The sequence below is a fragment of the Poromitra crassiceps genome (assembly GCF_964638095.1).
Source record: "Poromitra crassiceps genome assembly, chromosome: 13".
Taxonomy (NCBI): Eukaryota; Metazoa; Chordata; class Actinopteri; order Beryciformes; family Melamphaidae; genus Poromitra; species Poromitra crassiceps.
Window position 1 is genome coordinate 30,718,425 of NC_139644.1, and position 142,911 is coordinate 30,861,335.

The window sequence follows — 142,911 nt, forward strand, 5'->3', positions numbered from 1 at the left end:
TAAAAAAATAAATAAACGTATCGTCACAGAGTTAACGCTAGTTAGTTAGACCACGTTATAATGGACATGGCAAGAGCCATGTCCATTATAACGTGGTGCAGTTAGCATTGCTAAGTAACGCTAACTGCTGTTGTTGGCTAACGTTGGGGAAGCTATGACAAGTTACAGACACTGCTTGTCAGATAATGGTTATTTTACGAAGAGCCTCAATAACTTGTGAGTGCAAGATTTGTAATAAAGTTTCCAAATACCTTAAATGGAGGCTGGTACGTGGTATTCCCGAATCGAAACACAAGCTAACATGACTAGCTCTTCACGACTTCAGCTAGCAGCGGTTCTGCAGTGGCTGACAGTTCCTGCAAAGCGGTTCCCCACGCGCTTGAGCACGCCCACTACTACTCGAAAACAAATGCCGTGATTGGTCAGAAACACACGAGGACCTGACGCGGACGGTAATAAATAAGATTGACAGGGGACCCTTCCAATGGGTAGGGAGAGAGGGAATTGCAAACGACCGATTGTTTTTCCTTCTGTTATGCATTTAAAGCTGTTATTTACGATATTATTAGTATGCATTTCAGCGTTTAAAATCAATCCAACGCTTGAATAAAAGTTTTAGTACATTTGCTGTACTGCAGCTTGATTACAATGAGTTTTGCGTCACAATCAGTCCTGCCGGTGAAGTGATTGACATTTAGAGAGTCAAATCAAAACTGATATAGCCCAGTGAAATTACAGTATGCGTGCACTCGTTTTAGGGCTCCCGGTCGGCCGGTTGGCCACGTACCGTCGGGGCGGAGCATGGAGTTTGCAGCCGTTTTCCAGAGGCATCCGCCCGTCACGTGGACAGGAGGGTACAGGATGCTCTTAAACGAGCGCGCCTTATCATTCGACCGCAGCTTGGATTGATGTTTTTTTTGACCAGTGCTATTCCTCTGTCACAGTTAGGGCGGAGATACAAGGCTGCTGGTAGGAGATACATCTAACTGCAGACCCGCAGAGCCAGCTGGCTACGCCTCTTGACACGGTCTGGCTACGCCTCTTGGCACGGTCTGGCTACGCCTCTTGACACGGTCCAACAACGCATTAAGAGTTCGTGTGTGTCAGTTCTGCCCAGGCTAAGAGCCCCTATCTCGGGTACCATAGACCCAGGCAGGTCCCCTTACCTCCACACTGCCTCTGCCCAGGCTAAGAGCCCCTATCTCGGGTACCACAGACCCAGGCAGGTCCCCTTACCTCCACACTGCCTCTGCCCAGGCTAAGAGCCCCTATCTCGGGTACCACAGACCCAGGCAGGTCCCCTTACCTCCACACTGCCTCTGCCCAGGCTAAGAGCCCCTATCTCGGGTACCAGACACCCAGGCCAGCCCCCTACCTCCACACTGCCTCTGCCCAGGCTAAGAGCCCCTCTCCCGGGTACCACAGACCCAGGCAGGTCCCCTATCACCACCCATCCCCTACCCAGGCCTGGGGCCCCCCTGGCAGCCACCAGACACCCAGGCAAGTCCCCTATCACCACCCATCCACTACCCAGGCCTGGAGCCCCTCTCCTGGGCACCAGAGACCCAGGCAGGTCCCCCTCCACTACCCGCCCTGCCCCTCACCTTGCCCGGGTACCACACCTCCGGCAGAGACCCCCCACCTCCAGGACCTTGCGCACCAGGGGGTCCTGTGCCCCCCACTCTTATAACGCAATATCCACTCCAACAAGGGGATTATTCCTGAGAATAATTTTAATATTGATTGTAATTCTTGCCATTTTTGTAATACAGAGATAGAGACAACAGATAATTTATGTTTTTCACTGGATTAGCTACTAGCTTTTGGTCTAATTTGAATTTATGGATTAAATATAGCATTGATGCACTACCACCATTTATACTTGAAACTGTCAAATTTTGAATATTCATTGAAGGTAAAAAAAAATATTTTTTAATGAACAATGTAATTATTTTGACCAAATATTTTATACAGAAATGTAAATACTGTATAGCAAAACTCTACTCTGTCTACAACCTTTAAAAAGGATTTAGAAACATTTTCCAAATCCATAAAATATACATATGAAAAACAAAATGTGTTGGGTGAGTTGAAAACGAGCCTAACTACGCTCAGTGTGGAAGATAGAAAGCATAATTGTTCTTGTAATTCTTTAAATCAAGAGAAAAATAACGAGTATTTTATTTTGTGTGGAAGATAGAAAGCAACGAGTATTTTATTTTGAAGGGTGATGTGTATACCAGACCGTGTCAAGAGGCGTAGCCAGACCGTGTCAAGAGTGTCAAGAGGCGTAGCCAGCTGGCTCTGCGGGCTCTGCGGCGCTGCAATTATATGATGTTGGCTGGTAGGGCACACGCAAGCAACGCTACTGCTGGTCCGGTTGCTAACTGAAGAAGTTGTTTGTCTTCGGAGTTTTGACGGCTCAAAATAAAATCACAATGACTTCGACGAACATGTATCAGGGGTTGGGCAATGGTGCAAAACCAAGTTCACGGTAAAGAACATTCATTCGGGTACCTTGATTAGCTTTTAAGGAAACGGCACACCTTATTTCAAGTTTAGGTAACGTTAGCTCGGTCAGCTAATCTTGTTCTTGGCTAATTTCGTTAACGTTATCTAGCTAGCTTTACGATAACTTCGTACGTACAGGGCTTTGTGTAACGTTAGCCATGCGGCAACACCGCCCTCACACTTCGGCTTTTAGGTTAGTTAGCTTCTAAAATATGTCGTAGTTAGCTTATCTTCGTGTGGTCGTTCAACTTGAGGTGTCATGGTTTGAGGTGGCGAATTTAGGCAAGATTACAGTTAGCTTACAAGCTAACTGACCAGGCGTTGTCTGTCTGGTGCGCCTGCGGAAGTGAGAAAGCCACTTCAAACTCTAATCTGTGTTTGTTAACAGAGGCGTTGCGGCTCAAAGCGCCAGGTCTTGGTCATCTTGGTTTAGCTGCCTAGCTAGTCCAAACATGTTTTGGGCTTGTAACTTTACTGGAGGACACGTTTTGTCTGAGAGATAACGTCATGTCAACCCGCAGAACGAAATTAGGTTACGTTGCCAATGTCTTGCTCATCAACAAACCATGCATATCTCCTGGGACATTACACAAGACATCTACCAATCGTTAGTGCCCACGTTAAATTTGACATAGAAATGCATCTGTACATCAAGTAATTTTAATAAAATATCTATCAACCTCTAAAATTACAGTGCACTGCACACACTCTATTTTGATAGAGGACGACAGAATAACAAGCACACATTGAAAAATTGCCATGAGACTTTTTTTCTCTCCTTTTTGACTAGTCACTGTGCTTTGTGTCTGAGTGTAACCAGTCTGTCATGTCACCACTGTATCAGGTCATTGGAGAGTAGCTTGGATAAATAACGGTTGGATAAGTTACTATAAAGATTTTTCTTTTTGTCTCCTGCAGAGTCTTGCGGCCTCCTGGAGGTGCCTCAAGTAACCTGTTTGGTGGCTATGAGGAAGATGCTGCACCATCAAGAAGGGCCAATAAAATGGCCTCTACGATTTTTGCTCCACCGGGCGAGCCCCAGGGAGGCCCAAAGCGCTCCAACCCCCCAGGTTAGATCAGCCTGTCTGGGCAAATGGCTGAGTAGAGACAGGCCAACCAAAGCATCTGTCAGTGCCCAGAGTGTGAAAACCGTCGCTATAATGTGATCATTCCAGTGTGTACAGAATGGTTGAGTTGTTCACTTGCATCTTTCTCTGTACCTCCCCATCCACCCCCAGGTTTTGTTTAATATATGATATGTATGTGCTGTTCACAGTTCCCTGTTGAAAATTGTCTCTCACTCCAGACAGAGACCATTCAGTCACCCTGGCTGGCTTATCTACCCCCTTCACTGTGGCATGAGCCTTTCCTGAAATAGTCAGTGAATTTCTGCCACTCTAGAAAGGATGCAGGATATATTGGTGTATATTTACCAATATACACAGGGTTTACTGTTGGAATCCTTTGTGCCATAATCCAAGGCAAGCATATACAAAAGCCCAATAAGGATGATCAAAGGATGATGTACATCCTTTGAGTCACAAATGGTGACTATAATGTGACTACGCTGGCATAAATCTATAGGACCATCAGGCAGGCAGAACCATTCAGCCGCTACTGTACATGGGTTGACACTGAGTGTGGGCTTGTCACCGAGGTTATCAAGTGGACACCCCACCTCCCACACACACTCAACACCCTGTACTTAGGCACATGCTTAGCCCTAGTTTCTACCATTACTCTGTAATTTTAGAACCCACTATTGATCTTGGAAACCGGTTGAGACTGCTGATCAAGCTGCTTAAAATGCTCAGCTCAGCAGTTCAGGAACCAAATTGTATCAACACTGAGGTCTTGTTACCATGTGGCTTTACAGGTAGATTGTGGACATTGTTTATACTGTAGTAGGCTACAGCTAGGGATGCATGGATGCCACTTTTTTCCCCCAGACCAAGTAAAAGTAGTGACTTTTTGGTACTTGCCGATACAGAGAACCGATATGAGTGCTTAATTAGGGTCGATGTGTATGTATGTGTATGTATATATATATATATATATATATATATATATATATATATATATATATATATATATATATATATATATGTAAGGGATAATGTATACTGAGCCGGTGATTACTGTGGAAATAATGACCGACAGGTGAATGATTTAGCCCGACGCGCAGCGGAGGGCTTAATATTCACCTGAAGGTCATTATTTCCAGTAATCACCGGCTCAGTATACATTATCCCGCTTAGAACACGGCCTACAACTAAATCATTCAATAATCTGACAAAAATAATTATTCAAATAGATTTTTTTTATAGCGTTTTCAACACAAAGCGGTTTCATTCGTAATTGGCACACAAGACACCACAGCTGCAACTGGTTGGCCTAATTAGTAGCGTCTGCGGACAAAATGCTCTTACCAACTGATTAATCCAGGTGTGGCAGAGCAGCGGTCGGTTGTCGAGAAATAATGACCGGTGAATATTGTTGATTGACCAATCAGAATCGAGTATTCGAGAGAGCTGTGTTCTAAATATATATATAGCACTTCACCTTTATTACCAAATATAAAAACATATACAAGAAACATAAATCACATAGCAAATGTGAGCATCATATCGAGCTATCCTTTTCTGATTCTGTTCATACAGGCATCGCAGACACAGGCACCCCAATAACCCAATTCTGACCAGTATGTAATCACCCCAGAGAAGTAATGACCTCATTCAGTCTGTGTGGATGCAGCTGATGACTGACCTCTGATAGCTTTTTTATTTCTCCTCACAGAATTCTATGCAGGCAGCAGCTTTTCCCACGCAAAATGCACTGTGTGAACAGCCAAGCTTCTCTGTAATGCATTGTTGTCTGTGAGCCTTTTTCTGCTTTCAGGTTAAAGAAGAATTTAGCTACTTTTCAACTTGGACATAATTTTTTTATTTTTTATTTTTAACGAATCAGTGCAGATTTTTTAAATTGGTGCAGTATTGAGCCTGGAACAGAGGCAGCGGGGGCATCGGGGCACCGTGCATGTACGTCCTATAAAGAGCTTATTTTTTGCCATGCACTACCGGCTCATATAATTATATCATACAGAGAGAACTGGAAGTGCTTCTATTTACCTCCATCTGCCTGCTTCAATGGCTCTGGGACTGTAAGCCTGAGAGTCTCGCGAGAGTTGCATTGTTGCAGGATGAATCAGCTGCAGTTGGGCAGCTATGTTTCGTTTGGATGAATGTAACCAAAAGCGTAGCTAAACGGTTTTGGAAGTTATCGCTGAATATTTCGCTAATTTCAAGAATATGGATGAGGCATTTGAATTTGATGTCCACCCGTATTTATTTGAGACAGAATAATGCTATTATGGATACAAACTGAGCAGCTGGCAGAGAGAGGGGGGAACAAGCTACTGCCAGGTAAATACAAGCGTTCATTTTCTCTCTTAAAATAACAGTCTGAGCCTGTGTCCGTTGCAAAAAATAAGCTTGTTTAGTGGCGGTACGGGCAGGCTACTGAGGCAGGAGGGGCATCTGGGCAAAGCGCCTGCGAGCTTGGTCAATACTGCACCAATTTCAAAAAATTCTGCTACAGTAGTTACTAATGCATACAAATTGACATAAAAAATTACGAAAATAGGGTCCAGGTTGAAAAATACAAAGATTCTCCTTTTATGTCATCTTGCCGTAAAGTGGTATCTGGTGCGGTCATATCAGTACTGGTAGAAGTACAGTACCAGACCGTAAAGTGGTATCTGGTGCGATCCTATCAGTACTGGTAGAAGTACAGTACCAGACCGTAAAGTGGTATCTGGTGCGGTCGTATCAGTACTGGTAGAAGTACAGTACCAGACCGTAAAATGGTATCTGGTGCGGTCGTATCAGTACTGGTAGAAGTACAGTACCAGACCGTAAAGTGGTATCTGGTGCGGTCGTATCAGTACTGGTAGAAGTACAGTACCAGACCGTAAAGTGGTATCTGGTGCGGTCGTATCAGTACTGGTAGAAGTACAGTACCAGACCGAGACGATACCAGTTTGCATTCACTGAAATGCAATGAAAAGAGAAGCACATGCAGCTAAAATGGTTCCTATTGAAATGCTTGAAAGTTAACGTTTCAATGAATCTCACACACATAACTGTGCTGTGAATGCTGCAAGAAAATGGCAGTTATAGTTCAGAGCTCTGCAGTGCTTGGTTAGGTCTATCAAAACAGTTTTCTTTTGAAATGAAAACATACTTTGACTTATCTGATTGTCTTTGTTCTTCTACTTGTTTGAAGATTTTAATTTGAAGTGGACCTATTTATCTTTTTGTTTAATGTATCGTTGGTGTAGGTGGGAGGAGTAGTGGAATATTTGGGTCAACTGAAGCTCCGGCTCAACAGAGACCCCAGCCTGCAGGTGGACCAAGCAGCAACATTTTCGGGGCTGCAGAGACGAGTGCCCCAATCCAAAGCTCCACCCGGGGCCACGCGCCAAAGGTAGGCCAAGCCCCTAAATGTACAGTCATGTTTCACTTTAGTGGGGTCTCTATTTTTCCTGTCTCTACCCACCCACCCAGGCGATTCAGAATCAGAATCAGAATCAGAAAGACTTTAATGATCCCCGGGGGGAAATTGCGACAAGTTGCAGTTGCTCGCACTCAGGCATGAAATATCCATATAACACAACATAGCATAACACAGCATCTCCCTAAACGTAAAAAACAGTCAATACAATAAAATAAAATAAAATAAAATAGAATAGGGTCAATGGGATAGTAAAAGTAAGTAGAATTGTAGAATAGCATTCAATAAGTAGTTACAGTTACAATCTATGTACAGTACGTGTCAAATTGCAGTTATTGCACACTGGAATTACCGTAAATTCCGGACTATAAGGCGCACCGGTATATAAGCCGCAGCAGCAAAATTGACTGTTTTTTACATATATAAGCCGCACCGGACTATAAGCCGCGGGTGTTTTTATGTTTAATTACCATATGTAAGGGTTCGTGCACAGAGAGGAATGTCGGGAAAGAGATGGCTGTTTGGGGAAGCTCCCATTTATTAACATTTCAACAAAAGGTGCTGTCAACAATCAAACCAGGTACCGTAATCCTTGTCTTCATCTTTTAGGTGAAGGTGCAGCGTCAAAAACAGAGTCAGAGTCAAAGTCAAGTCACTAATCCTCGTCTTCCTCTTCTTCCTCCGTACTGAAACCAGCAAAGTCCTCAACTTCAGTGTCGGAAACGAACAGGTTCAGGGTGGCTTCGTCAACCACTCTCCTCTCTCCTTCGTTGTCACTCTCAAAACCAAGGAACTCCTCTTCGTCACTGTCGGTGTCGGAATCGAACAGCCTCTGAAGGCGCCCAGCTGTGCCGGCGTCATCATCACGCAGCAGTCCAGCCTTTCGGAACCCGAATGGAGTTTGTGGTCTTGATGGCTGCTTTCACGGAATCTGTTATATGAGCCCTCATGCTGTCGAGAACGAGCAAAGCTTTTTTTTGGTGAAAGAATCCTCCAGGGCGCTTGACGTAGCACTCAGCCAGCCACTCCTTCATGACACTTTCCATCATCCACCCTTTCTTGTTGACTCTGAGGCATATCCCACTGGGAATTTTCTCTTTCGGCATCGTAATCCGCTTAAAAATCACCATTGGCGGCAGCTTTACTCCAGATGCAGAGCAGGCCAGAACACAAGTGAAATTCGTTCTCTCGTGCCCAGTGGTTCTCAATGTGATCGACGATTCACCTTTCTTGTTAACAGTCCGAGTGAGTGGCAGGTCGAACGTCAAAGGCACTTCATCCATATTTATGATCTGCTCCGGTTCGATGGAATATTCCTTGATCTTCCTTTGTGTGAATTCGCCGAAGTTTGTGATTTTCTCCTGGTAGTCGGGGGAGGGAGTTGTTGGCCGAGTGGCCGTTTGCTTACCGTAATTACCATATGTAAGGGGTCACGCACAGAGGGGATTGTCGGGAAAGAGATGGCTGTTTGAGGAAGCTCCCATTTACCGTATTACCGTAACATTTCAACAAAACAACATAACACAACACCACCTTTGTTTATTTTTACAGTGCACACAGTGTCCGCGGTGTGGTGAAAAGAGGGCAAGAGAGGAAATTAAAACAGAAGTGGATTTATAGTTAGAAAGAGTGCTAAAAAAGAGAGATTTTATTTATATATTTTTTTTTTTTTCTGAAAAAATCCATAGATAAGCCGCACCGTTATATAAGCCGCAGGGCCAAAAAACGGGGAAAAAGCCGCGGCTTATAGTCCGGAATTTACGGTAAATCAAATTGCACATTACGTGTGACGTAACTAAGGCACAGCTATCCAATCGGCTGACTCAGCTGACTCTGCTCAAGCCAAGGGCAAACCAACGAGACACGGTAGCGATGAGCGCTGCCATTTCAGTGGCGGGCGAGGCAACGAAGGACGCTACGCTAGTCAATCTCTAGTTGAAGTTAAATGGGCCATCTGTATACAGCTCCAGAAAGTGTAAAAAAACAAACATCACATTCCTCCAACAGCTTGTGAAGAATAATGCAAGTGTTTTAACAACTGCACTGTGGGTCCAAAAGTCCAGAATTGACTTGTCCTTTTATTTTCCTCATTGACACCCTACAGTAGGAAGCAGCGACTTCTGCCTAGGGAGTGTGTGCGAACAGAGCAGTGTCATGTACAGTATACTCAACACATTCATCCAAATGTACCGATATATAAATTGCCAGCGTCCACGACTTTTTTATTTATTCATACAGTCACTGGTTTCCTTGGGAAAACTCAGAAAAGCCATGTCATTTTACTGAGGTGTTTATCATGCCTAGGGAAAATTGAAAGTGTAAGACGTTTTGGAAAAGCCATAAAAATGTACACTTGCCATACTATCATGTTTTGGTCATGTGTAAAGAGCTTGGTTGCTGGTAGATACCGGAACCTTTTCTGATATACCGGTAATACAATATTTATGCCTGGAAATAAATTTAGTTCCTTACTGCAGAAATACAAAATGATGTCTATAGCTAGCTAAAATATTTAGAGGGTTGTGCATTCACTGACAAATTGCACTAAATTGGATTTGTTCAAGAATTTGAAGCTTTAGTGTTAGTTTTGAGAAGAAGCCAGAAGAAAAGGAAACCTGTGTTACATCCTGACATTGATTCAAAGTGTTAAATCTGTTTTGTCTTGAATTTTGTTTACAGGACAATTTGAATGTGGGGCCTGAACCTGAGCCACCAGGTGAGTTTGACAAAGTTCACGTCAACATTTTCCATTATGTAACAGATTTCTCTCATCACGTTTGCTTTGGAATGTACTTTACAAACGGTATGAGGCTAGACCAACTTGATGTCTCTTACTGATACTCCACTCACTGCCTGTTCTGCTTGGATGCACATGATCCTATTAGACGTGGGTAATAAAATGTGTACCTTTTTTATTATTGGTTTTACTGGTATAAATTACACTTTAAAGGCACATGAGGCTAGGATACCAGCCAATGAGTAGAGATTAAAAATACAGTGCTTTCTTTAGACGGGGATGCAGTTGGTACAGGGTGCAGCAGGGTTCATACCGGGAATTTATTTTGAGACTATTTTGCAGTTTTTTTTATGCTGGCTTTTCCCCCTCTTGAAGCGCCCCAGGCCAATGTGAGCCCACCCGAGGTGAAGGAAGAGCCCGCTCCCCCAACTGTCAGCCCAACCACAGAGGAGCCTGTTGCTGTCGCAGCCTGTCCAGAACCACAGCCCTCCCCATCCCCATCCCCATCCCCATCCCCCTCCCCGTCCCCCTCCTCCTCTTCCCCTGAGCAGGGGTCAGAAAAGAACCACGAGCCCCACCTGGGACCCATTCCTCGTGCTCACAACAGGGTCATCAACCCCCCAGGAGGAAAGTCTAGTGTTGTATTCTACTGAACACGCTCACCTACCACTCCTCCTAGTTTTTCCATGCACTCCTTCCTGTCTCTCATTCCAACTTGTTTTCCCCCTCCATTACCTTCAACTGTCTGACTAACTCCAAGTCAGGAATTTGTCTTTCTGTTCAAACTAAATTCCTGGTACAATCTGTTGTCCTCAAATTCTTGCACTTTTAGCCCTGTTCCTGGCACCCCTCTGTCTGATGCTTTCGTATATTTTGAAACCCTCCTCATGCAATCAACCAAGCATTGAAGCAACCAGTCAATCAACCAACAGGCTAGCTATTGTGTAATCACTTGACTGTGACATTCAGTCAACAACGTTGCGGTTATCATTTCTGTGTTTTAGATATTCTATGTTGGTAAAAGGTGTTTTTTCCTCAATTTGAAGGAAATGTTGTGGCTTTTACGAATTGAGGACATTGCAAGAAGGTGTTCTGAGATGGTCCTGTTTTCAGGTGATGTGATCTGACTTGAGTGTAAATCCATTGCAGATATTTGCTCAAATTTTAGCTACCTAATGTAAGATGCATCAGGGAGTTACACCAGTGCCAAGTTGTGAGCGCTACCAGTTCTTCATTACCTGACTATATAGTAAATGTTTTGGTGGGATTATTCCAAATTAGATTGTTAGACCACACATTTAATGACTGTATATTCAGACAATACTAATTAACTACGGTAATTAATACTGTATAATCAGAAGCCTGATACCATCCGTTCATTCTTTCTGACTTCCCATGTTGTTCATTTTCTCTTTTCGCATTGCAAGTTTAATCACATGTCAGAGCACAAACTCTGTTCAGGAAGAAATGCCAAAAATTGACTAAAGAAACAAAGATGGATGCTATTGCCTGCTCCCAAACTTTTCTATTTCCTCAAAGAAATTCCATTTAGATTTTATGTCACGGAGGCTAATGGCGAATGTATTGTGCGGGTGCTATTCTGCTCTGTCATCATTGCTTGCTTTATTTGAGAACATGCTCTTCGCTTGGGGTAGGCCTCGGTTTATGTTTTAAATTAAAACGGCTGAACACAAGTGAACTCTGGAAAAGTGCATGGCCGGCCTGAGTCAAGGTGGGCTGAAGACCCTTAACAATAATCACCTTCTCACCACTTCACGGCTGCACGTTTGTGGTATTTTGGTGCCAGCCTGTCCCCTGAATGTTGATGTGCCTGGCAGGCAATGAGCATAGCAGAAGACGACAACCTGTGTATTGCAATAAAAAAAATGTTTTGCATTTGGAGTTTTGTTTTGTTTTACTGTTGTAATCCGCATTAATTGTCACTAGATTTGAAATTAAGTAACGGAAATGATGACTAAGGAATAACAAAATCCAAATAGAAAATGTACAATTGTTATGACATCTGAAATCAAATAAGTACCTTGTCAGGAACAGTGTTAATGTGACATACCCAAGCCCAAGTCTTGGCTACTCCAGATTTAATGTAATTGCTTGATTTGCAGACACTGATGCCTTTGTCTGGCTTGGTCCTCTGGCAGCAAGCTGTGTTCCATGTTAAATAGCCACACATCACCTAGGCTGGGGAGTTTCTGTAAGTTATTTTCGTTTAAATTTTGCTACTGCACATTGGAAACTGGCACTCTTATTTGGTAAAATCTTAAATCAGGAGATGGTTTGAATAAATAAGAGGTAGGCTATCCAGTAGTAGGCTATGTACACACAATGTGGCCTCGAGAATAAAAGCAGTTGACATCCCACTATAATAGAGTTGTGCGTAAAAGGCCGGGCAAACACAATTTTTCAGTCCCAATCTGTCATACTCTATGATCCAGACAACTGACTGAAAACAAGATCGCTGTAAAGCTAACTGAAAGCCCTGCAAATATGAGTCGTTCTGCAGGCACAACAGCCACCAGCATTGCAACCGATGTACAGTAGGCTAGAGGCTGATGAGGCAAACAGGCCCCAACCAGACTAATGGTAGATGATGCTTGTATTGCCTCAGAAGTGCACGTGGATGCTGCTGCCTCTGAGGTTTTGCTCCACCTTTTTGTCCAGCATCCTGTGAAAACAGGCAGGAGGAAAACTACAGTATGAGTCAGTTTTACATGTGTGAGCCAAACCTATCTTCGTTATGGCAATAGTGAATTTTAACATGTTCAACATGAAGGGGCCTGATACTAAAAGCAAACTTATTTCTATATCCATATCTTTCTGCCATTGTCTAGCTAATTTGATCCAACATTGTTCAGAGTTAGCTGGTTGAGTTATCACATGACAGACTTGTATGTGTTCACGTGCTTGTGTTGTTAAACAAATGAGGGCCACTGAGAGCCAACATGCATTCAGTCATATTATGGCCTTTTTTGCATGGAGGCTATGTGGTGGGCTGAGTGGTGTGAAGTGTCAAATCACACTCTCAGTGTTTCACTGCCACCTACTGGATGGGACGAGAAGGACAAGCTCAGTGCTGATTAAACAAACGATATTCATATTTTTCAGCAGTTTAGAGTTTACAATTTATTCATCCCTGACCAGTGTTGGGCAAGTTACTTGGAAAATGTTATCGTATTACTCCTTTAAAAAGTAATCAAATCACTTATTATTTGGTATCAAAAGTAATTATGTTATAGTAGGCTATAGTCACATTACTATATTACTTTTGCTACCCCCTTCTGAAAAACTGACATACAACCTGTTTAGCCAACTCCAGTTTTGTCAGCCTCTCATTTGCCTTTAACAAAAAAGTTACGTGAATTCGGTGATACCATGCAACCTGGGGATTATCCTCAATCTTATATTTCTCCACCTTGTATAGGCTACATTCCAGTCAGGAATGTATCCATTGCAATAGGTTTTAAACTTTGTCCAGCTCTTTATGCAGAGTGAAAGGCTAAATTTCTCACTGACTTGAACAAATGTCTTCAAGGTCCTTGCCATACAACTGGTTAAAGGATTTCAAAATGATAAATGTAGTCAGTTCCACGCTTTCATATCATATGGTTGCACTGCAGGGTGGTGCCAACCCTGCAACGACCTCATCTGCCTTTGAACCACTCGACCACAAGCCCACCCTTACCTGGGACGGCTCTGATGCTGAGGGAACACGTGGCTGAGAGAACTTAGGACCTATTTTGGATGGGGGGGGGGGGGGGGGGGGGGGATTTATGAGGGAACATAGGGCTGAGGAAACATAGGGATGACCCCCTTTTGGGAGCACTCATGGCAAAATTAACACCTGTTAAAACCTATTTATACAGACGTGCTGCTTTTCTGTAAGGATGCTTCTCATCAAGGGTGTCACTTTGTTGGCCAAATGACATTGTGGGACATTGAGTTGACATCAGCTCAGGTCACATAGAATGAGTCAACACCATGGCGTTGACATGGTGTCATGGTGACATGGTGTTGGCTTGATGGTTGTCAACACCATCAAAAATGTATCTCACCTCACTGGTGAAGTTAGAGCATGCATGCTCTAACTTCACCAGTGAGGTGAGATACATTTTTGATAGATTACAGCTTGCACTGTTTAACACTCACTGTGCACAGTGTGATATGAAATTCACACCTCTGCCTGTGCAGCGGAAGCAGAAGACAATTAACAGGCTTCATTTATATCGAATGGGAGACTATTATGCAGAGAGAGAATAATTGCATAATGGGGCATCAAGGCCATATAGCCTACTACAGAGTTGACATTGACAATATGAAATTACTCTGCATCAAAAGCACATCAAGTACAGTCATCTATGCATCACATCCACAGCTGCAACACCATGTCAATCAAACAATGCCAATATCACATCTATTGTAGAAAGCACCAGTGCATGTCAGTCAGCCCAGCAATAACAATATCCAATATCACTGCCCTAAATATGACAAAGTAGAAACAACTAAAGGAATAACATTACTTTTTTGGACAATGCACATTTGTTTCTTCTATATCTACATTGTATGTTTTCTTATTGTGCGGATAATTCTCAAAGCAATCTTATTTGTTGAGCTCAATGATCAAAAGACAGTGAAGATGGTTGTGGACTACGGTAGGAATGCAGCCCCACCCTCCCCCATCACCCTGAGTGACTCCGCAGTCATTCCACTTCCTGGGGTCCATCATCAGTTGGGAGCTGAACATCAGAGCTCTCACCAAGCAGGCACAACAGAGGATGCACTTTCATTCATTCACTTGCTGCGGCAGATGAAGAAATTCAAAGTGCAACAATGGTACACACTTCTACACCTCCATCGTTGAGTCCATCCTCACATCCTCCATCACTGTCTGGTATGCTGCTGGTGCTACCCTCAAGGACATCTGCAGACTGCAGCGTATCATCTGCTGTGCTTAAAAGGTGATTGGATGCAACCCGCCATCCCTTCAGGACACTGAAGCGGTCTCATAAAAGCATGGCCGACCCCGCCCACCCTGGACACAGACTCTTTGGCCTAACATCTGTCAAGTTAGCGAGATGGAAAAATAACTTCCTGTCATACATTTTAAAATAAAACTGTGACAGTCGCGACAGACGTCACCCCCCCCCCCCCCCACCCCAATTTTAATTCAATTCCACCTCATTAGCCTTTTTCACTTCCCACCCTGTTTGTCTAAATTAAGGCAGGAAGTAACACAGGTGCAAGCAAAACATTAACGAGGGGGCCCCAGCACTGGATCACAAATGGTGTCAGAGAAAAAAGATTGGAAGTTGGAAACCCCCATTAATGTGCTCCTTGCACCTGTGTTACTTCCTGCCTTTGTGGGAAGTGAAAAAGGCGAATTCCGGTGTGACCCGGCGCGCGGTGTTGTCTCGGCTGACTTGACGCAGCGAGTCGGCTCAATGCAGACGGTGTGACGTCACCACAGTCGGTCAGCTGGCCCTGGTCTCTCCATCTGAAAGCAGGGAGAGTCTCTCCGCTACGGAAACATCACCGCCACCGTGCCTGGCCACTCAGCATCGGCCGCTCGCAGGGGGGGAAACATGGCAGAAACGATGCTATAGTGGCGGATTGGGCGTCGGCGGGCGTACGGAGCGCCTACGTTTGTTTATTTATTTACCTATTTATAAATTTATTTATTTCGCTGCTGCCAGTAATGGCTGGGATCCATGGTTGCGGCTGCTGCTGAGAGGGAGGCAGGTGCATTGTCGAGGACGTTTGGCTTTCGGTATGGATTCAACGAGGGCCGATCCACAGGCTGGCCCGGCCCCGCACCACATCTGCTGCTCCCGGGATCGGATGATCACATCGTGGAGGAGACGGTAGCTGCCTGGGCGCACCCAGAGGCTGGTGGTCGAGGAGGGGGGCCTCTTTACATCAAAATACAAGAACCAATTTATCAATACCGAGCTCAAGGTTATGCGCTCTAAACACGCTAACTACATACCTCGCAACAACCAGTCTTGGTTAATTAATCTGCGATTTTGATATGACATAATAGTGTTTTCTTTATAAGGGAAGGGTGTGATTTCATGTGCCCCTTTCTGCGTTGACTGGATCCAAACCCTGTGATAGTCTCGCCTAACGTTATTAGGCCCAAACTGCTGGAGATTCACAGCCTCCTCATCTGGAAACCCTGAAGCCGCTGGCTCCAGCAGCAGCTGCCAAGATGATGGAGCTTCAGATAGACGAGGTGGTCTACCAGGACGACTACGGCTCGGTGTCCGTGATGTCGGAGCGCGTGTCGGGCCTGGCCAACAGCATCTACCGGGAGTTCGAGCGGCTGATCCGCAGCTACGATGAGGAGGTGGTGAAGGAGCTGATGCCGCTGGTGGTGAACGTGCTGGAGAACCTGGACGCCGTGCTGACGGAGAACCAGGAGCACGAGGTGGAGCTGGAGCTGCTGAAGGAGGACAACGAGCAGCTCATCACCCAGTACGAGAGGGAGAAGGCGCTGAGGAAGCAGGCCGAGGAGGTGAGTCCATCAGCCCGCAGCATCACCCACGCACCCACCCAGCCTGCCCTGCCCTGGCTCACTGCCGCCTGGAACTCCACTGGTGGTGACAGTGCACGGAGAGGCTTCATCTGATTCATGCCCGTGTCATGAGAAGGTTACACAAGTCTCCCTGTAATGCGTACCATTGGTGGAATGTATAGCCTAAGTGCATTTACTAAAGTAGGCTACTGTAGCCTACTAGAATTGAATAAGCTTAAAGGTCTACTTTGAATAGACTACATTTGATGCTGGCCTAATAGGATACTGGATACTTTAACTCCACTACATTTCAGAGGGAAATATTAGGCTACCTTTTACTCCACTTGATTTATTTGAGAGCTTTAGTTATTAATACGTTGCAGATTTAAATTATTAATAGCCCACAAATTATAAATCAATGAAGAAATTATGATATACATGTATTTGATAATAAAGCTACCCAGCAGTCTGTATAGGAATATTAAAGTGATAATTCTGGATCCATCCTTCATTGGAGAATGTCTTAGAGAAAGCATAAAACATATATTATTTATTTACTTTGTCAACACATGCAAGCAAAACATATTCAAAGGTTGGACATATACAAAGTGCTTACTCATAACGATTTCGGTCCAAACTTATTTTTGATGATTCTTCCTCCATTTGATTTTAACTTTGCAAGGTTAGATTCAAGGCTGCTGGTTCAGAGAGTTGGTTCTGTGAGTTCTTCATAAGTTAAACTTGTAGCAAAACACACTGGCATTTATGGATCACAGTATGAAGCCTTTTCTGCAGTTCTGCTCAAGCATTTAAATGAGATGACCATCGACCTGCTTTCTTAACAAGGTTACAAGGTGCTAAAATAATTGAAACAAAAAACTGTAAAATATTGTATTCAGAAAAGTAATAAAACAAAAGTAAGCTAAAAAGTTATTAGGATTATGACACCAAATTAACTCCAGCCACCAGCCAAATGCTGGTAAAATATAAGCAAGTGGCTGGTAGATTTGCTTCAGTCACCAGCCGAAAGAACAATGGTAATTTGAGTGGCTGTAATTTTGCAGCCTGATTAAAACGTTAAAACCTTTTTAAAGGAGATTTTAAAGAAGAAACTGTATTGGCTAACCTATATAACAGTCTGAATCACTGGAAGCAGGCTGCGGCGATAAGCTCTGCCATTGGCTCCGACCATTTCAGTCGGAGTCAAAGGAAATCCCTTTCCGTTCCCTGCGTGTCTGCTCTCAAATGCCTCCGCCACTGTGAAACAACAACAACGCTAGCTAGCAACCTAGCAACCTACACACTGAAAATGGCAAGTTTTGATGAAGATTCAGATTGTGAAATAAAGTAGGCCCCCTTGGTACTTTCAGTCGATGGTTGTAAAGATAACAGAACCTTCTTTCCCGCTATACCAGACTACTCTCGAAATGGAGATAGTCTGGCAAGCGAGACTAGCTAATCTAAGACCCTCAGCAGGCCATTCCAAAGCCTTGGTGCTCTGATAGTAAAAGCTCCATCACCCTTTGTGACCAACCTGGACCTCGGTACCGAGGTCAGAGGCATGGTTTGGATCAGGAGCTCAGACATGTAGCTGGAAGCCAGACCGTAAGGCCTTAAAGATTATCAATATAAAATCGTAAAATCAATTCTAAAACTGACAGTAAGCCGGTGAAGTGCAGCTAAAATCGGTGTGATATGTTCATATCTTTTTGAACCAGTAATCCGCCTTGCAGCAGCATTTTGGATCATCTGCAGCCGACTTAGAGAGCTATGGCTGAATTTGGAATATAATGAGTTGCAGTAATCTAATTTGGGTGCAACAAAGGCAACTCGTTTTAGATCAGCATGGGGAAGAAATGACCTTATTTTTGATACGCTTCTCAGCTGAATAAAACACGATTGGACAATCCTTGTAATTCTGTTCTTAAAACGCAGGTCAGAATCAAATAACACACACCCATTCTTTGACACCGGTTTCACATTGGCTGATAGGGTTCCAAGTGTGTCCTTCAAAAGGCCTATCTGATTTGGAGGTCCAAATAGGACAATCTCTGATTTGTCTGCATTCAGCTGTAGAAGGTTTTGGGGTTTATGAATGTATGCAGCCTTAGTTAGGCAGGCCTGAAAGTAAGCTATAGATAGCAGATGAAGTGGGTGCTTTAAAATTGGAAATACATCAAGAACACCAGCAATAAAAAATAAAAACAGATCAATACAAAACTATTACTTTCCCCTCCAACCCTCTCCTCTAGCCAGTCTCTTTCTCCACTCTGAGCAGTGTCACAGCCCCCAGTCTCTTCTCCACTCTGAGCAGTGTCACAGCCCCCAGTCTCTTCTCCACTCTGAGCAGTGTCACAGCCCCCAGTCTCTTCTCCACTCTGAGCAGTGTCACAGCCCCCAGTCTCTTTCTCCACTCTGAGCAGTGTCACAGCCCCCAGTTTCTTTCTCCACTCTGAGCAGTGTCACAGCCCCCAGTCTCTTTCTCCACTCTGAGCAGTGTCACAGCCCCCAGTCTCTTCTCCACTCTGAGCAGTGTCACAGCAGTGGTGGGATCTAACAGGCATCATAAACTGTTCTGTAATCCTGCTCCCATGTAAAGAGGCCTCAGCATATCAGTCGCAGTCCAGCTCCTATCAGCTTAGCTCAGCTTTTAGTCTGCCTCATCACCTAGCAGCTTGGCTCTCTCTCTCTCTCTCTATACGTCAGTTTTGTTCTCACTTTAAAGCTAAGTTAAGTTAAGTGTCAAATGCTTTCTGGTCCATATTCACATTTTGGTGCTAGCCTCTTGTTACTTCATGAGAGGGGGAAAATGTTTATGCATTTTGTTTCATCCAGACTAAAAATGACATTGCATTTTACAGTAAGTATTCATACCTGAAATCAAAATCTACTGCAATGTAAGTGTTTTAAGTGTGGAATTCCAACAATTGCAGCTTGTAGCGGCAGTAGATTCCCAGCCTACGAACGCGAGGGTCGCAGGTTCGCGCCCCTGTGTTACCTCCGGCTCGGTCGGCCGTCCATACAGGCACGAATGGCTGTGTCTGCGGGTGGGAAGCCGGATTGGGGGTATGTGTTCTGGTCACTGCACTAGCACCTCCTCTGGTCAGTCGGGGCGCCTGTTCGGGGCGGAAGGGAACTGATGGGAATAGCGCGATCCTCCCACGTGCTACGTCCTTCCGGTGAAGCTCCCCGCTGTCAGTTGAAAAGAAGCGGCTGGCAACGGCATGTGTCGGAGGAAGCATGGTGCTAGTCTACGGCTCCCCCCAGATCGGCAGAGGGCAGCAGGGGGAAATTGGCCAAGTACAATTGGGGAGAAAAGGGGGGGTAATAATAATAATAAAACCATGAATGTGATAGGTGCCTGGGGAAGAGAAATACTCTAAATGTCAAGATATTCCTTTATGTGCCCTTTAGACTTGGATTTACCCTACACCGGAGGGGTCCGTCCCCTCCTTCAGCAATTCAAAGTTAACCGGATTTTCTGTTTGAGCAGTTAAGAGGAAAAGTCTTAGCAGCACAGCCATAGATTTGTTTGGATTTAGTGATGTCATCACAACTACTACCTAAGACTTGGAGACGGTGGCAGTTCATGTTAAACCTGGGATTGAAAAACTGTGAGTGATTCTCTGATGTCAGGGGGGAGGGAGTTCCAGAGCCTGGGAGCTGCCCTGGAGAAGGCTCTGTCACCGAAACTGCGGAGGTTGGACTTGGGGGTGGAGAGAAGGCTGGTTGAGGTGGATCTGAGGGACTGGGTGTGAGGGTTGGTAGGGGGAGAGGAGGTCGGTGAGATATGAGGGGGCCAGTTGGTGAAGGGCTTTGTATGTGATGACCAGGATTTTGTAGTTGAGCCGAGACTGGAAGCCAGTGGAGCTGTTTTAGGACTGAGGTGATGACGTGGTGCCAGGGTTTGGTGTGAGTGAGAAGTCGGACGGCTGCATATATAGCATAAAGCAAGCATCTACAATTCAAGTTGTATTTATCTGCCTTCCAGTGTACAGACCCACCTGGGCTTTATTAACTGGTCTGTTTACCTTTAAACTTCAGTGTCCAGGGAAGGCTTTCAGAGTGTCCATGCTGTTTTTCAGCACCGCACTGCTTCACATTCCTGCAGTTACCTTCACACCTAGGAGCTGCCCAGGACATTTTACTACTGCTGTCTCCTTAAAGCTGGACATTAAAGACCTCGGTTGTTAAGGACTTTATTCTTTCACTTTACCTGCCCAGGTTCCTCCAGCTGATACAGGGTTTTTCCACACACCTGCTTCTCTAAACCGTAGGTTACGGCTCCAATTATATATTTGCCATTTTCATAATTAGCATAATGAACCAATTGTAACTTTAATTTAATTCAAACATCTTTGGAGGCACTGGATTCTGTATGCGATTATGTCTTGAGTCTTGACTTTCTTTGGCATCCGAGCGTCTATCCAGTGCGAGGTTACGTTTGCAAAATGACGTTTGGCTCAAATTCAATTTGAATGTGACAAATAAACAGAGAGATAGTTGTGTCCGGCCATCAGAGGAGCACGGTGGGGGATGGGATGACGCGAAAGGGGGCAGGGAATCATGGGAAATCAATAGTACACAGAGCACATTGAGGGAGCAGTGTAACCTGATTTGTGTTTATGAGACAGACAGAGCAACAGAGTAGGAGGAAAGAGAGAAACGGATTGAGGTCTGGAGGAAAAGCCGCAGATTGAATGAGGGAACGCACCAGGCCGCGTTGTTCACAGTGCGAGCGAGAAAGCGCCACATCAAAACTGTGATGGGCAGAGAGAGACAAAGATTTATAAGAGGCGGAGGAACAGGCAGGGAGGGAGAGAGAGGCACAGGAAAACAATAACACTCTCTCTGGTGAGACACTGGGAGTGACCAGCACAGGCCAGCTCACATTACCAGGTTATTGGGCTGCTGAACCTATAATGCTAAACAAAACCAACAAGTCTCTGCCTACTCAATGTCTTCAGCATTGTCTCCAGAATTACAGCTATTACATTGTCTTATTCATCCAGCACATTTCTGAAGCCAGTCACTGTCCAGACTGAGCACACATTAGATCTAGTCTCCTCTCATGAGGTGGTGATATTATAGACCTGACCATCACTGCCAATTGCCCAGCTTTATCTGACCTTTCTCTCATCACCTTTTAGCTCCATGCGCTGTATTTTGTCCGTCCTACATCAAAAACGACTATCGGTCGTCAAATTCACTCATGATTATGTGGCAAATGCTCAGAAATGAACAAATGTTCTTCTCAGCACTCACTGCTGTCTCAGCAGGTCACATGATACTACAGTAGTTATCAGCTGATCTGCTCCAATCCATACTGAACAACCCTTCACCATGCTGACCCACTTAAAGCTCAATAGCAAACATAAAAATGACTCATTGTTATGCAGATTCCACTGTCACAAAACCATTTTCTTAAAAGCATTTTAGGAATATATTTGCTTCGACATGACAGCTATTCATGGAAGTTCTGATGTAATCCAAGGCAATTAAGGTAATAAGGTAATTACTAATTATAGGTATAATAATAAGGTAATAAATAAGGTAATTATAGCCCTCATCACTCATTGGTCAAGGGAAATTACAACTGACTGTAGAGCAGAGGTTTTCCCAGGGGGGCTCCAAACAGTTTCAGTTTCAGGCGCAGTAAATGGAAGTGGGGGAAAATACATTAGTTATTACTGTACATTAGTTATCAAATGTTATTAAATCACAATAGAATAGTCTACATGTGTGTTATTTGGTTAAAGTGATAGTACAGAGATACAGTAGTTTTGGAGAATTTTAGTGTTTTCCCCACTTTCTCAGAGGCAGAAACAAATAAATGCGTCAGACAGACCGTTTTTAATGTATTTTGTGTAGTCTGAAGTATGTCAAGAGCAGCAATATCAGGCTCAATTGCTGAGTATCCTTGGGATCAAATAACATAATCATGATCTCATAGTTGTCCAAGAATTTAGCTAAACTAGTCAACTAGGGGGAGGCACATTTTCTCCGACTTTGAAAACCCCTGGTTTAGATAATAGGACATTGCCAGTATTGTTATGGTATTACATCAGTCCAGTGTTATTTAGTGATTTACACATAGTTACACATTCACATAGTATGTATGCAGTATAACTAGGCAGGAAAGAGATGGGAGTGTCAGTGTGACCACATTGCAGTCAAATACACTTAGCCACGGTTTCTCAGGAAAGCACATTAGGTTCCCTCAGTCATCACCACCAGGGCACCTCATGTATTATTCATCTAGGATAGGATAAACACTATATTCACACTCATAAGTCCATACGCTAGCTGCTCATAAGTCCATACGCTAGCTGCTCATAAGTCCATACGCTAGCTGCTCATAAGTCCATACGCTAGCTGCTCATAAGTCCATATGCTAGCTGCTCATAAGTCCATACGCTAGCTGCTCATAAGTCCATACGCTAGCTGCTCATAAGTCCATACGCTAGCTGCTCATAAGTCCATACGCTAGCTGCTCATAAGTCCATACGCTAGCTGCTCATAAGTCCATACGCTAGCTGCTCATAAGTCCATACGCTATAGCTGCAACAGATCTATTTCTCACAAATCAAATGTCTCTTTTTTTACTTACCAAGATTTTTAAAAATTGTCCCGAGGCACAAAACCCCAACACATATGTTGCATTTTAATGGTGAAAATACTCTGGACAGGAAAGTTTTTAGATCAGTTAAAAGCAGTGGATAGCAGGGTGCGTGTGAAGGCCCTCACTGTAAGGCATTATGCGGTCCGGGGGCCCTCATGATGGTTCTGCCTGGCCTAGGAGGTCTAAGACAAACCACATCATTTTACTTATGAAGCTAAAAACAGTGAATGAGATGACCTCAATTGGCTGTTTCGAGTGATTTGAATATAATAAATGCTGTAGAATAAGTGCATAAGTGCTAAATTAATCTAGTGACAAAATTAGAGGCAGACAAGATTTTTTTGGCCCGCGGCAACAATCTGGATTTCTCATGTGGCCTTCCAGGAAAAACAATTGCCCACCCCTGCTGTAGGGCATGTGTCCTGAGGAAGGACGTGGGATAATGTTTTGCGATGCTTCATGTGCTGCTCTGTACTGCAGCATGATGTTGGTCACTGGAGATTTGAGACACTGTTACATTTTGGACCACAAATGGAACAGTCTATGATAAACTGAGCAGAAGACCTCATCTGTAGTCTTGTATTTTTAGAGAGGGGATTCATGCTGTTTGTCAGGCATCATTTTTGTCCTGTCACACTGGATGTATAATTAAATTTTTGTCACTAGACAACACACTGTGCATGAGTTCATTAGTTGATATTTGCTCGGTTCAGCCTTTTTTCGGATATTGCATTAAAAGTACAGTAATAATATAGAGAATGAATATAGTAAGAAGGTAGTTTATAGGTAAGGTACAAGCAGCAGACAATGCAGAAGAAAGCTTCTTGTTCATTTACATTTTATGTGATTGACTTAAATAAAAAACAGTTTTTATTAAATAAAATAGCAATCAGAATGAAGTTTCTCACCATAAGCCTGTTTAGACCCCCAACAACTATAGTAGTTATTTGTATGTGGTGACATTGCCAGGTCACATGTTCCTAGGAACATACACAACATTTTGATAATCACCTCTCTTTGGATAGTCCAATGTTGATGATCAACTTCTTGTCCACTATCACCACACTATAACCGTTTCCATAGCGATGTAACAAATGCTGGGGGGGGGTGTCACTTTAAAATATATGCTCCAACAGCATGTGGTAGCTAAACATGAGTTTCTATGGTGGGTTAAGAAAGTTAAGAACATTGTACAAAGCTAGCTTTCCACGTAGAAGTCAAACATATTGTGTTATACAATAACACAATATATACGGTACCCCAAAACCGAGATGGTTAAATACATCTCAGGTTGTAGGTTTAAAGATATAGATGTGCATCAGTCCACTGTAGGAAAATGTATTCTGCGTGTGAAAAACGAGGCTCAGCTTTTTGTAACTCAGTCACTTGAGGCATGAGCATCAGATCTTTGCAGAGGGTCATCTGTAGTAGTATTTGCAGCCTGTGTGGTGCTGGTGCATATCTGCTGCATATTCTGGTTGCATGGTGTCTCTGCAGTCAGAGGATTATTAAGACTCAGTGTCCCAGCCTGCTGCAGTGAAGAAGATGTCAGTGAACAGCTTCACACAGGCGATGGGAAAATGGAGGCAGGGAACTCTGTATTTTCTGGCTGCTCAGTTACTGGGATCATATGTACATTGTGGGACAAACAGGGTTATTTTAAGGAACTGCGCACTGCAGCGGGAACACAGGCTAACCTTTCTGTAGGTGACATCCTTTCCACCCAAACCATGTAAAGATGTCATAGGACCACATAAGCAGTATGTCCACACAGCAGAAGTCTGCATCCAGGGTTGTTGTTTGACTCATAGACTCAACTGTACAGTGGGAGAGCCCCTGGATTATAGCCTGGAAAGTGATTGGTCAACACAAGGCCATGTCCAGGCTGCTGGAAATAATTTCACAATCATTGCGGTCACAAGAAACATCTTGTGACGCAGAGAATAACTCAAATTCTACGTATGGACCACAAGTGTAGCAACTAATACAGTGTGCTGTATTTCTGATCGTATGTACTCCACAAACCCATTCATTTGATAGTAAATCCATCACATAACAGTCTGTGGTCTTACTTTGTCACATTTTGTTCAAGTGTATTGGTTTCAGGCTCAGCTCATTTTTGCTCGTGTTTCTTCCCTCAGAAATTCATTGAATTTGAGGATGTGCTGGAAGCTGAGAAGAAGGACCTGCAGGTGCAGGTGGAGAGTCTGGAGCTGCATGGGAAACAGCTGGAGCTTAAGACCAAGAACTACGCTGACCAGAGTGCGTGCACACTAACTACACACGTCTCGATTCCCATATATACTGTATATATGTACTGTGTCTAGCACATTTCGCTGCTATTGATGAACATCTCAGTTAGGGTTGTAGTCAAGAGCACTGTAGTCGAGTCAATGTCATTTCCAAGAGCAGGTCAAGAAGACCGAGACCAGAGCAAACCAAGTCCTGTTCAGCCAAAATAGTGAATAAACACTGAGTGAGTGTAGATCTATCTGCAAAATGCAAATCTACCCTGTACTAGATAAGATAGCCATTAGTCAATGCATAGGAATAGGCTCATCAATGCCTAAAAGTCTGAGGTCCATGACGACAACAGAAATGTGAATCAAAATAGATGCAAGAAGAGCAACAAGTCCAAGATTTAAAAAAAGGGGCTTTGTATTGAGACCGGACTGGAGCAATATAGACTGGTCCTGCTACTTCGGAACTAATTGATTTAATTTATTTGATGAATTTCAATAAATAATACACGTGCAGTCCTCCAGGCAGCAGATATAAATTAATTAAAATAAAAGGGTCAGGATAGCACAATTATTTCCACTGTGTGGCCTTTTGGGGAAGCGGGGAAGGGAAGTAGACACGCTGTGTTTGTATTTTTAGACTGTTCGTCCTGTCATTACCTTGTCAATGCTGACATACAGCACGTACATGTTGTGAATGCTGAATACTCACCACAGAAGACAATGTGTGTGTGTGTGTGTGTGTGTGTGTGTGTGTGTGTGTGTGTGTGTGTGTGTGTGTGTGTGTGTGTGTGTGTGTGTATGTGTGTGTGTGTGTGTGTGTGTGTGTGTGTGTGTGTATGTGTGTGTGTATATATATATATATATATATATATATATATATATATATATATATATATATATATACACACACACACATACACACACACACACACACACACACACACACACACATTGTCTTCTGTGGTGAGTATTCCGCATTCACAACATGTACGTGTATGTATGTATGTATTGTATATATATATATATATATATATATATATATATATATATATATATATATATATATATATGCTCAATTGAGATGAAACACTGGAAAAACAAACCTTCCTTATTATACCAAATGCTCTGCTATTTGTTATGAAATTATCATTGATTTGACCCACATATTTAATTAACTGCCAATTGTAATTTGAATTGGTCAACTGGAAAGGCTTAGTAAGGGGTGTTTGAATTCATTATTATTATTATTTTATGTTAGCTCATCTGTAAGTGTCCGTCCTGGTTTCTTAAACTGTTGTCTGTGTCTCAGTCACCCGGTTGGAGGAGCGCGAGTCCGACATGAAGAAAGAGTTCAACGCTCTGCACCAGCGCCACACTGAGGTGAGAGGAAAACAGCAGTTTATATCAATTAACCAAATGATGGTAATTTGATTAATGATAATATTGTCATCTGCATCTGTGATGTCATTTCCTGGATTTGTCAGACTGTTCCAGCCGTTATATTATTTGCTTTTACCCACTTAGTCATTATATCCACATTACTGATGATTATTTATCAAAAATCTAATTGTGTAAATATTTAGTAAAAACACCATCCCTAAAGCATCAAGCATCATCCCTACATTATTTGGTCAAAAATGTTTTGATATTTGATTTTGTCCATATCGCACAACCCACTCATTTTAATAAAGTGCTTGTGACAGCTCACATGTGGCTTTGACTTACGTAGAAAATACCGAGATACATATTGTGTATGACCATTTAGCCTAAAAATACAGAGATATGATTTTTGGGCTATATCGCCCAGCCATATTAACATTTATTTGACAGATTACTGTAATCCATTTCCATATCATCCTATTACTCCCCAATCCTGAATATCTCTCACCCTCCTCATCCTCCTATGATTTATCTCTCTTCTCACATCTTCACTCATTTAATTTGTTTTACTTTGCTCTTCTCTCCTCTCCTCTCCTCTCCTCTCCTCTCCTCTCCTCTCCTCTCCTCTCCTCTCCTCTCCTCTCCTCTCCTCTCCTCTCCTCTCCTCTCCTCTATTTTTCATGGGATCTGATCTTTGCTGTGTCCTCCTCACCGGCCTTCTCTGTCTTACTTTCCTTGATCGCAGATGATTCAGACGTATGTGGAACACATAGAGCGCTCCAAAATGCAGCAGGCAGGGAGCAACAGCCAATCAGAAGGCCCAGGACGAACGTGAGTCATTGTGTGTGTGTGTGTGTGTGTGTGTGTGTGTGTGTGTGTGTGTGTGTGTGTGTGGGTGTGTGTGTGTTTCTGTGTGTTGATTTGAATTGTAAGTTTCAACTTGTTTTGTGCTGAATGCAGCAGGCTTTGCGTGTTAGCCCCCGTTCACACAGTACGCCCAAGCAACACTCAACGAAGCTGTACCTACGCTGAACCCACAAGTTTCACTTAGGCGTCCTTGTTAACAGGCGAAGCCGTTCACACCACCCGCGCGCGTGCCACGCTGACGCCTTGCCGAAGCCACGCTCACGCCACGCCGAAGCGATCACTCAGGATTGACGCCGATTTTCCAAGCGTGAAGCCGCTCCGCCGCAGGCATGACGTCAATGGGAGTTGTGGGCAGCTTCAAGGCGCGAGAGTAGGTGCTGAGAGGAAAAGACAAGGCGTCTTGTGTGAATGGTTAGGTGTACGTTCAGCTTGTGCCTGCTTCAAGCTTCAGTTCTGCTTACGTTCGGCGTCCTGTGTGAACAAGGGCTTAGGCTATGCTCACTGTGTGGGTGCTACTGTAGCATCTGTTTATCAGGAGCCGTGATGCGCAGCATGTACGACCACTGACAGTCATTACCAACATTGAGGGAGGGGAATTTTTGGGGGGGGGCATCCGGGTAGTCACAGAGGGTCGTAGGTTCAAGCCCCCCATGTTACCTCCGGCTTGGTCGAGCGTCCATACATGCATAATTGGCGGTGTCTGTGGGTGGGAAGCTGGATTAAGGGTATGTGTCCTGGTCACTCTACTAGTGCCTCCTCTGGTCGGCCGGGGCGTCTGTCCAGGGGGGAGGGGAACTAGGGGGAATAGCGTGATCCTGCAAGTGAAACACCTCACTGTCAGGTGAAAAGAAGCGGCTGGCGACTGCACATGTATCGGAGGAAGCGTGCTAGTCTACAATTCTCCCCAGATCAGCAGATGGGATAGAGCAATCACTGGGACAGCAGGGGGAATTGGGCAAGTACAATTTGGGAGAAAAGGGGCGGGGGAATCTTGGTGCATTCCTTTATAACTGGGAACTGGTAATCTTACGGTTCAAAGGTCATGAGCTGGGACGGTGATGTCACCAGAGCTGGTATTTCCCATTCCAAACTCGTAGGAGCCTCAACAGCCCCGACCTCAAAAATCCAAGATGGCTGCTCCGCGCAACAACAGTAGTTATAATCGTAGTAAATACTGTTTATTAGCACTTCTGTCTTGTTTTTGTCTCATTAAATCAGCTGTACACACAGCACTGCCTAACTTCTATCTGTGTGGACATGTTGCTGCAGTGTTTGTATGCGCAAAATGCTGTGAAATGCCTTGTTATCAACAGTTATTGCTAACAATGGCTAGCCTGGCTAGTAGCGACTAGATCTGATCTAAATGGAATGCTAACAAAACGGATGTGACGTCATTTAGCCTCCACATCCCAGTTATTCTGCAATAAAGGAACGGGCCATTTGAAAGAAACTTGATAAAAAAGAAAGAAAGTTTGTAGTTTATTTGCCAGCTTGTATTGTGATGCTCACTGGTTTTTTGTTCTGAGTATTTTTGAGCATGTAACGGGAGGAGTGGGACATCTGGTGCCGCGTCTCTATCTGAACCACTCATTAGTAGCCTTCTTCCACAGTTTCATGTTTTATGCAATATCCTAAATGTTTATTATATATGATGATGAGCTCAGCACATAGACCATAGCATACCATAAGGCTCAGTCCTTCCCTCAGCAACCCAGGTTCCAATCCGGCCCATTGTCATTGCTGCATGCCCTCCCCACTCTCTCTCCCATATCTACCTGTCTCACTGTAACTATCTGTCAAATAAAGCATGAGATGTAAAAAAAGGAATCTTAAAAAAATAATTATTTCATCTAGAATTTAGGAGGCTAATTACATTTGGAATAAACAACATGGCAGCATCTCAAAATGTATTAGTCTACTACCGACCATCGTCAGCAGGTTTGTGTGTGTGTGTGTGTGTGTGTGTGTGTGTGTGTGTGTGTGTGTGTGTGTGTGTGTGTGTGTGTGTGTGTGTGTGTGTGCGTGCGTGCGTGCGTGCGTGCGTGTGTGTGTGTGTGTGTGTGCATGCGCGTGTCTGTGTGTGTGTGTGTGTGTGGTTTTGATATGCCTGTCTCCATATTACGGTAGTCTCAGTGTCATGTGGCGTGGCATGTTGCTGTCTCCTGTCTTTCTCTAATCAGTGTCTGTCTGTCTGTCTGTCTGTCTGTCTGTCTGTCTGTCTGGCTATCTGTGCTGCTGTGTGCACAGTCAACGCCACACATGGAGGAAAAGGTAATTGTAAGATAAACCCCCCCGCACCCCCACCCACAACTACCCTCACTCCCTTCCCCTTTGTTCTGCCAGCCAACCGGCCTGCTTGCCCCTTGGACTTACAATGTGACTGAGAACCCATACTTTGTTTTATTAGTGCCTCTGCACCCTGCATATAAAACTATTGCTATATGCTTTGGCTTTATTAGTTGTTTTATGAGTATCTCCCACCCCTGTCACAAACTCTTCAAATACTCCCCCTCGGCAAAACACTGAGGTCGCCACAAGAACAGCTTCTTCCCAAGTCCCATCGGCCTCATCAACAAGGCCCGAAAGCCCCTCTACCAACGACGCTACCAGGCCCCCCCCCCCCCCCCCCCCCGCCCCCACTACCCCCTGAACACAGTTGAATCCCCCCCCCCTCCCCCACTGACATGAGCCCCCCAATCAAAACTCACTTTACAGCTACAGCAGCTGGACTACATTCACTACATTAAAGTATTATAGCTGCTATTTCTACAAGAACTTTCTACTCCATTGATTACTCTTGCTACATCGTGCACGGCTTAGATTGTAAAGTCCTATTCAATGCCTATTTAACTTGGACTGTAAATTCATATTTTATTGAAGTCCTACTTAGCACTCCTCATATTCGTGTATACTGTATATTGTATACTGTATATTGGATTGCACTTGCAATGTTGTGATTTTGTCTTTTCGATATTTTTCCTATTTTCCTGTTATCTCTGAACATTGATATGACCGCTACGCTGCATACTTACACTAAGCCAAATTCCTCATTATGTAATCTTGCATATTGTGGCAATAAAACCGATTCGGATTGTGATGAGAGCGATTTGAAACTGCGAATGTGTCAGTAATGTAACATTTTAAAGATGGAGTGATGGAGGAATGTGTCAGTAATGTAACATTTTAAAGATGGAGTGATGGAGGAATGTGTCAGTAATGTAACATTTTAAAGATGGAGTGATGGAGGAATGGTTTATAATTAGGCAATACAGCCCATATCCTCCAGTTTGCTCCATCTACCTTCTCCTCTTTCTCCCTTGTTTGGTTGTGTCTGCCAGCAAGTCTGTCCAGCCTGTCTGCCTGGCCTGCTCTGCCTGTCTGGCCTTCTGTCTGTTTTTCTGTCTGTCCACCCTTCTTTAAAATATCTCTCGTCTGCCTTGAAAACAATCCTCCAAAGGCGAAACATTAAGTACAGTTTAAATTTATATGTAAGAGAAACAGTGATGATTTGATTTAATGCATGTCTGGTTTGCTGTTAGATGAGCCAGGTCTAAGTAGTTTCATCATATGTGCGTTATTCTAGCCTTGTCAGTACCAGCTTGCTTTAGGTATGAAATTTGTTTGATTTTTACATCCTGACCTACCTGTACTGTGCCTGTGTTGTCTGGCTGGCTGGCTGGCTGGCTGGCTGTGTCCGTCTGTCTGTCTGTCCGTCTGTCCGTCTGTCTGCCTGTCTGTCTGTCCGTCTGTCTGCCTGTCTGTCTGTCTGCTTGTCTGTCTGTCTGTCTGTCTGTCTGTCTGTCTGTCTGACTCTTAAATGACGAGGTGTTTGGCTTTGTGGGCTGGTTCGCATGCCTCCAGAGCCTTTGTTGCTTGTCCTTTCTTGGGCTTTTCTTGAACCTTCAAACTCAACTACAGTATTTATTTTCCACCAAACGTTCTTCAATCCCTCTCTCTATCATCCCCCCTGATTTGACACTGTCTAGTCAGTGTGGAGTTTGTATGTTCTTCCTGAGTTCGCGTGGGTTTCTTTCCTCCCTCAATCCAAACATAATGCAAGTCCGGTGGATTGGAGAGTCTAACTTGCCCATAGCTAGGTGTGAGTGTGGGTGGTTGTCAGTGTGTCTGTGTTCGCTCTGTGATGGACTGGTGGCCTGTCCACGGTGTCCCGTGAATGACTGAATGAATGTGTGGTCTGGTCTCACGCTCCCCTCTGCCTCTCTCTCTCTGTGTCTCCTCTGCCAGCAGCAAAGCGGAGCGCCCACCGTCGTTGAGCCTGTACCCCAGCGGCGAGGGCATGGTACGTGGGGGTCTTGGGGGGGCTAGGATGATGCCCGGGAAAGACATCTGGCAGGTCAGCGAGCTCGGCCAGCCCAACTTCGGCTCCGGCTATCAGGTGTGACAGACGACGGGCCTGTTCCCCCCGTGAGCACAGCCCCGGGCATGGGGAGGGGCTAGCCGTACCACCGCCCATCCTGCTAGCACACCCGCAAGGATCACCCCCACCCCACCCCACCCCACGCCTGCTTGTGTCACTTTTGAGAAAATAGCATTTTACTCTCACTCTCACTCATTTCACTTGTTAGGCTACCTCTTAAAGTCGGATAAGGGGCGTTCGATGCGACGGGACATGTGGACTCAAGCAGGCAGGGGTCCATATTTGTTTTCTTGTGGATTGTTCTTTCTAACTGTGCGATTATTTTCCGTGTGATCATAGAGTATCAGCTTCTACCATGCTGCTGTATGTGTCCTCATCTTTTCTTTCTACTTACGCATTCAGTGTTTCCAAGAGTCTCCTCTTTAACGACGCTGCTCGTGCAGTTTAATGGCTCACTTTGAGCGATTTAGCTGTGAGGGAAGCAGCCACGGTAAGAGAAGACGCATACATAGCTGAATTCTGTCTCAGCAGAAATACATGAGATAGCAATTTTTGTTGTTGTGGCTCCATACTATTATTATTTAACTGTGAAATAAGTTCAGCTTGTTAGCTTCAATTTAAAGATCTTTTCATCCAGAACAGTTAAAGAAATGCAGCCCTATTATATTTGTTCATGGTCCAAATCTTAGGATTATAGTTAGATCTATTCAATAAAGCTTTGACCTTTAGTATCTTTTTCCAGACTTTTTGATTTTTTGGTATTGCTGATGATTCAGTTTGGAGCATAATAATCAGAGGCAGTAGGCAGCACACACATTAGTTTGGGTAAACGCAAAGAATCTGACACATCAAATCATCTTTATCAAAGAAAAACTGTAAAAAGAACCAGCAAAGTTATTTGTATTCACGGGTGTCATGCATCAAAAAGTTGTTGAAGCATCAAGCATTTTTGACTTCACATTAAAATACATATTAATACATGCATAACCTTTATCTGTCCACAACCATTGTGGCATCCTGAAAACGGAGGCCATGGACAAAACTTAAACTGGCAAAAAAAGAAAAGAAAGATGCAATGTAATAATATGTGCTATAAACCCTTTATTTCATTCTTATAAAGAATAACAATAGTATGAATCCTAGACAAAAACTAAAAAAAATTACAAAACTAGAAACTTGGACATTAGTGACTGATCTATTCTACTGTAAATATGCCCCACATCCGGGTAACCAACACTAAAAACCTCACCAGTGTCTTCACCAAAAGCTCCAAACTAAACGACACAGGCAGCCTGAGGCAGGTGTTTCAGGCTGGTCAGTGAACGTGTGAACTTGCCCTCATTGTGCGACGCTCTCGCTGTGTGTGTCTCTCGAAGGAGGACGGCTCGGAGTCGGACTCGGTGGCGGCCACGCCCAGCAGCGCAGGCAGCAAGTCCAACACGCCCACCTCCTCCGTCCCCTCGGCCAGCGTCACCCCGCACAACGACGGCTTCCTCCCGCAAGCCCAGTTTGACGCCATGCGGGCCGGGAACCGCAGGAAAGGTGCCAAGCGGCTCAGCCGCAACATGGAGGTGCAGGTTTCCCAGGAAACCAGGAATGTCAGCATCGGTGAGAAGATGACTCTAAATACTTCTAAATGCTACTGTACAATAATGAAGTTGTTGTCTCCTGCTGACGATCATCTCAGATGACGACTCTCCCTTTGCTCTCTTCTAGCATTTTGAGATGCTGCCATGTTGTTTATTCCAAATGTAATTAGCCTCCTAAGTTCTAGATGAAATGTAATTTTGTCTTTATTGGAGGCAATGTGGAACCTCAATTATGGCTGACCATTTCCACATTTTCTGGGCACGCCTGAAAATACATCCATATTGGCAAAGAGGTGGCAGCTGATTTATCATGATACAGGTTGATGGTCTACCTGCCGGGCATTGCTGCCTGACGCACCTCCACCAGTGCCTTTTGTGCTGGTGTGCTCCTATGAACACCTGAATGAATATACCTTTGACAAGTACTAAGAAAGCCCTAACCCATAAATGGTTACGGGTTGATCCAACGACAAGGGACCAATGGCTGGGGATTATAAATGAAATATACTATATGGAAAGACTCACATTTAGTTTAAGGCTTAAATTAGACAAATGTAAATAATGAGTACTGGGAAAATGGATTGTGTATGTACACCATTGAGAATAATACCGTATATTGTATATTAAGATGTATGTAGAAAAACGTACGATGATCTTACATTCTAACACCCATGATGACCTCATGTTCTTTTTCAAATAAAGAAAGAGTAGAGAAATAAATAAATGTAATGCTGTCCTTCTCAAGGCTAACACAGCTTACTTTTGTATTTTTTATTTATTTATTTTACTCTTTTAATTGTACTTTGTATACTGATGGGTATATTTTTTCATATCCTGGTTGAGCCCAAAGACAAATCTTCACCTTTTGGCCAACTAAGTTCTAGCAAGACATGCAGAAGGCTCCAGCCTGCAGCTGCTGATGTGTTTCTGTGGTGTTTTATACAGGTATGGGTAGCAGCGATGAATGGTCCGAGTTTCAGGAGATCATCGATTCGACCCCTGAGTTGGATATGTGTGTGGACCCCCGTGTCTATGGAGGAGGAAACAGGTACAGTGTGCAGTCAGTGGCTGCATCACACACACACACACACACACACACACACACACACACAGTACGCAGACTATCATAAACACGGGTCGTGGTTTGTCATAGTCCCACTGTGTGATGTGGTGTCATGTGTGCTTCAGCCCCTCCCAGGGCATAGTGAATGAGGCTTTCGGCATCAACACTGACTCCCTCTACCACGAGATCAAAGACGCCAAGTCGGACATCATCGGAGATGTGGATGCAGGAGCTGAGCTTCTAGGTACAAACACGGCCTTAGCTGCCATAACTTGTTTTTGTCTATAGATGCATCACTTAATATGTTTATCTGAGAGTAGCCTGGTACTGGAAAACCATAGAGTCACTGCGGAGTGCGTCATCATTCAGAAACCACGCCCAATACAGAGGAAAACAAAAATTCCCCCCCCCCCAATCCTGGCATTCTCCTATGTCATGTGTTGCATACAAAGATCATATATACGGAAGATGAACACTCCAACTTACTTCCTTGAGAGCTAGATCCACATTTTTCTTCTCGCCAATTCTCAATGGCTTCCTTGTTTTTCTCGGGAGTACAAAAAAACTTGAATTTGCGATTTTTTACATTTGTTGTCTGCGCAGCCCGCCACACAACAGCTTTTAGCTATGTTTAATTCAAGGAAAATGATGCTGGTGTATGGAAGTGAATGGAGAGCTTTTCCCCATGATGGCCGTGGCCTATTTCATGCAGTGTCTCTATACTGATCACGTCAGCTCACATTCTGTTTGGTTCTGCGGATCAATCTGGCCTCCAGCCCGCCCACAGCGATTTGCAGAAATGAGAAAGTGCGCGGGCCAATCAGGGACTTCATAGTTGATGATGTAAATACAGGTCGCCGCTGGCAAAACAATAATGGCAGCTCGAGGAGCAACAAGCAGTAACGTCAACGTTAGTAAACACAGCCGTTCGTGTTGTGTGCAGTTATTGCAGAGATAGACTCGATAACAACAATTAAACAAGAACAAAAGTATGCACCACCGGAGTTTCTCAGCGGAAAACATGTTTTCGCCGTTCTTTTGTGTGGATTTGTTTTGGATTTGACAACGCTGATTGGCTGAAGGAGCTGTCAGTCAAGGCAAGTACTCCCACCCACTGAAAAATGCTGTGGACGGGCTGGAGGCCAGACTGATTCACAGAACGAAAACAGAATGTGAGTTCACGTGATCGGTATGCTTTTACCAGGTTAGTCTGAGAGGGCAAACTGTAGCTGTGACCAAGGGAATTGTAGTCCCAAAATACCTGGAATACTACAAATAGACAGTGTAGTTATACAATTAATTACACATTAAATACTGTTTTACCACATCCTGTGCTCATCATCCACACTGGGTAGGTGAAAGTGAGTCTCCCACAGTAGCCTAGGCCAAGCTAACACATGATATTATTGGGTAGTGTCAGATGAGTCACATGTTCAGTCAGCTTGCTGGTAGAATTTAAACAAAGCCGGCATCTGTTTGTCCGTTGTGTTACTGTGGGGCAGAAGCTACATGTGAGGCTGTGTGATTGTGCCACTGCACCGACTCTGACCTTTGACCTTGCATGGCCCAGGCTGGAATATGCAGTTCCTCCATGCCAGCAGCACATACACACGCACGCACACACAAACACACACGCACACACACACACACACACACACACACACGCACGCATGCACGCACGCACGCACACACACTCCCCATTCACTGCACAGTCCTCCTAGGAAACCATATGCTCCTACCATGGCTGCACCCCCTCAGCTGCCCATCCATGTGTTTCCCTTATTATTTATTTTTTGAAGGGCGACAGAGAGACATTTATATTTAGCCTGTTTCAAATATTATGAGGGTAACAGATTAATTGATATAATCTGTAACTAATCTGACCTTAATGTGGTTTATTTTGTTTTATACTTAAAGGAACACTCTGCCCATTTTCAACCAGCTTTGTATCATTAGAGCATCAGTAGTATATCAGAAAACTGTAAACTGTTTTGAAGTCTGTCATTTAATTTGACAGTTATTGAGTGTTAAAGTGTGGACCAGTGACATCACTGGTCCACACTAACTCAAATTAATAACTCATTAACTCAAATCAACTCTCAATAACTGTCAAACTAGATGAATGATGAATAGTTTGACAGTTATTGAGAGTTGATTTGAGTTAATGAGTTATTAATTTGAGTTAGTGTGGACCAGTGATGTCACTGGTCCACACTTTAACACTCAATAACTGTCAAATTAAATGACAGACTTCAAAACCGTTTACAGTTTTCTGATATACTACTGATGTTCTAATGATACAAAGCTGGTTGAAAATGGGCGGAGTGTTCCTTTAATGTTTCGACTAGATTTCCATTTTCACTCTAAAGTTCTGTTTGGATTCTGGTGGATTTTGTTGATGTTGTGTTTTGCAGTTGAAAGTGGGGGGATTTTTTTGTTTTTGTTTTTATTTGAACTCTGTCTCTGCATTTAGTGTCTTCTCGGTGTGGCACCAGTAGGAAGGCAGGTTTGACCCGTCCTCTCATCCATCTGTTAACCTGTCACCCCTTTCCTTCCCCCCCCCCTTTCTGTGCTTCTGCTGGACACACCCATAGGCGAGTTCTCAGGTGTGTATCTGAACACGATGGGTTGGTATCCCTCTCTGTCACACTGAATTACTCTCTTGACTCCTCTCTGTTCTCAAAACTCCATATCTCAGTGTAGCTATTAATCAGTAATAAGTGAGTAAGCACATCATAATGGGTGGTGTTTTGGGTGGGGGGGGGGGGGTGGCTAGGGGGGATATGGGTGGTATTTGGGGGGATGAGAGAAGAGTAGGGGGAGTGGCGCCGTGGGCTTAAAGGTTTTCGCTTGTTTAACCTCAAAATATACACCTATTTACAATAGATGCCAAAAACATTACAAACCCCAGTACTAGCAGGCATACATACAGATTTGAACCAATATGTCACAGATTTTTGATCAGTCCAGGTCCTCCGTTCATCCCATCAAATGAAATTGCTTTTCTCTCCCTAACTGATATCCCATTGGTTTACACTTCTTGTGAATGTCCCATCTCAACCTCCTGTACCAACAGGGACTAAGTGAAATCATGGAATCAAGATACTCATTGTGACTTCAAAATGCCCTTAAAAGTCTTAGTGTAGTGGTTTTTAAGACGGGGGTAATTTGGACAATAATAAAACGTCATAAATATGAGCATGCTTGACACTGGGCCATCCTTAGGGCCTCAGCATGCTTGACACTGGGCCAGCCTTAGGGTTAGATAGCTCCCTCAGCCTGCTTGACACTGGGCCATCCTTAGGGTTAGATAGCTCCCTCAGCCTGCTTGACACTGGGCCATCCTTAGGGTTAGATAGCTCCCTCAGCCTGCTTGACACTGGGCCATCCTTAGGGTTAGATAGCTCCCTCAGCCTGCTTGACACTGGGCCATCCTTAGGGTTAGATAGCTCCCTCAGCCTGCTTGACACTGGGCCATCCTTAGGGTTAGATAGCTCCCTCAGCCTGCTTGACACTGGGCCATCCTTAGGGCCTCAGCCTGCTTGACACTGGGCCAGCCTTAGGGTTAGATAGCTCCCTCAGCCTGCTTGACACTGGGCCAGCCTTAGGGTTAGATAGCTCCCTCAGCCTGCTTGACACTGGGCCAGCCTTAGGGTTAGATAGCTCCCTCAGCCTGCTTGACACTGGGCCAGCCTTAGGGGCTAGATAGCTGCTTTTGATTTTGAGTCTTCTAGCTCTGTTGCTGTTCTCCAAACCCATGTTAATAAATGCTTATCAGCATCCTCTCTCCTCTCCTCCATTCCTGCCTCCTTTCCTTTTCTTCCTCCTCTCTTCTCTTTCGCTTCCAGTCCGTGATGATTTCTTCGGTAAGGCGTCCCTTGCCTTGTTAAGCATTACTATGCTCATCCTATTGGCTTGTTATGTCACTTCCTGGCCTCTAGCTTTGGCATCCCTCTTATTCCTTCTTTTTGTCTGTGTTTTCTTCTGCTTTTATTTGTGTTTTCTTCCCCCTTTTGCAGTCCTGCATTGTTTTATTTCAAAAGAGAGCTACTTTAATCAGCCTTGTAGAAAACTCCACTTTTGGCCAGTGGTGGTGACCTTTAACCTTTAGCAGAACATGACCTGAGAACGGTCTAATCCCTCAGAGGGGAGCGCAGAGCCTCGGCGCAAGAAAATAAAGTGCAGTTCCTGAAGATTACCAGGCTGTTTAATGAGGAACATGTAGAGTGAGTTATTCAAACGTTTACTGTTTTCCAGGTTACCACACAACAAAGTCTTATTCACCTGGTTATGTCAACTGCACCAGTTCAACAGAAAACAAAGCAAGCTCAGTTGGCTTTGATAAAGTCTTTGTTCATTCAAATATTCACTTGCCATAATGAAAGGCTCTCATGAGAGATGAGGGTTATATAGACACGCTGTAAATTATAACAAGCATAAATTCAAATTGATTTGTCAGTAATATATATTAATCAAGCCAATACATTTTAGGCAACCATCCGCACCGCCATAAAAGGTGATGAGTGATTTACATTTAAGAGATTAATTATAGGTAATGTGTGGCAATGATTATTGAACAGCGGTGACATTGGTGAAGCAGTAAACCCTCTTGTCTTTATAAGTGGGAGTTATTGCAAGCCTCAGTTTAAAAATTGCCCATTTACCAAAATTTTATATGACATTTCTCTTTAAAACTAATTGTGTAATCCAGAGCGCTGTAGGCAAAATTGCCAATCTAAACGACCTTAATAAGATGCTCAGGTTGAGCACAGAAAAAGGAGAGTGAGTACGTCCCCTGCTTCTGGAGCCAGGTTATCTATCACCACCTCAAACTGAGTGGAATTTTCTCATCTAATGTCAACCAAGGACCATTTTCTTTGTATAGGAAAATGGCTTCAACCCCCCCCCCCCCCCCAGCCTTTTGTAACTGATACCTGCCTTACAAGAACCTCCTGGCTGGCTAACATTATTTTGTATTTTTCATGTCTCTCAGCAAGCTCATTCCTGCTTTGATATAAGCTTGTATGTGTGTGCTTAGCTTATTGTGCACCATGCTTGATGCTCCTGTGTTCAAACCTTGTGTTAATAATAGAAGAGGCATCAACACTGTCAGCGTGAACAGTTCAACCTGTGTGAAAAAATGTATACACCCATGGTACTGTAAGGCTCTTTGGATAAAAGTGTATTTCCACCAAATTGTATATGTTATAAGGAATATTATTATGTTATACTGTAATTTGTGACACTACAGCCAGCCCACTGTCCTATTTCAGTTTAGAAAAAATTGCTAAGGGAAATGGACCACTTTCCTTGGAACGACTTAAATTTACTTAATATTCCCCCTGATATCTAACAATGGATCTTTTCATCTTGACTTAGCTCGCTTGTCAACATGAGAGCCTGACAATAAATCAATACTCAGCCTGTCCCACTAATTATCATTTTATTGAATTATGAAAAATGTTCCTTCTGTAGAGATTTCCCATTGTTTGCACTATATCACACACTCCCCTTGCCTGTTTTTGAAAAGCAGTTTTATAAAGGAAACAGTGAAAATATAATGAAAAATACATTTTAATCTTTAACTTGTGGATCACTGGATTTAACTGATTGTTGGTTCTCAGTGTGTGATGATGGACTGTGACTTTTTCAGGAATGGGCAAGGAGGTGGAGAACCTGCTGACAGAGAACAAACAGCTCCTAGAGACCAAGTAAGAGACAGGAGACAGAGAGACAGTGTGCATGTGTGTGCGTGTGTCTGTGTGCGTGAACGACCTTAAACACCTCTGTCCTGTTCCTGACAGAAATGCTCTGAACATAGTGAAGAACGACCTCATAGCCAAAGTGGACGAGCTGTCGGGTGAGCAGGAGGTGCTGAGGGAGGAGCTGGAGGCAGTCAGACAGTCCAAGAACAAGGTGGACACCCGAGTCAAGGAGCTGGAGGAGGAACTCAAGAGGTGAGCTTTTGGCTTTTGTGTTGTTGTTTTTTGCGAGTAACTTTAAAACGCTCGTATTATCTTTTTAAAGTATTTTGGTTTTTTAATGGGTTGGTGGAAATCAGTCATGTTCACCTGCTTTACAATGCAAAAGTGCATCTAAAGCCCAGTTGGAAACCATTCAGACCTGGCAGTGTGAATCTTTCTCTCATCTTGGCAAAATCTTTTGTTGTAGATGTTTTTTTTAGCGTGGAAGCTTATCTGTGTTTGTGGATGAAGTTCACATCTACTGCCACATGGTGCCCAGGCGGAAATGGTGGCAAATCCAATAAATGGTTACAATAACCAATACATCTTAGGAGAGTGTTTGAGATGCACTGGACTCAGTTTTATGTTAGAGACTTCTGACATAATGGATGAAATTAGATTTGTTGTGGGTGGATGGAAAGTCTTTAGAGAAGCCCTTCTCAATAATGTCAGTGTTGCTGCCCGCTCGCTTTAAACACTTATCAAGACACAGGATATAATGTGAGTATCCTTTGTGCTATATAACTAAGGACTAACTAAGCGCCTAACCTTGATTGAATGTTAGAGGCTTGCCTCTAACTCTAAGTCCACAAAATGTCAACCAATCACGTCCAAGCTCCCTCCCCTCAGTCTCACCAACAACGCAGTAATGGGACCATTGGCTGTCCTGGCTTGAATAAGGGCCAAAGTAGCTTGAGAGACTAAAAAGAAGGATTTTAATTTGGTTTCTGCTTTCGACCTGCAGGTTAAGAGCAGAGGCTCTGGGAGCATCTCACGACTCCAAGGATGAAGGAGGTGACGATGTGAGTGAACCCCATCCCTGGCCCAGTCTGCATCACTGGTCCAACACATGCAATCTGTCTGAGAAGCAGAGAAGTTAGAGAAGGGGTTTTAATCTTTGAGACTACTGAGATGTAGATTGTGCAACTCAATATCAGGAGCATGTCCCTAACATTTTATACATTCAGTGATAGCATTACTACATGTAGTCGTAAAAGTTCATGTACACTTTGCATGAGTTCGCCGGACCCCTGAATCCTGGAGAGAGGGACTTAGCTTTCAGTCAAATAAATATATCTAATTCTTAGGTGTCTAATGTCAAACGGTTTGTGGAACCGAAGCCTCCTGTAATTAAAAAGGCCGTATGCCGTATGCTCTCTGCTCAGTATTCGTCGCCCATGCAGGACGGAGACATGACCATGACCCAGCGGAGGAGGTTCACCCGCGTGGAGATGGCCCGCGTCCTGATGGAGAGGAACCAGTACAAAGAGAGACTGATGGAGCTGCAGGAAGCCGTCCGGTGGACAGAGATGATCAGGTGACCCATGCTGCTTTACAACCTCTGAGATAAGAGAAAACAAGTCATCGCTTAAGTTAATCATGTAACATCTACAAAAAAGAGAGAATCCACTCTGCATTATTTTGGCGACCAATACATTCATTTACACAGTCACCTTTAAGAAGTTCAGGTAGGTGTCACTTTTGTCCAGTTGTAGATATCTAATTTCAGATTGAGGCTCTTTACATTCAATTGCAATTTGACACACGTCTCTCTCCTGTCAGGGCGTCCCGGGAGAGTCCGCACATCACGGAGAAAAAGAAGTCCACCATCTGGCAGTTGTAAGATTCTGTTTTATTAAAGAAAATCGTACAGACGTGACATGGATCAGAGATAGATACCGGTGAATGTTTTTATTTGATTTTATTTTCAACTCCCCAGGGCTTTGGTGGAAGTACTGTTCACAAGTAAAAAGCATGAAAATCTCTCTCTGTCCGTCAGCTTCGCCCGTCTCTTCAGCTCGTCGGCCAGCCCTCCGCCAGTCAAGCGGCCGTACTGCAGCGTCAACATCCACTACAAGTCGCCCTCGCCGGCCGGCTTCCCCCAGCGACGCAGCCACACCATGTGCCAGATCTCCACCTCCAACCGAACACTGGAGTTCTTCCCTGAAGAGTGAGCAGCAGCCAGCCCACTTCACTCTGATGTCTAATAATCTCTATCTCTCTCTCTCTCTGTACTGTCCTTCTCGCCCGCTCTGTCTGGATGCATGGATGCTTGCTTGTGCCAGCTTATTGAGGGTTCTTGGATATTTGACACACGCACGCACACACACACACACACACACACACACACACACACACGCACATTCACAGGCAGACGCACACACACACACACACACACACACACACACACACACACAGAGACGGACTGTGTTTAAAGTCACACTCTGGATATTAGCTCAAGCACTACGATTCAGGATAAGCAACATAAACATTCTAAATGGACCCTAGCTTACTTCCTGTTGCAGTGTTTGCTGAAATAAACTAGGGTCCAAACCGTTTCCTAGCAACATAATTCCAGCGACACACGTACATACATCCACACACACACACACACACACACACACACACACACACACACACACACACACACACACACACACACACACACACACACACACACACACACACACACACACACACACACACACACACACACACACACACACACACACACACACACACACACACACACACACACACACACACACACACACACACACACACACACACACACACTGTCCCTAAAGCAATTTCTCTAATTCTTCTATTTTTCTTCTAGTTTAACTCTTGGGATTGCTGCATATTCTTGAGTTTTTACTTCCTGCCAGGCACTGGTGCTAAATCTGCTCTTCAATCATATGAATCACCTTTTAGACTTAGACTTGGTGCTCTTGTCAGTTTAGCATGATGAACTACACTAAAGCTTAACTTCCCCTCTGCTGTGATGAACCAGGCGTTTTCTAATAACCACTGCTGTCTCTTCACCTCTCTGACTCCTGCTGCTGGCTGGCTAGGCTGCTAACGCTTCGCTCTCTCTCTTTCTCTCTCTCTCTCTCTCTCTCTCTCTCTCTCTCTCTCTCTCTCTCTCTCTCTCTCTCTCTCTCTCTCTCTCTTCCCTCCCGTGGCTTCTTGCAGACTGGCCAGTAACGGTGTTGCGTCTCTCCTCAGCGACTCGGCACTGTCGGCCCGCCGAGAGCAGAGGCGCGAGCAGTACCGGCAGGTCCGCGAGCACATGCGCCGCGACGACGGCATCATGCAGGCCTGTGGCTGGAGTGTGCCGTCTCGCTTCAAACAGGTATACCAAAACACACACACACTCCCCCCCCAACCCACATGGTCTGAAAGCACCTCCAGCCCTCCTCTCAGCTCTGTCAGATGTTGTTCTGGACTTCTGTTCACAAAGTATCTCAGAGCAGTTTTGCTTTTTGAAGATAAACGATCATCAAGCTTCTCCATGCTAAGGCCTAAGATTACTCTTTAATTATTCAAATGAAAGGTGAAACTGATCTTGGATCAGCACTCCGATCAGACTGTTGATGAATGTTTTTGGCTACCTCAGACAGGCATGTCCTTGCATATCTATGGTCGGCCATATAGAGTCTGACTAAGACATATTCATATCTTGGCAGAACAGCACAAACCTCTCAGTCTTTTATGAACATTTCAAGCATGAACATCATTTTCACAGCGTCAGAATGTACTTTAAGTGTTGGCTGGCAGACTATGGGGTGAGCCTGTGCAGCTGAAAGGCCAGAAGGCAGAGAGTGTTGGTAGCCAGGTGGCTCTAACTCTGCTCTCCCACAGACTGGTGGTCAGACGGACAGCGCTCAGGACGGCCCGCTGAAGAGACAACAGGCAAGTGAGACCTACAGAGTCCCAGCATGCACCTTTACCGGCTTATCCTCTAACCTTCCCCTGAAGCCCTGCCCATACATAGCACCAGCAGACAGACAACACAGAGAATACATATTCACATGGCAACAACAGCTTGTCTATTACAGTGCAACAGACAACTCCATAAGATCTGAGTGCAGACTTTTAGCGAATGGAGTGTTCTTGAATATGAGCTATATGAACTGTTACATTGAAAATGCATGAAATTCAAAGGCAAAATTTGCTTATGGCATGATGGATGTAGCATCATTGCATTTCATATGCTTCAAATACGTGTGCATAGTAATCTTACACAGACACTACACACACCTTACGGTTGCGTCTTCTAGACATGAATACCTCTGGAATAAACTCCTGTCTTTCTGGAGTTGACCTCTGTCTGTCTCAAGCTGCCATGCTTAACACAGGGAAGTCAGCTATGATGGTAGTATTGTTTTTGTATTTAAAGGGAAGTCCCCTCCTTAAAACACTTAAGCACTTGAAAAAACAGCTGTTGGCGATGTACCTTGCATTTCTGGGTCCAATTTGTTGTTAGAGGATGTGTTTTTCTTATTATAACTAACTGGCCAAATGTAGAAAATGTGATGTCACATCGAAATGTTTCCACCGCAGCTACAAGAAATATGATAGCAGAATACAGATTGTGCATGTCAGGTTTTGGTGTCAGTTTCAAGGAGGTAAGGATTTTCTTTCTAGACTCACCCATTTTAAACTCATGTTCAATAATCAAACAGGGAGAAATCCATAGTAGAAGAGGCAGAGATACAAAAAGGCATTCTGGGAAATGTAGGAATCACTAACTAAAGCAGAAGTACACGAGGCAGGTTGAGCAAAAGTGAATACAACAAAAAAGTAAATTAGACTTGATCACAAAATTACTCCTGGAATGCGCTGAACAGATCACAGATTGATGATATATTACAGTGTTAAGTGTCCAAGGGTGGAACTTTCCTCTAATGCCATTTATGTACCTGTACAACTTGTGCTCATAGTGCCTGTTACTGACCCCATATGGTCAATAGTGAGCAGGTGAGCTGATTGAATGCTGTTGGATTTCATTATTGGCCAATAAGACTGTCGATGTATTTAGGGAGCCAGTCAGTAATTAATTTCTCTGCTTGTCTCCTGACCCTGCTGCTGACCCCACCTCTACTTTTAGACAACCAATGAGAAAGAGGACAACCGCATGAAGAATGTCCCTGTTCCTGTGTACTGTCGCCCCCTGGTGGAGAAGGATCCCAACAGAAAGGTAAGACACTTGGGAGAATGATGGTTTTCTATGTTGAGGTAACATAGCCGATGTGACTACTAGAGCTTTGTGTCGGTAAAGAAAATCCTGTCCTTAATCTCTGACCAACTACAACTCATCTGATTTTGTGTGTGTGTGTGTGTGTGTGTGTGTGTGTGTGTGTGTGTGTGTGTGTGTGTGTGTGCGTGCATGCGTGCGTGCGTGCGTGCGTGCGTGCGTGCGTGCGTGCGTGCGTGCGTGCGTGCGTGCGTGCGTGCGTGTCTCTGTGTACATGGTTGCAGTTGTGGTGTGCAGCAGGCGTGGACCTGAGTGGATGGAGGATCTGCAGCCAGGAGTCTCTAGCAGTCAAGGCAGCACCCAGCAGCAGCGACCCTCTGAACACAGAGGAGGAGGCAGGAGATGGCAAGAGCAACCACAGCTCCCCAGAGAAGAGGAAGGTACAGCGTTTGCATCAAACATTACACCTGTAATTAATATTGGAAAATACCGTAATGGCAGAAACATGGTGAACATTGTTTTTTCTTCAGATGAACCACATCCCCTTTAAGTTGTTTTGTGTCATGTCAAAACCCTGTCTCCTCACCTCTCCTCTCTCTCCTGTCCTGTCCTCTCCTCTCTCTCCTGTCCTGTCCTCTCCTCTCTCTCCTCCTCTCCTCTCCTCTCCTCTCCTCTCCTCTCTCTCAGTCTAAGGAGCTGCAGGAAACAGACACCATGAGCAGTCGAGTGTGGATCCTCACCAGCACCCACTCAGCCAGCAAGGTGGTGATCATTGACGCCAACCAGCCGGGCTCGCTGGTCGACCAGTTCAACGTGTGCAACGCCCATGTGCTGTGCATCTCCAGCGTACCAGGTGAGACGAAACGGCTGCTGATATCTCACTATATCACCGTTAAGGCAACAAAGTAGTTTCATAAACATAATTTATCAATAAGTAACCCAAACGCCTTATTGTTCTTTATATTTATAAAGAGTACAAACTCAAAATGTAAACGGTCATCACACATTTACTCATTTTTAATTGCCAGTTACCAGTCTTGTTGACCAAAATCTATTTTTATCTAGAATTATCCCCATGACTACTGATTAAATGTTATTCTGAAAACAAGGCAGACAGTCTATAAGAAAAGGGTTACACTTTATTTGGATACACAACCTACAGACAGCCTACACAGAGTATTTGCAACATTTCAACAGCTTATTAGTTGCTGTTCAATAATTCAAATGTTTAACAGGTTCAACAGATTATCTATAGAGTATATGTGACAATTCATGAACATACCTACATATTACACTAGGTGCAGGTGTGTGGAACTGGAAGCAAACAGAATCTGTAACTTGAATCTCAACTAATAAATTGTTAAAAACAACATCTACAAAGCGAAAGAGTTGAATTGTTGAATGTCAACTAATAAGCTGTTGAAATGTTACAAATATGGGTGTCCAGGTAGTGCAGTGATAGATTCCCTGCCTACCAACACGAGGGATGCAGGTTCGAGCCCCCATGTTACCTCTAGCTTGCTAGTGCCTCCTCTGGTCGGTCAGGGCGGAGTGGGTCAAGGTGGAGGGGAACTGGGGGGAATAGCATGATCCTCCTATGCGCTATGTCCTGCCGGTGAAACCCCTCACTGTCAGGTGAAAAGAAGTGGCTGGTGATTGTGCATGTATCTGAGGAAGCATGTGCTAGTCTACACGCTCCCCAGATCGGCAGATGAGGTGGAACAACGACCGGGAGAGCAGGGGGAATTGTCCAAGTACAATTGGGGGGAAATCTGAAAAAAAAACTTGATTGAAAAAAGTGTTACAAATACTCTGTAGACTCTCTTTAGGCGACTATCCAAATAAAGTGTTCATGAAAACGGTGTCGCTGCTCTGCTGCTGACCCTGACCTGTGTGGTGTGCTCGTACCCAGCTGCCAGTGAGAGCGACTATCCAGCAGGGGAGATCGTCCTGGATCCCGGTGATGGTGTTACTGGGGGAGGAGAGGATGCTGGGGGCATGGAGGGCATGTTGGCTGGCATCACTCTGGTGGGCTGCGCCACCAACTGCAGCGTGGCCCGCAGCAACTGCTCCTCTCGCACCGACACACCTATACTGGACAAAGGACAAGGTAAGCAAATCGTAATATGTAATGTAGCAAACGGAATCAATCAAGCTATCCCGTTAAGTCCAACAGCGCTAACGTGCCCTCTGTTTGTCTCAACCCTGTCATGCTTTAGCCCCCGTTGCTCCCGCCGTGAATGGGAAGCTTCACCCCGCCCAGTCGGCTGAGGAAGCCACCGAGGCCACGGAGGTCCCTGAGCCGGCAGCCAGCCACACAGAGGGGGGCTCCGGACCCCCGGGGCCCTTCACTGAACACGTCTTCACCGATCCACAGCCTCGCACAGCGGATACCGCCGACAGGTAGGAGGCACCTGCTGCACAATCAATGTTTAAAAGACTGGAAAAAAGAGAGCAAATGATTATCTCCGTTTTGTCTGATATTAGTATTTGCGTACCTAGATTAACACTGTATGTGGACTGAGCGGTGTGTAAACACGTGTGTAGTCTCTTTGTTGCACGTTTGTGCCTCCCCTGAATTGTGCAGCTGGTTTATCAGATGACTGTTTGTACGACCCGTCTGTCCTAGCAGTAGCGCAGGCCAGTCCAAAGAGGAGACATCTCTTCCCCAGGAGACGGAGGATGGAGGTGAAGAGGCCAAGAACTGCACCAGCGTGGCTCCGACCATGTGGCTAGGAGCCCAGAACGGCTGGTGGGTAGCCCAGCTAAACTAATCGCCACTCTCCTGCAGCTCCACAGCAACTACTGAGAAATCATTTAAATAATGTCTTCACAAAGTCAGTGTAAATCTCTATTAGCCGTGGCACGCTGCTAAGGCCTTGACTGATATTGAAAAACCCATTACATTGCCACTGGATCTGTTTCATAGCCATATCTCACGATGAACCCCATAGTAAGTCTAAACAAGAAAATTATATAAAAGTTATATACTGGACAGTATATGTTAGGCTTGTTGTATTAGTACTTCTTCACTTTGGTAATCAAGGCCTCATCACACTCAGAGGTGTAACTGTTGTTTAATCAGGCCAGTTGAGTACTGAGACCACATTCTTTGGCCTGTCTGATGGTCAGAAGGCTGACTGACAAAGAGTGACATCACTGATAACATCATTCACTCACTGATTCAATCACTCACTGATGACATCACTGCTGAGATCGCAACCACTTGGGCGACAGCTGGCTGCCGGCCTATATCTGGCTCTGTCTGAAGCTGACTGACTGACTCACAACCCTGAGGACAAATGACGTCATCAGTGGCCGGCAACCAGCAGCCAGATGCCGGATGACATCATCAGTGATGTCATCAGTAACACATGCTGCCTGTAGTGAATTTGCGCTTGTAGTCATGGCCCTTAGGAATAGTTAAGGAATAGATACGAGGGAAGGGAGGGCTACACAATCACTTTCCAAGAGAGTTGTTTAACTATCTAAGACCAATGGAGGAACTTTATTTTTGCGTGGATTTTTCCTTTAACACCTGACTTTTAACACAGTATGAAATATTGTTTTGTAGTGAACCAGTCAATGTCACATGCTGGCCCTTCTCACTTATTATGTAGTGTCATTTGAATCATACATGCCAGTAGAGTCACACAGTATTTTGCCCTGGAGTAACTTGTCTGTCTCCCCTCAAGGCTCTATGTCCACTCAGCAGTTGGCAACTGGAAGAAGTGTCTCCACTCCATCAAACTGAAGGACTCTGTGCTGAGTCTGGTGTAAGTGAGCCATTAGGGGACTGCTGAAGTGTGTGTGTGTGTGTGTGTGTGTGTGTGTGTGTGTGTGTGTGTGTGTGTGTGTGTGTCTGTCTGTCTGTCTGTGTGTGTGTGTGTGTGTGTGTGTGTGTGTGTGTGTGTGTGTGTGTGTGTGTGTGTGTGTGTGTGTTTGCCTGTGCGTGCGTGCGTGTGTTTTCAGTGTCCATGAAAGGGAAATTCTAATCCCAACGCCTTTGAATGAGCTCATTTCCAACAGTCTGTCTGCTCTCTCCCTGTAGGCATGTGAAGGGTCGTGTGCTGGTGGCCCTCGCTGATGGGACCCTCGCCATATTCCACAGATCTGAGGGTACCTCGGCCCTTTAAAAGTTATTTTTAGCAGAGCTACGATACATCACAATTGTTGGTCTTCTGTTCCTCAAAACTCTCACAAAGGCCTGGAGGCATCATATAAACTGTCATGTTAACTTTTTTTAAATGAAGAAGACCAACGGCCTTGATCTTAGCTTGACCAAATATGCATTTTGTTTAGTTTCCTTAATTCGTTTTGAAAGGTTTTCACAAGCCTGTGCTGTGTGTGTGTGTGTGTATGTATGTGTGTGCGTGCGTGTGTGTGTGTGTGTGTGTGTGTGTGTGTGTGTGCGTGTGTGTGTGTGCGTGCGTGCGTCAGCAGATGGCCAATGGGATCTGTCCAACTACCACCTGATGGATCTGGGTCGGCCACATCACTCCATCCGCTGCATGGCGGTGGTCCACGACAAGGTGTGGTGCGGCTACAAGAACAAGATCCACGTCATCCAGCCCAAGAGCATGCAGATCGAGGTGGGTTCAACACAGCTCAATCCACAATGCAACTTTCACAAGTGTAATGTTACTCTAATAATGTCATAATTGATCTTCTCCACCCCTAACCTCTTCACCTGACCTCTTCACCGCGCTGTTCAGAAGTCCTTCGATGCCCACCCTCGCAGGGAGAGCCAGGTGCGACAGCTGGCATGGATAGGCGACGGCGTGTGGGTGTCCATCCGACTGGACTCCACGCTGCGTCTCTACCACGCCCTCACACACCAGCACCTGCAGGACGTAGATATTGAGCCCTACGTCAGCAAGATGCTGGGTGAGATACTGTGTGCCTGCCATCTTGTTGGAGGGGGAGAGATACTGTGTGCCTGTCATCTTGTTGGAGGGGGAGAGATACTGTGTGCCTGTCATCTTGTTGGAGGGGGAGAGATACTGTGTGCCTGTCATCTTGTTGGAGGGGGAGAGATACTGTGTGCCTGTCATCTTGTTGGAGGGGGAGAGATACTGTGTGCCTGTCATCTTGTTGGAGGGGGAGAGATACTGTGTGCCTGTCATCTTGTTGGAGGGGGAGAGATACTGTGTGCCTGTCATCTTGTTGGAGGGGGAGAGATACTGTGTGCCTGTCATCTTGTTGGAGGAGGAGAGATACTGTGTGCCTGTCATCTTGTTGGAGGGGGAGAGATACTGTGTGCCTGTCATCTTGTTGGAGGGGGAGATATACTGTGTGCCTGTCATCTTGTTGGAGGGGGAGAGATACTGTGTGCCTGTCATCTTGTTGGAGGGGGAGAGATACTGTTTGCCTGTCATCTTGTTGGAGGGGGAGAGATACTGTGTGCCTGTCATCTTGTTGGAGGGGGAGAGATACTGTGTGCCTGTCATCTTGTTGGAGGAGGAGAGATACTGTGTGCCTGTCATCTTGTTGGAGGGGGAGAGATACTGTGTGCCTGTCATCTTGTTGGAGGGGGAGATATACTGTGTGCCTGTCATCTTGTTGGAGGGGGAGATATACTGTGTGCCTGTCATCTTGTTGGAGGGGGAGAGATACTGTGTGCCTGTCATCTTGTTGGAGGGGGAGAGATACTGTGTGCCTGTCATCTTGTTGGAGGGGGAGAGATACTGTGTGCCTGTTATCTTGTTGGAGATGCTTGGTGAGATACTGTGTGCCTGTCATCTTGTTGGAGATGCTTGGTGAGATACTGTGTGCCTGTCATCTTGTTGGAGATGCTTGGTGAGATACTGTGTGCCTGTCATCTTGTTGGAGATGCTTGGTGAGATACTGTGTCCCTGTTATCTTGTTGGAGATGCTTGGTGAGATACTGTGTCCCTGTTATCTTGTTGGAGATGCTTGGTGAGATACTGTGTGCCTGTTATCTTGTTGGAGATGCTTGGTGAGATACTGTGTGCCTGTCATCTTGTTGGAGATGCTTGGTGAGATACTGTGTGCCTGTCATCTTGTTGGAGATGCTTGGTGAGATACTGTGTGCCTGTCATCTTGTTGGAGGGGGAATCTAGTCCTCAGTACTTTGGCTACAACTTCTTTATAATTCACAGGTACAGGCAAGCTGGGCTTCTCGTTTGTGCGAATCACGGCGCTGCTGATTGGTGGAAACCGTCTTTGGGTGGGAACTGGGAACGGTGTGGTCATCTCCATCCCCCTGACAGAGAGTGAGTCTGAGTTGCATTGATACATATACACCAAGTAGTTCACAAGGGAACAAACACATGCACCTAGAGCCTACAGCTTGCTTAAAACCAACCTGAACAGCAACGCAGCAGTAGTCATAAACTCTGATATTGGTTGACTGTCTTAAATGAAACTATACTGAAAATCCAAATCAGACTTGCTTGGGTATTTATGAAGTGCACGCCTAATGTTGGAAGTTTAGGGAAATTAGTCAGTCATGAGAACCAAACAGTCGGCCAAAATCACCAATCCCTGCCTCCTCAATTAATCAATAAATTAATTAATTAGTGGACTCCAGCCCAGGTAATGTTCCACCTCACATTTGGATCCACATTTGAGAAAGCTCATTGGGAAGTAATTAAGTAAATGCTAACTGGCCTGCATTTATATAGCGCTTTTATCCAAAGTGCTTTACAATGGCGGCAAGCTGCCACGCAGGGTGCTGTCGCAGCCACCGGTAGCAATTTGGGGTTCAGTATCTTGCCCAACGACATTTTGACATGCGGACTGGAGGAGTCGGGAATCGAACCGATGACCTCTTTTATCCAAAGCGATAAGTGGACGACCCGCTCTACCTCCTGAGCTGAGCCATAGTATAGCTGCCATGTCAAAAATAAGAACACAAAATGGCAGATCGGGACATTGTGGGGCTGGAGCTGGGCTCTCTGACAGCGGTGTCGGAGAAGAGAACGCTGTCCAGGCTACGCTCCATCATGAGCAATGACTCGCACCTACTCCACGGCATGCTAGTCAAACACAGGAGCACGTTCAGTGAGAGGCTGATCCCACCTAGATGCAATACGGAAATCATTCCTGCCTGTGGCCATTGGACTCTTTAACGCCTCACTTAAAAGAGCACCTCGGAGACACTCAGTCTCCCTAAGACTGAGTCAGCCGATAGGTTAACTGTGCCTTAGCTGAGCCACATGTAATGGGCAAGCTGACTTAATATAAGTCCAGTGTGCAATAACTGCAATTTGACACGTAATGTACATTCTACTTTATTATACTTTATTATACTTTACTCTACTTACTCTACTTATTTTTGCTTACTTTATTGCTTTTTACTACTGTTTTATGCTATGTGTGTTCTGCGTCAGGTTAGCTGTAACCTGTCCCAATTTCCCCCCGGGGATCATTAAAGTCTTTCTGATTCTGATTCTGATTCTGATCACAATAATGACTCTGGATTTAAATAAAGTTACAGGAGTCACTAGAGTTTTCAAAAAATCTAATCAAATCAAATCAAAAAAGGCCATTAGATCCTAAAATTGTTAATTCTGGATCTGGATGCGATAAAGTTCTTTAAATAATTACAACTAGACTTTTTCCACACATTGTTTATCTGTGCTCTTCTTTAGCGTAATCTCCCCTCTCCCGATGAATTGTCCATCTTTGTTTCTACCTTCCTGTTTTCCTTCCTTCCTCCCTTATTGGTTCCACCTCCTCCTCAGTCCATCTTGGTCCTGACTATTACTGTCACTGTACTCTTCTCTCCTCTGCTCTCCTCCTACCCTGCTCCGCCTCCTCTAGCGGTAGTCCTTCACCGGGGACAGCTCCTGGGGTTGAGGGGTAAGCTCCTTACGTCCTGACTCCTCACCCGGTCACTTCATCTTCCCCTGAATGCCACGTCTCCAGACGCCTTGTATCAGCCTCTTGTGCAGACTATGTTCACACATGTGAAAGGACTGCAGGCTGTTACAGTTATACTGTAGAAGTGTCTTCATTCCCTCTCCTTAATAGATCTGCAGTGGCTCCTTCTACATTCCATTTATTTGTTGATGCTCAGCGTATCCTGTAAGATCTGTGAAGGCCATTGAATGAGATACTGGACAAAACACTCATATGGACCAGAAGACATTGGGTCATTGATTAAGTCAGTTACCCGGTCCTTTTGTATCTGTGAACATTTAGCTGAAGGTGCCAAAACTATTCTGACTGTGTTCAATGATTTGATTCTTTGCTTTATATTGGAAAGGTGCTTTTGTTCTTTGGTTGCTCTGCATGTTATCGGTGCTATCTGTAACCCATATTGCATCAAAAAGTGAAAGACGTTTTTGTCGATGTTGTGATTGTCACAACTGGTAATTTTTGTCAAATCATGAGTAACGGTCCCTTAACTGGGATATTGTATTCTGGTGTTGCATGACTCCACTGCATGCTACAGATCTGAGTTGTTATTCTAAAACGATTTCTCATATTAAGTTTATCATGTGGTGTCATTTTGTTTTGGGTGTATTGCTGTTTCAAAGAAGGCCTGCTTCGTGCTACCAAACACATCTGATTTGCTATCTTATCTGACTGGATCTTTCCTGATTGGTTGCTTTTGTGTGGCATGGTTACCGACTCCGCCTCTTCACTCCCTCAGCCAACAAGGTGTCTCCCACGTCGTCCGGGGGCGTGATCCATGTGTACGGTGACGACAGCTCCGAGAAGAGCAGCGGCAGCTTCATCCCCTACTGCTCCATGGCCCAGGCCCAGCTGTGTTTCCATGGACACCGCGATGCTGTCAAGTTCTTTGTCTCTGTACCAGGTTGGTACAAAGCCTGCCTATCTACAGATGCAGCGAGTGATCATGTCCTACGTTGCCTCAATATGGCAGCATATAGAAATCTCTCACTCCCAATGTTTCCTACAAAACCTTTTCGATTTGCACACTTATGTGTCTATCAAAGATTCCTGTACCAGTACTCTTACTTATTATAATATTTTTCATCATATACCCCCCACGGATGCAGGTGGTGAGCCAAAACAGGTCTCATGTCTCCCCAATTATACTTGGCCAATTCCCTGCTAGGCTGTCCTGGTCGTTGGTCCATTCCCTCTGCCGATCTGGGCAGAGTTGTAGACTACTAGCACATGCTTCCTCCGATACACCGATACATGTGCAGGCACCAGCCGCTTCTTTTCACCTGACAGCGAGGAGTTTCACCGGCGGGACGCAGCGCATGGGAGGACCACGCTATTGCCCCCAGTTCACCTCCCCCCTGACCAGAGGAGGCACTAGTAGCAACTAGGGCACATACTTCTTAGCAGGTTGGCAGGACCCAGGATTTAAACTCTTGCTAAGGGTATTTTTAAATAGCTGACCTGTTTGATGGATAGCTGTGCTGTCTCTCACCTCCAGCAACATTATAGTCTGCAGAGATATGACTTTTTTTAGACATTTAAAAATAGACAGCTAATAATAACACAAATAACACTATTTCTCTTACTGTATATCTCTTCCTCTACTCTCAGTCTACCAAGTAGGCTTGGGAGGGGGACTTAAATACTGCTATCAATGACTCAGACTGCCGAGACAGCGGGGCCTGTGGTGATAACTACCATTGGCCATCTGCATAACTTAAGGCATAGAATGGATACATGGATATCATCATCATGTCTCAGATGTAAACCAGAACCTGGTCATTATATTCATTGTACTGTATTATGGTTATGGTTAAGTTACAGAAGCACTAGAATGATATCGTGGAATGATTTGAATAACATTGTTTGTGGCATTTGGAATGGACCTTCTGTTCTATAATTGAGAAGAAGCAAGAATTGACTTTTTAATACAGTATTTTAATCTTTAAAATACGCATCCTATTTGATCAAGGACTCAGTGCCGACAAGAAATTCTTGGCATCAGCGACTTGTATTCTTGTGCTCATCTGTGTTTTTGTGTCTGTGCTTTTTTTTTTATCTTGTTGAGTTTTGCTGTTTTGCCAGAATGAATTCCTGTGTGTCCTTGTGATGCATTTGGCAAATAAAGTGTTTCTGATTCTGACTCATCTATAGAGGTAATTTACATCTGGGACCAAATTTCTCTGGAGACCAAGGACAAGAACCTTAGTTTTGTTCAAATTCAGTTTAAGCATTTTTTTCTCTCTCTTGGCATGAAAATTGATTACATGCACATCATGAATCGGTCCATTGAGATATTTCTGAGAGCTGTTTTGGCTGACCACATGCCTTATGCCAGACTTGTCCATCACTGCATACCATGCCCTGTCCTTAGCCTCTGTCTTTTTTGTGACAGGCAATGTCCTGGCCACCCTGAACGGCAGCGTGCTGGACAGCCCATCGGAGGGGCAGGGCTCCACAGCACCCCCAGAGGCCGAGGCCCAGAGCGTTCACAACGTGTTGGTGCTGAGTGGAGGAGAGGGCTACATCGACTTCCGCATAGGTGAGGAAACACACACACACTAAATTGATATGTGCAGTAGTTAATGTAATATACAGTAGATGAGCATGCTTCCCCCCCCCCCGCCCCAGACAAATGGAAACTAACTTCAGTGATTTGATTTGAATTTTATTTGATAGTGACGATACAAGTTAACATAGTTCCAATACAGTTGCCATTCACCATTCTCCTAGTTACTTAGCTACTATCTTGTTTTAGGATATATCTGGAAAGAGACTCTGTGGCTCGACTGCTAATACGTTTGATTCATCCTCTCATTTCAATATGGAAATATATTATGTAAAGCAGGGTTTTCAAAGTCGACTGTGGGCTTCCCCTTAGACAAATCATGGACAAGCCCCCCCCCATCATGATTATATGATTTGATCACATTTCAACTCAACAATTGAGCCAAGATAGCCTTTTATTGCTTTTTGACTACACTAAATAATTAGTGAAGGTCTGTCTGAAGGCATTTATTTGTTTCTGACTCTGGGAAAGTGGGGGAAACAGTAAAAACCAAAGTTTAACCAAATCACACACTTTTAGGCTATTCTATGTGATCACCTTTTGATACCTAATGGTAATATTATAATTAATAATGAAATAATATAATATTTTTTTACTGCCATTCTGAGCCTCCCCTGAAACTGTTTGGAGCCCCCCTGGGGAGGCCCGCCTCCCACTTTGAAAAGCCCTGATGTAAAGGTTTGAAGCTCAGGCTGACCTCTCTCTTTGTTTGCCCGCTTGCCTCAGGCGATGGAGAAGACGATGAGACGGAGGAGGGAGAGAGTACCGCCGGCGCTCCGCAGATGAAACCTGCTCTGTGCAAAGCCGAGCGGAGCCACATCATCGTCTGGCAGGTGTCCTACGTACCTGAGTGACACCTGGCTCTCCTTTGATCCCACGCCCACCCATCTCCTTAAAAAAACACATGCACACACCTCCAAACACCCAAACCTTGTATTTATTCCCTGGTCATGTAAAAGTTTACCCTTGGCTCTAAAATGACCCTCCGAGCTCTGTATCTCCCCTGTAACTATGATATCCCCTCCTGCCCATCACCTTGTAACTATCTTTATTGCCTTGTAAGTACCTCCTCTGATCCAGTAATCTATAGCCTGCCATCCTATTTCTATCCCATCCAGGCCATTGTAACTATCTTCATGAGCCTTGTAACCCATAACTACCTCCCTGCTCTCTTATCTTGTATCCACCCTGTAAGTACACTGTATCCTATATTTACCTCAAACGTCCTGCATCTGCCCCAGAGTTACTCCTCCTCTTCCCCCATTTATGGTTTGTTCTCCGTGAAAGCTCCGCCTCCGCCCGCCATGCATCAGTTGTACCAACAGAACGGGTACAGGAATGTGAATGACAACACTGACGTGCATCACCACCAGAATTCGGCGTCCCAATTTCCCGGGAACGGCCATTCAATAATCCATACCTCTCTATACTATGACTTGAGGAGAACACACCCCAGCCTCCATACCTCTCTATACTATGACTTGAGGAGAACACACCCCAGCCTCCATACCTCTCTATACTATGACTTGAGGAGAACACACCCCAGCCTTGTTTCGGATACGGCCCCCCGATCGTCCGCAGCCATTAAGAGCTAGGCAGATGATTGGTGAATGATATTCAGTTTTAGGGAGCTCACTGAGTGAAGGGATGCAGGTGTCAGTAAGTTATGGCTCAATGTGATTACATTTTTGACAGCCACATCAGAGTTCAGTATATTATGTACGTTCGCAAGGCAAAGTGACAGGTACAAAGTTGGCAAAAGTTGGCAAATTTAACCAAATGCCAGAAATAGCAGAATATTCACAGGTTATATGCATGAATTGGATTGTATTGCATATGTTAACTGTATGGGGAGGTGGGAGATGCAGGGACATCAGTGCAGGAGCAGCACAGTGCATTGTGTGTGTGTGTGTGTGTGTGTGTGTGTGTGTGTGTGTGTGTGTGTGTGTGTGTGTGTGTGTGGTGAGAGAGACTGGAGAAAGACGTTAATGTACTGAACTCTTGAGGATTCTAGTTGATGGAAAAAGGAGTTGAGCTCATAGTGGAGATGAGTCAACACAGACCAGATGGAAAGTCCAAATTATGTTGAATTCAGCACAGAGGCAGGATCCCACCCAGGAAGACAAGCCTGAGGTTTGGCTGTTGGACTACGTTGCTTCCCATCTTGCCATCATCGCCGTTTTAAGTGTCTTGATTAGTGAATGAATGACAAATCGGCATGTGACATTTGCCCATTTTCTGCCCTCATAAACCCATATTAGGGGATAATGACTTAAATCGATTGGCAACATCAGGTGGTTACTGACTCAAAATGACAGGAAATATTAAAGTGCGTCAACGCATGTCTACAGACTTGAGTGAATGTAAACAGAGTTGTTGGAGAAGGAAAACCAGGCGCAGGGTTAGAGCTGAAACCAAAAGTGTGGAGGGTTCAATCGTCAGTAGAGAAGTCTGACAGACCGCCTGCACTTAAGCGCTGATCGGCTTGTAACTCATTTCCCCCATGCGCTCTCGTGGGACTGTCACGTGGGACCAGAGTGTGAAGCTGGTGAATGGTGGCGTGTTGTCATTATGACACCTGTGTACAGGGACTGTCAATCTCCAGACACACCGAAGCCCCTCCCCTTTGTTCAGTATGGAAACTCATACATTGATCTCTATTTGTGTGGATTAAATATTAAACATATTTGTGTGCTGAAAAACCAGTGAGGTCGTCTAAAGCTCTTTGTGTATCAGATGAGTGTTGTAAGAAGATAATATGACTAAAACAACAGTTTACAAACAATTTCAGGATCGCATTTATTCTTGTTCTTTTTTTGACTATTCCAATACAATTCATACATTGTGCGGTGGAATTCCATGAAAGCATGAATGGTTACCAAACCCTCTTCCCACCATATCAACATGAAGATGAAATTATAAAACTACATGCAGGACCATTATATGCTCCAGGCACGCCATTAGCTTCAGTTACGCATTGTGTTTTAAACTTAGTCATTACATTCAGGTGGTCCCAACTCACACACCAGTCCGCTGTTATGGCATTTAATAAACAATCTCACTGTTGTCATGCCTATAGAATTTAGATTTGATGTGCATCAAACTTTGGTCTTCATTGAAATACATAAATTAACAGTCCCTGAAGTGTTATCTCATGGTGGAAAATTATAAACAGGTAAACATGGCCCTTTAGTGCTCTAAATCCAAGCTTATTGCTTCATTAAGGAATTGGCCATTATATGAAAGTCGCTACAGAAAGAGACACTCTAGTTGTTCAGAAGACTGTGTCAGGGCCTGGGGGCACAGGACACCTTAGAGGACAAGGCAATGGCCAAGTTATTACTCTCTGAGTAGGGATGAAACGAGGGAGCAGCAGCTGATACGTAGGACGACTGACCAAAACATTGACTACACTCATCCTATTTGACTGAAAAAGACAAGCAGTGAGAGATCCAGAAGCAGCAATGTCAGCTTAGCTCCCTCACGGCTACCTGCTGCTAAAGCAAAAAAAACAAAAAACATTCTGACATATGATGCGATCCATCTTGTAATGTCATATCTGCAGGACTTGTCCACAAGTAGACTGTCAGTTGTAGATCCAGGGGCTGCTGCTGTCGTCCCAGCAGTGAAGCTCATTCTGGCGGAACCACAGTGAGATCTCCCTCTGGGCGCTCTCCACCGAGTCGCTGCCATGGACCACGTTCCTGCAAGACAGAGCCCAGACTCAGTTCTCAGTCTCTACCTGCGTCGCTCACCTAGAGACTGAGAACCACTCCCCCTCCCCGACCACGACAACACATGCCCTTAATCCAGCTTCCCACCCGCAGAGACGGCCAATTGTGCCTGTATGGATGCCCGACCAAGCCGGAGTTAACACGGGGGCTCGAACCTGCGATCCTCGTGTTTTAGGCAGGGGATCTAAGGCTGCAACATGGACAGAAACACAATCCTTCCTCAGAACTGTCCTTGGTTGGGAGGACTGAAGCGTTAGATGATGGGTGTCCTACCTGCTGACTTCCACAGCGTAGTCTCCTCGGATAGTTCCAGGCAGCGAGTCTGCAGGGTTGGTCTCTCCTAAAATCCTGCGTGCCATCTTGACTACATCCAAACCCTGCCACACCTGAACACACACACACACACACACACACACACACACACACACACACACACACACACAGAAAGGTGCATGACTACAACATGCACAGCATATTACAAGGCAGTTTTTATCAGTGTTTAATCTCTTTGCATTGAGTCTGACCACACCCTTGGGAACATTTATGATAACAGTGTCATTGGACATGACAGGTTTCCATGTGCCACACACAAAGTACTGCGTCAGTATTAGGCCTGGTGACAATCCAAGCCAGTGTTGTAGTCAAGTCACTATATCTCGAGTCTGAGTCGAGCCTCCACTCAAGTCCCCAGTGTTCAAGTCCGAGTCACCCAAGAAACGTCCGAGTCAAGTCCCCATTACCTGAGTCTGAGTCCAGAGTTACAGAATATGACGCCAAATTATTATGCCAAATCTTTGTATTACAAAAAAAAAGTCTTTATAAATTAACAAGTCCGAGTCCTTGTCTCCAACTTCAGCATCTGAGTCATCACTGCTCAAGTCCGAGTCGAGTCACGAGTACTGAGAATGTGTCCAGGACTTGGATCCAGTCCGAGTCCTGGACTTGAGTAGTACAACACTGATCCACGCATAATGCAGGATTACAAAAACATGCAGAAGAGCACATTTAAGAAATACAGCCATTCAAAGCTTCCGTATACTATTAGGCTCGTTTGAGTTGACTGCCGCCTCGCCTGGAAAGCAGACGAGAGCAGGCGAGCACAGTCAGGCGAGGCATCAACCAACTCGAACACCCCCGCAGCACACTAACTGCTGCTTTTCTTCTTCTACAGTTTTGTTTAACAGCGGTTTGTAAACAGATTAAAACATGCATTAGCGCCACTGCTCAAATGACCCAGCCCTTCAGATGACTTATTTTATTGTTAATGTAGGCATTACAGGTGGTATTTATGTAAAATGTAGAGTAACAGCTTGGAATAGATATAAAATTGAAGTTTCTACACTTCACTGTGGGTTTGTGATGCACCTGTGTTGAACCAATGGGCGCTCAGCTTGATGCGTTTCTCGTCATCCTCTGTCATCCGCAGTCGGGCGCAGTTGGTGGGGAGCGCGCCTCGCTCCAAATCTGCGCCCGCCTCGCTCTCACGAGAGTCCCGTGGCTCACGCAGTCGGGCAGGCGGAGCAAGTCGGACAACTTTCTAACCATCATGCAACGGGGCAAGCAAGGCGCTGGTCGAATCTGCGCAGAATTTGCTCATCTCAAACGAGCCTAATGTGTTCTATGCTGTGGGTCAAATCTGCTCAGAGGCCACAAGCCACTGAAAATGAAAAATGTCCACATTGTCTACTTTCCTTCAGTTTCTATATCCAGTGAAGCATCATACTTGGCAAAGACCATTCATCGGTGCCCCATCTCCCCCTACACACCGCCTGCTCCCGTCTGGTCCTCTGGAGGGTGCTACAGGTAACTGACAGTATTCTCTGTTGCCCTAAGCATGATTGAACTCCCATTATGACAACTTTTATGATGCAGCAACTGTGCTTAATGCAATTCTAAATCATGTCATAACTTCAATATATGATGTAATAACATACGAAGCCATCATGTTAATCAAACTAACAGCCTTAGGAAATAATAAAAAGCCTATAATAATCTGTGTCTGAATTTCACCATTGCAACGACGGGTCCAGAGCTCATGTAGCGTATCAGTCCACTGAAGAAGGGCTTCCCACTCAGGTGCGAATAGTGATCCCTGAGAAGGTCTTCAGATGCCTGACACACACGCACGCGCACACACACACACACACACACACACACACACACACACACACACACACACACACACACACACACACACAAACATGTTACTATTCAAATGTTAAATTAGCCTCAAAGATCAATTTGAGCCACAAGCAAAATTATTCTGACAATGTGAGTCTCCCACAAATCTGATCTTTATTCATACCTGAATAAGTTTGAGTCCCACCAGTTTGAAGCCCTTCCTCTCGAAGCGACGCACGATTTCTCCCACCAGTTTCCGCTGCACGCCATCTGGCTTCACGGCTATGAAGGTGCGCTCATTCACACCCGTCCAGCCTACAGCCAGAAATGACATTCATTTAACGGCCAATTTTACGATGGGAACATCAACAGAGTGTGGTCAGCAAATGGTACAAAATCCAGGTGGCTTCAGTATGCTGTCAGAGAGAGAAACAAAGTGCTTATTAAAGCATTCTTGAATGTTGTACTAGGCTACAGGGCTACACCAATCAGCGAGCTGTAGGAAGAGGGATTTATACACACTGGCAGATGCTGCATTGTCAAGGAATACAATCTAACGGCCATGTACAGTATGAACCTCATGTACTATGAACCTCATGTACAGTATGAACCTCATGTACAGTATGAACCTCTGCGGCTGCAGTTTGCACAGCATCTCAACCATGGATGTATCACTCAACAGACTGTACCAAAAAAAATATCTCACACTCTGCAAAGCATTCATAATCATGGCCAACATGCATTGTGGGTCATCATAAACCAGCCTCTACCTCTACTCTCCAGCCGTTGGGGATTTTGGCAGTGATTCAACTGGTATTTACCAGGCACTCTGATAGGCAACCAAGGGTCGAATGCATGCCTTTGTCTATTCTAAAATTCTAAAAGTTGTTAAAGTGGAAGCTGATGTTTGGTATTCATCAGCCGTATGAAAAAATTCCTTCCCTGCCTTTAAGGTTTCAAACATTAAAATCTTTGATGCATGTAAAAAAAATTATGTGTAAAATGTAAATGTGGTTTAGAATAACTGACACACACACACACACACATTATAATTGGCAGTTAATTAAATATGTGGGTCAAATCAACGATAATTTCATAACAAATAGCAGAGCACTTGGTATAATAAGGAAGTTTTGTTTTTCCAGTGTTTCATCTCAATTGAACACACACATACACACACACACACACACGCACGCACGCACGCACGCACACACATATATATAGCCTAACATACATACATAGCCTACAATACATACATACACACACACACACACACACACACACACACACACACACACACACACACACACACAAGAACAAATAAATAATGCATGAACCCTGCAGTTTTGCAACAGTCTTCAAATTAATAGGCAACGGGCCACGGCATTTGTCTAAGTTGATAATAGTCAACAAACATCAGTACATTAGTAACTTGGGCCTGGTAAAGGGTGTGACAGTCTCACCAGAGTCTATCCGTGCATGGCATGCGCTTTATCATCAAATCTTCCAGTTCATGATGTGGATCCTGTGGATCTCATCGTGACCTTTTTTCGGCCCCATTGCGCCAAGTGCTCATCCAGACCCAGACTGAACCTATATCATGAGCATGCATCACTCCAGTCCCATAAAAGCTATTAATAGGATGATGTATCAACTTGTATTACCGGGACAACACAGCAGGCGGCAGCCAAGGCAACGACTGCTGCAGTTGTTACAATGTAGCCGTTGACGATGCTTTGTCCATTAGTAGCCAAAGTTCCAAACTGCAATCTGACAGCACAAGGGCGAGATGCTTCTATCATGTCATGCTTGATCAAAGAAAACGTCCACGACGACGTCCGCATGGACGGTACTGCATTTATTTTGACTGCTGCCGCCCCCTCCACAGAATTGGGATATTAGTGCTAGTCGTCTCACACTTCACATCTATGCATCGTTTGCTTGAAAACACGAGCTGTAACGTTAGTTGAAAAGCTGCTTTAGCCAGGCTGTCCCCACCTCAACTAGGCGACGGGCGACTCACGGAAACAGGCAGACTCGTCAGCATCTCCTGTCCACTGCCGGGGAAACGAACAACTTTACTCACGGCGTGTTGTATCAACTCTCATGAATGAATGCGAATAAGGCATATAAGCAGATATCTTACTAACCTGTCTGAAATATATTGGCAAATATAGTCAGAAAGAGGCAAATCATTGTTGCATCGCCGGTTGCCGGTGGCTGGAGCACACACTCGGGAGACGGTAGACGGAGGGAGGAAAGGAGGAGCAAGTTCCTAGGAATGTTGCCAAAACCGCGGTCACGTCACGTGTTGCCAGGGCGCCGGCATCTTACCGCCCTGCCCCAAAATATGTGTGTAAAAATGGTTTAAGGTGGATTTTTCATTTAAATAAATCATAGTCATAATAATTAGGCTAATTGAATCTTCCAATTCGAATTTTTAATCAATAAATACCTATTCGTTTTTCTTCATTAATGGTCCAATCAATGGCACCCATCTGTAGCAGTCTCAGGGGTGCCCGTGCGGGACTTCCCCCTCGCTCGTTGCCGTGGATACCACCGACGCGAAATCAACAATCTGTCACTGAAGGGTACACTGCAGACTGCAGAGCAGAGGAGTCCATCCATACAGGGCATACAGGGTTATTATACAGCCATCGCTGACTGAATATCATAATGCTTTATCATAAAAGTAGATGTTAACTTACACAGGAATACCTTCTTTGCCTGTGGTCCCGTCATGTTGTTAGACATCTGCCTTGTGTCAGCTGATCGTATTATCTTAATATAGCCCCCTTGGTATTACCTAACGTGCAAGGAACGATGGGAAATATTGCCAGAGGAGTCTGCAAGGTATAGCGGACTCACTGGAAGTCATGAGAGCCCAACAGACTTCATATTTTGAGCTAGCCCTAAACCCTCCTGGACTTCATTGTCAACTAAATTTAGCAGCCTGCATTCAGTGTGATGGCTGGTTAGACAGCAACATATTAGTTAATTAAAATTAAGCAACAAATATCTTTATGTTTCTGACATATTCACGGGTATCTGTGATACAGAATAAATAAATCTATAAGTATATACATTATTTATCAGCAACCAAAACACTGAATGCATCATCTAATCCTATATATAGAACACCAAGAACATAGGAGGTCAAGGAAGAGATCATGGGATATTATAGACTGCTTCAAATCCTTTCATAATCCTAAAATCCTAAGATCTAAGACCACTAATACTTTGTGTATGTCACAACTTATTTTCTCTTGGGCCTACACATTCCTTAACACAATATAGACTTTTTGGCCTCTTTCTCAGTCTTTTTGATGCAAGTTTTGTGCGGATTTCTTGCCTTTTCTTCTGAAGTCTCTACTAGAACCTACAGTCAATCACAGCACAGTCAATCACACTAGGGCTGCTGACCATAGGTGCAACAGTTCCCTGAGTAGTTTTGGATTACATATTTGTCACAATGTAAAGCTACTAATTTGCCCCATTATTTGTTTTTATTTGGGGTGGGGGGGACTCAGTCAAATCTCACTAGTGAACACAATTCGCCGTTTTCACAGCAGCCATTTTGTATCTCAAAGGCAGGAAGTAACACAGGTGTAACCAAAACAGTAACAAGGGCCCCAGTGGAAGACCTACATGGATTGGAAGTTGGAAACCCTTGTTAATGTGTTGTTTTGCAACCGTTACTTCCTGCCTTTTAGACTCAAAATGGCTGCTGTGAAAAAGGGTCAATGTTGAATATGATGCCACTTCCTGCTCTCCAATTAGCCCTTTTCACAGCTGCCATTTTGTGTCTAAAAGGCAGGGGAAACGCAGGTGCAACCAACTCACTAATTAGGGCCCCAGGCCAGCACTGGAACACCTAAATGGACTGGAAGTTGGACACCCTAATTAAGGTTTTGGTGCACCTGTGAAACTTCCTGCCTTTTAGACACAAAATGGTGGCTGTGAAAAGGGTCTATGATGACACAAACAACACTAGATCACAAGGCTGGTAGAAACCCAGCATCTGGCCAGGCCCTGAGAAACATTGACCAATGTAGGCAGGCCTACTGCGACTGCGTGGTGACGCGAACGGTACACCACGTACCAGCAGGCACCATTGTCTAATCACACTTTTGTGGAAAATAAGTAAAGTTTGTGCAGCAGTTGGGACAAAACATGAAAGATAGTGTGTCTGATTGGCTTGGCGTGACAATGTTTTGCCCAAGGCAAAAGAAGAGGGACTTAATTGGTGTGCGTGTGTGCACATGAGTGAAGCAGTCCTAAAATGTTCTTTACTGTGTGTGTGTGTGGGGGGGGGGGGGTTATTTACCAAAGACAACATATAATAGGAATCTAATCAATCTAGAAATTAGAAGAGAGAACTATGTAGGCCCAAAGGAAGTCTTGTCTCCCCTGTTCTCACTGCTTAGAAGGCTGTAATACCTTACAGGAGCAGTCAATCCTGCAGACACAAAAGCATCAAAAGCCATTGAAAGTGGTCAGATATTGTGCCAAATTGTATATTTACAGCATCACACAGATATATCACAACATATATCACAACAAAGAGCGGTCTGCTTGTGATGACGACAGCAGAGAACTTATTTGAGTCCATGACTTAGCAGGACAACGAGAGGGTTTCAGAGTGTCTGGAAAGAAGAGGCTTTGGCTACTGGCAGTCTATCACACAGCAGTCCCCTCTTTTCTCTTCCTCTCTTCTTCCTGGCTGCGGAAATAGTCTTTGTTGAGCAGGACGTCCCTCCTCAGCGGCAGGGCTGGCTCCTCGCCTCGTGCCTTGCGCTGGGTCAGGAGCATGGCGCGCAGCAGGGGGGGGTAAGGGACGTAGCGCACCGGCGGCTCAGGGAGGGGCTCAAAGTCCTTGAACTGCTGCTCCTCATGTTTAGGCACCAGGCGCCAGTCGTGGTACATCACCTTGTCCACCTCCTTGACCTCGCTCTCCTGCTTCCCTGACAGGCACAAAATGCAACAAGATTACTACAAGCAGCAACTTCACAGCATACATGTGCTATTTTTTCTTTATGCAGCAAAATTATTTAAAAACGCATTTATTTAGGATTTTGTGTGTGAGATACCACTCCCCTGTGTTTAGAATTAGAAAATGGAAATAACTAATGTACTTTTTCTGTATTCAGCCCCATTTGTATCAGGGACTCGTGCTCAGCATCATGCATTGCTTTACATCTAAATGGCATTTTAAGACTTGGCTGGACCCTGCTTGTCCAATAGTGTCCAATGCTCTTAAAATATAACCAGCCAGGCCAGATCATAAGACATTAGAGAAACAAGCTTATCAAACTTTTAAGTGGGACACTTTTCAAGATACGTTTTGTTTTTCTCTTTGCTACAGTGAGCCAATGTATGTGTGGGTTGATGGATGGGGGAGGGGTCCTGCGTTGTGGGGGGATATGAATTAATTTGTTTGTGTATGTATTTTGTATTTTGTGTTTTTGTTAATGTCTTGTGGTTCTTGTTTTGTTGGTATGTAAAAAAAAATTATCACAAAAAAAAGAAATAGGTTTCACTGATTCCACTCGCCAATTTTTGAAGTCCAACAATTGGATACATGTTCTTGTATTCTGTAATGTACTTTCAAACATTTGTTCTCTCTGTTCTGTGCTGTCATATCGGTATTTTGTTGACTTTATAGTGTATTTTACAGCACTATTGATTACCAGATTATTTTTGAACATGTCTCGAACAAGGCACCCCAGTAAAACAGATATTGCTCTTAGTGTGCCTGTTAAACCTGTTAAAATAAAGGTTTCACATCAAATGAAAATAATGCAATCCTTGACTTATACCTTTATAGGTGAAGATTCCCCATGCTTTGCCATGATCCATGTTCTAAAGAACAGAAGAGACAGGCACAAATCTTAAAATCACACACTCCAACCAAGAGACATGAGGGACATCATTCTTGACAGGCCTATAGAGGGTATGCACGTGACGTCACGGACACGGCAGTCATAGCGGGTGGCAGAAAGACTGGCTGCATTAATTCTCCGCTTGAAGCCTGTGAAAACACATCCAAAATGAGAAAGCTATTGTGCGATTGTCTGTACAAATAGATTGAACAAGAAACAGGAGCTCTTTTTACATGCTGCTGAAAGCTAAAGCACAGAAAAGCAAATGGATTGCTGCAATTCGCATAAACAACTGGAATCCAGGCCAATGAAACGTGGATTTTGGGTTGCCATTGTGTCATTATTATTAGCCTCCTACACTCCTACACTACCTTTGTAAACCTGCTTTGTGGAATATTCCCCAGGTTAAATCTTTTTATTCGTTTTTGCAACAAGTTAACATCAGTAACTGAAGAATAACACATGGATATGACTGATGGATAGTCTATCTGACACAAGCAGCAGCTTCATAAGTGACTGTCTGTCCTACTGCTTGTTAGCTAACACTCTGGGTAAGGTTACTGTCATTTTGCGGGCTGTTTGGCAGCCTGTGTTTTTTCCTGCACATTAGCTGTAATATTATGTGAGTAACATGAAGTCCGCTCCTCACCATGGTGCGGTGTGGTATATGAATGTCTTGCTGTACAGTACATGTAGGCCTATATAAAGAGCAGAAAATCTGATTCACTGGTGCTTCGATACCTTGTAAGGATCACTGTTGAGTCCAACTGCCTTTAATTTAAGCAGATAATCATGTGTTTTACTCCTGGTTTCAGTTCCCCATACTAAAGACAGGATGTTTTCCACTCACTCAGTCCAGCTGGGGGGGGGGGGGGGGGTTGGAAAGTGATGTTGGTGCATACCCTCTACTGTCAGTCACAGAGAAAATGGGTTGTAACTAAATTCTACTCTTTTGAAATCCATATTCAAGAATAGAAATATCCACATTTGGGAGTGACAGTTGTAACATACAGCAGGAGCAATTGTAACATACAAGAGCAGTTGTAACATACAGCAGGAGACAGCCAGTTCACTCAAGTGGTGTTTTATTCTGCACCTCAAAAGTACAACCTAACAGGCCTCCTAGGCGACAGTGTCAACTGTCGGGCAGACTATTAACTAAGCAAACCTCTATAGCCTACATGACAACAGTGATTGGCTGTGTGACCTGTTCTCACCTCAGCTGTATAGTCCACCTTGACCTTGGTGATCTGCCAGTAGCTGGGCTCTGTGTGGTCTGTCAGCCAGGACTTGCGAGTGAAGATACGGCCCACTCCAAATATCCTCATGCCCGCCAGGAGGGAGAAGAGGCGGCTCTCCCTGCGCACATCGTGCCAGGCGAGCACGGGCAGCATCTTGCCCGTGTGAGGCCGCCGCATCGTCTCATAGTCCAGGGCATACTTCTGGGAGTCCCGCGGCTGGGACTTGAGCTCGCGGTAGGCCCGGATCTTTCGTGCCATCTCTGCTATTAAGCGGAGTCGCTTCTTCTTCGCCATGATTGCACTACAGTCCTCACTGATGGAGCCTCAGCAGTCAGCCTAGACACATGTGGTGCAAGCAGTTACACTATTATATTATATATGTGTGTGTGTGTGATCACATTTCAAATCTATGGAGGCCTTTTATCTGTTGCTTGCAGAAGAAACTAAGACATTCATGCTGGTTATTGAATACCAGGCTAGTTATTCAACACAAATCAATCACAAGTGACATACACGCTATATCTAAAGGTAGGCTAAAAACAAACTGGAAAACTATTTCAAAATTATTGTTTTTACTTGTCCAATAAATTCACTTTTGAAACCTTTATTTGAATCTAACAATGTATAATTCGATATACGAGTGGACGGAGTGAATGATACCTGAATCCCTGATTAGCCGGACAGATTCCACTTGACCTCAGCAAGGCACACAACTTCCGCTCAATGCGTCCGCGCGGTAAACATTCCGTGTAAAACCACTAGTATCGTTTTTTTGTTCCGCATGAGGTAAGAGCTATGTCGACGATTGCAGCAGGCAATCGTCGACATAGCTCTTACACAATACCAGAGGGAAACTTAACTTTAAAAAACATGCAGATAAGTCTTTTACCTGTGCACATTATGCTTTTTTATTTTCAGTTGAAAAGGCCATGCTGATATACATAGAGGCAAGTAAAGGCCCACACATACAGTATTATATGACATGGTATAGAAGAACCATTTAGATTTTCCTATTTACAGTATATCAGTAAGCAAAAGTGCTTGGATGCAATAACATAAGACAGACATCCCATGAAAGACAAAAATATGGCATGACACATGAACAGAATTAAGTGTCTGGTATAACCATGAAGCCACAAAGCCTGGGGTGCTAAATGACCGATATGAGCCACCAGTGAGCAGGGTCCTCTGGTACCTTCTTACTCAGCTAAACTGTGGTGTCTGCTGTCAAACCATCTCTTGTGTACCGCGCCTCCTTAATGACAACCACAACACCTGCTCCTTCACTCCTCCCCATCTGAAAACTGTTTTGGACAAAGTGCACGATTGATGTATAACATTGCATGATGGGATCTGAAGTCGTGTCAAGTCAACATAGGAAAATGCGTTGATTGTTGCCATGCAGGGTCAAATACACTACTGGCAAATACTTGCATGGGTTGCTTTAGCCTACTTGGTAAGATAAGGTTTAGCAGAAAATTTAGACTATCATAGCAAAGCATTTGCAATGTAGTTTTGTTAAGACTGACTCATTGCTTGCCACTATATGAATGGTTCATAAACAGTAAAGCTCACCCAACTGGTAGTCAAAATAGACTAAAATAGAACTATATTTACAAATAATTGACACAGGTCTCGTGACTCCCCCTTCACCAGTCCTGTCTGATCAGTTAAAGCTACAGGGAGTCTAGACTTGCTTAGCCAGACCAGGCCTATGTCCACTATCATTCTGGCATAGAAGGAGAAAAAAAACACTCTGTTCTATTAGGAGTGAAGAGCAATAGGTGACAGAAGAGATGGAACAACGCCTCAAGAAAACAAAGACAACCCTGACATAAACAGATGGTATGACAGCATTTGACCTGACATATTACACTGGGTTATCTCATATTGGTTCATTCAAAGAAACAAGGTGAAAAACAACAAGCATGACTTTGCAATAGCTGCAAGCACATATGCAAATTTCAGAGAAACTTAATACAGGATGTCAGGGGGCAACCCACGCTCCTCTGCCACCCTGCATTTCAAAATGCTCCCACCGGCCCCCTTTTAGCCAAATGGCATGAACACAAGCACACGCCTTTTCACACACACATTTGACCTCCATACCAAATTTCAGCCTCCTCGGGCGAAAACTGTGGACCGACCAACCAACCGAGCGAGCGACCTATAGAGTTGCTGGTCGCAGCGAAAAAAAACGACGCAGTGTAACAGCAATGAGTGGGTTACTTAAGATCTGAGGTGCAATCTCATTCTATTGATATATTTTGATTGTTCTGTGCTAAGACTTAGAAGAGCTACATTGAATAATGTAATGCTAACACATAAAAAAAAACCTAAATCATAGTATCTACAAATAAGTAGCCAGTATTAGGGATTGGCAGGGATTTTCAAAAGCTGGTGGCAGATAAATCTAATGTACAGAAGGTGAGCAAGACCCCTCCTAAAACCAAATGGAATCTAGTCATAGCAATGCTGTGAATGTAACAAAGCATGTTTGACTAGTGTTTTTTTCTTGTTTAGTTTTTCCAAGTAAAAAATAATTACTGCAGTAGCCTGAGGTGAATGAGTTGTTTGGAGATGATGGTCGAGACAGAAAACAAAGAATATACTCGTTTTAGGAGGACAATGAACTGCAAAGTGCACTGAGAATAATTCAACCTCCTTGTAACATTTCTAAAGTTGCAGATCCAATGTGGATGTTTTGGACAGCTACAGATTCAGCGGAGGTCCTGTGGACAAGCAACACAATACTATATGAGCAATGACCCGTTACTTTCTGTCGGCTTAATATTCTTGCTTTGGCAACCTAAAATTACTGACAGATAAGACAGATAACAGATACCTTAGATAAGGCTTTGCTAGCATTGTGTTAGAGAGTAATATACACCGTTTTCATACAAGATGAAAACACTGAGTACATCTATGCAGCCTCTTATTTCTGGGAACCTAGATTCCATGTACTTTTTGCATATTTACTATGACGTGCACCAACATTTGGCCACACTTCTACACCTTATCCATGGTCATGAATGGCAACTGATCCGCAACAACACACTATGGTAGCTGACAAAATAAAGCCATATATTATATATACATATATATATACTGTATATATATATACATATATATACTGTATATGTATATATATATATATATATTTAAGCAATATAGCATGAGAGCCAGTGTGTTGTGGCAAATATATCCCGCTGATCAGCTGTTATCCCACAAGGCCGCCGGCCGAGTGGGATAACTGCTGAGCAGTGGGATATATGCCACAACACACGCAGCTCGAGCTTTTATAAAACGGTTTCCAAGTCTGATAATATAATAATAATAATAATACTATAAGTCCGACTGGCATGGCATTCTGATAGAGTCAGTTGAAACACTACTGTAAGGTGGGACCTCTAGCAAGAAGATAGACGTGCGGGTGATTTGATTGGATCGTTCTGGAGACTGAAGTTGACATTGGCCAATCCTGGCGCTTGCTGAGAAGCTGAGAGCTTTCTGCAAAGCCCGACACCAACTAACGTTACGGGGTTAAATGCGGGGTTAACAGCCTTTTTTTTGCAAAGAAGACATTAGCCCGCGTCTATTCTTGTACAAAACATAATTTTCTGCGAAGTATTAGTAAAGTTATAAGCGAAGATCGATTCACAAGGATCTGACAGCTGTCTCCGCCATTTGTTTTTTCTACATTGTCATTTGAGGTAACCAAAGCCTTTTAGTAAGAGAGTTGCCATGGCAACTCATAACCCATGGCCATGGGTTATTGGAGTGGGTTACGGGATTTATACAATGGCTGTGAACCAATCAGATTGCTTGATTTGAGAGAGCCGTTTTATAAATATATATATACTGTACATACTTACTGAAGCTGGCTTGGATACAGTGTGATGAGCATCAAGAGAAGATCACATTTGAAATGTGCAATAAGAATAATTGCCATCACCTTTTCCATTTTCCACCCACTACTTCCTCTGCCCAACAAGTCCTCATTCTTTTCTCCAATATAATCTCATTAGAATGTGTTTGAGGATAGATTGTGGCAGGTAGGTAACACTAGTTACCTTACTTAATAGTTACCTTCTACTTCTACTACTTCTGTAGAGTGAATGCCTTTGGGTAGAGTAAAGTCTGTCAGTGTTTAAGAGGAGGTGGAAATCTAACTGTCCAGTCACGTCCAGCGGCATCTCTTCCTCTGGCAGGCCTCCGGGTCAGAGGTGCAGCCTTCAGAGTCGCTGTCAGAGGAGGAGGGTCCAGCCAAAGAGGGAACAGGCAAGTGTGACGGCTGCTCGGGCCCCTCTGGGCTTTCTTCCGTGCTGCCGTTATTGAGACTGAGCACCCAGCCCAGCTTGTTGTGCAGCAACTGACGAAGGCCTGGCGGCAGGGGCAACACATCCAGGGTATCTGTACAGTCAGGCAGCAGCTGGCGCAGGCGGGCACAGCACAGGTACTGCAGGGAGGTGGCCGCGAAGCACGACCTGATCACCTTCATGCTGCTTTTAGCTGCCGTGGAGCACGCCATCGGGTAAAACCTCTTATTTTGCAACTCAGTGGCAGCGACACCTGGATAAAGAATGGTGACAAACCTTATCAAGGTTATATGAAAAACCGTGTTCTAAACCAGGTTGAAAAGACTGGTAGGTAGAAAACACTACCATTATCATTTGAAAAGCTTGAGATGACAATTGTTTTAAGGTTTTAAACTTGCACAGAGTGTACACAGATTAATCAGATCACTTAATAGCTTGTTTGCAACCAGGTGATTGTGATGACATCGCTGGAGGGCAGCCCTCCAAAGCTACTATGGAGAATGGAGGAAAGCAAGTATGCAAGAGGGTTGGATGCTGCTCCACGCTGCAGGTATCACCAGAAGACTGCAAAACATATAGGATATGATCCATATACAGTACAATGAAGAGAAGCGATTTTTCCTGCAACTTGACCAATTTTGCTAGTGCTTTCCTATCACTTCCTATGTAGCCTGCTGCTGGTTGCCCTCCAGCATGATCTACATGTCTCGCCCACTACAGTCAATGGTCTCACCCCTCTACGTGACAGCATTAAAAATGTGGATCAAACCAGCAGTGTTCTGGTTAATGGCCACAAGTACTAACCTATGCACTTGCGATTCTTGAAGAAAGTAAGTGTGCCATGCCAGGTGTCCAGATGGACCCCGATGATGGACCCCTGACCAAACCGGGAAGAGAAGTTTGTCTTGTCTCCTTTGTGATGCAACAACCCTGGGGACAGCAAAACAACCAATGATCATGTCCCATTCAAAGAGTAACATCTCCACATAACATTGCTAGCTTCTCTGAACTAGCCTTGCGATGGATTGCCAGAGCTAATGCTGTCATGTTGTGTTAGTCTTACCAGTGTAAGAAAGACCCCAGCTGTCCAAATCCTTTCCCAACAGGCTGCAGAATGTGTGTCTGTACTTGTCCAGGTTGACATCAGAAGTGCCGATGCCAACCATCTGTACAACAATACAAAACATTCCCAAGACAAATACACTTTGGGTGGCACACACATTTTCCAACATGGATTAAAGTATAAGTTCACCAAAAAATGAATTCAGTCAGAGAATCTACAGTGTTTCCCCTACCATTGCCCCCCCCTCCCATTTCTTTTCACGTTTGAAAGTTGGTCACGATCCACTTCAATTGTTTAGGACAGTGATTCCCAAACTGTGGTCCGGGGGCCACTGGGTGGTCTGCGAGGCTCCACCTCGTGGTACTCAATAGCCTTGCTGACTGCCATCAGTTCATTGGCAAATAACAACAACAAACAAAACAGCCTAATTATTTTAAACATCGGTTTCAGCCCTCAACACAATTGGTGCATCCCTAGTTGTTATTTAGCGTTTCTGATGCTATTGCATGGTTAAATCGGTGAATTTTATTTTATGAAAAAAATTGGTGGTTTCCGCAGTGGGAAGTGGTAGTTGGGAAATTAGGTTTGGCACATACATGGTCTGAGAAGTTCAGGAACCTCTGCTTTAGGAGTAAGTAAGTATAGTTTGGTGACAAGCTGGAGAGACAGTTGACGGTCGGAGAGACAGCATCCGGTACGGCATGGGTTTAGCACCCCAGCCTGGCTCTCTCGTGAGGAGAAATCCACAAACGCTACGGATTAGCCTCCTGAAAATCTGTGCAAAGATCGGCGCGGCCTGGGGTCCTTCAGGCTAGAGCGAGGTGCTCGGCGCAGGTGAATGACGTGCAGCGCACAGGCCTTCTTGAGGCATCCTCTCTGCCCATGGTAGGATTGCCTTTTCCCCGGGAGGGTCTGGTGAGACAAAGGAGGAGCCCGGCCTGGAGTCACCCACAGGGCCTTAGACCCTCCATGCACCGAAGGGTCTTTCAATACTGCGGTGTAGCACTAACTCTATTGCAGCGGATTGGGCGTGATCAACCCTTCCGCGGGCAACGTTGCAGACAGAGTAGGAAGGCTGATCCGTGAGCGGCTGCTTCTGGGACGCGGGTCGGGGTCTTAATCGGCCTCGGCTGGGTCTACTGGGCGAGTGTGTATGATGTTGACACCTTACGACCCCAGCTAACATCACTGATGACGCGTCCCAGCGCATGCTGTAGTATGTATTTTAAACATAGGAGAATGCTGTGATTCTGCTTCCCTGGAAAAATCCACGAATGTTTTGTGGACTAAAAAACTTCACCCGATCTTCCAACAGCATGGGGGTGAGTAGATGATGACTCAATTTTTATTTTTGGGTGAACGTATCTTTAAGTCCTGGCCTTGGACTAAAACATCTACTGTACTTTGTGTTTTCAATTGTATATGAAATAAATATGAGGAGATGGGATGTGGAGCTTTACCATGTCTGTTCCGTACACTGGAGATGTCATCTTGATCTCCCAGAAGTGCTGCCCATCGGCCAGCTCCTTGGAGCCACGGATGGCTGCTGTGCCGCAGCTGTATTCAGTGTGGAAGTTCACTTTGCGATTGTCGCAGCTCAATAACGTCGCTGTAGATCGACTGTTTACATCCCAAACCCAGTCGAAGTCTAAAACATTGCAGGTTATGCACAGACAATTGATTTCATGACAAGGATGCAATAATTTGACCTATATCTTTTTCAATGACTGGCACTTTGTGTAATTTAACACACAAAGAAGTTAGCCCAAGAATCAACAAATGAACATATCACAGAGCTAAAAAAAAAGATCACATGGATGGATAACAGTGTAACTCTAGTTGCATAATTTAATCAGCCTCTAAAATATAAATTGGGTACTTCCTATATAAGTTATCCCTTCATGAACTGAGAAGCCCGTGAAATACCGGTACCTTGGTCATCTTCTCCACAGTGGCAATCTTTAACTCGGTGAAAGCCCCGCAGGCGGGGGTTGTAGCTACTTTCAGCCTGGGAATCACAGCCACAGAAGGACTCTCCAGTGACGGGCACTGCACTGGGGACTGGAGGGACCACCACTGCTGGGAAGTCTGCCTCAGAGTCTGAGTCACTGTACTTGGAGGCCACAAAGCAGAAACAAAGAGCAAATTCAAATGCCTGGATTGGTGATGTACCAATATGGTACTGGTTTCAGATACTGGACGGTTACGCTAAAATAGGGAACTACATTGGAAAATTTCCAGAAACTTCAAATTTGATAGCAAAAGGCAGATGCATTAAAATCCCTTTCTGGGAGCAAAACTGATCCGGTCTATCCCCTTCCTTCCTCCCAGGAACCCCATATTAGCAATGCAATTTGATACAGTAAAACATGAAAGATTGGCAGGGAAAAGGTAGCGTTGTCATCAGAATGTAAGAAGAGAGACGAGGAACACGGGCACACAGCACAGCATACAGTATAAACTCCTGAACCATGTTTAGCTTTAAGTCCATAAGAAAACAGGAGTCCCATAGGCCTGTATGTGCGAGTCCGCACTCGTGTCCTTACCTGTAAGCGGTCATAGACCCATTCCTCACTCTCAGAGGCCAACACAAGTGCCCGGGCATCAGCATCCCTCCTTATTCCGCTCCAGACGTATCGCCACGCTCGACTGTTCCTGCTTCGCCTGGACATGGCAGCGACACAATCTCACTTGTAGGAGTTCAATTCCACTGAGTCCAGATGCTGAAAGATCAAAGGCGGGGGAAATCAGATGTTGTCTCACAGGGTTTTCCTTGATGTTTTCAAGAGATGTAAACAAAGCCAGAGGAAACACAGGGGCTCGAGTCGAACAATCCTTGTGTTGGTAGGCAGGGAATCTACCGCTGCTGCTCTACACTAGTACCCGGACGCCCTGCTTCCTGCCCCCTTTTTTGACAGTGGGGCAAAAGTTGCCCCCAAATTTTTTTTTAAATTTCCTACACTGTGTTTGTTGTGAGTTGTGTATTATTTTCTATTATTACTATTGGATGCTTCAAGATCCACTTTTCCCATAGTGTCACTGCCCATCATTTCACCTTATCTTACTTGCATTTAGGTCATTTTTGAGATTACCTTGATTCTAACACACCCAGCAACAAGGGATGAAGGGAGACACAGAATACAAATGTTCAAACGCTTCTTGACAACACACGTTCCTGTGTCATTATAAAGACAAATGCTTGGCTTCCCTGACCCAAAATCCCCGCCGAAAAGAAGGTAACAGATACAGGGCACTGAGGGCAGACATACAACCTAAAGGTGACTAGGTTGCATCCCTAAAGTTTGGCCCTAGCCCAGTTAAGCCTGACAGGGCCGCGCCAACAACGAAATGGAAGGGGGATAAAACTCGCCATTTAGCTTTACGTCAATGTTACATTTTATACCGCATTTTGGTATCTCTCGTTCTGACCGGTGAGATAGTTAGCTAACTAACCAGGATCAATCTAAGTTAGCTCGCTAGCATACAACATACTAACGCTAAACAGAAAGGCAAACATAATACTTGGCGTTAGGTTGGCATGACGGTATATGGTTGCTATACATTTAGTACATTACCAAACGTTACTAACGCTATATGATAGCAGTTTGTAGTTACGTTAACAACTTAACAAGCTACATACAGGAGCAGCAACAGCTCGGCTGGTGTTACAGATTCCAGCTAGCAGGCTAGCGTAAACTAACTAGCTAGGTTAGCTATCTAGCTAGCTGCTGCTATCAGCACGGGACGTTGCGATAGCTAGCCAAAAAAAAAAAAATGTAGGTACCTCAGGACTGATGTTCATAAAAAGCAATCACGTAGCTATAATAAATGACTGCACTTGCAAAAACGTTGTTTCTTTGAAGCCACCTAGCGTTATTTGATAATAATAGTTATAATACACAACAGCCGAATGGCTGTCTGCTTTTTCATGACCTACTTTCAGCCAGACCGTAAACAATAACAGTAGCAGTAGCTTGCTAGCTAGCTCTGTGCTAGCAAGAGGAGGCAAGGAGCACATCCTCCTTGACAGGAAATCAATTAACCACAGCAAGTATTTTTTTAATGCCTGAACATTTTAGCATTTTAACTGCACGTTATATTGTGGAAAAATAAATAACAACAACAATAATAATTAATAATAACAATAATAATCTAAAGTATTAAAAATTCAAACTACATGTTCATACATTCACTGTATGAATAAGAATAGTGGGAATGAACTCAGGAAAAACCACATTCATCTTGTCTGTAATAAAATAATGAAATCAATTGGTATCATCAGAAAAAATATCCAGACCGGTTAATCAATCATGTCTCTTAACCCTTTATTAAAGTACAATTTACCCATATCTCTTTTGTGGAAATATATCTCCACAGCATTCACATCATACAAAAAAGGGAAAAGAAAGACACATTCCAGACTCTCTCCCTACACATTGCATAGTAGGGTATACTTTCAGCAAAATTCCAACATGCATACACATATTACAAGACATTCATCACTTTCACCCCTTCCCCACTGTCTAACTACTAATAATCAATTTTCAACACCTATTGTATCAATATTGCCAAACAAGCATTATCTTAACTCTTTCAAATCTAAACTTAGAATCTCATTGATGAATCACACATAGCCCACATCAGAGGCCTGTACTACGAATGTTGTATTAGAAGATCCAGGATCTGTCCCTTGATCTGGTTTGTCTAAACCAGATCAGCTCGATTGTAGTTAACTTGTACTACGAACGTCGATTGGCACTCGTTAACTCGAACCAGGTTTTTCTAATCAAGCTGACAGCGCGTGCACATGAAAATGCCCATGCACTGGAGCTCGTGCCCACAAAAGAGGCGTGGTTTTTAACAACTGCCAATCACAATGCAATATGGACCGCTCCAACTCCTACAGCGCCAGACACGCCTATTTCCTCATTCTATGAAACCGCAAATAAAAATCTGCGTTGGATATTATTACTGTTCCCGAATGACTGTCTAAAGTGACCACTTTTATCCACACAAGTAATTTATTTGAAGAGCGGTTTCGTAGGCTATCTACAGCTCTCTATCTACAGTTTTTTGTGGAAGCATGTGTGATCTATCTCAGTCCAAAATCGGTATAGACCATTTAGGCTCAATGACTGATTGAATAATTCCTATAGGCTAATCAATAAAAAAAGAATGATAATACAATAAAAAAATGCTTCTGAACTGAATCGACACGGTACGTGCGGGCATAGATTTCATTTATAAAAAATAGCCTATTTTGTGGCCAATCACATTATGAACAGCTAAAGAGAAAACTGCTGAACTGAATTGAGACGATGCGGGCATAGTTTTCATTGATAAAAACTAGCCTATTTTGTGGTCACATGGCTATTGTAATGTCAGCAGAGTCGCATATCTCCATATTTCATATAATGATGCTGGAAATATGAAGTTCAATCACATCATACAGGCCAAAAGCAACACAGTTGCAGCTGCAAAATGCAGGAGTCGCCTAGATATGAATCATCTTAATATGGGATCGCCTGTGTGCAGGTGATCCCATATTAAATTGCTTAGATGTAGTAGGCTGTATGACCATTTCAATTCCAACCCAACGTCAGTCTCAGCTCCGTTTTGCACACGGCACCATGCGCTTTGGAGACGTTTATGTAACCTTTTTATGCCGGTTTAGTGATATTTCTCCGCTCACTATTCAGCTGCAATCGATCAGCGGGATCAAACAACGTAGGCCTATCTAGGCTACTTGAGAGCACAAAAATGAATATATAAAAACATATTCCAAAGTGGTAAGTAGCTAGGGCTTAATTAAAATAGCCAACAAGTGCAAGGCTTTAGTCCTTGATTAACATTAACATTGATTAACATTACTCATTCAACATTACAATTCATGCTCCTTCCTAGATGGGAAACTCGTCCAGAAAGGGGTTGGCCATTTTTCCAAACTGCTGATTCGATTGGTTCGTGGGCAGTGTATTTAAGGTTTAATCTTATCCTTGCAACTTAACCTGCTGCGGACCAGGTTAAGTGTGAAGCATAAGTTGCTATGGAAATATATGTCGGTAAGAAGTTAACTTGCTTTGTAGTACGGCCAAACCAGGTTTAAACCTGAAGTTACCTCGCTAAACCACTAATCTTGCTTTGTAGTACAGGCCCCAGGTGTGTAGTGTTATCTGGAGAACTGGGGGAGCGCACCTACATGAGGATCAACATCCCCTGCCCCCTCTCTATTTTACTATTGTAAAAACAAACCCATGGAGAAGTGTGGGAGCTCTGATCCCCTGCACTCCCACCACAGCACTACACCCCTGGCCCACATACATTACACCTAATACACCCATTCCATTACTTGCCTATACTTATAGTGACATATCTTTTTGAATAATTATATAGTTCAGGTGAAATTATATCATTGAAGTGATTTTATATACTAGCCTATATATATATAGTAGTATATAATATAACAGCCTTTGCTGTACAGTGTGTACTCCACACTGTTGTGCAGGGACCGGTCCCTCCCAGTGTCATTAGTGGTTGTATTTTCATCATACTGTATTATCAGTTATTATGACACAAGCACATGCATATCCATAGCCTGATATTCAGACTGAATCGTCAACTGTGGAGTGGGCGTGGCTTCGAAGGTCTGGCGCCAGGCTAGCATATCCGATGATCAACCTACCAATTTCTTTATTGTTGCGGTTATGGTGTACTCCAGCTGTGAGGTGGCACCTCTGGCCTCTGACAACATAAAAGGCTCAACAACATTCTGGAGGAGGTTGAGATTTATTTGGAAATCTGACAGGCATGGCTGAACAGTGAGCTCTCACCTTAAACAAAATCAAGACAGCAGCACTACAGGTAAACGGTACTAGTGTTTGAGAATGTCATATTAAACACAGATCCACTTGCACGCATTATACACTCAGGTCATACACACACACACACACACACACACACACACATGCACGCACGCAGTTAAACCTATGTCAACATCTGGACATCCTCCATTAATAACCACACTACATCCAGAGGAATTCCAAGCACTTAGAACAATTACCCACAGTGCAATTCATCTAACTATACACAGATAATTTATATATGTATATGTATATAGGGTATTCAATAAACATTTTTCCATTTAAACAGTTTCATTAACAAGTCAAAATCTTCAGTTTTCATAAATAGTGAAAAAATAACAAAACGAAAAAAATATCTATGTCTTGACAGTTCCTCACCATTGTGATTTGAAAATGGTCCCCGAAAATAGAACATGAAAAAAAGTGTATGATTCTTTCAAACAGTCAGTTCCTCAAAACTGAGAATGACAACCAAAAATGGACCAACACAAATCAAAGAGGGAAACGGGTAAGAGGGGTAAACGTTGATACTCACACTCACAGCACGGACGGGTTACTACATTTACAGGGGGGAAGGGGGACGACGACTCTGGACCACTGTACAGGTAAGATCAGACGAGAATCAGGGAGACTGTCCACACATCATCCCAAAACAACCCTTACACATCCCTATACCCGTTCTGCATACACAGGACCTGACACAACTGGATGGCTTTAAGCAATATGGAAAGATCATATCTATTGAAAACGGCCCGTCGAGCAGACCGCCAACATGCTATTATGGCCATCCCATCCTGTCAGACCGGCAGGGTGTTATGGAATTCGGTGAAAGTCTCCTATTTGTTCTTGCTGCTTTGATGTGGAATGAATGAGATGGTGTTGATGCGGACACTTTTATTTTGTAGACAGGATGAGAGCCACGATGAGACCGTAAAGCCCCAGGACCTCAGCGAAGATGAGGATCAGGATCATGCCCACAAAGAGCCGGGGCTGCTGGGCCGTGCCTCTCACGCCCGCGTCACCCACGATGCCGATGGCGAAGCCGGCTGCAAGGCCGCTCAGCCCCACGCTCAGACCGGCACCAAGATGCAGGAAACTCCTGTTGGGGAAGAAAAAGGACAAGTCAGATTGGTTACCACGTAATAGATGTAACAAGACTACAAATTGTGATATTTTGCCGTACATTCAATGTAATCAGGGTACACGCCACGGTATCTGCAAAGATTACAGAAATGGTTCACCCCAAAATTAAAATTAATTTTCTCTACTCGCCGCCACCACCTCCAGTGTAGTTCGTAGGACCACTGAACATAGCCTGTTTATCCCAGAACAGTGGGGCAGCTCGGGCTTTCTCGATGGCTCCAAAAAGGAGTCATTCCCCGTTCACCCCATGTTACAATGCCCGAGTTTACAACAGGATTAAGCATGTTTACAGCCCAGTTCTAAACACGGTTTTGGCCTATATACATAGAGTAGCTAACCTCATGACAATCGGAGGTGAATTTTTATACAACTCACCCGTTTATAGTAAATTAGACCAGTGTTCCCAACCATTTTTGTCTTATGTACCCCTTGAGCTGTTTTGCCATGCCGATGCTACCCCCTCACTCATGCGTGTACGAGTAGCCTAAATCCATACAAAATGTATTTGTCGCTGAACTGCCGGTGTTTGGGCTTGGCCTCTTTTTTCCTTTCATCACCGTGCTTCCCTAAACCTGAATCTGGGGGGACAACAACTGGACGTTTGAGCCATTTATTTGGATGCTACTGTAGCTAGTTGGTTTGTGTGGTTTGACGTGTGAATGTGACCTCTTCACAGAGTAATGTAAATTGACACCTGCTGGAAATAAATTTTAATCCCAAATCTTTCCAAGTACCCCTAGGGGTACTCGTACCCCTGGTTGGGAAACACTGAATTAGACAACAGAAAAGACTGTTTCGGGGGTGACTGACAGGTCGCCTGTCCAGTGACTGCGCAGCTTGAGGATCACGGACCAATAGCAGGCGGAGTTGCGGATCTGGGAAAACCCTTGTCTCGTGCAAGAACCCCAAGATGGCGACAGCCACAGTAGACTTCAAAACAGGAGTCCAAAAACCAATGGGGTGACATCACGCTGACTTTGTCCATATTTTTAGACAGTCGATGGTTCGTCCCCATACTCTAATTCCAGCTGTGACTTCTCCCACAAGGCTTTTCTTTATACAGCTCAAAGAAAACACTACAGCCTCATGATAGTGGGCCCAAAAGGCCAATATTTACCTCATTATCTCCTTTATTTCCTTACCACACCCTGCCAGCACGCTGCAGCATGTGTGCCACAGAGATCATTGAGGTAAATAGGACCCACAGCACATGTCGACTCGCTACGAAAGGTTTGATTCTGCTGCACGAGTTATTTAGAGTAAATTTGATGGACATTTTATGCTTTTATTTTATTATATATATATTTTAGAGCTGTATAAAGACGGGCCAGTTAACTAAATAGTTTGGGAGATGACTGAGATGGAACTATGAGGGCTGATGTGCATTTGGTTTTCATACAAACCTCTGGAGAAAGTGTTTCGACTGACAAGGGGGTGAGGTGATAAAAAGTTTATTTTAAGCAAGTGCAAACCTAAACCAATTAATTCCCAGAGCTATAGCACTGCGGAGGGCACACGTGATGTTAACTAATCACTATACAATACAAATCAAATTGAGCAGTTACTATGACATCATGAAATAACATTTTTCTTTCTGTGGCGTTTACTGTGCAGAGCTCAAATTAGTTGACATGCAGGTGCACCTGGGAAAACAATGTTTGTGCACTTTGATGTTAACTCTAGCTTAGAAGACAACCTAGCTTACAGTCATCATATAACAAGGACATCCTGGCAATTGCTACGTATCAATGGCCAAGTTACGGTTTTATGTTACTTCTTAGGTGGCATGCTTTGCATTTCCCACTCCTCCTTAGCAGTCATGTCTGTGCTTATTACAGCTGTGCTACAGCTGTTGGCTCTTTATGCTGAAATGTAACCGGGAGGCAGCTACATTACAGACATGGCAGTTCCCTACAAGCCAGAGTGCAGCCTGAGAGCGCAGGCCTAGCCTCGAGGCTCAGGAGGACTAAAGCTGACTGAGCTTTTACCACCAGCGCGTCTAGACTTTGGAACGGCCTGGGGAACGAAGACTTGCCAAGTCAGCATCATCTTAAAATCATTTGAAAACACTTTTATAGACTTGTTTTTATGCTATCGTTTTCAACCTGTCTTTTTTTTCTTGCTTGTGCCTCTTATTTTTTATCTCATTTTGCATTTTACTGTTATTGTTTTATGTTTTCCTGTAAAGCACTTTGTAAAATCTGTTTTTAGATAAGCAAATTATAAATAAATCGTATTACTATTAAATATAGAGATGGCAACAGCATCAATGCAGCATATTATTTGATGGACTCCATATTATATGCTGAAATGTAGTTTGGTTATGAGACGTTCAGCAGCAGCAAACCCGTTTAATTGAAGAAATTGTGGTTTAATCAATTAATCTTTAAAATAACAGCTGAATAAAATAATCATTAATCATTAGCTGCAGCCCTAATATTGTGAACATGAAACCAATGTGTTATTCCATATTAATTAACTCCAAGAAAATAACAAGGTCTGGATTAAGAGTGAATACCACTCAGAATTAACAAGTCTCATGTTCATGTTTTATTCCCATTAATTATATAGGGGCACGGTGGCGCAATGGTAGCGCTCTCGCCTCACAGCAAGAAGGTCCTGGGTTTGATTCCTGCCTGGGACGCTGTTGACACTGGAGGTATGTCTCCCCATGCCTTTGGTGCCTGGTGCGCAGGTGGGTTATCTTGTGAGAAAGGGCCTTTCTGTGTGGAGTTTGCATGTTCTTTCTCCCTGTGCTCCCCTGGGGTTTCCTCCATATATAACGCCCATGGAAGAAGTTGATCCCCAGGCACTCCACTGCAGCTGCCCACCCCTCCTGGCCTGACCATGGAGGACGAGCCAGGATGGGTCAAACGTGGAAGACAAAGTTCACGGCGCCTCTGCATTGATGTGTCAGTCTGTGACTAATAGACGGGGTTTGTATGGAATATATGAATAAATATTTCCAAAATTTTGATTTGGAAACCATAAATATATGGCTTATCTGTGTTGTCTTTAGGACAGCTGTTCACATGATAACGAATGGGAGAGTGACTTTGCCAAATGCAGTCAGAAAATGCACTGTTCCCAGAAAAGCAGCCTGGCTGCTATCAGTCACCGTCAGCATTTTTACCAATTTATTTGACAGAGCCAGACTGTCATTTGTCACTGCTGAACTGATATGAACTCAACTGCCTCAGAGCGCAAGACGACATGTAAACAAACACCAATACTCAGTTTATTGATGTTTCCGGCCTTTTGGCACATTGTCAGGTTGAACTCTCAGTAGCTTCAACAGCTCAAAAATGTTGCCAATAAGCGACGTGTTGGGAGCATTTCAGTCTGCCGGCTATACTTCATTTGTCATGTATGTTTTTGAGCCTGGTATCGAGTGATGTGCCGCTTCTGTGAAGCTGGTTTTCCACTTAATCAATTTCTGACGCCACCCAGATATGTCACATTAAATAAGTTGAGCTTTCGCAAAGGTTGTTCTAATGCAGTGATTCTCAACCTTTTTCACATCAAGGAGGACCCCTAATTTAGTCCACATTAGCCATGGACCCCGATTTGATGAGAATGTTTTTTGTTTTGTTTTTTTACTAGTTTTTACTCACTTGTAAATAAAATAATGGTGAAATTTACCACTACATCATTGTCCTGGAGACCCCCTGGAACCCCTTCAAGGACCCCGCATTGAGAACCACTGCCCTAATGAAGTGCTGTACAGGCCCTAATGAAGTGCTGTACAGGTCGAGTGTAGAACCACTGCTCTAATGAAGTGCTGTACAGGTCCTAATGAAGTGCTGTACAGGTCCTAATGAAGTGCTGTACAGGTCCTAATGAAGTGCTGTACAGGTCCTAATGAAGTGCTGTACAGGTCCTAATGAAGTGCTGTACAGGTCGAGTGTAAAGTCGGCCTTACTTGTAAAGAGTGATTCTTTCAGAGATGTTGTTTGCTATCAGCACAGCCACCACCAGCCCGTAGATGGCGATGATACCAGCCATGACCACGGGGATGATGGACTTCATGATGAGCTCTGGCCGCATCACAGACATGGCAGCGATGCCCGTGCCGCTCTTCGCTGTTCCATACGCTGCTCCTAATGCTGGAGGAGAGAGCACAGACTTCCTGTCATTTCATGCATTCGGTTGAAATTCTTCATATACAAATGAATCCTAACAAGTCTAACCACATTTTATCAAAGTAAAGAGTGTATAGTTTTAAGACAGGATATGGATTCAAATCTAGTTGGGTCAGAACATCATAATATATATTCAAGCTGTAGGTTGACAACCGTGTGAAACACAAAAAGATATTTAACAGAAAAAGCTGTACATTTAAGGCATTTTAGCAATGCTCTGATTGAGAGAAGAGGAACATTTTGTTAAATCCCTTCCTTTCCAGCACTATAAGGAACCTTACAGGGTTTTCGCAGGTTTCAAACATTTTTAAGACCTGTCAAAAAATGCAAGACATTAAATTAAGATTTAAGACATTTTAAGGCCTTTTTGATGACTTGCAGAAACCCTGTTGTAAGAGCATAGATAGATCAAAACATGCAGTGCCTAAACAATAAATGTAAAATATTGCTGTCCTTAGAAGGATCATGACACACAAGCGTTAGTTAGGTGAGGGGGCTTTACATTTTACATTGATTAAACATTTTCACTTTTAGGCGCGCCACAGACACACTCAGTTCATGGACTAGCAAGCAGTGCCAGGGCTCAGGGCTGTGTATCTGTACAAATGTACAAATCACTTTAAAACCAAAACCTAATACACATAGCTGTACAAATCATAACCATGCAATTCAGATATACAAATACTTAAAAACTGTAGGCCAATTCTATTTATTGATCCATTTGTCTCTTTACCATATTTTTAACACTCAGAAAGAGCTTTCTGCAACTCTACTTGGTGACCTGCTGTATAAGACCATTGCCAGGTCCAAAATATCAAGGCTCTAAAAGTGTGGTCATCACATGACACACTAACAGTTCTAAGAACCCATTCAAATAGAAGCCTACAGATAAGAATGAAGTAGCCCAGTGTAATTTTTAATGCATTAATACAGCCAAACTGACGTTTTCTATAGGCATTGTGAATGGAATTAAATGCTGTATTTTTAACCCACCCTTTTTAGTTAAATCTCTTCATTTAATGTTCAGTAGAGCTCGTATTTGATCAAACTAGGAATCGATTCCTAGCGTGGAGACTCTGGGGAGACTGACACCACCACAGACAGAGACCACCTTTCTCGAGGGACATCACTGATGACATCAAAGTTGCCCAGGTGAAAATTGTTCAAGTGACATCACTGATGACATCACAATCTGATGACATCACACAACCGCCGTCAACCACACACACACTGCCACCCACTTAGCCAAAATATCCAGGCTAGTAGCCATGATTAAACCAAATGTCATCATATTCTCATGTCCCAGCCATTGCATAGAATATGAGGAAAAATCCACAAAAAAATCTGATATGGAAAAACCGTAAATATTTTAAGGACCCGAAGTACCGGTAACACTACTTGAAAACCTGACAAGTGTGACCGACGCCTGAATCTTTCTGTTTCCGTTGGAGGGTGTGACACTATGGAGCTGGCAAATCTAGGCGGAGCACACAAGATGAACATTTTATTATTTTATTCACATCTACCAAAGTCTATGACTTGGATCACAACCCTGTTCAACAGGAACAAAACGATAACTGTTACGTAATTTCTCCACACCCCCTCATGACATGTTCAGTGCACCTGACAGCCACTGATTGAACAGAGACAGCCCAGTGGTTCATCACATAATGCTAATTGGCCATATGTCACCCTTTCAAGCATATTTTAGGTGTGATCTACATTGTTCAGTAAACTAATCTGCCCCTTGGATTAGGGATGCACGATATATCGGCAATCATATCGGTATCGGCCGATGTTAGGCATTTTTTAACATATCGGTCATATCGGTATCGGTCAGATGTTGCAATGTTAATATCGGTTATCATTATCAGCCAAATTCTTCACATTGATATGAAATAATGCAGTAAATCTATGATTTATGGGCTTTTCCAAAGGCTTTGCAAATAAAGAAATGCATAACTTTTTCAAATTCAGTGTTAACATGTGTTTTTCAGTATGTACAAAATGTGATGATCATAAAAATGTGGTTTTATACAGATCATATCGACATCGGTAAATATCGGTTATCGGCCATAACAGCAATGTTAATATCGGTTATCGGCATCGGCCAAAATTTTCATATTGGTGCATCCCTACCTTGGATGTCTACAGAGCCCAGCCAGGCCTGCTCAGGACAATGACTGACTAGTTTACAAGACTTTGCTGACCAAGGAGGGCCACAGGTAGCCTAGGTAAACCCAGCCACCACGTGACCTGCTCTCTCAGTTCCCAGTCACTATCGTGACACATAGTGACTGAGAACAGGTCTGAGAGCAGGTCACGTGGGGGATGGGTTTACCCAGGCTAGGCCACAGGCAGCACAACGCTCAAAAAGAGGATGTTGCTTTTCTTACACAGATGTCAGTCAGCTGGGCCTGGTAGCTCCACGATTAAGTTGCCTCTGAGTACTTACTAGGGATCAGCTTTCCTACCTCCTTTCGCAAACCCTACCAGTAATGAGAAAGTGGCAACTTTTACTCCATCTGTGTAACTCCATCCTCAGACTCAGACTGATGGATACTGCTGAAACCTTAATGTGACATTGGTGTTATTCACCAGTTACAATGTAACACACCAACCATTCAGCACCAGCGAATAGCAACATTAAATAAAAAAGGGGTGCTGTAATGTGAAGATTTGCAGCCATTTCACCAGTCAATAGCTTTTGGGTTGTGGCTGATGATGGGTTTAGGCCTGGGCATGGCTGTCATTGCATTCCATTCAAGTCAACTGGAAAGTAGCGTGAAAACGTGCTGTGTGTGGACACAATCTAGCAGACAGCCAGGCCTGGCCGGTGCAGCGCCTCCAATCTGCACGCATCACCTCGGGCTTTGCGTCACGAATTACGTTAGCAGCAGGCAGCAGCACGATATGTGAGCTAGCTAGTAGCTACCTTGCTAACGTTAGCCGCCTCACCCCGTGACCACTGCCTGTGACAGCAGAAATAGAAATAGCTGCATGGTGTACAGTAATGTAACCTGTCGGCCAAGAGGCAGATAAGATGTTAGCAGTGGAGATCAGTAAACAGCTTGATGTCGGCATCCCTCCCCCCGTCTGCTGTCAGTGTCATCACTGTCAGGTGTGTGAGCCGAGCCGTGACAGCGAACTTACCTAAAGCGAACGCAGTCGACAGCTAGAGTTAGCTTAGCAAGCAGCCACATCATTTCACCAAGACTAACGTTAACTTCGTTTCATAACAGCATTCAACAACTACAAACCGAGCGTTATGTGTCCGAGACATAATTCGGCATAAAGCTTAACGCAAAGGCCTGAAATGATTGAGAGGTTGGTGTAATTACCACTGAAGACCATGGCCGCAGAGGCTCCCATCACAGCGAAGAAAGGCGCGTATTCGGGGCTCTCAGCAGAGGACATTCTCGCTCGTTTTCGGGATGATACAGGTGCAGATTAAAAATATTTCCCTTTTTCTGTCCCGTGGTCAACTTTGGCCAGGTTAAAACACTGAGAGGGGCGACGACGCAGCTGCTACCAAGAGCACCGGTTGTGTAGAAGAGGAAAATGGCGAAACGGAAAAAGTCACATGACCAAGTGTCTTGGAAGGGTCCATTTTGCGGTCATGGGGGTGCCGGGTACAAACACGCACAAAACGATCTCTCCTTTCTTGTGTATGGCACTGTGTAATATCTTGTAGAAACGGGTCTCATTTGGCAGTGATTTACACCGCCAGTATGTATTACAGAGGTCTATAAGGGTTCAATACACAATATTGATTTACTGTACATGGGTCCTACATGCATTGTGGTATGTTCTGCTGCAAGTCCACTGCCTGCAGTTGCAATGTAGTTTGTAACTGCACTCTGGCCTATTAATTATTACATATCATAATGACAGTAGAATAAACTAGGGTTAAGGTTCAGTGTTTTTAAAATATAAATACAACAAATATATCAGCGTGATCTAGATGAGATCATAAAGCGCACTCTGGTCTAGCAGGATGTGTCATCCATTTCCCCCTGCCTGCTAGATGCACCTGCTGACTGTCATGTGTTGTTTCCATGAAAACCCCGCTCTGGACGGGTTATTATTACATTATCAGCATGCCCCTCTGAAAGTTAGAAGAGAGACCTCTCCTGGTGGTGAAACCAAGAGATAAATCCTGGAGTTGCTTTGTTTGGAGCTGCTGACTTTGGGGACAAGGTGACAGTAGGACCACCACAGGGAAATATGGGCTTATTTTCTAACCTTATATGTTAAAGGGGCATTTTACTGATAATTCGCCTAAATACAATTTTGTCCTTGATTCTCCCACACAGATGTTCAGTTTTGTCAATGGTTTTGTCTTTAGTGCATCAGCTATTTGATGAGAGTCACCAGGATCCTCCCAGTGGCAATGGCAGGTAGTGTAACCTTGTGGAATCTCAGTGGCAGCTATAGACCAAATCACCGTGACGTCACCATGTAAACAAATTTACTTCCGGGTACCACTTGGGGAAGGCGGCATGTTTAAATGTGCGTGTTGTCAAATAAATGCTGTCAAACCCTCTCATTGTTTTCGGCCGACTACTTTCAATTTAAATGGTTAAACGGTTGGTAAACATGCTTGTCCGACGTATCTAGCCTTTCTTCTGTGTTTGTTTTATGTAGTGTTAGCTAGCTAATAATGTTTGTTTGTCTGTCAAACTCGCTGTCTTTTTGCAGACTCGTAACCTCGCGTCACCAGGCTCTTCTCGGCGAGAGCAGACTCGTTAACGTTACAGACAGAGCTACCGACGCCACGTTAATTTAATTTAGCGTCAAGTCTACTCTGGTCTGGTCCAACAGGTAAATAAGCTAGTCTGGTCTCCACTAACGTTAGTGAAAGTGTTGTTATGAATGATATTAAACAACAACACAACACGGACGAACCATTTTGTCTTCTTTGTCTGTTTTTGTCTTCAACACGTCAGTTTGTGCCGTTCACCTCCGAACGGAGGATTTGGTCCTATAAGACCAAATCAGCGGGATGTTTACATTTACTTCCGGGTACCCCTGAGGTCCACACATTATAATGGCGGTGGACGGCACAAACTGACATGTTGAAGACAAAAACAGACAAAGAAGACAAAAATGGTTCGTCCGTGTTGTGTTGTTGTTTAATATCATTCATAACAACACTTTCACTAACGTTAGTGGAGACCAGACTAGCTAATTTACCTGTTGGACCAGACTAGAGTAGACTTGAAGCTAAATTAAATTGACGTGGCGTCAGTAGCTCTGTCTGTACCAGGCTCTTTCTCGCCGAGAAGAGCCTGGTGACGCGAGGTTACTCTGTCTGTAACGTAAAAAAACAGCGAGTTTGACAGACAAACAAACTTTATTAGCTAGCTAACACTACATAAAACAAACACAGAAGAAAGGCTAGATACGTCGGACAAGCATGTTTACCAACCGTTTAACCATTTAAATTGAAAGTAGTCGGCCGAAAACAACGAGAGGGTTTGACAGCATTTATATGACAACACGCACATTTAAACCTGCCGCCTTTCCCAAGTGGTACCCGGAAGTAAATTTGTTTACATGGTGACGTCACGGTGATTTGGTCTATAGTGGCATGCAGTGGTAGTTCAGGGCACTTCATTGGCAGGTGTGAACCTCAGTGGCGGCCTGTGAGACCTCGGCAGGTAGTATCACGTAGCCTACTACAATAGATTGGTAACACTTTATAATAATGTTCAGTCGTAAGTCATTTATAAGCCTTTAGTAATGATGAACTAATCAATTACAAAACAATATCGCAGATTATTAATAAGTGCTATGTTATCATATCACAAATGTGTTGTAAGTAATAAATAAACCTTTAGTAAATGAACTGTTTCTCCCGTTCTAAATTTTGCGTAATTGCATCCCCTAATCTAAAGTGTAAACTATTCATAACACAAGGCAAGGGTGTATTCAAGATGAGTGTATGTACATGGAAGTTACAAGCCAAACCGGAGCAGACAATGTAAAGTGCATTGCATGCTCATATGACTGTCAGCAGCCCCCGACCCAGAGCTTAGTCATGTGACTTGTTCCTGGAGTGCATTGAGAAGACTGAGAGAGAATACCGTATGTGAACTATTTTCTGTTGGAATCATGACATTTATGTAACCGTTATAATCGACTGCCCTGTGCTCTAATGACCTAGTGAACAATCAATGCAATACACTGACTGAAATGGATTTAACTTTGTCTTTGCGGAAATAAGGGCTTTCTCCACCGATGCACCCTTTGAAAAAAAGAAAGTGTAGTATGAATTATATATATATTAACCATCATCATCATAGGACAGATTAGACTAGGATTTTTCATCTCTCAAGGCATGAAATTCACTTTTATTCAAACTCTGAAATTCTCAATTTCACAAGTGAATTTAATGTCTTAGCTGCCAGAGTAGATTTAATTTTAGAATAAAAATTAGCCACAGCCCATTTACGTTGGAAACAAAATTGACACCTGAATTAGGAGTATATAATATATATATATATATATATATATATATATATATAAATAAATCCAGCCCGGCACCTCATTTTATGTGGCCCGAGTCAGAGCGAGCAAAGAATACAATTTGTGCAATACAATTCTAATTAGTTATAATAGTTGTAGGATACTAGTTGTCTGACATTGCCATTATTTTTCATATAATTCTGCTTTCAGAACTAGTTATTCATTATTAAGTTATTGCTAAAAGCCAATAATCATAGAATTAGAGGCAATTATGATATAACAATTAGATACATTTATATCGTGTTACATTTAACAACCGGCCCTTTGAGGGCAACCATAATGCTGATGTGGCCCGGGATGAAATTGAGTTTGACACACCTGATCTACAGTATTCAATTGGTACTGGTATATGTGCTCTAATATAAAAATGCATTTTCAACTATTTTCTACACAGCCTGAAAACCCTCGGTGTCTAACACAGTATCCACAGCCCCACCTCTTGGCCAACTCCCGCACAGATTCAGAGGATTTCCTCTCCCTGCTGGAAATGGGAGCTTTGCTGCCATGCAAAAAAGAGAAAAGGAGCACGAGGTTTGTCATTCTAAATTACCTTTAAAACCTTAAACTGTGAGCATGTGAATCATTTTCTCCGTCTGCTTTGCATCAATTCGACAGTAAAACGGGCGACAGTTATTAGCATTAAAAACCAAGGGGATTAGCCTACCACTCCAATGTTTTTAAATGGAGGTGTTCAAGATTAAAAAGCTGAAACCACTTTTCTCAAACACCTTCATTCCTCATTAGAATTACTCATGTGTGAAGCAATAACAAATAAAAGCCCCCGATGCCCTCATTGAGGTCACTTAAAAACAAAATGTCAACTACAGACATTTACCACATCCGTTTAATGTAAGAGGTCAGGTTAAAATAATACACTTTTAATGAAAGAAGCAGACATAAAAATCACCATAAATATGCTACATAATCCTAAACACATTTCGCTCTACCATGATTGAGTAAATGTATCCGTAAGGGCAGCTGGATAGGTTATATACACAAGACTGATCTCGCCATCAAAGAAGGTAAAAGTGAAAATCCCAGCTGCGCAGCGCAAACTCTCGATGCGACCCGCAGACAAATGCTTCTCAACACCGTCCAGCTCGTGACATCTCAGCACACACTGCACACACATCCTGTCTCACATTAAAACACACACACACACACACACACACTAAAATGTATACCCACAAGCAGAATACACTCATACACCATGTTTGAGAAATCTGCAGCCTTTTGCATGACAGACTGATCACCCTGATTGCCTTTGGAGGACAAAACATGATCACCGTTATTGTTCTTACAATAAAAAAAAATGAACTTTGTTGATACATGATAAAACAAGCCCCTCCCATTGCTCTAAGTATTCCCCCATAAATCTGTATCACTTTACAGTATGGGTTACATAAGCCACTGTTTGGGCCATTAGAGACATGCCTACATGTGCAGCTGAAACTCACAAGGCCAACCAGAGTATCTCCATCCAATTTTGTAAGAGGGTCAAATTATCTGAAGTTTGAAAAACTTCCACTGACCTCACTCCCACAGAGTGAGACTGACCTCACTCCCAGAGGCTGTTCTGTGGTGGCATCACCCAAACAACACACGCACGCTTAAAAACCCCAACATGCACACGTGCCTGTGCGCCTACATCTCCCAGCCCACGTCTCTCATACACACACAAACCTTACACTCATTCACTCCACGTCCCAGCACAACTAAGAATTGGGATAGCAGTAGAAGCAGATGTGCCCTCGTAGTCGCTGGGAAAAGGTCATGAAGAGGAGATAAAGAGAAGGCATCACATGCTATTCTTGGCAAAGCTGTATGAAGTGGAAGGGTGGCATAGCGATGGCTCGTATGCGGGATGAGGAGGCTACGCTGGAACCCCTTTGAGGCCAAGGGGATGGAACTTTGAAAGAGTCACAAAGAAAGCTCAGAGTTCCCCTCTCAGTCCCATCCGTTGTCCTTGATCATGTGGGACAGCTCAATGATGAACTTCCCCTCCTTGTACTTCTGACTCAGTTCAAAGGCTTGCTCCTGAAGAGAGAGAGAGGGAGAGAGACACAGAGAGCAAGTAAGGTGTGATTGAAGCATATCAAATGTAGTTGAAACTCAGTTTTATACTACGGTCAAGTAAAATTGATAGTTTCATAAGGCATATGCAGATATTTTGATTTTTGTTTTGTTTATTTACTGGTCTTTCTGCATTTGCCCTGCAGCTACCCTAAAATTAGAATTGCAATGTGTTGCTTAACCCTTTTAATATCTGATGTTGCGAAATGACTCATGACTTGATGTTTGTTATTCTTACCGTTTGGAAGTACATGGCCTTTAAGAACCCATTTGACTACAGCGATCATTATGGTTTCATCTAATCTATGACAACAGTATCACAATAATATGTGCAGTGTTTGCTCTGTATGCATTTAGCTGTGGTGCTTACATATTTCCAGCCCAGCGTGGTGTGACAGTTTTCACAGTAGATGTCGGCGACCGCGTGCAGGCCGGTGAGCAGCAGCCTCTCCTCTGCAGGACCACAGCCCACGTTCACTCTGCAAACAGCAGCAGCATCGTCACAGCAGGCTTCACCATCACACACTTACAGCAGCACCGTCACACCAGGGTTCACCATCACACACTTACAGCAGCACCATCACACACTTACAGCAGCACCATCACACCACAGGCTTCACCATCACACACTTACAGCAGCACCGTCACACCACAGGCTTCACCATCACACACTTACCGCAGCACCGTCACACCACAGGCTTCACCATCACACACTTACCGCAGCACCGTCACACCACAGGCTTCACCATCACACACTTACAGCAGCACCGTCACACCACAGGCTTCACCATCACACACTTACAGCAGCACCGTCACACCACAGGCTTCACCATCACACACTTACCGCAGCACCGTCACACCACAGGCTTCACCATCACACACTTACAGCAGCACCGTCACACCACAGGCTTCACCATCACACACTTACCGCAGCACCGTCACACCACAGGCTTCACCATCACACACTTACAGCAGCACCGTCACACCAGGGTTCACCATCACCCACTTACAGCAGCACCGTCCGTCACACCACAGGCTTCACCATCACACACTTACAGCAGCACCGTCACACCACAGGCTTCACCATCACACACTTACAGCAGCACCGTCACACCACAGGCTTCACCATCACACACTTACAGCAGCACCGTCATACCAGGGTTCACCATCACCCACTTACAGCAGCACCATCACACTTACAGCAGCACCGTCACACCACAGGCTTCACCATCACCCACTTACAGCAGCACCGTCACACACCAGGGTTCACCATCACACACTTACAGCAGCACCGTCACACCACAGGCTTCACCATCACACACTTACAGCAGCACCGTCACACCACAGGCATCACCCTCACACACTAACTCTCCCCAAAAACAACCTGGAGCCCTGGGTCTTCAATGGATCCCTTTATATTCTGAATATTAATTACCCAGTTATCTATATATATCTATATCTATATATCTACATCTTTATATATATATATATATATATATATATATATATATATATATATATATAAACACACACACACACACACACACACACACACACACACACACATACATTTTTTCCCTCAAGCTCTTTCCAGAACCCGTGGGAACACTGCACTTGTGGAGGAAGAAATGCCTACAGTTCAAATGATAAAAATGTCTCCCTTGAAACAAACCTATGAGGACTACCAGGCCTTTCCATAAGCTTGAAGCCATTTTGAACAAAATGTCAACCCAATCAAAGAAGTGTAAACTGTACAGATGCTGGTGAAGTTGGATTTAAGTGTTGCAGAACTTGCAGTCAATCTAGCGGGGAAGCCTGAATGTCCTCATCATCACTAAGGTTACAGACTGAGTGTTACTGACCTACTAACCCAAGAGGAGGGAGAGTGTACACGTGAGGAGATTCACCTGACTTCAAGGTCCACTGGAGCTAATCACATCTCTATTGACAATGTGGCCTGTGCAAACACACGCTACGGGGGATTTGTTTTCACAGAACTAGAGGATGTCAGAGTTGATGCGCTGTGAAAACAAACTTGATCATGGATTCCCCCAAAGGTTTTCATGTCTGGGACCCACAAAGAGATGCACAATAAGCCACAATCCCCCATTTGACAAGTTTTGTTCCCAAGATTTTCTTTTTAATGCAGTTTCTTTGCAAGGTGGGTCTGGTGCAGTGATAATGCTCTAATTGAAGCGATCAATTGTAAGATTGACGGATTGAAAATTTCTAGGGATGCACCGATATGAAGCTTTTGGCTGATAAGATAACCAAAATTAACATTGCTGTTACATTATGGCCGATAACCACCCAACATTTACCGATGTCGATATGATCTCTATAAAAACAAGTTTCTATCACAATCAAATAAAAAACACTTAATCTGAAAATGAATTTCCAAGATAAATAGAGACAATAAACATCTTGAATCTTGAATCCAACGAGACTTTTGCAGGTGCTGCTGGATCCAAAATCAAACTGAAGTGAAGGAAAAACAAAAGATCCACACACTGTGGCAGCACCCAGTCAATTTAAGGTGCAACATTTCGATCAGAGATCTTCAATGCCTGACGAAGATCTCTGAACAAAATGTTGCACACTAAATTTACTGGGTGCTACCAGTGTGCAGATCTTTCGTTTTTCTTTCCTTATTCCAAAAACATTTGGAAAAGCCCATAAATCATCCGCATTGTTTCCTCTCAATATGAACATTTTGGCCAATACCGATAACCGATATTAACATTGCTGTTATTTGCTCATCGGACCGATACCGATATATAAAAAAAATAGCTAACATCAAAACTGATATGATATACAGATATACTGTATTGTGCATCCCTAAAATATTTCATAAGGCGGAGCTGTACGTTGGGCGGTGAGGTGCCACTCTAACAGTCTTGATATAATTAAATACAGAACTGTATATCTGTCTATAGGGAGATACCAATGAGAGACTGGAAAGCTAAGATTAGAAGATTCATTCTTGCACATTAAATGTGCCAACCTCCTGTGAATGAATTGAAATATTCTAAGATACTCACACAGAGTTGAAGAGGTAGGCTCGGCCCTGACTCCCTTGGAAAGACTAGGAGACATGGAGGAAAGAGGAAATCAGAACAGGCGTCCTTCAGGTGCCCACTTGCCTTGACATGAAAGCAACTTTTCAGTTTGTTAACTGCTACAGAGGCCAATGGTTTCAAAATTTCACCAGCTACCTTCCAAGATTCCATATTATATCCAAACCTTCTTATAAGTTTGGGTCCTGACTCCTTTCCGTCATCTTTTTCTTTACCACCTGGATAGTCAAAACCATTTGCCCTATTGTCTGACCTATGTAGGACCCATGACGTGATGTAGTCGGCACCTGAAGTGATTATGATTATTTGTGATATGGGCGGCAGCGTGCTGACCTTGGAGATAAGGTCGTCATGGTTGGCCAAGTGGGCGCGGCAGTGGACACAGCTGTAGCGACGGTGGCAGGAGTCCAGGTAGGCCTGGAATGTCTTGGCCTTCGTCAGCTTCACCATGTCTGAGGAGGAGGAGGAAGGTGGAAGCAAGATTGTTAGTACAGACAGTTTTCACTGAATTGTGTTGCTAAGGAACAGTTTCAATCTTATTTCCTGTCAGCGATTGTATTAACATCATAGACTGTCTACACTGCAACAGGGGTCATTTAGAATGTTTATGTTGTCAATTGGAAAGCGTCTATAGTAGTTGCACTGATTGGAGATGAAGCATGCATATAGGCCACGACTCCTAAGACACTCGCATAACCATTTATATGAATTAGGGACCGGGTGGATTGCTTCTTTTAGATTAATTGGGGTTTTCCTTTTGCAGAGGCTCGTGCTGTAACCATCAGCCACATGGTGTCCAACAACCTAAACAAATCTCATCAGAGGCTCATACAATGTAGCTGAACTTGCTTTATCCCAACCTTTGAAAACGGCTATACTAGAATGTATGGTACTGTATTTCAATACTGTTATTGTGCTGAAATTGGCAGAGCTTGAAAGTAGCACTTGGCAGAGGATGCAGTGTCTCAAATTAACCAGGTTAGTTGAAACTGCAACACTGACAGGTTAGGAGGACAGTGGTTCTCACCCTGAGAGGTCTGGGTGGGGACCACCAGGGGTCCTTGAGGGGGTTCCCCAGCAAATGGATGAATTGTTACACTTCAGTACCGTTTCATTTACAAGAAGTTAACACGATGAGGAAGGGAATGTCTGTTCTTGTCATAGTTTCACTGATAACTCTCTATCTGCAATACAGATAGTCATGGACAAAACAAAATCATATCCAATATAAATATTCTCAGAGACCAAATCTGATCAAATGGGGGTCTGTGTCCCTAGTGTGTGGACTAAATTAAGGGTCCTTGATATGAAAAAGGTTGAGACCCACTGGGTTATATATTTTTTTAATCACGCAGTTTGCTTCCTGGTTCATGCAGTAACGTTAATTGTCATAGCTACTTGTAGCTAACGTTACTGTCTGTCCTAATAAGCGTCAGATGAAATCAATAACCCAAATTCAACTCGTGGCAATGCGAGTTGCACTATGACCACCATCAATACACCGACTGCTAGTCTGCTCTGTCAGGCGAGTCCACACGGCCACTTAATTAATCTAGTGTGTTAGCTAACCAGCTAACTCCGCACTGTCACAACACAACACGCAGCAGCACGCTCAGACACAGTACGCTATGTCAGATGCGCATTGCAGGATATTGCCTACTATCTAGCGTTAATGGACTCACCTAATGTTTGGGCTGTTCACAGTGGACCAATGCGACCGACAGCGGGCAGGTTAACTGAGATGCATCCGACTAGAGGAGGTGGTCTGCGGGTTGGCTTGGTCCAGCAGTCGACCATGCGCTGATGATTCAAATCATAAAAATAGTCTTTTGTTGCAGGCTTCGTTCCCCACACGTTTACCCGCGCTTCGTGTATATTTTTGGAAGCAACTTTGAAATTCCCGTGTGGTCTTCGTTAAAACAGTAGCTAAAATCCGACAATGCTGGCAAGCTGACAAGGCTAGTGCGCGGCGGCGGGAGAGAAAAAAAATGCAGTTTGTTTATCAAAACACAGAGGAGGAGGTCTCAAATACGTCAGCATGTAAAAAACAAAGCGCTGTCGACCAATGGGAATCACGGATTATTAGTCAGAATATGGGTCAACCAATCAGATTTAACCTCACATGAGTCTTTTTATGGCCATCGTGCAGTTTGATTGTTGATGCAGTTTCATAGCTGCTGCCTGCTACATTAATAGCCTGCTGTGGACAGCTTTTGGGTAAAGTCCGTTTTCTACTTTTAGACTGGACGCTATAGTAGGGTTACTAACCTGAAGTGAACACATGCATTTATGTGACAATTAGGACTCTGGAAAGCATAGTTTGAGACGGATCAAGGCTAATTACTGTTTAACACGAATAAGTTTTATGAGAAGCATGCAGGCTTTACAGCTCACAATTAAAATGTGGGGCTGAATGTGTTTTCATTCTCAGCTGTGCTGTGTAAGAACTTCAATTTATTTTCTTGCACAAAATATCTAAATTCAAGCACTTTCAATGACCCATGTCTATTTTAATTTCATTTTATTTAAAAAAAAACTTTCAATGCCTTTGAACCCCCCCCCCCCCCCTCCCCCCAGTCAGAGCTCAGTCTGAATTGCTCCACTTATTCCATTAACTGACTACATTGCAACGCATGGCACAACCAGGCCAGTAAAATACAGCCTTTGTTTCACCAACAAACTGGCTGATTATCATCACAGTAATGTGGCTGGACTTTGACCGGGGCCGGGGAAATGAGGAAGTATTGGTACAGCTTACTGCACTTCATTACAATATAGACCTCAAACGTGCAGGTGAGATGCGTGACTGAATCAGTTGACACCAGAGATCAGAAAACGACACCAGATAAACACCACTAGATACTACATAAATAATACATGTACCAATAATAGGCTACACAGTATTAGAATGGATATTCATAATGCAACATGCCAATAAGTGCAGATTCCTCACACATATTTTTCATTTACCTCCTTGAGTTTGATCCTGTGCCAGCCATGAAAATAAATTAAAACATAAAAACAAGGGAAGCATCCCAAATTATTTAAGTAATCCAGTAGAGTCAAACCAATCTATCATGGCAGAAAACATCCCAAACAATCCAAAGTAAGATCATGTTTATTTTCTTATCACAGACATCTGATAGGCTGTCAGATCACGTGGTCCAGCAAAGTAAAACATTCACTCAGCCCTGTTAGATGAGACTGAGATTGCTGCTGAGGAAGATCAGTGACTATTCTGTGACACACTGGCTTTGCCTGAAAGATCACAGAAGGTGGTCATTCTGCAAATTAACCATTAGCAGAACAAATCATGCACAACGAATGCTGTTAACACCGATTATGCGTTGAGATTAATGTTGTTTTTCTTCCTACTGCATCGTATTTAGTGGTTTGTGAGAGAGATTGTAGCTCAAACCTCAGGGGTTCTGGGACTGAACTTGTCTTCTCTTGGTCGAAGAAATGGATCTCAAATTTTATGTACTTCCTTCTCTTGTGCAAGTCTTGCGTACGTGAGTTCTCTCACACAAAGGACTGCCTGCATACAATGTGAACAACCAGAGGGTGGAGTTTCCTCTGTAGCTGTTAGGTTGGCAACCTTACTTAAATGGCACTAAGCATGCTGTTTACTTCTGCTATCCTAGGTCACATCTGGTCACATGTTTGTAGGCCCTACAAACATTAGTGCCCGACAACCAATTCTAACATTATGGCCGATAAACAATTCTTACCGATGTCGATATGATCTGTATAAAAACAAGTTTCTATGGTTATAAAATGTTGTACATACTGAAAAACACATGTAAACATTGAATTTGAAAAAGTAATGTCTTTATTTCAAAGGCCATAAATCATAGGTTTACCGCATACCGATAGTATTACCGCATACCGTTACATAAAAAAATGACTAACATCGGCCGATACCGATATGATTGCCGATATATCGTGCATCCCTAAATGTTTGGTATTACTTTTCCAGAATTATGCTTCAATTATCAAGAAAAGAAAACAATTCTGCCACAAAAGCAGTATTGCAGTGATACTCAACTTGTAGCCCGGGGGCCAGATGCGGCCCGCGACAGGGTGCAGAGTGGCCCCCCCGACCATTTTCGAATAATTTCACATTAGTTTTCATTGTGAATTAGAATCTAATTCACAATAAAAACGAACGTGAAATAAAGTTGACTGAGCTCCAGCTAAATTGTCAAATACCGCTGTCTGCTCGCTACTCAGGCACTTATGTATGTACTTAACCTAACTAACTATCCGGTGTGCACAACATTGTCAGACTAAACTCCGGCTGACACACCAAAAACCTACAATCCGCTACAGAAAAGATTTATATTGTTTATTTATGAACTGGCCCCTGGCCTCCTATCATTTCATGAAAGTGGCCCCCGGGCAAAGCAAGTTGAGTATCCCTGCAGTATTGTAACAAATCAATGATTGTGTCAGGTATGGATAGAAAAGAAGTATTTATAATATATTAATTTGAAAATATCTGCACACTATTCTGTTCTCCACTAGTTTAAATTCTTCTTGGGGCTGGTCTTTCATGTTGAACTTCATTTGGCCTCAACAGGTCTGGTCTGTTGTGACCTTTCAGACGGTGACCCCTGCACCTCGCCTGACAGAGTGGGAACAGCCATGGGTCAGTTGTGTTTAGCCCGGTGCTTTCACCCATGGCCATGACAGAAACAGTTTTGATGGTATTCCATACTGTCCGTTCAGAGCTGTGCATGGATGGTGATCACTTATTTGATTAGATGTGTTCGTCTCTCAGTCCTGGCGTCTGTGTAGGTAGGTTGACAGAAGGGTGGGGTAGTCAGTCATCACCCCTGTTGCCCCTACTTCGAACGCAGCCTCTATATCCTGGTCTGTGTTGCACACAAACAGATGCACCTGCAATTACAGATAAATAAACATTTTAAATGTGGTATCGGGAACATTTCTGGTGTCTCAGACACGTAACTGCTAAAATAGAGGAAACGGCAGCATGAAGGAAGAGACACTGGGGCCAGAGTGCAGTACAGAGTTGCGTGCTTTTTCTTACGAGTTTGGAGCTCATCTGGAGGAATGTGGCCCCATACTTTCATGAGAAATCTCTGCCATCTCTCTCTGCATTCTCGCAGATGATGGTGGGAAAACCCTTTCTTAGGCGCCACTTAAGAATAATGTTATTCAATAATGTTTGAATGAGCAGAGACCTAGTGAGTGACGTGATCACGGCCGTATGACTTGAATTGTTTTCATGCTCATCAAACCATTCAGTGAGCACTCATGCCCTGCAGATCGGGGTGATGTCATCCTGGAGGAGATGACTCTTTGTATTTACTGGTGTAGGTCTTGAATGATACAGTAGGGTTAAACCACATAATTAATGCTCATCACTTGATTTCAGTATACCGTGTGTCTCTCTTTTATTTAGGTATTTATATTTAGGCACGTATCAGTATTAAGACATGATGCCGGCAACTGTCCACTGGTCTGTTCTATTTTTAACATTCAACATTCCTTCAACATCTAGTCTAGATCATAGGTCTCTCAACCCTCAACAAATACAGATCTATCTCAACACTGTTATTTTCATCAAAAGGTTTAGAAAAAGCAGTTCTTAGTGAAATTCTGATTATTTCGAATGACAACATTTTTGAGATATTTAAGTCAGGCTTTAGACCCCTCCATAGCACACAGACATTCACTCATCATTCAATGTCTTAACCTGATGATTCCATATTCAGGTTCATGGGAGCCTGGAACCAGGTGTTTCCCAGCCTTCCACATTCCATTACAGGGCTAAGTAATTACACTTGCTCTCCCATTCACCCCTAGAGGCAATTTCCAGTCTCCAATCCACCTGACTTGCATGTCATTGGAATGTAGGAGGACACCCATGTGAACAAGGGAGAACATTCAAACTGCACACACAAAGAACCATGAGGCCTCTGTCCGCACAGAAACAGTCCTTAAGGCAACAAAACCCTTCTAACAGCAGATGCAGGTGGTTGCTAAACCTCGGTGCTAAGTTGCTAACACAAGTGATCATGCGATTTTAACTGACCTAATTTAAAACTGGGTGGGTATCTCTGACTCAGCACTGAGCTGGCTCAACTTACCTTTTGAAATGAACCTAGTGTCATAACAGACAATTCACCGTCCTCCTCAGCAGACGTTTACTTGTGGGGTCCCCACAGGGCTCAGCTCTAGTCCCTTTTCATCTGCCTCTACAACTCAGGAGTGTCCAAACTTCTTTGAATGGGGGCCAGATTAGATAATGTGAAAATATCGGGGGGCCAGCTGCTTCTCGCATCATATGGGTTATAAAAATAAAAAATAAATCACATACTGTACAATACAATTGTACTCTAAGCTTTTGTTCACACCAAACGCCAAAGCCACGCTGAAGCTGAGTGTCACGCTTAACCGCGGTCTCGTCTGGTAACAAGGACGCCGAAATGAAACTGCGTGGTTTCAGCGTAGCTTCAGCGTGGCTTGAGCGTGGCTTTGGCGTATGGTGTGAACGAGGGCTAAGGATTTTGTTTACCATCTGAAAACATTAGTTCTGCCTGCATTGTTCCTACTTGGTGCTTGTCTACAAACTGTATGATAGTGCTGTCATTGTTAGGTGAACGGAAAAAATGTGAATTGAACTTGCTTGATGAACCAATAGTTTGGAGGGCCACATATAGTATATTTTGAGAGACAAGCCGAGGGCCACTGAAAATTGGCCCCCGGGCCGGACTTTGGTCATGCCTGCTCTACATGCTCCTCCTACATGGCAGCATGATTATGATCCTTTCTGCTACTCAGACAATATCACATTATAGCTCCTGTTAAAACCTTGTGACAAGTTACCACAACAACTACATAAACACTCTCAGGAACAGCTTCACAGAAAGTGTTGGATGTCTCAGAACTTTGTACTTCTCACATTGCCTTGCTGTGAAGCAGTTTGTAAACTCTGCCTCTAGGCTCGTGCTTTATCATTATGATGATGGTTTCATACCTGAATTCCACGGCCTGCAAGGTGTTTAAAAAGACTCCTCCTCATTGTTAACCTGGAATGACACGAGCACACAGAAAGTGTATAGAAATGTAGATCGTCTTATCCAGAAATGAAGAATACTAGTGTAGCTTTATCTGCAATGCTGCATTTGATCTTCCTGCTATTTCAACACATGCAGTGTGACTGTGTGTTCCTGTACAACAAAGTGTTGTCATGCTGTGTATAGATTAAAAACTATGTTCCGTTTGAATTTACGTTAGCTTTTGACATGCATCCATTGACTTTAACACTTCACAATTATTCCACAAAGAACCACTTTGCAAATAATTGCAGCCGGTGATGCTTTCAAATGCTTTCCGCTGAATCTCTTTGTAATGCGTCACTTCTGATGAAACTCACTTTTCTAACAGAAAGATGACCAGGCTGTTCCTCAGAATGCACTCCTCAGGGATGTATGTCCTTCAACACAATGAGAAAGAGGAACAAGGTCAGCCTGCGCACGCACACACGGACGCACACACACACACACACACACACACACACACACACACACACACACACACACACACACACACACACACACACAAGGGTGGGAATTTCATCATTTTAGGGGCAAGGCCATCTGGCCTTCGGCATCGCATATTTTTTTAGGGCACAAAAGGCCATTACATCGTGAAGAGCGATTTTTCTGAAATGTGTCTTAAAATGAGCCAGGCTACATTAAACTGAGATCACTGATGCTTTTAAAGCAACTGACAGTAGCAGGCTGGAAGCAGGGCACTGCCAAGGTGGTCTTAGGGATCTCAGGGCATCACGGCCAGAGGGAGGGGCAACGGAGGCCATGGCCTCTGTGTAATTCCCACCCTGGCGCACACACACACACACACACACACACACACACACACACACACACACACACACACACACACCTCGTAAACCAAACAAAAGCCAGATAAGAGCAGTGCATTTAGGAGAATAACACTAGATGAACACATTGGCTACAGTCAGAGTGACTTAAAACACCACAGAATATAAACTGAAAACTCAGATTAACATGTGGGGGCCGGCCATGAACACAGACAAACACATGAGCTCCAAGCAGAGAGCTAGACTGCTAGAGGAGATATGAAGGGAACAGTATAGTATAGTAATCCCTCCTTGTTAAGAACAGATTTGGGGTGTGAGATGGAAACACCAATTTACCTGAGCACCATTTTACTAAACACTACACAAATCAACCACTGTGGAATGCACACACACACACCACACACACACACACACACACACACACACACACACACACACACACACACACACACACACACACACACACACACGCACACACACACTCACACACACACACACACACACACACACACAAACACACACACACACACACACACCTGTTGAAGATGCGTGGCAGGTAGAACTGCAGAAAGCTCTCTCCCAGCGGCACAAAGGGCAGCAGGCCGCTGTAGAAGAGAAGGAGAAGCAGCAAGCCTCGACTCATAGAGAAACTGTAAGGCATGGAGGGGTTCTGAGAGGGGGGGGAGAGGTGCACAAGCAGAAGAGAGAAAGTGTTGAGAGGAGTGATGCTGGAACAATCTTGAGAAAAAAAGGCCAACAGACTGTGAAAAGACTAATATCGCAGCAAACCATCATTGTTCTAATTTTCATGTCCTTATTGAACCTCAACCTATGTTTCACATTGAGGACATTTAGATTATTTAAACTGAACATGAAGCAGTGCATTGTGAACTTATTGGGCTTGAATTAAGATGAGAATTAAAACATAATTGATGCTAGGTTAACAGGACAGGGGCAAAAAAAGAAGCTATTTTCAGTGACTTAGAAATGCAATATTGCTCAGATGATTCTGTCTCCCCCAAGTGGCTCATGTACCATTGTGCGGCATTTCCTCAAGATGCTGGACTTCACTGATGCCCAGACGGTGATGTCCTCCCTGCCAAAGCTTCTAACCAGCTCAGACACCTAGCAGAGGACCGGGGAGACACACAGACAGCACAACATGACATTTAGAAATTAGGAAATAAGACAGAGAATCACAATTATTTTACTTGGCAAGTACAATAAATGTAGAATAATTTGTCTTGGCGAGATTTGTGTAGAAAGATATTGACGGCAAGACAAACTGGGGGCAGTAAGACAAAATAATGGAAACACCAGATGAAAAAGGACTACATCAGGTTGCTGATCCAATTGAATGCCAATACTTTTACGTATATGTGATTAGATAGGTGTTTCCATTATTTTGTCCACCTTCTGTATATACATACTTCCATAGATGTGTGTGTTCAAGCAGCATAAAGTATGGTTGCAGCTGCAGAGGGAAGTGTGGTCATAAAATCTGATGTATCATGACCAGAATACTGAATAGAAAGACATGCATTTAATGATAAAGTAGATAGAGATGGGAGTGCTGCATTGGGTCAATCAACCAGAGTTTGTAGAGGTAAAAAATCAGGTGCTCTTCATGATGGGGCAAAAAATATGGATAAAAACAGTGACTGTCCAGAGTGTGAAGGAGGATTCAGTGTCTTTTCCTTGTAGTTTGTTTTTTAATTGTGTGTGTAATTGCTAAAATGTAAATTTTCTTCTCTACTGGTGGTCCCTTTAAATAGCTAACATCTCACCCATGTGACTCCACCACATGACCTCCCTGCAGGCTTTAAATTCAGCACCTGTATGCGATTGCATTTAGACCCTGATGAAGACTTTGTAAGTCGAAACGCGTTGATTTATATCCCTGCTTTATTAACGGATTTTTATATTGACTTCAGAGTGCCTTGGATGCCTTTTTCCTGGCTGCCTCCTACAACTGTGGACCTCCTTCACACTCTGACTCTGGACAGTCACCGTTTGTATCCCTTTTCCCCAGCTACCGTCTCTATTTATGTCACTGATTGATGGGTGAGGAGCTCCTCAGGGTTCCACGTCACACACCCTCACCTGTTCAAACTTGTCTGTGGTCTCTAATGTCAGGCTCAGGTCGATCAAGTTGTTTTGACTGCTTACTGTGTTATCAGGTTGTTTTTGATGCATATTATTTGGATTGGGCTCAATCTCTGCAAAAGTGTCCGTGGACTTTTGAACAGTGTTTTTAAAATAAACACTGTTATTACAGATTATTATTCATTGGGATGAGATTAGTTTAAAATGTCAGATGAGATTTCAAAGGAGAGATGGAATTGTTTTGTTGAGAGTAGGACCTGACACTAATACTGATCATCAGCAATATCTGATATATATTTGCTGATCCCAGAGAGCCTTTGGAGACTGCAGAGAATGTGACCTGCTGAGAGTTGACTTTGTGGGCTCTACCTTATTCATTAGCAGCTCGTTGTCCTCTTTGATCTCGACGTTGACGGGCATCTTCGGGAACTTCCTGAACACGTCCTCCAACAGAGCAAACTTCCTGTCTGCACCGCTGCTGTAGCGGCCTGAAGGAAGGGGCGAGAACAGATGAGATATCACTCCACACACACACACACACACACACACACACACACACACACACACACACACACACACACACACACAGAATACTGACTATCCTATATAATCACAATAAACGTGACTTTATATCAGACTTTTCAAAACAAAGTTACAAAGTGCTTCCCAACCAAGATTTTTTTTTTTTTTTACTATGACAAAGCTCAATAAAGCAGAAGATCCATGCGGGGAAAAATAGTCCAGTCAGAGACGAAAGAAAAGAAAAAGAAAAGAAAAGAAAAACAGACAAGGCAACAGGAGTAAAAGCCAAAGCTTGCAGGAAGGCTTCAGGATCAAAGTACAGTAAGTGTTGCTACTCGCTACTGACCTAATTCTGCCTGGAATGGCTTTTTGTTACTGATTGAGACTGAGATTGAGAGGAATGCAGGGCCACGAGAGCCAAAGTGATACCTACCTGCATAAAACGTCACCTCCAGCCTCTCCTTATACAAAGGCAAGTCCTACAATGTAGGCAGACAAAAGAGTTATAAGACATTAACCACTTACTAATACTGTACCAGTAGACTAATACTATTATGATGTTGAATATGATAATGACCATGAGAAGAATCCAAGGTGTGGTTATACACCTGGGGCTCAACCAGTCTGCAAACAGTAGCTACATTTACATGCAATCCAATAGGTTTCAGCATAATTAACTATTACATTTGAATTTCTGCATGTTGTTGTTGACTTGTTGTTGTTGTACAACTCAAACAGGGTCAAATCATGATTTTATTATATGCTGATAAGCTCATATATGCTCATATGCTGATATTAGTCACACAGCATATATCTGATTAGTGTGTCTTAGTTATGAACCATTATGTAGGTTACTGTGCATGTAAACAATCTAAGCTCATCACTCTTCAGTAGATATAGACTCTTGGGCCTGCTATTAATGTTGTTCACCTGGGTTAGTAGTAGTAAACCATTTTTGCCATTCCTTTTAATCTGGTAGAATTTACCACATCCAATCACTTCAGTCAGGTCAGCTGTCAAGTCTGTTAAGTGTGTAACAAACCCCTTCCATGGCATCTATTGTAGGTTTGCTAAAATAAACCTTGGTAGCACTTTAGATTACAGCTCGGTAACAATCCATCAATCAATGAATCAATTTTATATTTATATAGCGCTCATAAAATGTAAAAATGGAGTCCCACATACTGTCCAAACTGTTTGAAAAAGTTCAGAGACGAAACGTCACAAAATAAACTTTTATTGCAAGTTTGGACAGTTACACGGGACTCCCTTTTGACATTTTATGAATGCTTTGTCCTTGTCCCACGCACCTGTCCCGGAAAAGAGATCTGCCGAGTCCTTCTAATATTTATGTAGCGCCAAATCATAACAAGAGTTATCTCAAGGCACTTTAAAAATAGAGCAGGTAGAAGACCAGGCTCTTTATTTTAGACCCAACAATTGTGAGAATTGTATGCGGTAACAACATGGTAATAGGTGGGCATAGTGTAATAATAAAGATAATTATGTAAGTAATAACAAAGTAATAACCAGAGGGCTGTACCACAAATGTTGTATAAGAAGATCCAGGATCTGTCCCTTGATCTGGTTTGGCTAAACCAGATAATTGCCATCTAGCTGGATTCTAGTTAAGTCATACTACGAAAGTAGTTCGCCAGTCGTTAAGTGGAACCAGGTTTTTCTAATCAAGCTGAGAGCTTGTGCACATGAAAATGCCCGTGCACAGGAGCGTGCCCGCAAAAGAGGCGTGGTTTTTAACAACTGCCAATCACAATGCAATATGGACTGCTCCAGCTTCTACTTTTACTATTCTTGGACCTGGCTAATGCTTTTGGGTCAGTGCTGCATAGTCTGTTATGGGAGGCCTTCGATTTCTTTAGAGTGCCAGGTAGTATAAAGAGCCTAGTTAAAGCCTACTTCTTAGATATTCAACTCTGCTTTACCACAGCAGAGTACACTACAGCTTGGCAGCAGCTGGAGATAGGCATTATGGCAGGGTGTACAATTTCCCCATTAGCTTTTACCATGGCAATGGAGATCATTATTAGGGCTTCAAAATGGGTAGTGGGTGGAGAAAGGCTGCAGGGAGGGCTGCGGCTCCCTCCAATTAGGGCATACATGGATGACATGACGACTATGACGTCAACCGCTCCATGTACTAGCAGATTGTTGGATAAGTTAAATAGTAATCTGCAGTGGGCTAGAATGAAAGTGAAGCCAAGTAAGTCCAGGAGTATTTCAATCATTAAAGGGAGGGTAGTAGGTAAGAAGTTTGTTATAAATGATGAGGTGGTGCCTACAGTGTTAGAGAAACCAGTCAAGAGTTTGGGAAGATGGTATGATGCAAGTCTCAGTGATAAGGGACAGTTTGAGGAGGTGAGGCAGGAAATGATTCAAGGTAAGTCAGGGCTCCCAGGAAAGTTAAAGTTGTGGTGTTTGCAGTTTGGATTGTTGCCTCGGTTGATGTGGCCACTGACAGTGTATGAGGTTCCCCTTTCAAAGGTAGAAAAGCTAGAAAGGATGATTAACTCATTCATTAGAAAATGGCTCGGAGTCCCACGCTGCCTAAGCAGTGTAGCCTTATATGGGAAAGGCATATTGGAATTGCCATTATCTAGCCTGACAGAGGAGTTCAAGTGTGCTAAGGCTAGACTGGAAATGACTCTGACTCAGTCAAAGGATCCAGTGGTTAGGAGTGTAGCGCCCACAGTTAAAACAGCGAGGAAGTGGAACCCAAAGGAGGCAGTACAGCAAGCACAGTCAGCTCTTAGACACAGGGATATCATAGGTCAGGTGCAGCATGGACGTGGAGGCTTAGGGTTGTGCATAGGGAAACCTGTGTGGAACAAGGCATCAGTAATAGAAAAGAGGAAGATGGTAGTTGAAGAAGTACATAGGCAAGAGGAGGCAGTAAGATGTACTAAGGCAGTGTCGCAGGCAAAGCAAGGACAGTGGGTGAACTGGGAGAGTGTAGAGAAGAGAAAGTTGAAGTGGAGAGAGTTGTGGAGCATGGAGGCCAGCAGAATTAGATTTATTCTAGGGGCTACTTATGATGTGCTGCCATCTCCCCAGAACTTAAATCAGTGGTTGGGCGAGGATGGTGCCTGCCCGTTGTGTTCTAGTGTATGTACACTGAGGCATATACTGTCAGGGTGTAAGGTCAGTCTCTCCCAGGGGCGATACACCTGGCGTCACAACCAGGTGTTGAAATGTTTGGCAGCTGCAGTTGAGGAAAAGCGGCTAGAAGTAAATTGTCTAGTTGCTAGCAAAGAGACTAGACAGATCAAATTTGTACGTGAGGGAGAAAAGATTAGACCAATTAAGGTCAGGCACAAGTTAGGGCAGCTTAGTGTAGGTGGAGCCTGGGAAATGAGGGTTGACTTGAATGAACAGCTAGTTATCGCATATAGTTAGCACCCGGCTACGTCTGGACTTGTTACTGTGGTCTGAGGTAGAGAAGATAGTTTATTTTATCGAACTCACAGTCCCGTGGGAAGATCGAGTTGAGGAGGCTTATGAGCGCAAGAAAGCTAGGTATGCTGAAATGGCAGCAGAGGCAGAGCAGCGAGGTTGGAGGGCTCGAGTGCGGCCTGTAGAGGTGGGCTGCCGTGGTTTTGTGGCAAAGTCCGTTATTGCCCTACTAACTGAGTTGGGCATTCGGGGACGGAGCCTGAAACTTGCGGTTAGCAACATGTCTCGGGCAGCAGAACGAGCAAGTGAATGGCTGTGGCTAAGGAGGAAACATGCTAGCTGGGGAGCTCGCTAAGGTAAGATTGATTGTTTGTTGTTGGTCATGATTGACGGTCCGCATCAACAGGGCTGAATCATTGACAGTGGTGGTGTAGTTAGGAATGTCATACCGAACCGACCTGGATAGCTAGGCTTAGATAGTGAGGTAATATGCAGTTGTGCGGTGATAGCATGGAGGGGGGTGTTCCCAGGACGCTGGATTACACCGTTAAGCCTTCTTGAGGTGTCGTGGGCCTAACTTAACGAAACATCGGTGAAGGAAGGTGCCCACTTGAAAACCCCAATGACATGCTTCATACTGCTGTTGGCTAGGGTAGGTAACTGGTGATTTGCGTCTTGTTTATTAGTTTGTTAGCCTGTTAGCTTGTTTTATTCTGCATTGGGCTTCTAAATGTGTTTTTCCTCGGATTTTGGCATAAGGGATAGTAACATCTTGTCCTGTGTATTAATTAATAGTCTGTTCCCGAATGACTGTCTAAAGTTACCACTTTTATTCACATCAGTAATTTCTTTGAAGAGCGGTTTCTGCCTCCACGTAGGCTATCTACAACAGCTCAATTCACCCTATCAATAAACTCAATATAACCTGCATGTCTATTTCCAAAATCCGTAGGCATTTTTAGACCATTTAGGCTCAATGAATAATAATGATCTCATGATGTGTTTGGTCACACCGATGGAATAATTCCTATAGGCTAATAGGTTATCAATAAAAGAAATATGATAATAAAATTTAAAAAGGCTGCTGAACTGAACATGACATGGTACGTGCGGGCATAGATTTCATCTATAAAAAATAGCCAATTTTGTGGTCACATATAGGCTAATGGCAGCAGAGTCGCATATCTCCATATTTCATACAATAACTGCTGGAAATAATATGAAGTTCAATCACATCATACAGGCCAAAAGCAACACCGTTGCAGCTGCAAAATGCAGGAGTAGCCTAGATATGAATCATCTGTGTGCAGGCGATCCCATATTAAATTGCTTAGATAGTAGTAGGCTATTCTGACATGTATGACCATGTCCAACCCAACGTCAGCCTCAGCTCCATTGCGCACACGGCACTGTGCGCTTTGGAGACGTTTATGTAACCTTTTTATGCCGGTTTAGTGATATTTCTCCACTCACCATTCAGCTGCAATCGATCGGCGGGGTCAAACAACGTATCTACTTGAGAGCACAAAAATTAATATATAAAAACATATTCCAAGTGCAACAAGTGCAAGGCTAATCAGTCCTCGATTAATTCAACAGGAGCCATATTTTTCTTTTTTCTTTTCTTTTGAATGCAATGTATTTTTCATATGGGGACCATATGAATGGTGACTCGCTGTTTCTAGAGAGCTGATTGGTAAGCAGGTGGGTCTTTCATGGGTTTTGATCTTATCCTCTGAACTTAACCTGCTACAAAGCAGGTTAGCCGTAGAGCATACTGTAAGTTGCTATGGTGATCTATCTCGGTAAGAAGTTAACTAGCGTTGTGGTATGGCAAACCTAGGGTTAAACCTGAAGTTACCTCGCTAAGCCACTAATCTTGCTTCGTGGTACACCCCACTGGTAATAGCTTGGTATTAATAATCTGTATATTTGGGTGCGGTAATTAGACTGAAATCTATCTAACAGGACAGGGCCAGGCCTACCTTGTAGAGGTTGGGGGGCGATGGGTGATTCGCCAAGCTGGTTCCTCATGGACCCCCGGTGTGGGATCCCGGACTCAATACCTCTTACAAGCATATAAGCACCTTACACGACTGGTAGCATGACTTAATATTGAATGTTGATATGGGTTTTGTTTTTGCTTTTATTTTGTTTGCTTGTTTGTTGTTGTTTTTCCTGTGTCTGAGCCTGTTTGTTTGTCTTTTTCGTATGTTGTTTAAAAATATATATATATATTGGAAAAGAAAACAGGACAGGGTTGGACAAACAATAAATGGTAATCTATGGTTCTCAAACTTTTACTTGTCAAGGACACCTAAACTGACACAAATTAGACCACGGACCCCCCATTTGATACTATTTTGTCCCAGGGTTCCCCATCTTTTGCTTTTAGATGTTTTATTACAGAAAGTGTGTGAAACCTGTGCCGGGAATTCAACAGGTTAGACAAGAACACTCAGGAAACTTGAAAGTCAAAGTCATAAAAGTGTCATTGTTGAAACAAGTGAATATCTCATTACAGACGTACAGCTTGTCTGAGCTGGAAGTGTGGAAACATTCCACCTGCAGAAACATATGTCCTTGAGAAAGAGTCCACACTTTGCTGTCTCTCACTCCCTGCTCTGAGCCTCATCTTAAAGCTTGACAACCAAAAACTGAGGGATGATTCTGTGGTATGGACTATGGAGCTGTGTCTACTTTAGAGATAAAGAGAGAAACCCTTAATAGTTAAACTATAGTGCTTATATTTTACATATGAAAGACTGTGATTACACAAACCCATGACCAAAATAGTCATACATTCTGTCATTGTGTTACTTAATAGTGAAAATAAAGTGTTCCCCTTTTTGCTGGGGACCGCCTGGAACGCCCTCAGGGACCCACTTTGAGAACCACTGATCTATACTTTACTAAATATTTATTGGCCTCATTGCCATCTTTAAATCTGTTTCCCCATCATTACCATTTGTTTCTGGCACTGTTACCCCGACCCTGTTACCCAATACCCTATTAAATAGATGTCGGTGTAATTACTCAGATAAACCCATTGTTAATACCAAGCTGGTTATTATTAATTATTACTTTATTATCACACTGTTACCGCCCCCATTACCATGTCATTACCGAGCTGCAATGTAAAGTGCTACCGAAATCTTAAAAGCACAAAATTTGCAGACACTTTGACCGGGAACTGAAGCTCAATCACAAAATGATCTGGTGAACTTTGCCCCCACATGCCTGCTGTGACCTCTGACCTGCAGGTTGAGAGAGGAGATGGTGACGTCGTGGCCGGTCTGCCTCATCAGCTTCTCATCATGTGACACTACCACGTGGCCATCATGGGTCAGGTGACAGTCCAGCTCCAGCAGCTCTGTGCCCTGCTCCACCGCACTGGGGACGCATGGAAAGACATTAGGGCATTATGCAGGTTCACTGAGCAAGCTTTTTTTGGTGACAAAATAAGGCGAGAGGTTCGAGGCTGCACAGCTGGTCACAGACTTCCTGAAAGTCTGTTCCTCTGCCGACCACCTGGGTCAGTGTTTGGTACTCACTGTGTGAAAGCCTCCATGGTGCTCTCTATCCTCTCTCCGCTTCCTGATAACAGAAGAGTCAGGATGACACAGGGAAGGAGAGGACAAAACAGATTTGGCATTAAGCATTGGACCACCTTCTGAGAAGATGTCCCGGTAACTGCTTCTGACAAGATGTTTGGTGCTATATGTGATCTAGTAAAGAACTGGGCAGCTAGACTAGACAGTAGGAGGCACCAGGAGCAGAGATAATGGGTGTGAAACCTCAAATCAAAATAGTTCTCACACATTCACTCATTTTGTGCTCACTTCCAGTAAAGGGATTAAAGCTGCTGTAGGTAACTTCAGGAGGAAAGGGATCCAATCTCTACAACTTTAAACCAACAAGAGGAATGACACGCCTCCCACTCCTATAGTGAATGACAGGAGGACTGATTGACAGCCCACTGCCTCATATTCCTCCTCATTGGTCGGCTGTGTTTCCACACATTTAATTTTGAAATGAGAATAGCAGAGGAATAGAAATACCACCGTTTCTGAAGATGCCACTGAACATTATTGTCATGACATCATCCATAAGTTACCTACTTCAGCTTTAAATGATATACCACATTTTGCCAGACACACATTTGGAACAAAGACCCTCCAGAACACTTTGTAATAGACGTGTTCTCTTTTCAATGTGCTCCTTTTTTATTTTCTTTACATTTTAAAATCTACTTTGTTACATAGTTTAAAATACATACTCAGATAGGAAATTAAGTGAGATTTACGCTAAAGTCAGGAAGAGCATTTTGGTCACCAGGAGTTATATTTCACAATGTCCCGTCTTTATCAAACATTTTTTTGCAATCATCATCAGACACACTATGGATAAACTCACTATATTGTTGAACCAATACAGCTAACGGGGCAACGGTGCGCTAACGGTGAAATAAATTAGCTTGGAAGATGTGGGTGGAGGGAAACGGGTCTCTTTGAGCAAAGATATTGTCCCAGGCTATTTCCTAATCAGTAAGCCTCACCCATTTTCCCTAGAACCAGAAGATTATTTAATGGAAAGCCAATGCCAGGTTTTGAAACACATATAGAACTCCAGAGTCAGAGATCACATTTATCTACCAAGGTGAGGCTCTTCACCTCCCCAGCTCTTACCTCCTCTGTGCGAGATGTGCTTGCATTGGAAGGCTGTGCGTTTCTTCTTGTGCAGGATGTGGGGGTTCTTCAGCAGGTACAGTGAGGTGAGGGTGTAGCCCCCCAGCGCCGGCAGGATCCAGTACAGGTTGCTCATCCTTTCCTACAAACGCACTTGCAGTAAGATCTGCAGGATCCTCAGTCAGCAAAAACTGATCCAACAAAATCACCAAACAAGTGCCCCCTTGTTCAGTGAGAGATAGTTAACCTCTCTGAAGATCTTCAAAAGACCCCCTTTGTGCTTCTGGAGGGGTGATGACAGGCACGTGAACAGATCCCAAGTCACTATGACTCAGTCAACCTGCATGGACCTTGGAGTTCTCTGCTGTAACAATTTAGCACCTCGCATGCTTAAGAAGAGGAAAAAAAGGAACTGAAAGGAGCTGAACTTGATAAACTGGTAAGACCGAAGAGCTGTCCCGTGAACGTTGTCATGTCACAGGAATATCCCACCTCAGCTCTGGCTCGCTTCAAACTCTCTCACAGCCGTGGCACCTGAAAGCTGCACGCAGCTGTAAAGTCTGTTAATGAAGCACCAGTGGACGAGCTAGTGCTGCTGGCCCACAGCTCACCTCTGCCTCTCCCCTCACAGCTCACCTGTGCCTCCCCCCTCACAGCTCACCTCTGCCTCCCCCCTCACAGCTCACCTCTGCCTCCCCCCTCACAGCTCACCTCTGCCTCCCCCCTCACAGCTCACCTCTGCCTCCCCCCTCACAGCTCACCTCTGCCTCCCCCCCCACAGCTCACCTCTGCCTCTCCCCTCACAGCTCACCTGTGCCTCCCCCCTCACAGCTCACCTCTGCCTCTCCCCTCACAGCTCACCTCTGCCTCCCCCCTCACAGCTCACCTCTGCCTCTCCCCTCACAGCTCACCTCTGCCTCCCTCCTCACAGCTCACCTCTGCCTCTCCCCTCACAGCTCACCTCTGCCTCTCCCCTCACAGCTCACCTGTGCCTCCCCCCTCACAGCTCACCTCTGCCTCCCCCCTTACAGCTCACCTGTGCCTCCCCCCTCACAGCTCACCTCTGCCTCCCCCCGCAGCCTCTTACCTCTGCCTCCCCCCCCCCACGGCCTCACCTCTGCCTCCCCCCTCCCTGTGGCAATAGCATTTCTCTCTCTCCCTCTGTGGTTTAGTGCTTTTGTTCAACTGGGACATTGTGTGTGTTTGGACTGCCTGAATAATATTTGCCAATACTTTATCCTTTGTCCCCCCCCCCCCGATGTGTAACAAAGTGGGGTTGAAACAAATAATTACTGGCGACTATTTATCTAACCCAGATCTGTTTTCATGTTAATCAATTTCAAGATCCCAGCTTGTGAAAATCTTAAATTAAGCTACTTGCTGTAAACTCAATGACAATCACAGTTTGTAGTTGATGGGTGCCAATGATCAAGAAAGGCAAAGTAGGGCTGGGTGATAATTCAATATTATTTTATATCGTCTTTCAGTGATACCGATAGGAAGATATTTTAATATCGTGACACATTTCTGCTGTCCAAATTGAGGATGACAAGCAATTTTAACTTAAAAAAACGAGGTATGGTAGGAATATTATTTGAATATTTGTGTTTTGACATCACATTCATTTGATTATTTAACATGATTTTGCATACATTAACCATATCGTGATATACCAATATCGGGGAAATTCGCCCAGCCCTAAGGCAGAGCAAGTGTTGCTACAGTATATGGCCATTTCCTAGCCTGTGTATATTTGACAAAGGATGGGTGTGTGTGTGCAGATGTGTCAACTCAAACTTGACCCACAGAAGTAGAAGCGCATTCATAGAACGACTACATGAGTAAAGGCGTGCATACTCACTGTGTACACACAGAGCAAAGTCAGCACTGTAGCTGCTACTCTGTAGCACTATTGTTGCAAGTTTCAATAGAAAAGCTGAAATGTGTCAAACAGTGCCACACGCCCAGCATGCTCTGTGCACCACTACAACAGGCCTGGCACCCACCAGAACCCTACATGTCACGTCTATTCATTTCAGGTGGAAGATCACTTTTCAGTGTTTGCTCATGTTTGCAGTTTTCTTTTGGACTTACAGCTCCAATTTATATTTAAAAAAAGGGGGGGGATACCTGTTTTTGTTCCGTTCTCGTTTGTATTCTTGATCACATCCCTGCTTTTAGAGAGAGGGCTTTGGGTATTCAGCTGAAAAAGTTAGTTTATTACTTCTAAGCAGATGTCAGTCAAGGCCGGGGGCTGTGGGGACTGGGGCGAGCCATGCTGAACAGTGGTTCTCAAAGTGGGGTACGGGGGACCCCAGGGGTCCTTGAGGGGGTTCCAGGGGGTCCCCCCGGGCCCCAGCAAAAGGGCAATCATTTATTTTCCATCCACGAGTAACATAATGACAGAATGTATGGCTATTTTGGTCATGGGTTTCATACATATTATGTAATAAAACATCTAAACACAAAAACCTTATGAGATGGGGGACCCTGGGACACAATCTTACCAATGGGGGTCCATGGACTAATTTGTATCTGTTTAGGGGTCCTTGATGTGAAAAAGCATGAGAACCACTGATGTAGAAGAGCTGTCTAACAGGAGAAGCCACTTCACTTCCATAGTGAGATGATAGCAGTCATGTGCATTGGCCACAGTCATATAGCCTGGTTAAAACCATCCTGATAACGTGACCTCACATTCTGTTTCACTCAGAATGAAACCATGTCAGTTCATGTGATCAGTATGGTTTAGCACGCTAACAGTCATATGCACTGGCCACAGTCATATGCACTGGCCACAGTCATATGCACTGGCCACAGTCATATGCACTGGCCAGTCATATGCACTGGCCACAGTCATATGCATTAGCCACAGACTAGTCTCGGTTTGCAGATGATTGGAGAGCTCCGCCTACCAATCGTCTGGGAACTCGTCAAAAACAGTTTCTTGAATGGCGGCGAGAACGGCCGCTAATGTTCAGAAATGACACTATCGATACAGCGAATCACTTTGTAACACAGAGAATGCTTTTGAAAACATTGAAAATGGACGTCCCGAGCAACATTACATTACTTGATTCCATCTACACGTTCCCATGTCTGACAGGTTTACTACTGGTGTTAAAGCTGCGGTAAGCGATGTTTTTTGTTAAAATAAGTGTTAATAGCTCTATATTCTGACAGCAATCACTGATATAGAGTATCTAGTAACATGGGTCTCCCACTCACTCTGCAGTAAAAAAAAAAAAACGTTTCTGGTATCCCATTCCACTTTATCCAATCAGGAGAGAGAACTCCACTCAGAGGGTTGAGTCAACACGGTTCTCATTCCCAAGTAGTCAAATACTGATGCTTTGGGTTGGTGATCCGGTCCAGAACACCAACCCAAAGTGAGAACCATGTTGACTCAATCCTTCCTCCAGAATCGCTTAGAGCACCCTTAAAATTAAAATGCCCAAGTAAGAGAAACAAAAACACTCATATCAAAAGGTTCCAAAGGGACCGTCGGAGCAGGAATGATAATGCTTCAGGGAACATAATTTTCCAGCTGGGACACACGCAAAAAACAATGTGAGAGAAAAGAAACATGATCTACACAACAGTTGTAACGGTATCAGCAATTTTATTTAATATATGTATATAATTCTGTTTCTTTGTTAATTGTTTAATTCATAATACCCATAGAATATACAGACTATAACCCTCAATAACTCATAGCTCTTTGACAATCTACTTATAATCTTTTAAAATAATAATTCCTTATAAGATCTTGGAGGGGAGAAAGAAAAACAAAAGAAAACAAAAAAGAAACAAAAACAAAACTAGGTTCCAGAAAGATTGAAAACACTGCCAATAATAATCACGCCCATAAGAGAAATTAGGGGGAAAATAATAAAAACATTCTAATTAAAAAAGACACAACTTTGAACTCCCTTTTATGTATAAAGAAGAAAAAAAAATTACAACAACTCACCAATATAACAACAATAGCAATAATAAGAACAGCCATTAAAAAACGACAATATCTGGAAATGGGCCTCAAGACAGGCAGGCCATTAGACTTGTATATACTGTGTGAATGGCGTATGGTGTGTGTATAAGTGCAAATTGTCACAAACGCACACACACTTACCGCTCGGAGTGTGTGGGCCTGCATGTGTGTGAGAGAATGTGTGTGTGAGAGCTGCAAACAACCCAGTGAGATGTCTGGTCTGGTGGCGGGTTTGGTGGGAAAAAAGCAGGGCTAGGGTTAAGTTAAGCAGCTTTTGGTCAAAGAAAGAGTCACACCAACGTGAAACACACAGCTAACGGTGGGGAGAGCGCCCCCTAGCCGTGAGGCAACAAACACACATTAGTATCCAAAATGCACACACGCACAGGACCTGAATGGTCTTTGCGGTATGTTAATGATGAACAGACACACAAATGTAAATGACTTACACTCGCGGTAAGTGAAACAGTCGACTTGTACGAACAGTGATATAGCCGAGCAAGCAGGGTACGAGACAGAGAGGGAAAGACTTGGACAAAACGAAAAGTCGTAAACAAAAAAACAAAACAAAATCTATCTCCCAAAGGGGACAGGGCGTGGCTGGAAAGGCAAAGTGCAGGTGCGCTGATTGAGTCACATCACTGGGACGAGTCTCCTGTGCGACTGGCCGCTGCCACTGGAGGGAGCTCCCGTGCCTCCCTGCGGGGTCTGACTGAGCTCTGATTTAGGCGACAAAATGATTTCGGAGGGAAGACAGGGGAATCGGATCGAACCCACGAGTGGCAGCGAAGTCAGTGATATGGTGTAGAAAGTCTCGACCAATCCCGTTTGAGGGTGGGTGAGTAAAAGGGGCGGGGCAATGAGACATCGTGAGAGAGGAGGGGCAGCCCTTTGAGTAAAGCGTGGCGAGTGTTGGGTAGGGGGGGAGGGAACGAATGAATGAAGATCACCACATGCACCGATTTCAAGTCTGGTTCACTCGTCGCCCCATGGAGGAATAAATGCTGATTAGAAAACACTTCCACCTTCATCCTTGAATGGGCTAAGTAGGTGTTGGGGAGAGCGGTGGCTATGGCTTTTGAGGGGCAGAAGGCTCGGTGGAATGGTTCAAGCCCGAGACGAGGAGGCAACGATTTTGCTGTGGGGGGCAAGGCTAGTGATTGGTCTAGGCCTGCTCTCTGTGCAACAGGCAAAATTAGTGCAGACCAAGTTAATGATCTGGACCTGGGCTTTCCGCCAAGCAGCGATCAGTACAGTCACATCCAGAACGGAGAGAGGAGAGCAATGAGACAAGAGGGGAAACTGGGACTAACCACACAGTGACAAGGACAAACATGGACCAAAAAAAAAAGAGCAGTGTAGCCCGCGTACACACAGCAACATGATTACCCACATCCGAGACACCAGTTATAAGTTATCAGCCCCACGTTAGCACACACGCAGTGAGCCAGGCGCCCACACAACCCTCCCCAGCACAAGGACACCTTTTGAAAAACCACCATCCGATATAGAAAGAAAACCCTCGAAGTTCCCAGGCAGCCGAGAAAAGCACAGAGAGAAGAGTTTCAAAGGAACACCACATGGGCAGCCAGGTGCAAACTGGGATATATACAAGCTAAGTGATGATGGTTTGGCTGTGCAGTGAGCAGTATGGTGCAGAGTAGGACTATCTGTACAGCAGGGCAGGACAGTGGGTTTACCTACTACTGTGCGATACCCATTCATCAGTCAATTTCACACTTTCTCTGTGGAGGTGTGCTAGATGAATATCGAGGAGCGGGATTGGTTGTTAAAGAAATTAGTCAGTGGGCCGATATGATCTGAATGTAGCAATACTTGTGGAAAATAGCACTTGTTCCTTTCTGTATGCAATTATGCCATTCACGCACACCTGACGTCATCTACTGCGAAACAGATTGTAAATGGCTCTGGACAAGAGTCTCCACTAAAGGCCTAGTAAATTCGGCCCTGACCTGCCTGCGTTTCACCTAGTCTGTAAAAGTGCACTGGGTCAAACAGTGAGATGGGAGCCACAGCTCGTGCAGGACAGCTGCTAATCGCATGGTGGGATGGAGAGGCTGAAGCTTGGACAAGCCGCATGTCACCTAGGCCGCATTTTCCAGAAACCATGTTCCCTGCCAACATGGACGCACTACATGGAAGCAGAGCGTAGTTCACTAATAAGCGCATCGTTATTTGATGGCCATTTCATTTCAATGGAAGAGGTATTTTACAGGATTAGGGTTTTCGGCAACGTTACCTCATTTCTGCAGCCTCTACAATGACATGCTGCAGAAGATCTTACGATGAAACATTTGGGTCCGAATAAATGTGATGATCAATTGATACATTTCTCATGTCTCCACAAATAGCGGGGAAAGCAACAGGCTTTGATGTCCATGTCTGCTCAAGGCCATTCACAATCTGTGGCTGTTTTTTAAAGGGCTGAGTTGAGAGGATGGGAGGTTTCCTATGCTCTTTACATGGCACAGAGCATGATGCTTCTGGAAAATGGGGCACAGGTGGCGCTGTTGTGATGCCTCATGAACAGACAATAGGGGATATTCAATATTGTCTGTTCGTGTATATTCTCTGCCATTTGCTTCTACCTGATTTGTTCCATCCATGTGACGCCTCCTGAATATGACCAATCTCCCCCAGAGGAAGGAAGAGTGGAGTTTGTCTGCCCTTGTTACCAGTTCAAATGAGAGAAAATGTGTTTAAAGTAGAAGACAAAAACGACAGCCTATGACAGCCAGTCCATGGGTGCTCCCCAGCCAAATGTCTTGCTTCTCTCTGCCACTTTGGTACATTTCAGGAATGCATGCATTCACATGAACATCATACATATATTTTTAAGGGGGGGGGAGAGAGCAACAACAAATATATAAATCTGCCAACATGCCTGTAAAAACATTGACCGTTTGTCTCAAAATCAAGTGTTCAAAAATGATTTGCAAATATAAACCCCAAAACATACAAATACAACTCTTAACTGATCAGAAACGCTCAAATAACGGTGTACAAACGAAAACCGCGACACGCACCTCAAAGAAAAAACAGAAAACACTTTTATATATATTTGTATATACATACACACACACACCCAATTTGCGCCCCCATCCTCCTATCCCCCTATTTTTCCAGGCTCTCAATTCCAAGGAGCAAGAGACAAGAGTTATGGTGTTGGTTAATACAGTAGTATATGTTTATATGCTGTGACTAGTGAGGGGGAGAGCAACCCAAGAGTGGGGCGGGGGGCCGACATACAGTGCGGGTACGGATGCCCAGGGGGTGGGAAGCTTTGGTGGGGATATGAGAGGGGCCGTGGGTTCAGTCGGACAGGAAAAAACCAAAGAAGAAGAAAACATGCGCAGTGGAAGGGGGGTATAGTCCAACGCGTTGGACAACACTGAAACAGCATGAGTACAACAGAGCCCACCACCCCGCCCAACCGCGCAAATCAAAGTTAAACTTAGCTCTCTTGCAGTAGAAATGGAAAGATAAGCAGTTAAATGTTCATAATCCTTGGTTTCTCTTTTTGTTGGTTTCTTGAAGATGTTTTTTTTTGTTTGTTTTTTGTTTTTTTTTATGTCGTTTTGGAGTCTTCTTGTTCCGAGCCTCTGTGTGGCTGTGTCACTCTTCTTTAGAGCTGAAAGGTGCGAAAGGAGAGAAAAGGAAAATGCACTTCAGAGTGTTGTGGGCGTTTGTGTGACTTTGATCCTCATATCTACTAGTTCACAGTGGGACCTAGAGGAGTCTGTAGGTGACCCAGACTACCGACTAACTACTGTACATGGCACTTCGAGAGACACGTAGACAATAGTTTTATTAAAACATATTAAGAAGATATCCTGACTGTTTAAGCAAAGACTATTTCTGTGTACTGCATCTCATTGACATCGGGGCAGTGTCATCTTTAAGTTAATGTTGATTAAAGTGCAGTAGTACTAACACTAAGTTTCAGTTTCTATCACCCGACATGAGGCTGACGATGTCATGCCATCATTCACATCAATTTCTGAGCCCATTAACTTATAAATGACAATTGGTTGAATAATTGATTACCATCTATGTAGAAAGATTACTTTTTCTGTTAAATAACTCATCCCATATCTTATTTTGGCCAATTACAAGACTGATCACATAGTGGCAAGATAAGGGTTCAAGTTTTCCCAGTCATTTGGACACATGCATGAATGGCATGTGCTCCAGTGACATCTAGTGGTTTAAAAAAACTAAAAAACAAGACAGTGACTTGCCGGGTCCACTCGGGTTTTAATGGACCCAACATTTAAATGTCAGAGATCTGAGACTTGTGGCAAACGGTACCGGATCCTAACCGTACCCGCAGTTGCTTCTTTTGAATGGACCCGAGACCCAGCCGGCTCCGGGCCAGACCCTGGGGTATTTGGGCATACCCAAAGACCTCTAATGCGAGGTGTTATTAAGCATATTTGTTTAGGAAAAACAGGTGTACTCAGTCACCTTTGAGTTACTGTACAGAGAAATTAGCAGCAGGAGTCCGTGTTGGTAGGGTTCAACTGGTGGAGCATAAATAAGATATCAAATCTAATTTTCCATCAAACTGCTGTACGGTCAGCTCATTTGAAATGATTTGGAGCATTACCATAAATTAAAGCCAGTATGCACGAGAGAGAATAAGATTAAGTTCTGAGTTGGACTTGATATGGACAATGACTGTTTCACCTTCATAACTGTGAGAGCCCCAAAATGTGCCGAGCTCTCGGCTGCGGTACTCTGCCTGCCAGCCGGGAGCTCTGGGTGTGAGGACAGTACAGTGTACCTGTGTGTCTCAGGAGCCGTGGTAGGTGTGAGGGCAGTACCTGTGTGTCTCAGGAGCCCTGGTAGGTGAGGGCAGTACCTGTGTGTCTCAGGAGCCCTGGTAGGTGAGGGCAGTACCTGTGTGTCTCAGGAGCCCTGGTAGGTGAGGGCAGTACCTGTGTGTCTCAGGAGCCCTGGTAGGTGTGAGGACAGTACCTATGTGTCTCAGGAGCCCTGGTAGGTGTGAGGGCAGTACCTGTGTGTCTCAGGAGCCCTGGTAGGTGTGAGGACAGTACCTGTGTGTCTCAGGAGCCCTGGTAGGTGTGAGGACAGTACCTATGTGTCTCAGGAGCCCTGGTAGGTGTGAGGGCAGTACCTGTGTGTCTCAGGAGCCCTGGTAGGTGTGAGGGCAGTACCTGTGTGTCTCAGGAGCCCTGGTAGGTGAGGGCAGTACCTGTGTGTCTCAGGAGCCCTGGTAGGTGAGGGCAGTACCTGTGTGTCTCAGGAGCCCTGGTAGGTGTGAGGGCAGTACCTGTGTGTCTCAGGAGCCCTGGTAGGTGAGGGCAGTACCTGTGTGTCTCAGGAGCCCTGGTAGGTGAGGGCAGTACCTGTGTGTCTCAGGAGCCCTGGTAGGTGTGAGGACAGTACCTATGTATCTCAGGAGCCCTGGTAGGTGAGGGCAGTACCTGTGTGTCTCAGGAGTCCTGGTAGGTGTGAGGGCAGTACCTGTGTGTCTCAGGAGCCCTGGTAGGTGTGAGGGCAGTACCTGTGTGTCTCAGGAGCCCTGGTAGGTGTGAGGGCAGTACCTGTGTGTCTCAGGAGCCCTGGTAGTTTTCCTGGAAACGGGCCGTTTCCTCGTAGATCAGCTCCTTCAGCTTCTCCTTGGGAAGGTCATCCAGCTCCATGCTGAAAGTGAAGGGCTCCTCCGCTACCGGCTGCAGACACACACACACACACACACACACACACTTCAACAACTTGCAACTAAAGCTGAAAGCGGTTTGCTTGGAGTATGGCTTTAAATAGACCGTGTCACGGCAGTGAAATTGAGAGTGCAGTGTGCTGACTGTTGTGATGTCCTGCACACCACTACTTAAGTTTGGAGAGGCGGGTGCCTTCAAACCAGCAGCAGCAGCTTACTGTATGCTCTGTAGTACACTAGCTTACTCTATGCTCTGTAGCACACTAGCTTACTGTATGCTCTGTAGTACACTAGCTTACTGTATGCTCTGTAGCACACTAGCTTACTGTATGCTCTGTAGTACGCTAGCTTACTGTGTGCTCTGTAGTACACTAGCTTACTGTATGCTCTGTAGTACACTAGCTTACTGTATGCTCTGTAGCACACTAGCTTACTGTATGCTCTGTAGTACACTAGCTTACTGTATGCTCTGTAGCACACTAGCTTACTGTATGCTCTGTAGTACACTAGCTTACTGTGTGCTCTGTAGTACACTAGCTTACTGTATGCTCTGTAGCACACTAGCTTACTGTATGCTCTGTAGTGCAGTCAACTGTAGTTGACTGCTCTATTGCTGACAAAAAATGTGTTATTGTAAGTCGCTTTGGATAAAAGCGTCTGCCAAATGACGTAATGTAATGTAATGTAATGTACACTAGCTTACTGTATGCTCTGTAGCACGCTAGCTTACTGTATGCTCTGTAGTACACTAGCTTACTGTATGCTCTGTAGCACGCTAGCTTACTGTATGCTCTGTAGCACGCTAGCTTACTGTATGCTCTGTAGTACGCTAGCTTACTGTATGCTCTGTAGTACGCTAGCTTACTGTATGCTCTGTAGTACGCTAGCTTACTGTATGCTCTGTAGTACGCTAGCTTACTGTATGCTCTGTAGTACGCTAGCTTACTGTATGCTCTGTAGTACACTAGCTTACTGTGTGCTCTGTAGTACACTAGCTTACTGTATGCTCTGTAGCACACTAGCTTACTGTATGCTCTGTAGTGCAGTCAACTGTAGTTGACTGCTCTATTGCTGACAAAAAATGTGTTATTGTAAGTCGCTTTGGATAAAAGCGTCTGCCAAATGACGTAATGTAATGTAATGTACACTAGCTTACTGTATGCTCTGTAGCACGCTAGCTTACTGTATGCTCTGTAGTACGCTAGCTTACTGTATGCTCTGTAGTACACTAGCTTACTGTATGCTCTGTAGCACGCTAGCTTACTGTATGCTCTGTAGCACGCTAGCTTACTGTATGCTCTGTAGTACGCTAGCTTACTGTATGCTCTGTAGTACGCTAGCTTACTGTATGCTCTGTAGTACGCTAGCTTACTGTATGCTCTGTAGTACGCTAGCTTACTGTATGCTCTGTAGTACGCTAGCATTCTGATTAAGTCAGGAATTAGGGCTCCTATTGCCAAAGACAAAAGACTGCTCCTCTCCAGACATTCCCATCAGTGCTGTAGCTTTTGTGGATATGTAAGTGGCCATGTATTACAATATAATTGTATTACTGTAATAACAATATCAGTTCATTTGGAGCAAAGTCATTTCTCTTAGATATGCACATTGAATCAGTTCTCTCTCAATACCAAGTTCTGGAATTAAATAAAAACCTATCAGTTGATTTTGATTGATTGGTTGATTGATTGATTTCCCCCCAAAACCACAATAATGGCAGAACATCATCTGTATGTGTTGGAAGGAGTCTTGCTACTAAAAAAAGATAGTCTTTTAAACTCATGAACTTTAGCAGCCCTTCACAGTCAAGTCACCAACACTTGTTTGAGGTGCTACAACCACAAAGCTGTTCAAAGTGCAGCGCTGTAGAACTGGAATGCCAATTAAAATGTTGTGCTCACAGCCCTTCACTAGCAGTCAACTGACCCTACTGTATACACTGACCGCCCGGTGTATCTGCTACATACACCCTAACACCTCCATATTATTGTTCTTCAAGTCGATCTTTGATTTCATATACATACACACGTGGTCATAATTCAACCTTTTTAAACGCAAACCCTTACCCCTTAAAATATATACCGGCCCGCCGCGATACAACTGATAATGGGAAAGGAAATCAGCGACTAATGCGGCAATGAAAAAGGGCCGTGTGCGTGTGTGTGTATCTCATCTGTGGGATCGTAGTACGGCTCCAAGGAAGGGTGAGCCAGCGTGTGTGGGTGTGTGTATACCTCATCTGTGGGATCGTAGTACTGCTCCAGGTAAGGGGGTGTGTGTGTGGGTGTGTGTGTGTGTACCTCATCTGTGGGGTCGTAGTACTGTTCCAGGTAAGGGTGAGCCAGGGCTTCCTCCACGCTGATGCGCTTGATGGGGTTAAAGGTCAACATGCGGCCTAGCAGGTCCAGAGCTGCAGGAGAGAAATCAACAGCTTCAGGAGGAAATCTCAAAAGTACTTTTCTTGTTTTGATGGATTCCAAAATCTTTCCAACAGAAACAGTTAAAGATTAAAAAAAAAAAAGTTAACCTTGTCCTAGATTATTTGAGCTTTCCAATTCACATTTTATTTAATTATTATCAAATAGTATTTATTAAAACACTCATAGGAATGTAATTATAGAGACTGCAGGGTTCAACAATGAAGATTGCCTGATGGCTTGGGGCCAGTATGAAAAAGTGGTTATTTGCATCTTGCCCCCTGTGCCAGTGAAAACACACTTTGGTTGGTTGGTAGAACTCTGGCCTAACTGGGCAAGTGGAAAAAATTCTCAATGTTGAACCCTGAGCTGTTGTGTCTATTCACACTGATCCAATCAGGAACAGCTTCCACTGGAGCTAGGAATGTTAACGATTATGTTAAGAATGTAACCGATTAAAATTAATTAACTGTTTTGACCGACAATATGTTTTGTTACATTGTATCACTTCAATCTCAGATCTTACAGTGTGTTAACTTTTATACCAGTCCAACAGAGGGCATTCCTCACCCAAACTACTGGCGCATGCAACAGGAGTGGTCACATGAGAAGCTTGTCACGTGAGGAAGTAGGAAGGAGGAAACAACCAGACTAGAGCTCAGACGGCGCTAGCCTAGCAAAGCAGGCTAACAGCAAAACACAGTCCAGTGTGGGAGCATTACACACTAAAAGATGAAAATGCTATATTGCGACGCCATTCTCAAATACAACTCCAGCACCTCGTCAAGGATGTACCACCTTAAAACTCAGAACCAGCGGTTGCAGTGCAAAGCGAAAGTGGAACATCATCGTCCCAGCAAACTATTGCATCTGCGTTTTATTTTGCGGTGCCATTTGTTGAAAGGACTGTATTAAGGACAGGCTTGTTTTATTATTATTTCGTTTGTGATTCATGCCATGAATGTCACATAATTAATATGCAGCTAATGTGTTACTGTGAGGATAAATCAAACTTGAACCATGGGACATGCTTTTTGGGGCGGGTGCGGGGGGGGGGGGGGGGGGCACAACGTTAATGATTAATCGATTAATTGATCGTCAAGGTGCGCAAGTAACGGTTAAGGAAAATGCATGAAATTCCCATCCATAACTGGAGCACAATAACCTCGCATCACCAGGCTCAGGAGAAGAGCCTGGTACGTATTACTACAGGCAGGATGTCCCGCTCCGTGTTCCGGTCCTGTGTTCTGCCCCGCAGTGTTTTCGTTCCCCCATAAAAATGCAGCAGTAGGCAGCCTAACCTCACCGCTCGCTACGAGTTAGAGAAAAAATAAGAAGCACGGCCATACCAAACGAAATATTCAAAGTAGTACTTGAAGAAACTTGCCGGATCAATAACATTACAATACAGCACTTTGGTTCCTACGTTCCGGCCATAGCCGGAAGTCACGGAGCGAGATTTTACCATCCAGACTAGGAGCACAACATTCCTTTGTCCTGTCGGTTCATGTTCAGAGCCACTAGTCGGCCTGTTGGAAAGACTCAACAGTGCCATCTACTGGCTGCTGTGCATGATCATCAATAAGGAACTGTTGGAGCTGGTGCAGCTACCGAGCACCTTCAGCCTGGTCCTTCTTACCACCTGCCATCCTACTACATAATTCCGCCATACGTTACAATGAGTTTGTGTCTTCGCTCAGTAACCACGGTAATGCAAATACCCAATTCTGCACACAGGCACTTAAAGACACATTTCTACTCCCATCTGTAAATCAGGTACTGTAATATAAAGAGCCAATGACATGCTTATATTTCACAGCAGAATTTTTCTCAAGCTTCATTTGAAATACTGCCTTTGCATTGAATAATGGAAAATAATTACTCAGAGAGAAGAGCCTACGATACACATTTGCACATTCTGCATAGCTCTTGCACCGGTCTGTATATTTGGAAATCTATAAAACCTATATGAATTAGGTAGCATGATGGACATTGTATCCATAATATTAACCCCCCTTCCCCATCCATTTATTGAATGGTATGTGAATCCCACTCTTTGTTGCTGCAGGGAACCCATTTCCCCCATGGGGACCACTAGGGGAGGTACACACTGAACTAGACAGTGAAAAGTGAAATAGGTCTTGCTGGCTACATGCTAGCAGAATGCAGATTCCATATGTCCAGATGAGTAAAGCGTGTTCCATACCCTTGGAGTCAGCCTTGGGAAAGAGCTTGTCCCAGGGGATCTTAGGTTTCTCCGGCAGGGACTGCAGGTAGTTCCGGGCCTTCATGTTGATGATGCAGTTCAGGTCTTCTTGAGATGGAGAGCCCAGGATGCCTGCCAAGGAGCCAAAACGCACATGAACACATTCAACTTGTGACGCAGGGCTCTTTCTTTTTAAATTGGTTCTGAGTGTTCTGAGCATTCTGTTCTTTTAATTGATCTGATAAAAAAATGTCTAATTCAGCCAGTTTTCCTATTTATTGCGCCCTATGAACATTATTACATATAGCTGCTGTTCCCAGCCGGGAACTGTGCAGTTGACTTTTCTGCGAAAGACAGGAAGGTAACAGATGTGTGGAAACGGAGAGACACTGAGTTACTATGCACAAAGCATCACTGGACAAAAGAGCGAGAAAAGGAACAGGGAAGTGGATATAAATAGCTGAGTCACATTAGCCCGCTATATGAGCCACATTAGCTAACCACAGCGTGTGCACTTCACAATCTACTGTGCCCATTTAAAACAAAGTATTTTTATCTATTTTTCCATGCCAACCATGTGGCTCAAACAGAAAATGCATGGCCCTCTAATATCATAACCAAGCAGTGGGCAAAATTAACTTTTTTGTCCACCAGGCAAATGGCTAGCGAATGTTCAAATCTGACCAGCCAGTCAATTGTTTTTTGGGGGCTGGTGGTGAGTGAAGCTAATCTACCAGCCACTTGCATATTTTAGCTGTATTTGGCTGGTGCTCATTTAAAAGCTCTGCTTGACAGGACTTGTAATGTGTGCCAGTTATTGATAGCTTTAGCTGTAAATTCAATATAAATTCATGAAATTTTGCAGCGCTCAGCATCACAACAGGTTTGCTCTGAAGTAAATGCAATAGATTTGCAGTGGAGAGACTATTTTGTAATGAAGATGCTATGCTAGGTACTTCACATAGCCTTGGTTAGTGTGTGGAAAGGAGATGCTATGCTAGGTACTTCACATAGCCTTGGTTAGTGTGTGGAAAGGAGATGCTATGCTAGGTACTTCACATAGCCTTGGTTAGTGTGTGGAAATTGTGTGTGTGAGATCTTTGGAGCTCACCCAGTATGTGGTTGAGCTGATCAAGGTAGTGTTTCCCTGGGAAGATGGGCCTGTTGGACAACATCTCAGCCAGGATGCAACCCACTGACCAGATGTCAATGGATTTGGAGTAGCCCTGAGAGAGAGAGAGGGAGAGAGAGAGAGAGAGAGAGAGAGAGAGGGAGAGCGAGAGAGAGAGCGAGAGAGAGAGAGAGAGAGAGAGAGAGAGAGAGAGAGAGAGAGAGAGAGAGAGAGAGAGAGAGAGAGAGAGAGAGAGAGAGACACACAAACACACAGTCAACACTACAGACTAAAATAACATCCAGTCAGATAGCCTGGGTAAACCCAGCCTCCACGTGACCTGCTCTCAGACCTGCTCTCAGTCACTACTACCTAGTGACTGAGAGCAGGTCTGAGAGCAGGTCACGTGGGGGATGGGTTTACCCAGGCTACCAGTCAGATACGTAAACTGAGTCTGACTCTCATTACACCTGCACCTACCTTTGAGTTGAGCATGATTTCTGGGGCCCTGTACCAACGCGTAGCCACATATTCAGTCAAGAAGCCTGTGTGGTCGTGCTCAGGGTCGGCTATCCGCGCCAGGCCAAAGTCACAGATCTGATGATAACACACAGGGTCAGAGGTCAGGGACATCGGTCTCACAGCTAGTCGTGCTTTGTCTAAATCAGGCGGCCGCACACCACAGACTTTCTTTGGAGCCGTAATCTGGCAAGAATTTGACAGCTGGTAAGACTAACAACGTTATCTGTTCTCCTGTGAACTATTCAGTTCCCTATTAAATTTTTGTGCTACTCTCTATGACCTGTTGATATACCAAAAGGCATCTGCTTTTTTATTAATGTTCATATTTCTTGCAGCAGTGCCAGTAGTGGAGGTGCAACAAGTCAAGTGACTCAACAGGAAGAGCACATTAGAGATTAATAATTTATTAAGATCATTAAGGTAAAACTACTGGGCCCAGGTTCATAACCGTTTGTCTGTGTTGCCTTCACAGACTTCGGGAGACTCAAGGATATGGAGGTGGAAACAGAAACCCCTCGTGACGTGATGTGCACAACTCTAGGTTTTTCTCCCCATTATTCTCATCTCTTTATTGTGTGGTGCTTGCTTGTTTGTATTTTAATTGGATTTATGGAAAGGCTTTCCCCCCCTGGAATGGAATGAATCAAAGCTATTACATGTTAGCTCTGTTCTTTACCCAGCACACATGATTTACTAATCCAGGGATTGATGGTTAGCTGGCTATAATTCACAAATGCACTCCGGACCTGGCCTGGGTAACATGGTAAAGAATAGGCCACTTTGTTAACAGTTAAACATTTCTACCAAAAAGCCAAGTGTTGTAATTTAGCTCTTTGTTGTATCCACTTTCCCTCAACCCGCCTCGTCTAAATCTACTTCGTTAGTGATTTCCTACGATTCCCAGAATGCCTTTCAACAGCCCCCGAGAACGGGTGGGAACTTGTTCCATTTAGCTGTGGGTCCACTGTAAAACTGGCTTAATATATAGTGTACTCGATGTTCTGTGGATGTATTGTCTCATATTGAAACCACTGATATAACTTGTTCTTCCTTTCCCAGTAATAAATATCCACTGAATACCCAATATCAAGCTAAGTTCACACTGTGTGGAAGAGAGCAACAGTGATACTGCTAGCTGCCGTTGCCAGTCAAGAAGTCACACCAGAGCAATCTAGTAAGAGAGTGGCGTCAGCAGAAGTCCAAAATGTGTGACTCAGTAGCCAATGAATAGCCAGGAAGGAGGCTTGCGCTACTTTTGAATGCTAAAATAAAGCTGATAATGTACAATTTGATTCTTTAAACGTCGGACCCTTTCAAAGTACATCACAAGCTGTCCATTTTGCTGCAACTTGACAGCACTGCTTAATCCAGAACCTTACTTCCGGGAACTCTTGAGAGTAAAAAACTGGTCCATTGGAGTGATTGGAGACGTTGCGATGACTCTGAGTCACACCCCTTATGCAAAATACATGTCTTGCAGCTGCATTGCATTCTGGATCCTTGATGCTTCTGACAGTAGAGCAACTCCCATCTCTGACAGTTCGATGATGGATTTCTATTGGTGCAATTATTAAGCAGAAGTCTTTTGAGTCCAATGGTCTGACACCAAAACTGGATGTTACGTTGATGTTTTAGATTGCTGAAAGGTTTTTCCTATTTAACTCCCTTGTCATTGCACTGGAACTATTCTGTTTAGCTACTTATCTATTGAATAAGAAAAATACAAACAACAAAATGAACCCAGGAAATGCAAGTTATATCACCAATATATACGGTAGGTGTTTTCAACTTGTTTTAAGCCACAAAATGGACTTTAGGGCTGGGTCATACAGTATGGACCAAAAATCATATCTCAATATTTTTTAGGCTGAATGGCAATACAAGATATACATATATCTGTATTTTCTACAACGTGGGCTAAATGTTCAGTTGTAAATAGGTGCTTTCACAAAATATTTACACAAAGAGATTTTTGACCAATAATCATCAGTAATGTGGATATACTGTAATAACTACCTGAATGCAAATAATATAACAGCTAGAGCAGTCTGGCGGTAAGAAAATTACATCACTTGACTGTAATGCAGCCTTTAAAACCAGGAAAAGACAACACTTACACCCTATCACGACATGTAAATTCTAAGACTATATCCAGTCTTATATCAGGATACCAATATAATATTGATATATTGCACAGCCCAAGTGGATTTCTCTCATTTTACCTTACCCCCCCCCCCCCCTCTTGATTAAAGGACAAAACAACAGAAATCCTGCACATTCTATTGTGGACTGGCAATTTTATATTTCAATTTAGGCAAACCCTGTTGTCTTGTTCCTGCTTATGAGAGAGACAGTAGTGAATACTGGCCAGTGAAAGGCATATCTCAATGCTGAAAATCTGTATGATTTAAAAGTGGACAGCCTCTGCAGGGCAACTTGCCATGCAGAGGAAGCACTCCGGGTCGATTCAGCACCCATATACAACATTCCAGGGATTCTTTCTCATATCTTGTTACGAGCTGATGCAACTTGCCAGACGGGCCACAGTTTAAATAAACATACGGTTCTTTCCATCCCTTTTTCTCATACATATTTTGGGCATTCTTCATTGGAAATAAGCATTTGACTTTACATATATAGTGTATTCAATACAGTGTGCATGTTGGACATATTGTTGTGTACAGAATATTGATACAGATAGAACATCGATACTCTTGTTGGCGTCTAACCTTTGTCAATCACAAAAAAAATTAAAACTCCACTTGCCTCGACTGTGGGGAAAAATGATCTTACTGTGGGAATAACAGATAAATAGCCAAATGTGTTGGCATTGCGATGGTGGTGTGTGTGTGTTTGGAGGCGGGGCTGACCTTGAGGTCACAGGTGGTGTTGATGAGCAGGTTGGAGGGCTTGAGGTCACGGTGCAACACGTTGGCTGAGTGAATGTACTTGAGGCCTCGCAGGATCTGGTAGAGGAAATAGCAGATGTGGTCGTTGCTCAGCTTCTGGGTCTTCAGCAGCTTGTACAGGTCTGTCTCCATCAGAGTCTGCACAATGTAGCTGGACGGGGGGCTGGTCAAGGACGACAACAGCAGGGCTGGGTGACTGCCTACCTACTGACAGCAGCAGGAATGACATCTGGGGTGTGTTCAATCTCAAACCAGTGTGTACCGTGTTGCTACGGTTTCCGGGTTTAACGTCATGTTTCCTCGAAACGGTGACGTGTGCAACGGGCTTTAAGGGAATAGTGACATCATCAGTTATGTCATAACTCTTTCTCGACTAGAATTGGAGAGCCAATGGCATGGCGGCGCGCGCAATTTCTCAACTGGCATGCAAGGCATACACTTTCAGTATGGGTGGCCTCAGTGGGAGTCGAATCTGCCCAGACTCTTGCTGTTTGTGCCAGGCTCTACCATTCGAGCCACAAGGAATGCAACCGGAACCTGCCCTTCTACCTGGATTTGCAAACACCCAACCAGTTTTCATCACAAATTAGCAAAAGCAAAAACAAAAATGCACTAAAGTGGGGCTAATCAGCATATTAAAAAATAAATAAAGGGGAAAAAATCTGGTACGTAGAGGGACCGGGCTCTGTGGGTTGCCACCCGGCCGGGCTCCTCCTTCGTCTCACCAGGTCTAGGACCTGTGCGCTGCACCAGACTCCCCCGCTTCAAACATCTCATTCCGAGGTGATGGTATCTTAGTGGACACCATGCAGTACCAGTACTTGGTGGCACTGCAGTCTCCACTTGCGGCTTGAATGGCCCTCCTAAAAGGCCTCTCGTGGGTTGTTGGGCTTCTTCCTCACGGAAGACGCAGGCTGGAGAGCTAACCCATACTGCTACCCGGGTGCCGTCCCTGTTCCGGCTGTCAACTGACTCTCCAGTAGTCACTAGTCTTTCCTGGTTGTCACATAGTCTATTCCTATGAGTCACTTTTATGGTCATAAAGTCATACTTTATGGACACTGCTGGGAAGGCTAGGTTGAAAATGGTAGACTGCACAGACATTACTGAGTAGCTGCTTGTGATGCTCTGGAATAAATCAAGGTAACTGAATTACTTTTGGATGATGTTGGCTTAAAAATATGTAGGCAACGCAGTTCAACAAAAAATTTGAGGTATCCGTATCTGGTGTTTATTTTCCATATGTAGCCAAAGATTCTTAGCTCACAGGGATTTCTTCTGCCACAGAAATGTTGTTATATTTCCATTTGCACATTACTGCTGCACAACTTGCCCTGACTGCACCTTCTACCGACAAACTGTGCTATTTTTATTATTCTATCTTATTTCCATTCTATTGTGTTGTGTTGTATTGTGTTTTACGTATTTACGTACTTTACATGTACGTAAATACCTGTTTGCCTGTCTACTTGATTATGTACCTACTGCTTACTTGACTGTGTACCTAGTGTTTTTTATGTGCACTATGTCCTGTAATGGAGTCCCCTAGCATAAGAATTTCACACGTGCGTACTACTTGTACAACAGAGTGACAATAAATAAATAAATCTTGAATATCTGTATTAATGACTTCAGGAGTTTTTGCTCCCTGTTAATTGTGCTATTGAACTCTGTGCCAAGTTAATCTTGAAGTTCTGTGGTAGAAGTATGGGGATTTAAAACTGGATTGCTTGTTCTATTTTAACCCCAACATGCTCTGCACACTGTCTCAGTAACTCAGAGCCAAGTGTCGTGACAGCTGAATTCTCAGATACACACTATAAAAATTAAAAAAAAGCAGTGAAAACACCCTAACAATATGATAAAGAATCTGGTGATTATTATGGGGTTAAGTACTTTTAGAAATATTTGAACACAATGGTTTTTTTTTCTCTAACAATTCACTGAATGATATGAATAGACACTTCGATTTTTAAAAACTATTTCTCAGCAGTTCGCGGGTATATATTTTTTTACATGACATGCAGGAGTTTTGACATTACATCTTAGACGTTACATGAAATTATGCTTTCATGACATTAATGATTTGTAGGCTGCACTATGGTTTGATATGAGATGAGACCTGCCTGGTATGGCGGCTGTGGTGAATCGACCCAGCGACACACAAGGAAGAACATGTTTTCAACTGCTTGGTTTGAACCAATTCCCAAATTAAGGCCTGTTTTGCAGACTGCAAAACACGAGGTGCACCGCACTGCCTTTTTTTGTGGATTCGCCTACAGAGAGCAGCTTGTCTTTTTTTCATTACTAGGCACCAACCGAATCACTGTCCTTAGCCTAACCGCTATTTAAAAAATGTTCTACATCTGTCTAAAAAATGGACAGGCAGAGGACACTTATGACACCAGGCTCCGTTCAAAAATCTGTAAATTTGACGAAAACACCTGGCAGAACAAAACTGAACATCTTTCCTGAATCGATAAGGTCTTCTGGTAAATCTGGCTTGCATCATCTGTCCAGCAGCGCTTCATTTGAATAAAAGATCACCTTTTACATTTGGTTCCCACTGCAGGTTGGTGGAAGAATAATCTGCCTGCCTGGAAGCAGGCTGCGGGTCTAAGCTCTGCCATTGGTGCCGACCATTTCAGTTGGCAGCGGAAGAAAATCCCTTTCTGTTCCCTGCAAGTTCTGCCATTGGCTCCGACCCGCTCCATCCATTTATGGATTTCCTTTCCACTCCCTGCATGTCGCACTATGGTCGCTCTCAAATGCCTCCGCCGCTGTGAAAAAACAACAATGGTAGCTCATTGCTACACGCTGAAAATGGTGAGTTTTGACGAAGATTTGGATTGTGCAATAAAGCAGGCCTGCTTGGTACTTTAGGTGGATGGTTGTAAAGATAACAGAGCCTTTTCCACCCACTAGACCAGAGTGAGAGTAAGAACAGGCAGACTCTCGCCCGCGCGGGTACAGCGCTAAATGGAGATAGTCTGGCAAGCGAGACTAGTGGAAGAAGATATGCAGAAGATGGGTGAAAGCAAATGACGTTGGGCGCTTTTCTCCTCTGAGGCGTTCAGGGCACATCGAGCGAGGCGCTCAGCAACACAAAAGCAGCGACCAAAATGCATCACTTCCATTGACAACAATTAGAAAAAGTCTGCTAGCCTGTTAAAACGCACTCCGTCTGATCGGGGCCTTAGATTTAATTCAAACTAGATATGGGGGGGAAATGACACACCCTCACACATGCAAATAAACACCTACTAATGTAAAACTTTGGATCACTTTAAGAACTACAAAGAGCAAAAGGATACACGTCCCTCATGCACTCGAGACGCCGTGCCCTGAGGATGTCGTTGATGCCGATGATGTTCTCATGGTGGAAGCGCAGCAGGATCTTGATCTCCCTCAGTGTGCGCTGGCAGTATGTCTGGTGCTCAAACGGGCTGATTTTCTTGATGGCTACGCGCGAGTTGGTCACGTTGTCCAGGGCAGAGCTGGAAAGGGTGGGAGTGGAAAGGAGCAGAAGAAAGGGCTCAGGTTACATGCTGCACCACTGGGCGTACATTGATAACGGTATCAGGAATTGGGCAGATACCAGGCTCAAAAAGAGTGTTGCAGACTTTCCTCAACACTAAGATCCAGTGCCAAGAACCACATGTCAAAAACCACACCAAGTTCATCTTTGTCTTATTGTTGGGACACGTGTGAGCTTAAGTGTTAAAGAATGAATGGGTACCAGACAGTGTTGAAAGCGGATCGATAGGGTTGGTCTGGAACCCTATAGTCTGTTAAGCTTCCTGGATGAGTTGGGGGGCCTAATTCAATGGAAAATCTGTGATGGGTGTTGCCCACTTGATAACTCTAAAAACAAAACATGCCTACTCTCTCACCCACCCACCTTTTGTCTAATCATCAAAGACATCCCAGCCAGATTTCTACATAGCCGCTCACTGTCAACAGCACAAAAGATAGTTACATCACATCTTAGGCCTTGTGTTCTCCCATTTTACACAAAGTGCAGCTTAAATATTCTACGTGGGTTGGGGTTAGCTTAGCTTGTATGGGCAAAACAATGAGGCATTAATAGACTGCAATGGATCAACAGCTTGTTTACTATTTAGTTTTCTTTCTTTTTACAAAAACATTATGTCGATCACCTGGATCAGTTTGAAGGCTGGTGTGAATGATACGATGAAATCACATTGATTTTCTTTCACTGTACTAACCAACGGGTGTTGACCATGTTTACAATGACCAAATGCTGTTATAGTTTCATCACAAAACGATGACAGAAGACATAGTAATCCACATAGGTACCCATCAATTAGAAGAATGTGAAACCCTGCTGAAATGGACGTGTGGGCCTAGTACTCATCCGTACCATTCACTTCCCTTGATACAGCAGGGCTCACATCTTGGCAATGACTTGACAGTGATATCAAGTGCAACAGGCTAGCCTAACATGTACTCACAAAGCTCTCGAGATCACGTATAGCGATAACAAGGGAAAAGGCCTTGCCGCATATCTGACAATTCCCACTTGCATCCTGTGCAGCAGCATTTGCTGCAGGCAGAATTATTCGCGATCAGGGAAGAATTAAGTTCAGATTAATCTAACTGGAGGCTAATGACAGGAGTGGAAAATGGTTAGAATGATACCTTGCGGCCAAAAGCAAATCTGCATGAGATGTCTTACCAGATAGCAAACCATGTCCTGCGCAATCACTCCGTTCGAGTTTCCTGTATGTTCTTACAAGCCCCCATAGCCACGCCTGTAGCTCTTAGCAGCTAACAAATAATAACTGCTAATAACCACAAGACGGACTGGCTTCATCTCGATCATGTTTGTGGGGTTGGCAGTTTAATTAGATGCATATATCGTGCTTCCACTTGACTTCCATTGCCAGGGCATTGCTTGTTTGATACAACCATAGATACAACAGCCAAGGTTAGCTAGCTAACCAAGATTAGCTAACAAACAGCTTACGTTTAGCTAGCTATCTTGGTTTAGATATTAGGATAGAGGCTTATAGAGACGGTCGACGAAGATAATATTTACCAAACCATTCCGTATGCTCCCTCCCCGATATAGGAGAGGTTCGTGTAGCGGGGGCCGACATCAAAAATCTGCCCCTTGACGGACTCGGAGCCAGTCTTGGTTCCCGCAGCTCCAGTTGCTCCATCATGCGCAACAGTGCCAGCAACCCCGGCAGCTCCACCACCAGAGCCTGTGGCTCCGACCGCGGCACTGCTGCTCGAATCCGCCATGCTTCGGTCTCCAAATCACTCGTGTTGTGGCGATATCTTTTGTTGAGTCAGCCGTCGTAGCTCTCAGGCCGATTCCAGGTTTCTTCAACGGTTTCACCAAATGGATTGTTTGGTTGACGGACGAAGGCGACTCAATCAGGGCCCTCTCTACTACTAGAGTGTAAATGGATTTCGTGCGAGAGCGCGGATTTGGTCTCAACACGGAGCGTAAATGCGCGTGCCAAACTACGGTAATAAAGGTGCATTCGTTTTTAACACCAGAATGACTTGATCGGGCGGAGTCACATTCTTCACACTTCAAATGAGAAGCACCGCCTGTTCAAGATTCACTATTAACGCTAAACGCGCGCAACCAATAAATAAACATGCAGCAACCATGAGTGGGCGTGCCGAAATCTGTTTTGCATGCTACGTTATGATAATATAATACTTTCATGGTTATGAGATGACATTTGGCCATGGCATTTTATCGTAATTATCTTTTTATTGTTTGAGGATATTAACTGCCTTTCGTGTGTCTCTCTTCTCTGTTCACTTCCTGGCTCCGGCTGGGTGGTGCGCCCAGGAGATATGATTGATGTTCTTAAGTTATATTTTCAGATTACTTTTCTGATTCATCAAGGGAGGTATATAATGTAGCATTTACGTTTATGTAGCCTACCTTAACTTGCATCTGGCAGACGCAGATGTAACGCTAGCTAGGTGAATCGCTACACTTAGAGATCCACGCCCAGATATTTAAGATAATACAAAGCAACGTTTTAAAATGTAAGAGATTGGAAGTTTAACACATCCACCCCCTCACCTACCACTGCTAAACACTGGATCACTATAGCAACCATAGCGCGACTGGAACACACCCAGGTGGTGACGTAACCGCAGCGTGCCCGCACTTCCTGGTTACTTCCTGCAGTGCTGCATGTTGTGGTTGTGTTGCTGCACCAGAGGTGGTATTGATTTATCTATCTTCTAGCTCAAAGGAATGATACAGTTCAGTCTTGGGCGAAACTGGATCGGACGGATTCGTCTAGCACTCACTCTCCTCGGACTGCCGTACGCCGTCTGCAATTCCGGAGTCAGGTATGGATGAATGGGGTCATGTCTGTGAGTCTGCCATGCTTGTACAGTAAATGTAAAATCTGACATTTCATATTATAGTTCGGCATTTAGCTAACGCTGTTATCCAGTGCGACTTACAAAATGTGCAGCCTTAGTACAATGATCATATTATGAAAGAAGTACAAACAGAAGAAATAGGAGAAACAAGGTCCAAGGAGAGGCTAGAATCTACTGGACAAACACAAAACAAGATCACATTTACTTAGAGACAAGAGGGGGGAAGGGAGCTGTGTAGTGCTTTTTGAAGATAAGAGTTTGTTGATGACAGATGATTGGATTGACTGCTGTTATCACTGGACTGAAAAGGTAATTTCACCATTTGGTTGGGGACGCTGGACGGAGCAATGACCATGTTGTTGCTGGGGAGGGAGAGCTAAGCTTACATGCTGAATTTCTCTCTCTCTCTCTCTCTCTCTCTCTCTCTCTCTCTCTCTGTCTTTCTCATATTCCTCTCCTTCAGGCCTGCAGTCTCCTGTTCGTCTGCCCAGTCTTTCAGAGTCGGTCAGACCTTTGCTGCCAGCGCCTGTCACCTCTACACGACCAGTGCCCGAACGATGCCGTCCTCAGTGGCACCCCACACTAAGTCCAGATGCCTCCAGTACCCAGGCTCCGAAATCAAGCGCTTCCCGGTGCCTGACGACAAGGTGGACTGGAGTCAGGACTGGCTCCATTACAGTCCAGTCAATCACACTGACCCTGTGGTCACCAAGAGGCCACAGTGGGCCGCAGATGTTGGGTAAGAGATGGGAGCGGCACATACTAAATCTACAGTGCTTTAAGAATCTGTTGAGGAGAATAGAGGACTCCTGGTTGATTGATCGATCTATAGATCTATTGAAGTTATTGATTGATTTAGGAAGTGCATAGAAATATAGTTATCAATTCTGATTGAATTGCTTATCATGAAGGTTTATATCTCTGTCTCAGCAATTAGTCTCCTGACATGAGTTTCATTACATTTGGGCATTGTGAAGTAGGGATGGGGCCATATGCTTAACTTGTGATACAATTCAATACGTGTGAAAGGGGGCTTCAAGATTCAAA

The 142,911-nt window shown here is 44.0% G+C and overlaps 9 protein-coding genes across 10 annotated transcripts; 2 read left to right on the top strand and 7 right to left on the bottom strand.

The window, feature by feature from the left end:
* The first annotated feature begins 2,349 nt into the window (after positions 1-2,349).
* jpt2 (Jupiter microtubule associated homolog 2) lies at positions 2,350-11,662 on the top strand. Its single transcript, XM_083648755.1, has 5 exons — positions 2,350-2,494; positions 3,430-3,581; positions 6,851-6,996; positions 9,703-9,739; positions 10,136-11,662. Exons 1-5 carry the CDS (start codon positions 2,439-2,441, stop codon positions 10,411-10,413), a joined length of 669 nt encoding a protein of 222 aa, XP_083504881.1. The 5' UTR covers positions 2,350-2,438; the 3' UTR covers positions 10,414-11,662.
* A 4,321-nt stretch (positions 11,663-15,983) lies between these two features.
* Positions 15,984-56,682, top strand: mapk8ip3 (mitogen-activated protein kinase 8 interacting protein 3; the record flags this gene model as incomplete). The annotated part of the gene is made up of 32 exons (XM_083650029.1): positions 15,984-16,289; positions 25,053-25,173; positions 26,464-26,534; positions 27,280-27,365; positions 29,649-29,672; positions 31,650-31,701; positions 33,156-33,387; positions 34,314-34,416; positions 34,557-34,675; positions 37,026-37,037; positions 40,085-40,142; positions 40,236-40,388; positions 41,140-41,197; positions 41,579-41,712; positions 41,958-42,014; positions 42,175-42,345; positions 43,404-43,530; positions 44,040-44,090; positions 45,289-45,378; positions 45,660-45,815; positions 46,063-46,228; positions 47,288-47,485; positions 47,595-47,778; positions 48,008-48,127; positions 49,071-49,151; positions 49,427-49,494; positions 49,819-49,967; positions 50,091-50,262; positions 51,498-51,611; positions 53,999-54,163; positions 55,655-55,801; positions 56,555-56,682. The coding sequence occupies 32 exons, from the start codon at positions 15,984-15,986 to the stop codon at positions 56,680-56,682; spliced, it is 3,873 nt and encodes a 1,290-aa protein (XP_083506155.1).
* Positions 56,683-58,626: 1,944 nt separating this feature from the next.
* Positions 58,627-63,922, bottom strand: nme3 (NME/NM23 nucleoside diphosphate kinase 3). Its single transcript, XM_083650239.1, has 5 exons — positions 63,834-63,922; positions 61,868-61,998; positions 61,573-61,674; positions 59,836-59,948; positions 58,627-59,532 (listed from the first exon to the last, which is right to left on the bottom strand). The coding sequence occupies exons 1-5, from the start codon at positions 63,877-63,879 to the stop codon at positions 59,415-59,417; spliced, it is 510 nt and encodes a 169-aa protein (XP_083506365.1). The 5' UTR covers positions 63,880-63,922; the 3' UTR covers positions 58,627-59,414.
* Positions 63,923-66,196: 2,274 nt separating this feature from the next.
* mrps34 (mitochondrial ribosomal protein S34) lies at positions 66,197-69,522 on the bottom strand. The gene is made up of 4 exons (XM_083648987.1): positions 69,467-69,522; positions 68,783-69,142; positions 67,503-67,545; positions 66,197-66,647 (listed from the first exon to the last, which is right to left on the bottom strand). The coding sequence occupies exons 2-4, from the start codon at positions 69,098-69,100 to the stop codon at positions 66,364-66,366; spliced, it is 645 nt and encodes a 214-aa protein (XP_083505113.1). The 5' UTR covers positions 69,101-69,142; positions 69,467-69,522; the 3' UTR covers positions 66,197-66,363.
* A 179-nt stretch (positions 69,523-69,701) lies between these two features.
* Positions 69,702-78,181, bottom strand: spsb3a (splA/ryanodine receptor domain and SOCS box containing 3a). Of its 2 annotated transcripts, none has more exons than XM_083649887.1 (7): positions 78,126-78,181; positions 76,735-76,911; positions 76,121-76,301; positions 75,649-75,836; positions 74,189-74,291; positions 73,930-74,055; positions 69,702-73,378 (listed from the first exon to the last, which is right to left on the bottom strand). In XM_083649887.1, exons 2-7 carry the CDS (start codon positions 76,858-76,860, stop codon positions 72,987-72,989), a joined length of 1,116 nt encoding a protein of 371 aa, XP_083506013.1. In that variant the 5' UTR covers positions 76,861-76,911; positions 78,126-78,181; the 3' UTR covers positions 69,702-72,986. The 2 variants fall into 2 exon arrangements, with proteins under 2 accessions (XP_083506013.1, XP_083506012.1); XM_083649886.1 differs by lacking the exon at positions 78,126-78,181 and adding an exon at positions 77,973-78,105.
* A 2,774-nt stretch (positions 78,182-80,955) lies between these two features.
* On the bottom strand, positions 80,956-89,877 carry atp6v0ca (ATPase H+ transporting V0 subunit ca). Its single transcript, XM_083649899.1, has 3 exons — positions 89,675-89,877; positions 86,114-86,297; positions 80,956-82,147 (listed from the first exon to the last, which is right to left on the bottom strand). Exons 1-3 carry the CDS (start codon positions 89,748-89,750, stop codon positions 81,943-81,945), a joined length of 465 nt encoding a protein of 154 aa, XP_083506025.1. The 5' UTR covers positions 89,751-89,877; the 3' UTR covers positions 80,956-81,942.
* Positions 89,878-93,690: 3,813 nt separating this feature from the next.
* ypel3 (yippee-like 3) lies at positions 93,691-100,004 on the bottom strand. The gene is made up of 5 exons (XM_083649744.1): positions 99,697-100,004; positions 98,348-98,466; positions 97,979-98,022; positions 95,308-95,416; positions 93,691-94,901 (listed from the first exon to the last, which is right to left on the bottom strand). Exons 2-5 carry the CDS (start codon positions 98,462-98,464, stop codon positions 94,812-94,814), a joined length of 360 nt encoding a protein of 119 aa, XP_083505870.1. The 5' UTR covers positions 98,465-98,466; positions 99,697-100,004; the 3' UTR covers positions 93,691-94,811.
* Positions 100,005-101,109: 1,105 nt separating this feature from the next.
* On the bottom strand, positions 101,110-116,982 carry gdpd3a (glycerophosphodiester phosphodiesterase domain containing 3a). The gene is made up of 10 exons (XM_083648747.1): positions 116,615-116,982; positions 115,481-115,523; positions 115,184-115,319; positions 108,949-108,994; positions 108,363-108,481; positions 106,923-107,012; positions 106,424-106,557; positions 105,420-105,479; positions 105,021-105,072; positions 101,110-102,916 (listed from the first exon to the last, which is right to left on the bottom strand). Exons 1-10 carry the CDS (start codon positions 116,748-116,750, stop codon positions 102,794-102,796), a joined length of 939 nt encoding a protein of 312 aa, XP_083504873.1. The 5' UTR covers positions 116,751-116,982; the 3' UTR covers positions 101,110-102,793.
* A 7,151-nt stretch (positions 116,983-124,133) lies between these two features.
* mapk3 (mitogen-activated protein kinase 3) lies at positions 124,134-140,915 on the bottom strand. The gene is made up of 9 exons (XM_083649381.1): positions 140,540-140,915; positions 138,792-138,974; positions 135,439-135,628; positions 132,527-132,643; positions 132,047-132,161; positions 130,936-131,067; positions 128,613-128,722; positions 126,197-126,325; positions 124,134-124,257 (listed from the first exon to the last, which is right to left on the bottom strand). The coding sequence occupies exons 1-8, from the start codon at positions 140,746-140,748 to the stop codon at positions 126,206-126,208; spliced, it is 1,176 nt and encodes a 391-aa protein (XP_083505507.1). The 5' UTR covers positions 140,749-140,915; the 3' UTR covers positions 124,134-124,257; positions 126,197-126,205.
* Positions 140,916-142,911: the final 1,996 nt, after the last annotated feature.

Coding starts and splice junctions, on each gene's coding strand:
- jpt2 (XM_083648755.1), top strand. CDS start 2,439: ATGACTTCGACGAACATGTATCAGGGGTTGGGCAATGGTGCAAAACCA. Junction 2,495..3,429: donor GGTGCAAAACCAAGTTCACG/GTAAAGAACATT, acceptor TGTCTCCTGCAG/AGTCTTGCGGCCTCCTGGAG. Junction 6,997..9,702: donor CCCGGGGCCACGCGCCAAAG/GTAGGCCAAGCC, acceptor TTTTGTTTACAG/GACAATTTGAATGTGGGGCC.
- nme3 (XM_083650239.1), bottom strand. CDS start 63,879: ATGATTTGCCTCTTTCTGACTATATTTGCCAATATATTTCAGACAG. Junction 61,999..63,833: donor TGCCAATATATTTCAGACAG/GTTAGTAAGATA, acceptor TTCTGGCTGTAG/GCTGGACGGGTGTGAATGAG. Junction 59,533..59,835: donor TACGCTGTGGAAGTCAGCAG/GTAGGACACCCA, acceptor TCTGTCTTGCAG/GAACGTGGTCCATGGCAGCG.
- mrps34 (XM_083648987.1), bottom strand. CDS start 69,100: ATGGCGAAGAAGAAGCGACTCCGCTTAATAGCAGAGATGGCACGAAAG. Junction 67,546..68,782: donor AGGTGGACTATACAGCTGAG/GTGAGAACAGGT, acceptor TCTGTTCTTTAG/AACATGGATCATGGCAAAGC. Junction 66,648..67,502: donor GGGAATCTTCACCTATAAAG/GTATAAGTCAAG, acceptor TGTGCCTGTCAG/GGAAGCAGGAGAGCGAGGTC.
- spsb3a (XM_083649887.1), bottom strand. CDS start 76,860: ATGTCCAGGCGAAGCAGGAACAGTCGAGCGTGGCGATACGTCTGGAGC. Junction 75,837..76,120: donor CTGTGGAGAAGATGACCAAG/GTACCGGTATTT, acceptor GCAATGTTTTAG/ACTTCGACTGGGTTTGGGAT. Junction 74,056..74,188: donor CTGGGGTCTTTCTTACACTG/GTAAGACTAACA, acceptor TGCTGTCCCCAG/GGTTGTTGCATCACAAAGGA.
- atp6v0ca (XM_083649899.1), bottom strand. CDS start 89,750: ATGTCCTCTGCTGAGAGCCCCGAATACGCGCCTTTCTTCGCTGTGATG. Junction 86,298..89,674: donor TGCGGCCATGGTCTTCAGTG/GTAATTACACCA, acceptor TCTCTCCTCCAG/CATTAGGAGCAGCGTATGGA. Junction 82,148..86,113: donor GAAAGAATCACTCTTTACAA/GTAAGGCCGACT, acceptor CTTCCCCAACAG/GAGTTTCCTGCATCTTGGTG.
- ypel3 (XM_083649744.1), bottom strand. CDS start 98,464: ATGGTGAAGCTGACGAAGGCCAAGACATTCCAGGCCTACCTGGACTCC. Junction 98,023..98,347: donor ATGACGACCTTATCTCCAAG/GTCAGCACGCTG, acceptor CATGTCTCCTAG/TCTTTCCAAGGGAGTCAGGG. Junction 95,417..97,978: donor GCCTACCTCTTCAACTCTGT/GTGAGTATCTTA, acceptor TGCTGTTTGCAG/AGTGAACGTGGGCTGTGGTC.
- gdpd3a (XM_083648747.1), bottom strand. CDS start 116,750: ATGAGCAACCTGTACTGGATCCTGCCGGCGCTGGGGGGCTACACCCTC. Junction 105,073..105,419: donor GTCATCTTTCTGTTAGAAAA/GTGAGTTTCATC, acceptor GTGTCATTCCAG/GTTAACAATGAGGAGGAGTC. Junction 102,917..105,020: donor TTGCAGGCCGTGGAATTCAG/GTATGAAACCAT, acceptor CTGTAATTGCAG/GTGCATCTGTTTGTGTGCAA.
- mapk3 (XM_083649381.1), bottom strand. CDS start 140,748: ATGGCGGATTCGAGCAGCAGTGCCGCGGTCGGAGCCACAGGCTCTGGT. Junction 138,975..140,539: donor GGAGCATACGGAATGGTTTG/GTAAATATTATC, acceptor CACCCTTTCCAG/CTCTGCCCTGGACAACGTGA. Junction 135,629..138,791: donor CTCGAGTGCATGAGGGACGT/GTATCCTTTTGC, acceptor CCCCCCGTCCAG/CTACATTGTGCAGACTCTGA.